The 144,179-nt window shown below is 33.3% G+C and overlaps 11 protein-coding genes and 1 pseudogene across 18 annotated transcripts; 11 read left to right on the forward strand and 1 right to left on the reverse strand.

Moving 5' to 3' along the window:
- Nucleotides 1–7,236: 7,236 nt before the first annotated feature.
- Nucleotides 7,237–9,324, reverse strand: LOC117914267 (1-aminocyclopropane-1-carboxylate oxidase homolog 1-like). Its single transcript, XM_034829520.1, has 3 exons — nt 8,560–9,324; nt 7,846–8,167; nt 7,237–7,662 (listed from the first exon to the last, which is right to left on the reverse strand). The coding sequence occupies exons 1-3, from the start codon at nt 9,075–9,077 to the stop codon at nt 7,411–7,413; spliced, it is 1,092 nt and encodes a 363-aa protein (XP_034685411.1). The 5' UTR covers nt 9,078–9,324; the 3' UTR covers nt 7,237–7,410.
- Nucleotides 9,325–16,199: 6,875 nt separating this feature from the next.
- LOC117914326 (1-aminocyclopropane-1-carboxylate oxidase homolog 1-like) lies at nt 16,200–27,247 on the forward strand. Of its 4 annotated transcripts, XM_034829622.1 has the most exons (5): nt 16,200–16,280; nt 23,323–23,471; nt 25,292–25,840; nt 25,930–26,251; nt 26,635–27,247. In XM_034829622.1, the coding sequence occupies exons 3-5, from the start codon at nt 25,308–25,310 to the stop codon at nt 26,884–26,886; spliced, it is 1,107 nt and encodes a 368-aa protein (XP_034685513.1). In that variant the 5' UTR covers nt 16,200–16,280; nt 23,323–23,471; nt 25,292–25,307; the 3' UTR covers nt 26,887–27,247. The 4 variants fall into 4 exon arrangements, with proteins under 4 accessions (XP_034685513.1, XP_034685514.1, XP_034685516.1 ...); XM_034829623.1 differs by lacking the exon at nt 16,200–16,280 and having other exon boundaries at nt 23,304–23,471; XM_034829625.1 differs by lacking the exons at nt 16,200–16,280; nt 23,323–23,471 and adding an exon at nt 24,310–24,729.
- Nucleotides 27,248–28,455: 1,208 nt separating this feature from the next.
- LOC117914515 (1-aminocyclopropane-1-carboxylate oxidase homolog) lies at nt 28,456–34,670 on the forward strand. Its single transcript, XM_034829867.1, has 5 exons — nt 28,456–28,659; nt 28,764–28,844; nt 28,917–28,994; nt 29,397–29,437; nt 34,541–34,670. The coding sequence occupies exons 1-5, from the start codon at nt 28,456–28,458 to the stop codon at nt 34,668–34,670; spliced, it is 534 nt and encodes a 177-aa protein (XP_034685758.1).
- On the forward strand, nt 34,390–49,230 carry LOC117914328 (1-aminocyclopropane-1-carboxylate oxidase homolog 1-like). The gene is made up of 8 exons (XM_034829626.1): nt 34,390–34,769; nt 35,344–35,894; nt 35,984–36,305; nt 36,690–36,940; nt 44,272–44,275; nt 47,492–47,838; nt 47,928–48,249; nt 48,634–49,230. The coding sequence occupies exons 2-8, from the start codon at nt 35,389–35,391 to the stop codon at nt 48,883–48,885; spliced, it is 2,004 nt and encodes a 667-aa protein (XP_034685517.1). The 5' UTR covers nt 34,390–34,769; nt 35,344–35,388; the 3' UTR covers nt 48,886–49,230.
- A 1,278-nt stretch (nt 49,231–50,508) lies between these two features.
- On the forward strand, nt 50,509–51,083 carry LOC117914516 (1-aminocyclopropane-1-carboxylate oxidase homolog). Its single transcript, XM_034829868.1, has 3 exons — nt 50,509–50,712; nt 50,817–50,897; nt 50,970–51,083. Exons 1-3 carry the CDS (start codon nt 50,509–50,511, stop codon nt 51,081–51,083), a joined length of 399 nt encoding a protein of 132 aa, XP_034685759.1.
- A 3,795-nt stretch (nt 51,084–54,878) lies between these two features.
- LOC117914325 (1-aminocyclopropane-1-carboxylate oxidase homolog 1-like) lies at nt 54,879–58,971 on the forward strand. 3 transcript variants are annotated; one of them, XM_034829621.1, is made up of 4 exons: nt 54,879–55,213; nt 57,010–57,559; nt 57,649–57,970; nt 58,354–58,971. In XM_034829621.1, exons 2-4 carry the CDS (start codon nt 57,027–57,029, stop codon nt 58,603–58,605), a joined length of 1,107 nt encoding a protein of 368 aa, XP_034685512.1. In that variant the 5' UTR covers nt 54,879–55,213; nt 57,010–57,026; the 3' UTR covers nt 58,606–58,971. The 3 variants fall into 3 exon arrangements, with proteins under 3 accessions (XP_034685512.1, XP_034685511.1, XP_034685510.1); XM_034829620.1 differs by lacking the exon at nt 54,879–55,213 and adding an exon at nt 56,003–56,449; XM_034829619.1 differs by lacking the exon at nt 54,879–55,213 and adding an exon at nt 56,003–56,435.
- A 9,985-nt stretch (nt 58,972–68,956) lies between these two features.
- LOC117914324 (1-aminocyclopropane-1-carboxylate oxidase homolog 1-like) lies at nt 68,957–72,808 on the forward strand. 3 transcript variants are annotated; one of them, XM_034829616.1, is made up of 4 exons: nt 68,957–69,040; nt 70,848–71,397; nt 71,487–71,808; nt 72,193–72,808. In XM_034829616.1, the coding sequence occupies exons 1-4, from the start codon at nt 68,974–68,976 to the stop codon at nt 72,442–72,444; spliced, it is 1,191 nt and encodes a 396-aa protein (XP_034685507.1). In that variant the 5' UTR covers nt 68,957–68,973; the 3' UTR covers nt 72,445–72,808. The 3 variants fall into 3 exon arrangements, with proteins under 3 accessions (XP_034685507.1, XP_034685509.1, XP_034685508.1); XM_034829618.1 differs by lacking the exon at nt 68,957–69,040 and adding an exon at nt 69,886–70,297; XM_034829617.1 differs by lacking the exon at nt 68,957–69,040 and adding an exon at nt 69,886–70,283.
- Nucleotides 72,809–74,284: 1,476 nt separating this feature from the next.
- On the forward strand, nt 74,285–76,611 carry LOC117914910 (1-aminocyclopropane-1-carboxylate oxidase homolog 1-like). Its single transcript, XM_034830429.1, has 3 exons — nt 74,285–74,980; nt 75,234–75,555; nt 75,946–76,611. Exons 1-3 carry the CDS (start codon nt 74,475–74,477, stop codon nt 76,201–76,203), a joined length of 1,086 nt encoding a protein of 361 aa, XP_034686320.1. The 5' UTR covers nt 74,285–74,474; the 3' UTR covers nt 76,204–76,611.
- A 2,450-nt stretch (nt 76,612–79,061) lies between these two features.
- LOC117914179 lies at nt 79,062–80,943 on the forward strand (annotated as a pseudogene).
- A 1,706-nt stretch (nt 80,944–82,649) lies between these two features.
- LOC117914824 (1-aminocyclopropane-1-carboxylate oxidase homolog 1-like) lies at nt 82,650–84,448 on the forward strand. Its single transcript, XM_034830310.1, has 3 exons — nt 82,650–83,253; nt 83,355–83,676; nt 83,934–84,448. The coding sequence occupies exons 1-3, from the start codon at nt 82,727–82,729 to the stop codon at nt 84,102–84,104; spliced, it is 1,020 nt and encodes a 339-aa protein (XP_034686201.1). The 5' UTR covers nt 82,650–82,726; the 3' UTR covers nt 84,105–84,448.
- Nucleotides 84,449–124,137: 39,689 nt separating this feature from the next.
- LOC117914823 (1-aminocyclopropane-1-carboxylate oxidase homolog 1-like) lies at nt 124,138–126,279 on the forward strand. Its single transcript, XM_034830309.1, has 3 exons — nt 124,138–124,756; nt 125,134–125,455; nt 125,827–126,279. Exons 1-3 carry the CDS (start codon nt 124,212–124,214, stop codon nt 126,079–126,081), a joined length of 1,122 nt encoding a protein of 373 aa, XP_034686200.1. The 5' UTR covers nt 124,138–124,211; the 3' UTR covers nt 126,082–126,279.
- Nucleotides 126,280–134,787: 8,508 nt separating this feature from the next.
- Nucleotides 134,788–136,949, forward strand: LOC117914821 (1-aminocyclopropane-1-carboxylate oxidase homolog 1-like). The gene is made up of 3 exons (XM_034830306.1): nt 134,788–135,426; nt 135,804–136,125; nt 136,497–136,949. The coding sequence occupies exons 1-3, from the start codon at nt 134,873–134,875 to the stop codon at nt 136,749–136,751; spliced, it is 1,131 nt and encodes a 376-aa protein (XP_034686197.1). The 5' UTR covers nt 134,788–134,872; the 3' UTR covers nt 136,752–136,949.
- The last annotated feature ends 7,230 nt before the right edge of the window (nt 136,950–144,179 follow it).

Below are 144,179 nucleotides of genomic sequence, written 5' to 3' on the forward strand. Positions count from 1 at the left end.
TTTACTATGGTTCTATGAGGTTTAAAGATGACATGTAATGTAGCCCTTGAAGAAAAAAAATAAATCATTACAAGGGGATGGGTCTAACTCAAGACTCTGTAGGTTTAGAGAGGAGCCAAATAAGAGAGGGGTTTGAAGCCTAGTGTCACGGACTTAGTCGTTTACTAAGCTCGTGCGGCACTTAGACAAGCCAAGACACTTGACCTTGCTAAGTCAGCCTTGCTCCCCAATGCTTAGCTTGCTAGGCTAAGACACTTGCGACTCGAAAGCTTAAGAAGCTTGTAGGCACTCCTTAAAGAATGGAAGCTCTTATTGACACAAGAAAGCCTTTACAAGTGTTTTGATGCTCACTTGCTTGGTTAGGAAGTGATTTGGGTGGTGCCTTGGCCAAATGAGGCCCTCACCTATTTATAGGCACCAAGGGAACTCTCTAGAACCTTGGAGGGTTCCTTACAAATCAAGAATATTCTAGAACTCCCTACACTAATCTATGTACATCCTTATGTACAAGAAATCTCTAGAATTCTCTAGAAAGCTCTGGACTTCTCTCATGCCTTCCACCATAGTGTAGAGATGTGTGGACATCTCTAGGCATTTCTAGAACCTTCCACACTCTTCCCACCAATGGCTTAGTGTAGATGGCTCCAAGAGTCTCCAGAAGCTTCCCTCCTCCTATATAAGCCCATGGGGAGGGTCATTTGAAGCATCCTGTGACACTCTCCCCCACCGATGCCGTCGACGTCCTCGTCGTTGCCTCGTTCTGAAACCTCTCGATGTGTTTCCAGAACTTTCTCAAGGCATCCGCATGTTCCCAGCTTACCTGCCTCTTGGGTAGTCCTTTCCATCGGACTAGATACTCTATCACAGGAGGGACCCCTTGTCTCCTGGTGACCCGTTCAGCCAGGATATTCTTCACCTCCTTCTCCCGTGAGGCTCCAGATGGATGCAGACCCGTGCACTTTCGATGCTTGGAGTGCTGCTTCCTCTTACCCATTGAGTTCACCTTTCCCTTGGTGACGTCTTCCATGTGTGTGCGGGCTACCTCAGCTCGCTCCCCTTTTTCCTCCTTTACTTGCACCCCTGCTAGTAAGGAGGTCTTAGGCGTACTAGGCTTCGGGTTGAATTGGAGGGCACCTAGTAGCTGCATTGAGCCCATATGTGCTTCGTCCTCCTGCTCCCTCTCCTCGATCATGGCACTAAGCGCCTTCCTCTTTGGACAATCCCGTGCCCAATGTGGTCCGTCACATAGGAAGCATTTGATTTTAGGCGTGAACTCCTTCCTTTCCGCCTTACCCCTTCCTTCTTGGACGTTAGGCGTCTTGCCTGATCCCTTTTTAGGAGCATTGTGGTCCCTTGGAACCTCGTCTCCCCCACCCATGGTGTGGCTACCCTCGAAAGGCTCATCCTTGGAGGAGTCTCCCCTTCTATAATCCACCAAGGACTCGGCTACTGCTATGGCCGTGGCTAGGTCTTGGACACCACGCCTCCTCAACTCTTGCTCGGCCCAGCTTTGCAGGTTGTCCATGAAGTTGAATAGCAATTCCTCCCCAGTTATGTTAGGAATCTCAAGCATGAGTGAAGAGAATTCCTTGACATAGTCACGTATTGAGCCTGTGTGCTTGAGACGCCTCATGTTTTTCCTAGCCAGGTAAGCCACGTCCTCGGGGTAGAACTGCCTCTTGATCTCCCTCTTGAAGTCCTCCCACGTCTCTATGGTGCAAATGCCTTTCTCCATATCGGCAAACCTTCGACGCCACCATAGAGTAGCTGTGTCAGTAAGGTAGAGGGTCGCAGTTCTCACCTTAGCCGCCTCATCCGTCAATGCGATAGCCTCGAAGTATCGCTCCATATGCCATAAGAAGTTGTCCAACTCCTTGGCATCCCTCTTGCCACTAAACCCATGTGGCTTCGGCACCTCCACCCTAGATGCCTCCTGTGTGGCCATGACCCGTGCCGACACAGCAGCCTTGTAGATGGCCAACTCCTGCCTAACTTCCTGGTCTCGGGACTCCATCCGAGTGGCCAAGGCCTCTATCCTTGACTCCATGCTAGCAAGCATGCTCAAGACCTTTCCTTGGAAGGACATGAACTCCTCGTGTGACACTGGCTGAACTTGTGAGACTTGCACCCCCTCACGAAGGTCTTGGATCTGCTCCCTTAGATCCTCTAAGCCCTTCTCCATGCCTTGCTCGATCAAGTCCAACCCCTCCCGAGTGTCCGCCATGGCTAGCTCCACCTTAGCTAACCTTGCCTCCATGTTGGCAACGGCATCACGAGATTTATCCTTCTTGCCCCTGCCCCGTGCAGTAGGCTCGGTCTCCCTCCCACGGGTTTGCTCGCTAGTCTCCTCCACGTTAGAGCCCGACATGCTTCCTTTGATATGCCCACCTCTTAACCGTGCTCTGATACCACTTGTCACGGACTTAGTCGTTCACTAAGCTCGTGCGGCACTTAGACAAGCCAAGACACTTGACCTTGCTAAGTCAGCCTTGCTCCCCAATGCTTAGCTTGCTAGGCTAAGACACTTGCGACTCGAAAGCTTAAGAAGCTTGTAGGCACTCCTTAAAGAATGGAAGCTCTTATTGACACAAGAAAGCCTTTACAAGTGTTTTGATGCTCACTTGCTTGGTTAGGAAGTGATTTGGGTGGTGCCTTGGCCAAATGAGGCCCTCACCTATTTATAGGCACCAAGGGAACTCTCTAGAACCTTGGAGGGTTCCTTACAAATCAAGAATATTCTAGAACTCCCTACACTAATCTATGTACATCCTTATGTACAAGAAATCTCTAGAATTCTCTAGAAAGCTCTGGACTTCTCTCATGCCTTCCACCATAGTGTAAAGATGTGTGGACATCTCTAGGCATTTCTAGAACCTTCCACACTCTTCCCACCAATGGCTTAGTGTAGATGGCTCCAGGAGTCTCCAGAAGCTTCCCTCCTCCTATATAAGCCCATGGGGAGGGTCATTTGAAGCATCCTGTGACACTAGGGTGGGCATACATAAAAATAAAATATTATTAAAGGTGCTCACTACTAAGTTAAAGTTTGAAACTTTATTAAAATTGAGCTTCTTGAAATAAATTTCTTATGTTTTTTTCTTTTTAGAAATAATTACAATTATAAGAAAAATAAGTTATAATCATAAACATTTAGTAGGGGTTACCAAAAATCCCTTACTAAAGAACACTATTGATGTATTAGATTTAGTTGACAATTTTGTTCCATTTCTCATTGATTAGAATGCAATATACTTCCTTGGATCTTATTGGTTAAAAGACGACTTCTGATCTCATCAAGTTTGATATCAAACCATTCTATAGTTGTCATTTTCAAGGTAAATGTGTATTTAAGTTTGGTAAAACTTATGAAATAACAAAAGAAAGAAAAAAGAAAAAAAATTAAGATAGAAATTAAGGAAAATACAAGATTTTTAGTGGTAGTGCTTGAATGCCCAATAAGGAGTGTTCAAACGTCTAGTAGGATCAAACATTGAGCCCAACGTTCAAATGCTCCTTACGGGGTGATTGAATGTTGGTTGATTTTTTCATGTAATTTCATTTCAACTTCATATTTTGGGGGGTAATTAGGTAAAAATGAATGTTTAATTGTTTTCCAAAACTAGCCCAAAGTTTTTTCAAGTATTAAAAGGATTGTTTTGTTGATTTTTTAAAACCTTAGAGAATATAGCCATTCATTAAGCTAGAGCCTCCATATCTCAAAGCTTCAAGAACCTTCTTAAGGGTATCTATTGACCATATCATAAGTATGAGACTTGCATCACTAAACTTTGTTAAGATAGAGCCCTTAAAAGCCTGACGTGATGTAACATATTTGGATTTATTATTTATTTAATAAGCTTCTTGTTTCCCATTCTGTTTATCGTATTCCATGCAATACACTTTGTAAGCATTTTGGCCTTGAATCTTCTACATTATACAAAACTTGAGTGTAGTAGGAGTTTTATGGAAGATTCAAATCATAGGTTCCATGCAAATAGACGGTTTTGTTCACAGTTGGTTCATGGATTTAGGCAATCCATTTAAGGTTGTAGCGCATTACTTCCTAATTGGAAAGATAATTGGTCTTGGTTATTAGGATGAGTTTCCATGGTGAGTGTACTTGTGTATAGTTACGCTTTGTGCAAGATATATGGTAAATCATGTTCTAAGACTATTGAGTAGTCATTACCTTACTAAGTTGCTATACTGTATGGTATCTCAATCTTGAGAAAATATTAAGTTTATGCCAAATTTTGTAGTGACTTTGACCTACGTGCTCAAAGATTATAAACGTAATTTTGAGAAGTTGATAATATTCACCTTATTAGATTACAAACACTAGTTTACAGGGAGCTTGCATATAGTGGATAGTAGGTCATGAACCCTAACTTTTGTCTCATTGTAATTACATAGGATGTTGGAGTGCGGTTAATCCTCTGCAATGGGATGTTGATTCAACTTCAAAATTTGATTTTGAGGGAGTTATTATTTGCCTATGGGTCCTAATGGTTCCCATTCGAGTTTATAGTCCTTAATGACACAATATATGAAGGTTGATTGAGTTCTTTATTTACTTGTGTGCATAGGGGTGTTTAATTGGTAATTGCATAATATTGCACAAAAGCTTGCGAATGGTCTCTCTGGATTGAACTAATTGATGAATTGAAGCATAGTAGGTTAATTAATGAATTAGGACCCATGTGGGCTAGTTTAAGTGGCCTGAGCCTAAGATAGGTTGTAGACCCTCCATTTTGTCCTAGTAGCACATGTTAATCTATGTGTTCTCCTTTACTTCTTGTTGCCCTATGACCATCTCATGACGGTCCATTGTTACTCATTTGGTACTATTTTTGAGCCACCTTTGGAGATTCTTTGTCGAAGGATTTTAATGGATCCCATATATGACCTTAGTTACACCTTACTTTAGTACATTTAGCTGCATTTATAGATTTAGTTCATGTAGATGCATTTCTTAGGTCTAGTTTACTTAGGTGCGCCTTAAATTCAACTCACTTAGTTACACTTTAACTCATGTTCAATTCACTTAATTGCACTTTAACTTAGTTCACTTAGTTGCATCTTAGTTTCAACTCACTAAGTTACACTTTCGCCCAGGCTCAACTCACTTAGTGGCACCTTAAGTCTAGTTCTCTTAGTGACACCGTAGGTTTAACTCACTTAGTTATATTTTAACTCAATTTCAACTCACTTAGTTGCATGCTTAGTATAACTCACTTAGTTCACTTAAATGCATTTAGGTTTAGCTCACTTAAATGTGCATTAGTTTAGCTCACTTAGATGCACTTTAGTTTAATCACTTAGATTCACTTTAGTTTAACTCACTTAGCTGCATTTTAGGTTTTGACAACTACATCAATGATGGAGGATGCCACCCATGGTATGCAATTTCTCAAGTTTGCTCTAGAATAGAATTTGGCAAATGCAATTGTTTGATTTTTCATATTTAGAAAATTAGGTTTTAGAGATTTTTTTTTGATTAATTTATTATATAACCTCCTCGTTTAGGAATGAAAGGGCTAAAAATTTTATTCTTGTCATATAAATAGAAGTATCTCCAAACCGCAACATCCACACAGCTTGAGGGAAAACCTAACACTTGACAAAATATGTAAACAAACTCATAAAGAGTTGATATAATCTCAAGAAAGAATAAAAAATTATATACCATAAAGTTGTTACTCTGCATCAAAGCCTACAAAAGAAAAAAAAAACAATTTCGTAAAAAATCCATGATCAAGAAGCTTATAAATATCTCCTTCCAATTGAAAGAAACCAAGATTTCCTCTTATATTAAGATCTCCCTTGTATTCCACTGTTGGAGTCTTCTCTTGTACCTTTCTCGGTATATCCATCAATAAGGAGGTTTATTAAAAAAATTATCCTTCTTCTCTTGTACTCATTCTGCCATTTCTAAATCACATGAAAAATCTATCATCTCCAAATAATACAATAAATTTTCTTGTAGATATACTCTAGATTTGGATTACATAATGCACTTAAGAGTAATTTTTGACAATTTTACCTACATTTGTTTAGATCTCATTCAATAACTATCATTTCTTTTTAGAAAATTTACCTCAAAGTTGCCACCAACACTATCCACAAGAATAGATTAACTCTAGAAAAAGTATAACTCTTTTCGTAAGGGAACTTGTAGAGGCAAATCATAACATTTGAAAACTGATTTTATTTATTTAGTTTTCAATTTTTGGGTTTTCTTGTCTTCTATGAATGATTAAAAACTAAAAAAACTAACATTCACTTTCATTTCTTATAATTAATAATTGTTGAATGTTTGATGAAATTTTTTTTATATTTATTTTTATATATATTTTGTAAACTCAATTAAAATAATTTATTGATATAAGGTTATGATCAAATTAATTTTATGCATTCTTCATATTTTGAGTTAGGAATTTCAAATATATTTTGAACTTCAAATCTAAATTAGATTTAATTTCTTTCAAAAATAAATTGGATTTAGACATAAATTAACTTATATCTAACTGATCATCTAAATTAAATCAAATACATTAAATAAGTTTGGCTTACCTCAAATTTTTCACTACTAGGAGATGGATTCGGTTTTGATTCAAATATTAACTGGGATCATATCGATTTGGTTATCTCAAAAAACTGGCAAAACCATGCCTTCTTCGAACTCTATTTCGGGCAACCACATAAAATTTATGTTGGCGGGAGTCGTACCATTGGGGCTGGGTGGAGATTTCTTGTCCTCTGACTGAAATTCTTAACCATCTATCACAGTAATATATCAACCGGCAAATAGGAATTGAAGTTTAAAAATTATCTTCACCACTTCAGTGATCTGGATTGATGAAAAAAGTTCCAATCCACTCAGCTTGATACTATTAGATACCTGCATAGCGCAGGCAATTGCAGTGGAAGAGGTGCATCATCAGGAGTGACGACATAAGGGGAGGTACAAATTGCAATTACTTTCATTGATGAATGTCAGTTGGATCTGTATCACCTCAGTATCTAGAGGAAATTTTTTTAATGCTACTCCTTCCTTTAGCTAGGAACACATCTGGAGTAGCAGAATTTTCCTCTGTTCTTTCATAATTGCATTTCTAGCCAATATTTTAGTACAAGTCTCAACAAACCTTAGTTTAACTATATGTAAGCTACCAATGCAGCAAATCTACTAGGATGTCGCATGACAATTTCTTAAATTGAATACGGTAATGGCTATTTTGTTTTAAATTGAAAAATTTCAAATATTTGATATGATCAGAGGTTTTAAGTTTCAATATGCCCACAAATATTATCCTCAACACCAAATTTCTACATATGTTACTAAGCAAGGATTCTATCCAGTAAGTGCTTGAGACAACAATCACAACACTCAGAAATATGGTAACCAATTTAGAGCTTGAACTGTGGTAGAGCAGAAGTCCCGTCAAGCCCTTTTGAGCGGAAATGGAGAACATAGTCTCTCACTGTGGTTTCCCTGTATTTTGGTGGATTATCTTTGGATAACAATTCCTTGATAGGTCCATATAATTTTGAGGATGGCAGATGAGATGTGCTAAAAAAGCATGCCACTGAGACTCTTGGACCTCGTTGGTTTGCCAGTACTCTGTGTTCTACACTCTTAAACCTGTCATTGGTGATAAGCTGGAGAGTACAGCAATAAACGAAGTCAATTTTAAACATCGACTTATAATGACATAATATGTGTCTAACTTTGGGTTGCACGAGTGTTACCCTTTTTGCAAATAACAGAAATGCAATGCAATAAATATGAAGAATGCAATATTTTCTTTCATTAAAACTCTCTCATAATACAGAAAAGTTTACCTGTAGAAGATCACCAACATTAATCACAAGGGCTCCAGGCTCGGGGTGAACATCGACCCACTGATCCTGATGAAGAACCTGGAGGCCTCCAATCTGGTCTTGTAGTAGTATAGTAAGGAAGTCATTGTCAGAATGCTTTGTGGTGCCCATGGTTAGCTCTGGCTGTGGACATGCTGGATAATAGTGACACAAAATGGCAAGCCCTTCCGCACAATCCATGTCTTTTAGGTGGTTTGGATTGAGCCCAATAGCCTCAGACATTAATTCCAACAGTTTAAGTCCTAATCTCATGACTTGCTCCTTGTACTCCATCAATATATCTCTACAAAATTACTTCAGTTCTTAACATATAACTTTAGTAATTAAATTATTTTGGCCAATCAAATCATTAGGACATGCCCACCAACTGAAATTCCTTATCTTTAGTAATAGCACCATATATTCCAGGAATAGTTTCATTAAATTGCAGCCGGAGTGTTCATGACTTTGCAAGACATTGCTAAAAATATTATTGAACATAATGGGAAGCAAAATTGTTTCTCTCCAAAAAGACTTCTACTTTGTATCCATGTTCCTTATTTTGCAAAATAGTGTGATAATAAAACACAACTCTATCTCACAGAAAGCAATTAATTGGCAGAACAAGATCCTTCTTCAATTCCATAATATGCATGACAAAAAATCTTGCAGGGATGAAGAATGATTATCACATACCTGCATGTCGCTGGCAACTCTTGTGGGTTAAGAGGATGGGGAGCCATAAGGCAATAAAAGGTGTCCCTCCAATTAGCTGCTTTTGATACGTAGAGATCAAAATTGCTATTATATATCACCTTTCTCGTCAGATCACGCGTGTAAAACTCCTTCTTCACTTCATTATCTTGTTCATAAAACCGGTGTACCCCATCCATCATCTCCTCCAACACACTAACAGGGATCCCATGGTTCACCACGGTGAATAAACCCCACGTCTCCGATGCTTCCCGGACCATCTCAACAATCTTCTTTCGCCGAATTGGATCGCTGTCCATGCCATGGAGGTCTATGACCGGAAATTTGAATTGGGTGTTACAGTCTCTCGAGTTATCTGGTGGTCGAATGAACATCCGGGGAACCTTAGAGACCCCAGCATCAACTAAACCTTTAACACCCTCTTTAGACTCATCGAAGGCCTTTAATTCACTTGCTCGATCGTAGTCCTCTGAAAATTTTGTGGTGCTGGTGCCTACCATTTTGTTCTATAATGTCACCAAATTGGTTTCCCCTAACTGAATCCACAGTACACTAGTTGCAGGCAACTCTAATTAGCAGTACTTAACCAGCCACCACTGACCATCACTCTAATCTTGTTATGACAAGCACAAATAAAAGATCATTGTACCGGCCATTGAGCAGTGAATAAAGCGCCGCCTTCAATAGGTGAGAACTCTGTAAGGGTTGAAGAAGATGGTCAATGGGAAAATGAACGGAGCCAAAAAATCATCGGTTGCATCCAACGGATGGTGAATTACCATTTTTTTTTATTTATTTTTAACATATGCAGGCGAGGTCCTTCCTCCGAAACGGGCCTCCACAATGCAATCCTTATCTTGTAAAACAATAAAATAAAAAATAAAAAAATAATTAAAATAGAGAAAAGAGAGAAAAATGGAGCACCTATTAGCAAGTTGTTGGTGGCGGCTGGGTTTGGGCCAGCAGTGGAACCCGCTTAACAGAAGCCCAATCCCCGACAATGTGAGACTTACTATATGGGAAGGAAATGGCAAAAAAAAAAAGAAAAAAAAGCAGGGTCATGCTTTGGTACCGAAACAAAAAAAAAAAAAAAATTGTTGAAGAAAAAAGAAACAAAAAAAACTTGCTATACAAGTTACAAACGGGTCAACTCCCACCCAAAGAAAAAAAAATCGAATGCAACACAAAAATTTTAACTCTTTACAATATCCAATTATATAATATGAGGTTTTATTTTATAAAAGTTGAAAAATATTGAATAATTTGTGAAAATATAAATTTTCTAAAAGAAAAGAAATTAGAATCTACTTTATTTTGTAATATAAAGTGATAAACCAAAGAGGTGAAGAAAAAAATTACATTTAAAATAAACAAAATATTGTAAAAGAAATAATTCGATGACATAATTTATAAATAGAGAATCAGTTAATTTATTTTATTTTAAATTCAAATTATTTATGGAAAAAAATGGATGAATATTGAAAATGCGAAAAACATTTATGAAGTAAAAAAACAAATTGAATAAATTGTAAGTATAATTCGAATTTTATAAAAAAAATAAAAAATGAAATAAATTTAAATAAGTATACATTGTTCAAACATTAAGATATTTATGTACTTGAAAATTGTATTAATAAAATAATTCTTATAATTTAAATTTAATTACATAAAATATTGATTGAAATATTGAAAATACAAAAAAAAAAAAAAAATAGTAACAATATGGAATTTCATAACTCTCACTGATTTTTTAGTCATTTTGATTTTTTTAAATTTTAAAAAGTTCAAAAATGTGCAGAATGGGAAAGATATGAGAAATGTGAGAATTCCCCACATTCTTTAGACCCTTGCTAATATTTTAGTATTTTTGGATTTTGATTTTTTTGAGCATCCATTAAATATCCCTTAAGTGTAATGAACCTATTTAAAGAATATCCAAACCATATGAAGTCTCAAAAAATTTTAAAAAGTTTGTGGAGAATGGGAAGGGTAAGAGGAATGTGAAGATTCTCCACATTCTTTATACCTTTGCTAATTTTTTTAGTATTTTTGAATTTTGATTTTTTTTTTCGGGCATCCATTGAACACCCCCTAAGTGTAATGATGAACATATCTAAAGAATATCCAAGTCATATGAAATTTAAAAAAAAATTAAAAAAATTAAAAAAAAAGTGGAGAATGAGGAGAGTACAAAGAAAGTAAGGAAGGGTACGAAGAATGTGAGAAATCTTCACTTTCTTCATACCTTGCCTCACATTCTTCATATTTTCGACAATTATTTAGTATTTTAATTTTTTTTTGAGTTTATTTTCCATCAATTCTAAGATTAATTAGTATGGATAACCAATATTATATCATTTTGAAGTGAAAAAAATTCTTAAAAAATGAAAAAACAAAAAAATTTCGAGGGCATGAAAAATGTTAGGAAGAGTACGAAGAATGTGAGGAATCCTCACTTTCTTCGTACCTTACCTCACATTCTTCATACTTTCGACAATTATTTAGTGTTTTCAAATTTTAAAAGTTTTCAGTTTATTTTCTATCAATTTTAAGTTTAATTAGTATGGATAATCAATATTATTGCAATTTGAAGTGAAAAAAAATTCTTAAAAATGAAAAAAAAAAAAAAACAAAAAAGTAAAATTTCGAGAGTATGAAGAATGTGAGGAATTCTCACTTTCTTCATACCTTACCTCAGATTCTTCATACACCCATAATTATTTAGTGCTTTCAATTTTTAAAATTTTTGAATTTATTTTCCATCAATTCTAAGCTTAATTAATATGGATAACCAATATTATTGCATTTTGAAGTGAAAAAAAAAAATTCTTAAAAATAAAAAAAGAGTAAAATTTCAAGGATACGAAGAATGGGAGGAATGGTACGAAGAATATGAGGAAATTTATGAAGAATGTGAGGAATCTTCACTTTCTTCGTACCCTACCTTACATTCTTTGTATTCTCGACAATTATTTAGTGTTTTCAATTTTTAAAATTTTTGAGTTTATTTTCTACCAAATTGAAGCTTAATCAATATGGATAACCAATATTATTGCATTTTGAAGTGAAAAAAAAATCTTATAAATGAAAAAAAAAAGGGTAAATTTCAAGGATATGTAGAATGGGAGGATTCCTCACATTCTTCATACCATTCCTTATGTTTTTTGTATCCCCAACAATTATTTAGTATTTTCAAATTTTAAATTTTTTGAGTTTATTTTTCATTAATTCTAAGCTTAATTAGTAAGGATAATCAATATTATTGAATTTTGGAGTGAAGAAAAAAATTCTTAAGAATGAAAAAAAAGAGTAAAATTTCAAGGTTATGAAGAATGTGAGGCAGAGTATGAAGAATGTAAGACAGAGTACGAAGAAAGTGGAGATTGATGATTCCTCACTTTTTTCATACTTTGCCTCACATTCTTTGTACTTCTAACAATTATTTAGTGTTTTAAATTTTTAATTTTTTTTAGTTTATTTTCCATCAATACTAAGCTTAATTAGTATAGATAACCAATATTATTGCATTTTGGAGTGGAAAAAAAATTATTAAAAATGAAAAAAAGTAAAATTTTGAGGGTATGAAGATTGTGAGGAAGGGTACAAAGAATGTGAGGAATCCTCACTTTCTTCGTACCCTCGACAATTATTTAGTGTTTTAAAATTTTAAATTTTTTGAGTTTATTTTCCACCAATTCCAAGTTTAATTGGTATGGATAACTAATATTATTGCATTTTAAAGTGAAAAAAAATTCTTAAAAATGAAAAAAAAGTAAAATTTTAAGGATATGAAGAATGTGAGGAAGGATACAAAAAATATGAGGACTTCTCACATTTTTCGTATCTTTCTTCACATTCTTCGTACCCCGACAATTATTTAGTGTTTTCAATTTTGAATTTTTTTGAGTTTAATTTTCATCAATTTTAAGCTTAATTAGTATGGACAACCAATTTTATAGCATTTTAAAGTGAAAAAAAATTTTAAAAATTTTAAAAAATGGTAAAATTTCAAGGGTAGGAAAAATGTGAGGAAATATATGAAGAATGTGAGGAAATATATGAAGAATGTGAGGAATCCTTACTTTCTTCATACCTTACCTCACATTCTTTGTACCCTTGACAATTATTTAGTATTTTAAAATTTTAAATTTTTTGTGTTTATTTTACAGTAATTTTAAGCTTAATTAGTATGGATAACCAATGTTATTGCATTTTGAAGTGAAAACAATTCTTAAAAATAAAAAAGGTAAAATTTCGAGGGTACGAAAAATGTGAGGAATGATACGGAGAATGTGAGGAATCCCCTGACAATTATTTAGTATTTTAAAATTTTAAATTTTTTGAGTTTATTTTACAGTAATTTTAAGCTTAATTAGTATGGATAACCAATGTTATTGCATTTTGAAGTGAAAACAATTCTTAAAAATAAAAAAAGTAAAATTTCGAGGGTACGAAAAATGTGAGGAATGATACGGAGAATGTGAGGAATCCCCTGACAATTATTTAGTATTTTCAAATTTTAATTTTTTGAGTTTATTTTCCATCAATTCTAAGCTTAATTAATATGGATAACTAATATTATTGCATTTTGAAGTGAAAAAAATTCTTAAAAATGAAAAAAAAAAAAGGGAGAATTGTGTTTTGGGCCCAGCTGGGCCCAAAAATTAACATTTGGTCCTCCAACCACCCGTATTTAAGCCCAAGACCCAAACAAAGTATGAAAATTAAGATGAAAGATATTGTCTTTCATTAATTCCTAAAATACCCTTATCCCTTATATGCCTACAAGTGAGTGTGAATTTTAATTTTTTTTTTGTGTTTTTTTTCCTTTTCTATTCCCTATTAAATATTACTCATTTCTAACTTTTTTTTCATTTTTATTCCAATATATATTTCTATTTTATGTCAAATAAAAAGCAATAATATTTTTTTATTTTTCATTTTTAAAGATATTGAATCTTTTTGCTCTTATTAAAAACAATGATAAAAATTTTGGGATTTTTCATTCAAATATTTTTTTATCTTTTTGTATTTTTCTTTTGGTTTAATTTTAATTTTTTTATTTTAAATTTATATTACCCTTTCATCTATATTTTTCTCTTATTTTTAATTATTTTTTATATTTTCTACATTAACCATATTTTAAAAAATTTTAAAATTAACTATCACTTCACTTTATTATATATATATATATATATATATATATATATAGCTTTTTAATTTTTAATGTTTTTATTTTAAAATTTTTAAAAAGATAAATTTGTTGAAAAAAATAACTAAGATATGAAGTTCTAATATTATATTAATAATTTTTCTTATCTAGATAGATTAATGTAAAGTATTTTGACTCACAACAAGAAAATTGTCAATACAAATTTTTAGTTAAACTTTAAAAATTAAGTTTCAAATAAAATATATTATATAAAATTTTATCTAAAAATTATTGAAAGCAGTATTTAATTTTTTTATTTATTGACTTTCAAACTTATCTAATTTTTTACTTGAAAGGTAATAGAACATGTTTACAAAAAAAAAAAAAAAAAAAAAATTAGTTTTTCATTTTTTAAATAAATGAGTATAAATATATTAAAAGAATTAAAGATAATCTAAGTAAAAATTTTGATAAATATGATTATAATTTTAAATATAGATTCATTTGGATAAAATTTCACAAAAAAAAAAAAAAAAGTGAAAAGAAAGAACATTGCTAAAACTACAAAAACAAAATATGCAATTACAAAATTTTGATGATAAAATTTAAAAATAAAATTCAAAACAATTCTTGAGTGATAGAATTTGAGTGGGGGAAAAATCTTTGAGTGGAAAAAAATAGGAAAGTTTTTCAAAATCACTTAAAATCCATAACAAAAAGTAATATTGTACATCCTTGTACAATTAATAAATTTGTCTTGTACAATTAGTGTAATACCCTTGTACAATAACTCAAATAACTCAAAATTTTATTTCTTATGTGTTAATTTTTGTAGGGAATGTCTTAATGAAATAGTTTGGTAAAAAAAAGAAAAAAAAAACTATTAATAATCGTCTTAATATCAAATTCAAGTTGTTTAAAAATCGTACAAAACCTATTAGGAGCCTTATACACCCTTGTACACTTAGCACATTTCCCTTGTACAATTAGTGTAATACCCTTGTAAATGACACAAATTTCATATTTGTCATAACTTAAACGTATTTTCAAAAAGAGACAATATAGAAAATAAAAATAAATAAAAATAAAAACTAGAAAAATATTTTAAAACCAAACTCAAATATAATCTATATAATTTTTAGTTATTTGTTTTCATCTAAAACAAATAAATATACCTTTCAACCCTTTTTATATAAAAATAAATAAATAAATCTCTACTATGTATTGATATAATCCACTTCTAAAATTAGGTCATATGAAAACATTTTAATTGAATACTTAAAATAAAAACTCTCCATCCATCATCATTTTAATCGAGTACTTAAAATAAAAACTCTCAATCCATCAACTTTCTTTATTTTAATAAATTTTCAATTAATTCAAATCATTAAAAAAAATCCTTAATAAACAAATTTGTAGCATTTCATATAACTTATTACTAAAAGTCATGTTAAAAAAGTTATTAAAATAAGGAAGGAAGAAGATTAAAAAAAAAAAAATTGAACTTTTTATTTTATAATAGTAAAAAAATTAAACTAGTGAATATATTTATTTTAAATGGTATTTTAATCATTAAATTATTTACTTCTAAAATGTAAACTATAAAAATAAATGTAAAAGATAATTTTTATTTATTTAAATTAATATTTTTTTAGAAAATATTTTCCAAAATAGTCTTTGAATCGTTAATATAATTTTTGTTTATTTATAATTTTAAAATAAAAAATAATGTAATTTTTCAATTATTTATAAAAGAGTTTTAAAAAAAATGAAAAATCCAAAAATGGTTAAATAAGAAAGAAGAGTGACAAGTAGTAGAATAAAGACAAAAATGAATCAAGTGAGTATTTTTGTCAATTACTATCTCATATCTTTGGGCTTAAATAGGGGTGGTTGGAGGACCAAATGTTAATTTTTGGGCCCAAAACACAATTCTAAAAAAAAAAAACCTTAGCTTTTAAGTAGGTCATGAATTTTTTTTGTTATTAAATATGTTTTAAAAATTTTATATCAATTTCATTTTTATTTTTATTCCATTCTATTTGTATTTCAATATTTATTTTATTTAAACCCAAATTATTGAGAATGGAGGAAGAAGAGGTAAAAGGAGAAAATAGTGGAATGTCATAACCGGTTCTTCCATTAACAGGTTAAGTGGATTTTTTTTTTCAAATTTAAAATGAATGACCAAGATGTAATCTTGGACATCCAATGGCTAAAAAAAATTTCGGTATGGTACCGACGGAGGTACCTTAGAATTTTCCAAAATGCAAAAGATGGTGTTGTCGAAATGGGTAACTGAATAAAAGGGACAACCATTAAGGGATATTTTTGTCTTAAATGGGTCATTTTCAAAGCTATTAAAAGTGGGAGGTTACTTTTATAATTTCAAGAAAATTTTGTCCCTCTTAATCAATTATCCTATATATTGGCGGGAGGAAGAAGACAACCCTTATCGTTATTTCCGGCAGTGCTCTAGCAAAGAAACGTTGCGCTACCATTACAACAATTAATCCACTTTGCCACCAGCTGTGGCAACCCAAATTTTCTGGTACTTTTTTTTTTCTTTTCTGGTGTGGCTAAATTTACTATGTATTTATGATCAAAATTGAATGGGTAAGGATGTACTTGGATATTGGAATTGATTTCCAGACTCGGTCCATATTTTTTAACCCTATGTTCTTCCACTGTGATCGAGTCCGGTCAGTTCTCCGTCAGATTCGTTATGTTTCCAATTGACTTGTTGTTGGTGTGGGAGTTGTTTTGGAGTTGACTTAGCTGACTCAGTAACCCAGTGAAAGGAAATTCACTTGACGTGTTTATACTGAGTCATCTGACTTAGTGATTAGAATTATTTGGTGCTGATTCATGCACTGGGTTAGTTAGGCTCGCTGGTTTGGGTTATTTTTTAACCCTATGTTCTTCCACTGTGATCGAGTCTGGTCAGTTCTCCGTCAGATTCGTTATGTTTCCAATTGACTTGTTGTTGGTGTGGGAGTTGTTTTGGAGCTGACTTAGTTGACTCAGTAACCCAGTGAAAGGAAATTCACTTGACGTGTTTATACTGAGTCATCTGACTTAGTGATTAGAATTATTTGGTGCTGATTCATGCACTGGGTTAGTTAGGCTCGCTGGTTTGGGTTATTTTTTAACCCTATGTTCTTCCACTGTGATCGAGTCTGGTCAGTTCTCCGTCAGATTCGTTATGTTTCCAATTGACTTGTTGTTGGTGTGGGAGTTGTTTTGGAGCTGACTTAGCTGACTCAGTAACCCAGTGAAAGGAAATTCACTTGACGTGTTTATACTGAGTCATCTGACTTAGTGATTAGAATTATTTGGTGCTGATTCATGCACTGGGTTAGTTAGGCTCGCTGGTTTGGGTGAAAAAGAAAACAGTTGATTTCAAACCCAGTCTTGTTTTGGATGCATCTTGCATTTCTTATCTTTTGTTTTTAAAAAAGGAAGTAATAATAATTTTCTTATATGTAGATACACAGAACCAAGCATATTTGTCTCTACAAAGTTAAGAAAATATTGGTAATTAAGTAATTGAATGATGAACAAATGCAATAAAATTATATTATTAAATTTGATTTTTTTTTTTTTTTTTTCTGAACATCACATGGCATAATGGATTTAAACTAATATCTCGTGTGATACAAATCAAATCATGTAACCCAACAACCTTAGGGTAATCGTAGTCAAATATTAAACATACTAAGATACCCAAACTAAAACAGACATCTACCTTTTGTAGCTAAGATCTTTGTACTTCTGCCATTTGTGCCTCTTTTTTCCTTTAGAAATGTACTTCTGTCTTGTTCTTGTTAAGAAAAAAAGTTGACACAGTATGTGTATTTTGAGGTACATTTCATTTTGCATCGACATTTTACTTCTTTTTAACTTTTTCTGCATGGAAAATGAAAATTGATTCCCCAGTGCAAGCAACTAGTAGTTTTGATCACAAATCTGTCAAGGTAAATCCTCTTCCCTTTAGCATTCTACCTCTAGGGACTATAGTTTAGAGTTATTGTTGATACTGACACCACCCTTCCATGTATTCATAAACTCGCTACACTCATAATGTGGTATTAATTGTGCAAGTTTTGGTCCCAACTAATGTTTTCTTAAACCAAGTACTATGCAAGATCCCTTTCTCCCTATCTTTCGTTAAGGTTTATTTAAAATACTAAATTTCACACTCATTTCCCATTGATTACCCTATAGAAAAAAAAGGTACAAAAAAGATGCTCACATGCAATACTCAAGAAGGAATGGACTTTGAATATGATCGGAAAAGTGAGTTAAAAGCTTTTGATGATTTAAAAACTGGCGTGAAGGGGCTTGTAGATGCTGGGATGGCAAAGATCCCACGTATGTTCATCCATCCACCACATAATCTCTATAAGAAGTCAGTTTCCACTAACGCCCAGCTTAGCATTCCAATCATAGACCTAGAAGGTGTCAACAGTGATGCAATTCTATGTGCTAAAATCGTTGACAAGGTTCGAAATGCTTGTGAGATTTGGGGCATTTTTTGGATAGTCAATCATGGAATTCTGAGATATGTTTTGGAGGAGGTGATCAAAGGAATATGTAGATTTAACTATCAAGCTACTGAAGTGAAGAAAGAGTTTTATACTCGTGATTTAACCAAAAAGGTGGCATTTGTATCCAATTTTGATCTATTTAAGACACTAGTAGCTACTTGGAAGGATTACTTTTCTTGAAAGGTGGCCTTTGTATGGAGGTTGTGAAGGGAAATTTATTTTATGAAGAGAAAAGAAGGAAGGCTTATGACAAAAAATGCACAGGCTCTCATCATAGAAAATAGATGAAGAATTAGGAATAGAGGACAAAAAGGTCATGAAAAGTTCGAGAGAATGTTCCAGTCTAAGGATAAAACCAAATGTTTTCATTGCGGAAAAGAGAGACATGAAAAGAAATTGTCCAATTTGGAAAAGGGAATATAATAGGCAGAATCAAGAAAAAGAAGATGACAATAATATCACAACCTTTATATCCAATAGTGATGAAGTTTTAATGCTCTCATATTTTGTATGTAGATGAACATGAAGTTGAGTGGATTGTAGACACTGCAACCTCCTACCATGCTACTCTTCACTTGGTGTTGTTTTCTTATTGTAGAGTTGGCAACTTTGACACAGTCAAGATGGGAAACTTTAGTCACTCTAAGATTGTAGGGATGGGTGATGTTTGCTTTGAAACCAATATGGGGTGTAGGTTGACATTGAAAGATGTAAGGCATGTTTCAAATTTACGCCTTAATTTGATATCAGGTTTGGCCTTGGACAAGCAAGGTTACGAAAGCCACTTTGGCAAAGGCAAATGGAAGCTCATTAAGGGCTCATTGGTTGTTGCAAAAGGAGAAGCGTGTTGCATTTTGTACAAGACCCAAGGGAAAGTTTGTAATGATGAGTTATATGCTTTAAAGGGTACTTTATTGGAGTTGTGGCATAAAAGGTTAGGGCATATGAAAGAGAAAGGATTACAAGTTTTGGCAAGGAAGTTCTTAATTCCCTTGGCAAAAAATGAATCTTTGTTTTCTTGTGATCATTGTTTGGTTGGAAAACAACATAGGGTTTCCTTTAATAATAGATCTAAGAAGAAGTTAGAGAAATTGGAGTTGGAATACTCCAATGTTTGTGGTCGTATGTTTATGGCAACTCTTAGAGGAAATAAAGACTTCGTTACCTTTATTAATGATGCTATCAAGAAGGTATTGATTTATTTGCTCAAATCAAAGGATTAAGTCTTTTAGTAATTTCTACAATTTCATGTCATGGTTGAGAAAGAGACTTAAAAGAAATTGAAGTGTCTCAAGTCTAATAATGGATATGAGTACACCTCAAGGGAGTTTGAAACTTACTGCACTAAGTATGGTATAAGGCATGAGAAAACAATCTCTGGTACTCCACAACATAATGGTGTGGCTAAAAGGATGAATCACACCATCATTGAGAGGGTTAGGTGTATGCTGAAGACTGTAAAGTTGTTTAAGTTGTTTTGGGGTGAAACTGCTCACACTGTCTACTATTTGATAAATAGATCTCCATCAGGTCCATTGAACTTTGAGGTTCCAAAGAAGGCATATACATGAAAAGATGTTTCCTATTTCCACTTAAGGGTCTTTGGGTGTAAAACTTTTGTGCATGTTCCCAAAGAAAAGAGATCCAAACTTGATGAATGGGTGGTTCCACATGTTCTTGTTGGCTATGGTGATGAAGAGTTTGGATTCAGATTATAGGATCCAACCAATAAGAAATCGATGAGAAGTAGAGATGTGGTCTTCCAAGAAGGTCAAACCTTGGGAGATTTGGCCAAAACTAATCAATGCAAAGGTACAAATGATGACTTCGTTGAGTTGGTACCTATTCCTCCATCATTAGAGCAACCCAGTTATGAAGAGGAGGAAATTGATGAACTACTAAAAGATGATAAAGCAAGTAACATACCTATAGGAGCCAGTTGAGCATGAGGAGTAGGAGGAGTACTCACTTCATAAGGAGGATTTGGTACACCAGGCTAGGAGGTCTACTAGAGAGCATGGTCCCTCTACTAGATATCCAACCTCTGGGTACATGTTAGTAATTGATATGTGGGAGCCATAGAATTTTTAGGAGTAGTCACTTAAGGGTCTTTGGGTGTAAAACTTTTGTGCATGTTGCTAAAGAATAGAGATCCAAACTTGATGAATAGGTGGTTCCACATGTTTTTGTTAGGTATGGTGATGAAGAGTTTGGATTCAGATTATGGGATCCAACCAATAAGAAATTGATGAGAAGTAGAGATGTGGTTTTCCAAGAAGATCAAACTTTAGGAGATTTGGCCAAAGCTAATCAATCCAAAGGTACAAATGATGACTTCATTGAGTTGGTACCTATTCCTCCATCATTAGAGCAATTCAATAATGAAGAGAAGGAAATTGGTCAGCTACCAAAAGATGATAATGCAAGTGACATACCTACATGAGCCAGTTAAGTATGAGGAGTAAGCGGAGTAGTCACTTCATTAGGACGATTTGGTACACCATGCTAGGAGGTTTACTAGAGAGCATGGTTCCTCTACTAGATATCCCTCCTTTGAGTACATGCTAATAATTGATGTGGGGGAGCCATAAATTTTTTAGGAAGTTGAGTCTCATGAGGATAGTAGCAATTGGTTGAGAGTTATGTAAGATGAGATGGATTCCTTGTAGAAAAATGAAACCTATGAGTTAGTACAACTTCCTAAAGGAAGAAAATCATTGAAAAAAAATGGGTATTCAAGTGGTTGAGGGATACAATTGAAGAAAATGCATCCAAGTTGAAGAAGATTCACACAAACAAAAATGCCTTAAACATATTGACAAAGGTGTTCCCAAGTAGAAGCTTCAATTGTGCATTAGCGTAGCAGGTTTGAACTCCATGTGATGGGGATATAGATTGGTAGTCCTCTCTCATGTGCTGGAGGGAGAGATTGTTGGGCCAAGTTTGTCCATCCCATGAGCCCATGTATTAGGCTATTTTATAGTTAGGTATTCTTTAAGCCCAAATATAAATAACATTAGGACTTTAGTATATTAGGGAAAAAAATTGATTGAAAAAAGGAAAGAAAATTGGGATTGTTTTGTGGGTACTATTTTAGGGCTCAAAAGGTGAAGTTACAAGTTCTTTCTATTAGGATTAAAACACCTTAATCATATTTTCTGAAAGCGATGATAAACCAATGCAAAAAATTAAAGTAAAAACACACACGAGATTTATAATGGTTCATTTTCAATGTGAGAGTTACGTCCACTTGTAGTCACTGTAGATTTTTACTATGATGAAAAGAGAATACAAGAGAATCCCAAAATGCCTTACCCTCTAAGTTTTTCTCTCTTTACATTTTTCTATTTCTCCCAATACCACAAAAAAAAAAAAAAAAAAAACCCTTTCTCAAAGTTGGCTACCCTAAATTTAATATAAATAGGATAACCCAATCACGTGTAAAATCCCCAAATGGCCCAACTTAAAATATTCTAACTATTTAGGATAATAATTAGGCTTCACACATCTTAACACTTTCATCAACTTTTCAAGGAAGTTCTTATAGTATGATTTCTTCTTGATCTCTTTCTGTTAATTGTTTTTTAGGGTGATGGATTTCCACCTCACATATTTATATTTTCGAGGTGAAGAAACTAATGAAAACTTGATTATTTGTATCTCCATTTTATTGAAGTAAAAGAAATTTTCTCTGTGATTTTTTATCTTTATTTGGAGGGTTTTTCCATGTTATATTTAGTGTCCCTTTTTTGCTTGAATATCTTTAGATTATTAATGTTTATTATTGCTAGGTTGTTATTATTATTGAGTGGTGGTTATTATTGTGGATGCATTTTTAACCTCGGTAGGTGAATACTCTAAATCTCCCCCTTTCACTTTCAAATAATGTCTTGCTTTTAGGAGTTTAATCCAAACATATATATGACACAATATTAATTAATGTGCAAGACTTTGCATGTATAAAATTCAAGCTATAATAACATAAATAATAGTAATTAAAAATGTGAATAATTAATAGTAACAACTATAATAGTAAAATGAAAAAGAAAAAAAAAATGTATTTAAAAGATGAAAAGAGCAACTTAGTAATACTTGAAGATGGGGAATTACATACCTTTTTAAGTTCTACATTATTTTTCCTCAAGATGGCCCTTTAAGAATTGTCACAATCTTTAGGAATTTTCCTTTTTTCTTAACATTAAAAGTGTTGGCCAAACTTTTACATTTCTTAAAGCAAGACTTCTTTAGGATGATGTTATTATTTTCCCCTTTTTATAATGCATATGAATGTTACCCATGCATATGGAAGCCACCTACATTATTTGAAGTTAACTTCATAAAAAAATTTTAATACTTAAAATAAAAATCAAGTAATAAATTTTAAGTCAATAATTTGATAATAATTTGACTTAAAGTTTACTTAAATTATTAAGTAATAGACATTGAGTTTTATTTGAAAAATTTTTTGTTTTGGAAAAGAATTATGTGTTTTTTTTTTTTAGAATAAAAATGGTTTCTGAAATTAGAAAATATATTTTATAAACTTATAATAAAAAGCAATTCTTTTTTCGGTATTTGTTTTTTTTAAATAATATTCTTAACAATAATTTTTTATATGAAGAATAATTTAAAGACTTTTATATTATATATAAGATAATACTAAAAAAAATTATTTTTCATATTTAAGTTTCCAAAATAATTATGCTTAAAATCTTTTTCATATTTAAGTTTAAAAAATAATTAACAACTATTTTCAATGACTATTCTCTAACCTGTTTTTGAAAATTGGCTTTGAACATTGCCAATGAGCTGAGCTTTGTTTTCTTCGTCCATTTTCCATTTTCTTTCTTCCACGTTGTCAACTTTTTATTTTTGCCGATCCTTCTAAATATTCGCAACAGCTTTCTTCGTCCATTTTCCCTTTTCTTTCTTCCACGTTGTCAACTTTTTATTTTTGGCGGATCCTTTAAGTATTCGCCATAGCTTTCTTCGTCCATTTTCCCTTTTCTTTCTTCCACGTTGTCAACTTTTTGTTTTTGACAGATCCTTTTAAATATTCGCCATAGCAAAGAAGACTACTTCTACCTTTATTTCCGGCGGCTCTTCATCTTCTGCGGCGATAGAAAAGAAGCGTTGCGCGAACATTACAACAGTGCCACTTCGCCACCAGCTGCAGCAACCCAAATTTTCTGGTATGACCTTCATTTCACTGCCCACATTTGAGTTCCTCTGAGGAATGCTTCGATTCTTTGTTTTTTTTTTTTTTTTGGGGGGGGGGGCGGGGGTGTGGCTAGACTCACTATGTATTCATGATCGAGATTGAATGGGTAAGGATGCTTGGATATTCGGAATTGATTTCCTGACTCGGTTCATATTTTTTTAACCATTTGTTTCTCCTCTGTGATTGAGTCTGCTCAGTTTTCCTTCAGATCCGTTCTGTTTCCAATTGACTCATTACTGATCTGGGAGTTGTTTTGGAACTGACTTAGCTGACTCAGTAATCCATTGAAGGGAAATCCACCTTCTATTTGTATGAACACTTAGTTATTTTGCGATTGAGCTGATAATGTAATTGATTATTGAAGGCAGCAATTTTAACATTGTGTTGGTTAGTTAATATGCTCTTGTTGATGTGAAAATGACTGGAAATATGAAATTTGAGTTTAGAAACAAATACCCATGTCAATCTTGACAAACCTACCCATACGGTTTAATCTGTACCATCGGTAGTGTGAACAAAGAAAAAGCTTGCTAACTCCTAGGAACAAGTCGATGTGGATACACAGTTAAAATATGTTAGATTCCCCTTCATACTTGGTTGGTATATTTGTTTGTACTAAGTTAAATTTTTTTTTGGTAATTAATTAATTGAATGATGAACAGGTACGACAAAATTATATTATTAAATTTGAATTTTTTTTCTGAACATCACATGGCATAGTGGATTTATACTATTACCGTGATGCAAATCAAATCATGTAACCCAACAACCTTAGGAAAATTGTAGTCAAATATTAAAGAGATCAAGATACCCAAACTAAAACAACATTCCTGCAGCCAAACAGCACCTAGTCCTGAACCTTAACCTCTACTCAATGTCTTACCCTGATATTGTTTGAGGAAGAGGACCATGTAGAATGAGAGCCAAGCTTCCTTTATATAGGTGGTGGTGCTACATATACATTTTGTAGCTGAGATCCTTGCAGTCAAGGCTGTGCAGAAGAGTCTTTAACAGTAAAGAAGGTCAGTGGCCTCAAGCGTGAAGACTCTGAAGGTTTCTTCCCGGAGAACCCTGGAGATCAAGAAGTCTTTAAGTTAAATGTGATGGTGGGGTAGGGTGGTTTCCAATTTGAGTTCTGTGGCCTGACAGTGAGAGTCTTCAGGACATTTCGCACAAGCGGAAGTACCCGATTTTACATACTGGAATAAGCTAGAGGTAAGCTTCATTAGGTCAGTGTTCTTCTGATCCACAGACTTCTCAAAGAATTGTAATAAACAAGAAGCAATCATTTAGATGCATTCACATATATACCCCAACTTCAATGCTGAGAAGTTTATGGTAACTTCCTCCTAGAGAAAACTCTGCTTTCTGCCATTTGAGCCCCTTTTCTCCTTTAGAAATGTACTTCTGTCTTGTCCTTGTCAAGAAAAAAAGTTTACACAGTACTTGCATTTTGCGTCTTTTTTACTTGTTCTGCATGGAAAACGAAAGTTGATTCCACAGAGCAAGTAACTGGCAGTTTTGATAACAAATCTGTCAAGTTAAAGCCTCTTCCCAAATGGCACTATACCTGTGGAGGCTATAGTTCAAAGTTATTGTTGATGCTGGCACCACCCTTCCATGCTGTCATAAACTCACTGCACTCATAATGTGGTACTAATTGTGGAAGTTTTGGTCCCAAACTAACCTTTTTTAGACCAAGTACTATGCAAGATTCCTTTCTCCCTACCTTTTCCTTCAGATTTGTTCAAAATACAGAATTTCACTCTTTTCCCATTGATTATCCTACAGAAAAAAACACAAAAATATGATCACATGCAATACTCGAGAAGGAATGGACTCTGAATATGACCAGAAAAGTGAGTTAATTGCTTTTGATGATTCAAAAGCTGGTGTGAAGGGGCTTGTAGATGCTGGGGTGGCAAAGATCCCACGTATGTTCATCCATCCACAACATAGTCTCCGTGAGAAGTCAGTTTCCACTAATGCCCAGCTTCGGATTCCAATCATAGACCTAGAAGGTGTCAACAGTGATGCAATTCTACGTGCTAAAATCATTGACAAAGTTCGAAATGCTTGTGAGATTTGGGGCATTTTTCAGATTGTCAATCATGGAATTCTGAAGAGTGTTTTGGAGGAGATGATCAAAGGAATACGTAGATTTAATGAGCAAGACACTGAAGTGAAGAAAGAGTTTTATACTCGTGATTCCTCCAAAAAGGTGAAATTTTTATCCAATTTTGATCTATTTCAGGCACCAGCAGCTACTTGGAAGGATTCCTTTTATTGTATTATTGCTCCTAATCCACCAGACCCAACAGATATGCCTGCGGTATGCAGGTATGTTGTCAGTCATATTAACATGTGCAACACTAAGTAACTAACCTACTTTCAAATGCTGCCATTACATGTGCTTGATCAACTTGCAGAGATATAATCATGGAATACTCGAAGCAAGTAAAGATGTTGGCTAATACTCTGTTTGAATTAGTTGCAGAGGCTCTTGGCCTCAATTCAAACCATTTGAAAGACATGGAATGTGCTGAGGGCCTTTTCCTTGTGGCTCATTACTACCCAGCTTGCCCAGAGCCAGAATTGACTATGGGCGCCAAAGCTCATACTGATCCAACATTCCTCACTGTACTTTTACAAGACCAAGTGGGTGGTCTCCAAGTTCTCCATGAGAAACAATGGGTCAATGTGAACCCGGTGCCTGGAGCACTAGTGATAAACACTGGAGATCTTCTGCAGGTAATTCTACATTATACTACTTCTGATCTACTTACTCTATTGGTCCACCTTCCCACTCCTACTGTTTGACTGAATAATTTTCAGGCCATGAATCCAATATTGGGTCCTTTGTGTATTGCTAATGTAGTAATAACTCTTTTCATAAGTTCATTGTTGGAGTATACCAGTGGTCATACTATGTTTCAGATTCTGTAAGTATCAAAATTGCCAATTTTGCGTGGTTAAGTGTTTTACCCTGCTGGTCATTTATTCACACCAAAATGAAATGCGCATTACAATATAACTAAAGAGACAGGCATTTGATCAACCAAATGGGGTACTGATGACATGATTTATCAACTATTAACACTTTCTCCAATGACGTTTTTTGTTTGATTTTTTAGCTTGTATCCAACGACATGTTTAGGGGTGCAAAACACAGGGTATTGGCAAATCATAAAGGCCCAAGAGTATCAGTGGCCAGCTTTTTTTCTCCATTTAGTCTGCCATCCTCAAAACTCTACGGGCCAATCAAGGAGTTGTTATCAGAAGATAATCCTCCAAAGTACAAGGAAACCACAGCAAGAGACTATGGTACCTGCCACAGGGCAGAAAGGCTTGATGGGACTTCTGCTCTCCAGCATTTCAAGCTTTAGTTTGGCAATGGAGATGATGAAGGGTTAGGAATAATTGAATCTCCAGGAAGTGGAAGGGTTTATCCTATTTGTGATTGAGTTGGCTATTGTCTCAACTTTTAATAGTAGTTTCCTTAGTAAGGTATGTATAAATTGGGAGTTGCTATCATATTTGTGGGCATACTGAAACTCGAAACATTGAACTGCTTATGTAATTGATTTGAATGTGAAGTAGAAGCCTTGTTATGGTCTATCCACATCAGGAAAGGTTATGAAAACAGGCATGTATTGAAATACCACATATGTGCAAGGCACATTTGAGCTTTCAAAACTTTATGATGCCATGTAATCTAAGTTTCTAGTGGGCTTTTCTTCTCTGTTTCTTCACCTCTCTTTTTATTTATTTATCAATTATTTATTTGGCTTCTTGTTTCTTGGGTCTAGAGGTTACATTGAACTCCCATGCTATCTCAACAAAAATATGCATGATTCTATAGATTTGATTAGGCTTTTAATTTTTATTTATTTATTTATTTATATTTTTCTCTGTCAGTAAGCTTGAACTCAAAATTGATGAATTGATGGTTGTTTACAAAGGAATGAACAGCGTGAGTTGTGAACTATTGTTTACATTTTCAAGTCATTGGAGAGAACTCCCACAAAGAAATTGAAACCAGAATTTCAGTAGTAATTGAATGAAACTACGAAACCATGCCCCAAAATTGATTGTACAATTAGGCTATGCAATTTAAGGATGAAATTTTATTCCATTTGTTTTGATTTATGGTTTTTTTAAATTGTGTCTTACTCTCCTTTGAATATAGTGATTAATAGAGATAACACATATAAACATAGAAAGGTTTAAGAAAAATAAATTAATGTCGGTTAAGGCATAATGTAGACTAAGGTTTTTAAAATTGAGTTAAAAATATTTTTAAAATGTTTTGAAAAACCTTCTCCAACACTCAAGCGCTAAGGAGAGCACTCAAGTGTTCATAACACAATTCTCCAAGAATTTTGGAGATTCATCTTTCTATTTTTAAAAGATTTTATGTTTAGGAATTCTTTAAATTTTATTTATTATAACGTTCCTAGATTTATAAATACCTTACTTAAAAATATTTGGGCCTGTCATTGCTTAAATGAGATATTTATTTTGATACTTTTTAAAATGGAATAAAATTTATTAAGTGACTTTTCAAATAATAATCCTATTTATTATTTTTCAAGTAAAAATCTTGTTTCACTTATGATTGATCAGTTGTGAATATTTTATACTCTCTAGGGATTATTTGAATTGAAAATTTCAACATTCATATTATATTTTTTTAAAATCACTTATTTATATTTAAGTAATAAAAAAATATTTATAATATAAGTAATTGTTAATTAAATTTTACTTAATATTAATACTTTAATATAAAATTCAACCTTTCTGTTTTTAGGGCACCCAACATATATTTTTTGAGGAAGCATTGTAGTTTAAATAATTGTGGTTAAAATATAAAAATTGGTCGATAGGATGAAGGAGAATTTAAAGGTTTTAGATTTAAATAATTACAAATGATGAAGAAAGAAAGGAATCTAAAAATGATGCTCACAAGCTCAACTAATTCTAAAGCAGGAATTCAATCTGAATATGATCGGGAAAGTGAATTAAAAGCTTTTGATGGTTCAAAAACTGGCGTCAAGGGGCTTGTAGATGCCGGGGTAACAAAGATCCCCCGCATATTCATCAACCAAAGTTTAATCTGCAAGCGGAATCTGGTTCAACCAACTCGTAGTCGTAGTTGGGTATTCCGTTGATAGACCTTGATGGGGTTGATAGCAAGGGAAGTCTACAGGTTCAAATCATAGACCAAGTTCGGGATGCATGTGAAACCTGGGGATTCTTTCAGGTGGTCAATCATGGAATTCCCACAAGTGTTTTGGAGGAGATGACAGATGGGATACGTGGATGTCATGAGCAAGACGCCGAAGTGAAATAGCAGTTCTACATAAGGGACTTCAAGAAGAAATTGTCATTTCTTTCCAATTTTGAATTATTTCAGGCACAGGCAGCTACTTGGGAGGGGAACTTGGCTTGTTCAATGGCTCCTAATCCTCCAGACCACGAAGAATTGCCTGCTGTATGCAGGAATGGTGCGAGCCTTATATTATTAACATGTGAAAGACTAAGGTATCATGTTACTTAAGAGTCCAATTGGCAGTGATTTTGATTACAATGCTTTAAGCTTGTATTCATGATACTTTTCAAAAGTGATTTTTGGAAAAATCACATACCAAATGGTTCTTCAAGTTTTTTGAAGCATCTTTCAAAAGTTTGTCAAACACCTCACTTTTGCAAGAAAGTACTTCCAAATATTAAGAAGCAGTTTCTAACTCTCTCAAAACCAATCCCAAATGATTTCTACAATCTCAAAACTCGCAGAAAAAAAAAGTTAAAAATTTCCCATAAACTCTACTTTCAACAAGCAATAGTCGAGCTGCTTTCAAGTATTTCTGTTAAACAGTGATTAATTCACTTGCAGAGGTATAGTGGTCCAATACTTGAAGGAAGTGAAGAGATTGGGTTATTTTTTGTCTGAGGTAAAGAAAAGTCAGCCAAGCCCTGCAAAAGATTAAGGGACAATTATGTTTTCAACCTATATAGACTTGATAATTAAGGAAGGTCCTCCAACCACCCATAATTGATTATAAGGATATAAGATAGAAATTGACAAAAATACTCACTTGACTCATTTTTGTCTTTATTTTACCACTCTTCACAAGCCACTATTCTTTTTTATTTAACAATTTTTGGATTTTTCATTATTTTTTAAAACTCTTTTATAAATAATTGAAAAATCAACATTATTTTTTTATTTTTAAATTATAAATAAAAAATTATATTAATGATTCAAAGACTATTTTGGAAAATACTTTCTAAAAAATATTAAATTAAATAAATAAAAATTATCTTTTACATTTATTTTTATCTTTTACATTTTAGAAGTAAATAATTTAATGATTAAAATACTGTTTAAAATAAATATATTCACTATTTTAATTTCTTTTATACTAAAAAGTATTTTAAAGTTTTTGTTTACTATTATAAAATAAAAAGTTTAATTTTTTTTAATCTTTTTCCTTCCTTATTTTAATAACTTTTTGAACATGATTTTTAGTAATAAGTTATATGAAATGTTATATATTTTTTTATTAAGGATTTTTTTTTAATGATTTTAATTAATTGAAAATTTATTAAAATAAGAAAAAGAAAAGGAAAGAAAGATGATAGATTGGGCGTTTTTATTTTAAGTACTCAATTAAAATGTCTTTATATGACTTAATTTTAGAAGTGAATTATATCAATACATAGTAGAGATTGAATTTTTCTTATATAAAAGGGTTGAAATGTAAATTTACTTATTTTAGATGAAAACAAGTAGTTAAAAATTATATAGATTATATTTGAATTTGGTTTTAAAATATTTTTCTAGTTTTTATTTTTTATTTTCTATATTGTCTCTTTTTGAAAATATGTTTAATTAAAAAATGAAAACTATTTTTAAAAATGAAAATTGAAAACCTTGTTTAGTACTATTTTTTTATATGAAAATAAAAAAATTATTTATTCATTTATTGTAACACTGTACAATTGTATTACACTAACTGTATATGGGAAATGTACTAAGTGTACAAAGGTAAACAAAGCTACCCTTTGTGAAAGATTATAATTGATTATGAGTCATTCCTTTATTTTACTTATCACTCATGAATTGTACATATATGTCATGCACTTTATTTAATTCTCACATGGAAATTCCAATAGTTTCCCCAATAATGATATTTGGGGAAATTTTTTTTTGACCTTAAGTCATCCACCATTTTTTCAACTAAACCATTGGAAATATGGTTAAACACTCCTACGTAGACACATAACTTAGGAGCGATATGAAATTTATGACATTATACAAGAGTATTACACTAACTATACAAGAGAAATGTATTAATTGTACAAATGTGTACAAAATTACCCTTTGTGAATGATTTCAATCTATAATCAATTATGAGTCATTTCTTTATTTTTCTTATCACTCATGAATTGTACATATATGTCATGCACTTTATTTAATTCCCACATAAAAATTCCAATATTTTCCCTAATAATGATATTTGGGGAATTTTTTTTTGACCTTAAGTCATCCACCATCTTTTCAATTAAACCATTGGAAATATAGTTAAACACTCCTACGTGGACACATAACTTAGGAGCGATATGAAATTTATAACATTATACAAGGGTATTACACTAACTATACAAGGGAAATGTACTAATTGTACAAATGTGTACAAGATTACCCTTTGTGAATGATTTCAATATATTCTAAACCACTTTTTTATTTTCCTTGTCACCCAAGGATTGTACACCTATGTCATGCACTTTATTTAACTCTCACATGAAAATTCCAATATTTTCCCCAATAATGATATTTGGGGAAAAAGAATGACCTTAAGTCATCCACAATTTTCTGAGCCAAACCATTGAAAATATGATTAATATACCTACATGGACATATAACTTATGAGAGATATGAAATTTGTGTCATTATACAAGCGTATTACACTAACTATACAAGGGAAATGTATTAAATGTACAAGAGTATACAAGACTCCTAATAGGTTTGTACGATTTTGAAACAACTTGAGTTTGACATTAAGAAGATTATTGATAGTTTTTTTTTTTCTTTTTTTACCAAACTATGTCATTAAGACATTCCCTACAAAAATTAACACATAGGAAATAAAATTAAAATCAATCATGTTTGAATTGTTCATTATAAGTAAACTAAATGAAATATATATTTTTACTATTTTGCCTTTATAAATATAATTTTATTGTTATCAATAGAGATTAAAAAAATTATATTTAAATGGAATTAAAAGTAAACAAAAATTATTTTTATAATATTTTTATTTTTTTAAATCATTAATTTAAAATTTGAAATTAGTTTTAAAATTAAAAATATTTGTTGTAATTATAGTTTTGAAGATTTCATGATTTTTATCTTATTACTTTGAAAAAAATGCTTTAATAAGAAAATATTTATTTTAATGGTTTTAAATATTTAAATATTTATTAAAAAATATTTAAGATTAGTGTGGAAAGAAATTAAGTAATTTTGGAATGGAGAAATTTTGAATATTTTGAAGACTTTAATTCGGCCAATTACCCTATTTACACTTTCAAAATTATTGGAATATATATATATATATATATATATATATATATATATATATATATATATATATATATATTATATATATATATATATATATATATGTATGTATGTATGTGAGTGTTTACATTATTTTTGAAATAATAAATATCATATGTTTAATTTGTAAGTTAGAAAAAAAAAATATTTTACGAGGTATTTAAAAAGTATTTATTATATGTTCTATAAAATTGAAAAAAAAAAAATTGATGATATTTAATTTATAAGTTAGAACAAACAAATAATACTAATATTTTATGAAGTGTTTCAAAATTATTTAATATATATGAGAAATAATATAAGTTTGAAATAAAGAATAATATTTATTATATATTAGGTAAGTTTTCAACATATTAAAAAAATATTTATTATACATTATGTAAATTTGAAAAAGAATAATATTTAATGAGGTATTTAAATTTATTCATTTCAAAAATGTATTTGGTAATAATAATTTTTAACCATCTTTCATATTCAATTTGATGAAAAAAAAAATTAAATTTAGTTTCACTATTAAATAGGTGAGAGAAAGGTAAAAGAGTGAAAAGAGAGAATGAGAAAGATGAGGTGATTTGTTAGTTTTTTCATTTAATAGTTAAGGGTATTTTAAGAATTTTTTAAAGACAATATATTTCATCTCAATTTCTATTCTTTTATTGGGTTTTAAATTTAATTATAAGTGATAGGAGGACCTTACCTCAATTACCCAACTTAGTTGGGTTGAAAACACAATTCTCCCAAAGATTAAGGCATGTCCCCTGCCTCTTCATCCTTTTCCTTCTCCCCAGACTTCCCCAGCTCAATCTGTACTCATGGATAAGGTCTGAGCCCCACCTGACTCAGTCTTCTTAGGCCTTTAGCACATGTAGTGAAAACGAAGTTTGGATTTTTTTTTCCAGCAAAGGTAGTTGACATTTATTTTTTTCAAGAAAAAAGAAGAAAGTTGGCCTATGTACTAAAATATTTACAACAAATGCACTTACAGAAAGGTAAAAGAAATCAGTAGAGTAAATAAAAGATTTTGCTTAGGAAGGTGAGCCTAAAGCTTTTGATGATTCAGAAGCCTTTAATGAATAAGCAGAGTGTTTCTCACTCCAAACACAGTTTTCATTTCACTAAGGAAAAATTAGTGAGAACCAAGTTGAGGCAGAAATCGAATCGCAAAATGACTGGAACAGTGAAATAAAAGCTTTTGATGATACCAAACTTTGTGTAAAGGGACTCGTAGATGGATGGGTGACAAAGATCCCTCGTATATTCATCCATCCACAACATAATCTCCAGGATAATTTACAACAAAGTCTAGCAGGTTGTGTCGCAAATGGAGTATTGGCACTAGTTCCGGAGGGCATGTTTGCCATTTTTTTAACTGCAACAGTGACACTTCGCCACCAGCTGCAGCAACCCAAATTTTCTGGTATGACCTTCATTTCACTGCCCACAATTGAGTTCCTCTGAGGAGTGCTTCGATTCTTTGTTTGTTTGTTTTTTTTTTTTTTTGGGTGTGGCTAGACTCACTATGTATTCATGATCGAGATTGAATGGGTAAGGATGCTTGGATATTCGGAATTGATTTCCTGACTCGGTTCATATTTTTTTAACCATTTGTTTCTCCTCTGTGATTGAGTCTGCTCAGTTTTCCTTCAGATCCGTTCTGTTTCCAATTGACTCATTACTGATCTGGGAGTTGTTTTGGAACTGACTTAGCTGACCCAGTAATCCATTGAAGGGAAATCCACCTTCTATTTGTATGTTATTTTGCGATTGAGCTGATAGTGTAATTGATTATTGAAGGCAGCAATTTTAACATTGTGTTGGTTAGTTAATATGCTCTTGTTGATGTGAAGATGACTGGAAATATGAAATTTGAGTTTAGAAACAAATACCCATGTCAATCTTGACAAACCTTCCCATACGGTTTAATCTGTACCATCGGTGGTGTGAACTAAGAAAAAGCTTGCAAACTCCTAGGAACAAGTCTATGTGGATACACAGTTAAAATATGCTAGATTCCCCTTCATACTTGGTTGGTATATTTGTCTCTACTAAGTTAAATTTTTTTTGATAATTAATTAATTGAATGATGAACAGGTACGACAAAATTATATTATTAAATTTGAATTTTTTTTCTGAACATCACATGGCATAGTGGATTTATACTATTACCGTGATGCAAATCAAATCATGTAACCCAACAACCTTAGGAAAATTGTAGTCAAATATTAAAGAGACCAAGATACCCAAACTAAACCAACATTCCTGCAGCCAAACAGCACCTAGTCCGGAACCTTAACCTCTACTCAATGTCTTACCCTGATATTGTTTGAGGAAGAGGACCATGTAGAATGAGAGCCAAGCTTCCTTTATATAGGTGGTGGTGCTACATATACATTTTGTAGCTGAGATCCTTGCAGTCAAGGCTGTGCAGAAGAGTCTTTAACAGTAAAGAAGGTCAGTGGCCTCAAGCGTGAAGACTCTGAAGGTTTCTTCCCGGAGAACCCTGGAGATCAGGAAGTCTTTAAGTTGAATGTGATGGTGGGGTAGGGTGGTTTCCAATTTGAGTTCTGTGGCCTGACAGTGAGAGTCTTCAGGACATTTCGCACAAGCGGAAGTACCCGATTTACATACTGGAATAAGCTAGAGGTAAGCTTCATTAGGTCAGTGTTCTTCTGATCCACAGACTTCTCAAAGAATTGTAATAAACAAGAAGCAATCATTTAGATGCATTCACATATATACCCCAACTTCAATGCTGAGAAGTTTATGGTAACTTCCTCCTAGAGAAAACTCTGCTTTCTGCCATTTGAGCCCCTTTTCTCCTTTAGAAATGTACTTCTGTCTTGTCCTTGTCAAGAAAAAAAGTTTACACAGTACTTGCATTTTGCGTCTTTTTTACTTGTTCTGCATGGAAAACGAAAATTGATTCCACAGAGCAAGTAACTGGCAGTTTTGATAACAAATCTGTCAAGTTAAAGCCTCTTCCCAAATGGCACTATACATGTGGAGGCTATAGTTCAAAGTTATTGTTGATGCTGCCACCACCCTTCCATGCTGTCATAAACTCACTGCACTCATAATGTGGTACTAATTGGAAGTTTTGGTCCCAAACTAACCTTTTTTAGACCAAGTACTATGCAAGATCCCTTTCTCCCTACCTTTTCCTTAAGATTTGTTCAAAATACAGAATTTCACTCTTTTCCCATTGATTATCCTACAGAAAAAAAACACAAAAAATAGGATCACATGCAATACTCAAGAAGGAATGGACTCTGAATATGACCGGAAAAGTGAGTTAATTGCTTTTGATGATTCAAAAGCTGGTGTGAAGGGGCTTGTAGATGCTGGGGTGGCAAAGATCCCACGTATGTTCATCCATCCACAACATAATCTCCGTGAGAAGTCAGTTTCCACTAATGCCCAGCTTCGGATTCCAATCATAGACCTAGAAGGTGTCAACAGTGATGCAATTCTACGTGCTAAAATCATTGACAAAGTTCGAAATGCTTGTGAGATTTGGGGCATTTTTCAGATTGTCAATCATGGAATTCTGAAAAGTGTTTTGGAGGAGATGATCAAAGGAATACGTAGATTTAATGAGCAAGACACTGAAGTGAAGAAAGAGTTTTATACTCGTGATTCCTCCAAAAAGGTGAAATTTGTATCCAATTTTGATCTATTTCAGGCACCAGCAGCTACTTGGAAGGATTCCTTTTCTTGTATTATTGCTCCTAATCCACCAGACCCAACAGATATGCCTGCGGTATGCAGGTATGTTGTCAGTCATATTAACATGTGCAACACTAAGTAACTAACCTACTTTCAAATGCTGCCATTACATGTGCTTGATCAACTTGCAGAGATATAATCATGGAATACTCGAAGCAAGTAAAGATGTTGGCTAATACTCTGTTTGAATTAGTTGCAGAGGCTCTTGGCCTCAATTCAAACCATTTGAAAGACATGGAATGTGCTGAGGGCCTTTTCCTTGTGGCTCATTACTACCCAGCTTGCCCAGAGCCAGAATTGACTATGGGCACCAAAACTCATACTGATCCAACATTCCTCACTGTACTTTTACAAGACCAAGTGGGTGGTCTCCAAGTTCTCCATGAGAAACAATGGGTCAATGTGAACCCGGTGCCTGGAGCACTAGTGATAAACACTGGAGATCTTCTGCAGGTAATTCTACATTATACTACTCCTGATCTACTTACTCTATTGGTCCACTTTCCCACTCCTACTGTTTGACTGAATAATTTTCAGGCCATGAATCCAATATTGGGTCCTTTGTGTATTGCTAATGTAGTAATAACTCTTTTCATAAGTTCATTGTTGGAGTATACCAGTGGACATACTATGTTTCAGTTTCTGTAAGTATCAAAATTGCCAATTTTGCGTGGTTAAGTGTTTTACCCTGCTGGTCATTTATTCAAACCAAAATGAAATGCGCATTACAATATAACTAAAAGAGACAGCCATTTGATCAACCAAATGGAGTACTGATGACATGATTTATCAACTATTAACACTTTCTCCAATGACGTTTTTTGTTTGATTTTTTAGCTTGTATCCAACGACATGTTTAGGAGTGCAAAACACAGGGTGTTGGCAAATCATAAAGGCCCAAGAGTATCAGTGGGCAGCTTTTTTTCTCCATTTAGTCTGCCACCCTCAAAACTCTACGGACCAATCAAGGAGTTGTTATCAGAAGAGAATCCTCCAAAGTACAAGGAAACCACAGCAAGAGACTATGGTACCTACCACAGAGCAGAAAGGCTTGATGGGACTTCTGCTCTCCAGCATTTCAAGCTTTAGTTTGGAAATGGAGATGATGAAGGGTTAGGAATAATTGAATCTCCAGGAAGTGGAAGGGTTTATCCTATTTGTGATTGAGTTGGCTATTGTTTCAACTTTTAATAGTCGTTTCCTTAGTAAGGTATGTATAAATTGGGAGTTGCTATCATATTTGTGGGCATACTGAAACTCGAAACATTGATCTGCTTATGTAATTGATTTGAATGTGAAGTAGAAGCCTTGTTATGGTCTATCCACATCAGGAAAGGTTATGCAAACAGGCATGTATTGAAATACCACATGTGCAAGGCACATTTGAGCTTTCAAAACTTTCTGATGCCATATAATCTAAGTTTCTAGTGGGCTTTTCTTCTCTGTTATTTCACCTCTCTTTTTATTTATATATCGATTATTTATTTGGCTTCTTGTTTCTTGGGTCTAGAGGTTACATTGGACTCCCATGCTATCTCAACAAAAATATGCATGATTTTGTACATTTGATTATTGTTTTAATTTTTATTTATTTATTTATTTATATTTTTCTCTTTCAGTAAGCTTGAACTCAAAAATTGATGAATTGATGGTTGTTTACCAAGGAATGAACAACGTGAGTTGTGAACAGTTGTTTACATTTTCAAGTCATTGGAGAGAACTCTCACGAAGAAAATGGAATCAGAATGTCGGGAGTAATTGAATGAAACTATGAATTTTCATGATCATAAAAATAAACCATGCCCCAAAACTGGTGGTACATTAGGCTGTGCAATTTAAGGATGAAATTTTATTCCATTTGTTTTGATTTATGGTTTTTTTAAATCGTGTCTTACTCTCCTTTGAATATAGTGATAAATAGAGATAACACATGTAAGTATAGAAAGGTTTAAGAAAAATAAATTAATGTTGGTGAAGGGATAATGTAGGCTAAGGTTTTTAAAATTGAGTTAAAAATATTTTAAAAATGTTTTTAAAAACCTTCTCCACCACTCAAGCACTAAGGAGAGCACTCGAGTGCTCATGACACAATTCTCCAAGAATTTTGGAGATTCATCTTTCTATTTTTAAAAGGTTTTATGTTTAGGAATGATTTAAATTTGATTTATTATAACGTTCCTAGATTTATAAATTCCTTACCTAAAAATATTTGGATCTGTCATTGCTTAAATAAGATGATAATGCAAGTGACATACCTACATGAGCCAGTTAAGTATGAGGAGTAGGAGGAGTAGTCACTTCATTAGGAGGATTTGGTACACCATGCTAGGAGGTTTACTAGAGAGCATCGTCCCTCTACTAGATATCCCTCCTTTGAGTACATGCTAATAATTGATGTGGGGGAGCCATAAATTTTTTAGGAAGCTGAGTCTCACGAGGATAGTAGCAATTGGTTGAGAGTTATGTAAGATGAGATGGATTCCTTGTAGAAAAATGAAACCTATGAGTCAGTACAACTTCCTAAAGGAAGAAAATCATTGAAAAAAAAAAGGGTATTCAAGTGGTTGAGGGATACAATTGAAGAAAATGCATCCAAGTTGAAGAAGATTCACACAAACAAGAATGCCTTAACATGTTGACAAAGGTGTTCCCAAGTAGAAGCTTCAGTTGTGCATCAGCGTAGCAGGTTTGAACTCCATGTGATGGGGATATAGATTGGCAGTCCTCTCTCATGTGCTGGGGGGAGAGATTGTTGGGCCAAGTTTGTCCATCCCATGAGCCCATGTATTAGGCTATTTTATAGTTAGGTATTCTTTAAGCCCAAATATAAATAACATTAGGACTTTAGTATATTAGGGAAAAAAATTCATTGAAAAAAGGAAAGAAAATTAGGATTGTTATGTGGGTACTATTTTAGGGCTCAAAAGGTGAAGTTACAAGTTCTTTCTATTAGGATTAAAACACCTTAATCATATTTTCTGAAAACGATGATAAACCAATGCAAAAAATTAAAGTAAAAAAACACACAAGATTTATAGTGGTTCATTTTCAATGTGAGAGTTACGTCCACTTGTAGTCACTGTAGATTTTTACTATGATAAAAAGAGAATACAAGAGAATCCCAAAATGCCTTACCCTCTAAGTTTTTATCTCTTTACATTTTTCTATTTCTCCCAATACCACCAAAAAAAAAAAACCTCTCTCAAAGTTGACTACCCTAAATTTAATATAAATAGGATAACCCAATCACGTGTAAAATCCCCAAATGCCCCAACTTAAAATATTCTAGCTATTTAGGATAATAATTAGGCTTCACACATCTTAACACTTTCATCAACTTTTCAGGGAAGTTCTTGTAGTATGATTTCTTCCTGATCTCTTTCTATCAATTGTTTTTTGGGGTGATGGATTTCCACCTCACATATTTATATAAGTTTTCGAAGCGAAGAAACTAATGAAAACTTGATTATTTGTATCTTCATTTTATAGAAGTAAAAGAAATTTTCTCTGTGATTTTTTATCTTTATTTGGAGGGTTTTTCCATGTTATATTTAGTGTCCCTTTTTTGCTTGAATATCTTTGGATTATTATTGTTTATTATTGCTAGGTTGTTATTATTATTGAGTGGTGGTTATTATTGTGGATGCATTTTTAACCTTGGCAGGTGAATACTCTAAATCTCCCCCTTTCACTTTCAAATAATGTCTTGCTTTTAGGAGTTTAATCCAAACATATATATGACACAATATTAATTAATGTGCAAGACTTTGCATGTATAAAATTCAAGCTATAATAACATAAATAATAGTAATTAAAAATGTGAATAATTAATAGTAACAACTATAATAGTAAAATGAAAAAGAAAAAAAAATGTATTTAAAAGATGAAAAGAGCAACTTGGTAATACTTGAAGATGGGGAATTACATACCTTTTTAAGTTCTACATTATTTTTCCTCAAGATGGCCCTTTAAGAATTGTCACAATCTTTAGGAATTTTCCTTTTTTCTTAACATTAAAAGTGTTGGCCAAACTTTTACATTTCTTAAACCAAGACTTCTTTAGGATGATGTTATTATTTTCCCCTTTTTATCATGCATATGAATGTTACCCATGCATATGGAAGCGACCTACATTATTTGAAGTTAACTTCATCAAAAAATTTTAATACTTAAAATAAAAATAAAGTAATAAATTTTAAGTTAATAACTTGATAATAATTTGACTTAAAGTTTACTTAAATTATTAAGTAATAGACATTGAGTTTTTTTGAAAGATTTTTTTGTTTTGGAAAAGAATTATGTGTTTTTTTTAGAATATAAGTGGTTTATGAAATTAGAAAATATATTTTATAAACTTAAAATAAAAATCAATTCTTTTTCGGTATTTGTTTTTTTTTTAAATAATGTTCTTAACCATAATTTTTTATATGAAGAATAATTAAAAGACTTTTATATTATTGTGGACCCGCATTTTTCACGTGCGCCCCCACTCAATCGACGAGACTCGGTTTTTATTTGTGAAAAAATAATTTTTGGAAAAGTCGGAGTCGCCACTTATTTTCTTTTTATTTTAAAGGGAAAATAAAACAAGAAAGAAAAACTCTAAAATGTGACTCCATAATTTTTGGAAAAAGCATGTCTTTTAAAAACCCGAGTCTAAGTTCGGGGATCAAGTTACTTATTGGGAAGGTACCTCTAGGAGGTAGCGCCCCTCTAAGCCCTAAAGAGGTCTTTATTGACTAAATTAGGGGTAATGTGGTAATTAATTGATTAATTGAAGATACCTAGATAGACTAAGGTGATTTCAAAAAATAACATGCCAAATACGATCAAATTACCATAAAGGAGGGTTAGGGTGTATACCTAGACGACTTCTCAAGCGCTATCATAAAATATGAAAGTTAGTATTGAGATACATCACACAACATACATTTTATCAAAAGATAATCAAACAATCATCAAATATATATCAAGGCAATCAAACAGGATAACAAGCATGGGCATAGTACGCAATGACAATCATATTCATAGGGTTTAGAAAGTGGGTATTAGGGAGCGTACCTGGATAGCATATATAACTCCTAATGCGCTTCCTCAGGACATGGGGGTTAGATAATAAATAATAAATAATAAATCCTAGCATGCTTATCTAATTAATTAGCAAAAATTATCAAAATACGGAATAATTAATTATCATACATATCTTGTATACAATTCCTAAAAAGAAAAATGTAAATATAATTACAATAAATAGTAGGGCGGTAGCAAAAATAAATTTTGAAAAGATTTTCTTATGTAGGGGTTTCGCCAATTCCCCAAATTAATATACACGAATTTAGCCTAAAATTATCCCATTTATTTGGGACCACAAGTTTTGATTCGCGTTTTGTTTAAAACCAAAATTTTTGTTGAAAATCGAGAAGGATGCGAACCGATTAAGATATGGTTGCATATTATTATTATTATTATTTTAAAAAAAAAGAGATTTTGATTCTAGAGGCTTTTAAAAAAAAAAATTAAAAAAAAAATTCTTAACAAGGGTTTTTTTTTTTTAGAAAAAGAGTTTTGTTTTAAAATAAAAGAAATTAATTTTTAAAATAACAAAAATAGAAAACAAAATATCAATCAAAACAAAAGGAAACAAAGATCACAAAATAAAGATTTTAGAAAATCATGTCAATTAAAGTGGTGAGAGTAAGGCCAACCTTCATAGGTTTCCAATGACCCTCAAAAAAAGATTTGACCAACAATCACTAAGGCAACAAATTTATGACTTCCTAATCAAACAAACTAACAAAATTATCATCCAATAAACTAACATTTAGATTTCAAGAAACACATGAATAACTAGAATTAAACTAATTGGAATTAAAAATATAAACTTTACCTCACAAGATCAATTAAACTAAAGAATTAAGATCGATAACACGTTCAAATTAAAAATAAACTAGAATTTAAACTAATCGGAATTAAAAATATAAACTTTACCTTACAAGACCAATTACACTAATAGATTTAAGATCAATAACTCATTCAAATTAAAAATAAACTAAAATTAAACTAATTGGAATTAAAAATATAAACTTTACCTCACAAGATCAATTAAACTAAAGAATTAAGATCGATAACATATTCAAATTAAAAATAAACTAGAATTTAAACTAATCGGAATTAAAAATATGAACTTTACCTCACAAGATCAATTAAACTAAAGAATTAAGATCAATAAGACATTCAAATTAAAAATAAACTAAAATTAAACTAATTGGAATTAAAAATATAAATTTTACTTCACAAGATCAATTAAAGTAAAGAATTAAGATCAATAACATATTCAAATTAAAAATAAACTAGAATTAAACTAATTGGAATTAAAAATATAAATTTTACCTCACAAGATCAATTAAACTAAAGAATTAAGATCAATAACATATTCAAATTAAAAATAAACTATAATTAAACTCATTGGAATTAAAAATATAAATTTTACCTCACAAGATCAATTAAACTAAAGAATTAAGATCAATAACACATTCAAATTAAAAATAAACTATAATTAAATTGATTCGGAATTAAAAAAAAAAAAGAAACTTTATCTCTCAAATTATTTAAACTAATAAATTAAGGTGGACAAATGCATTTAAACTAAAAACAAATTAAAATTGAATTAATTAGAATTAAAAAAACACAAACTTTATTTAAACTTTTATGTGAATTAAATAAACTAGCATAGAACTAATGAATTGCGATCATAAAAGAGGACATTTAATCTAATAAAAATAAAAGATTGTTCGAAATCGAGATTTAAAAGAATTTATCACAAACAATTAATTAAACCAATAAACTAAAACTCAAACTAAAAAAGAGAAATATTGTATCGAAAACCGAAAACTAACCTGTATTGTGTTAGAAAAATACTCTCTTGATGTGTCAAAATGGCAGCTCAATTAGTGTTTGAAGTCCTCTGCTGCTCCCCAAAAAGCTCTTGTGCGTGTCCTCTCTGAAAAAAATTCCTCTCTCTGCCAAAGAAATAAAATTCCTTGTGTGTTCTCTCTTACTTCTTCATCAATTTTCAGCCGTTGAAGACCCTCGTCAAATGCACATATATATTTAACAGAAAATTCAGTCACTCCACTAACAACATGGAGTCATAATTTCCTCCACTATTCTGCCATAATTTTCAGCTCACTTATCAATGGTCCTTCACCAAATTTCCAACACATTTCATTGTGAATTTTCAGCCATGAAAAAGCTTCCATTCACAGCCACAATTCTCGCGTGTCCACCACAAAATTCAGTTTTCAAGAATTCACCTTTTGCATGAAACTACCTTCAAAGGAATTCTCCATATGCAACCATATATTCCGTGATTCATCCATGGAAATTTATAAATTCAAGGCCATTATCTCCATTAAGCTATTTTAAAATTCATTTATAAATTCAAGGCCATTATCTCCATTAAGCCGTTATAAAAGTCATCCATGGAGATTTTATATGCAAGGCCATTGAAACCTGATTGGAATCAAGTAATTAATATTCACAAAGTGGCTGCCCATTCTCCATCATAATCAAAGTGTTAACACGGCTAAAAGTGAATGAAAGCCTTTCCATTTAACCAAGGCATCAACACGACTGAATGTGTATAGAATCTTCTTCATTAAATCAAGGCGTCAACACGCATAAAGGGGATGAAATTCCTACCCGCTTTGATGGAGATCTCCCCTCCTTCCCAGAATAGTGCAGCTGAGTTCCAACCCCCTACCTCAAAAATCTGATTCTAAATGTCTCCGACCTGTTGTGTGTGCAGCTCTCCCGATTTGACCTGTGCGCGTGTTCTTGGAAAATTAGAATTGTGCATGGACTCCTTCATGCGGCTGTGGAGATATTTATGAGCCTTTTGTAAGTGGACGGTACAGAGAACAGGAATGGAAGACTTCAATATTGGCTTCCCACAGGTTATGGGTCCCGTTTGCGCTGTCTTGATGACATAATCACAAGGCTTGTAAATCTGCTGTTTCGGATCGCACAGAATATGCAGATAATAGAACCTTGTTAGCGCCCTCGCCTAATCCTCCTTGAATGTCTGTATAATCAAAAGCCCCATTCTCTCTTCCCAAGACGTCAATTTCTTTTTGTATGGAAGTTTCCATATATTCTTCTATGGGCAGCAACTTCCTTCCCTTCCTTGTAGCCGTGTCTTCCTTATATGCATGGTGAAGGTAACTTTATAAAATAATGCAGATGTCACTTTCTTTTCTCCAAAATTTTGGTGATCTTCCTTCCAAATAGATGGCAGCTCGTTTTTTAGAAAAATAAAAAATCTTCTTTCCATCCTTCATTCAGCCGTGATCTGCTTTCCTTTCTTTAACACTATAAATCTCCTTTCCATGTTGCATAGAATATCCCCACATATATGCAGCCATGTACATTACATCGAGAATCTTCTCCAATGTGTGCATTCGAATCACATGTCAAAATAAAATAAGAATTAAAATTAGTAAAGGTCATGAAATTGAAAATTAAAACTAATTTAAAATTATGCAATTAAAAAACATTATGTCTATCATAGGTACACAAAAATAATTAAGACATCAATTTACACAATTAATCATCAATCTCATGCAATATTCTATCAAATAAATAAATAAAAACAAATAACTAACCAAATAATAATAAATAAACAAGTAAATAAATAAATAAAATAAAATAAAATAGATAAATAAATAAATAAGAAATCGAGTACATGCAAACATTAAAAGTGCAAATCATGCAAATTATGTAAGTCATGTAGGAATTACCGAAAATGTGACATAGGTGGGCCAAGATGCCTAAGTGGACCTAAAGTGAGTGCGTGTAGGCTAGAAGGTGCCTAGGTGGGTCTAAGCGGGTCAAGGTGAATCTAAGTGGGCCTAGGATGGTGCTTAATGGGCCAAGTGTATCTAAAAACTATCATAAAAATGAATGAAAAGTCTAATTCTAAATTAAGGTTGTCAAGGGTCACAATAAGGGGTCAGATAATCCCTCAACCAAAGTCTCCGAGGTGGCTCAAAAAAGGTAAGTAGTATGAGTAGCTATGGGCCACCAAAGAACTACTGTAAAGTATCAAATAAGTATCTAATAGGACATGTGCTAGAAGGACAAAATTGAGAGTCTACAATTATATATAAGATAATACTAAAAAAAATTATTTTTCATATTTAAGTTTCCAAAATAATTATGCTTAAAATCTTTTTCATATTTAAGTTTAAAAAATAATTAACTATTTTCAATGAGTATTCTCTAACCTGTTTTTGAAAATTGGCTTTGAACATTGCCAATGAGCTGAGGTTTGCTTTCTTCGTCCATTTTCCATTTTCTTTCTTCCACGTTGTCAACTTTTTATTTTTGGCCGATCCTTCTAAATATTCGCCATAGCTTTCTTCGTCCATTTTCCCTTTTCTTTCTTCCACGTTGTCAACTTTTTGTTTTTGGCAGATCCTTTTAAATATTCGCCATAGCAAAGAAGACAACTTCTACCTTTATTTCCGGCGGCTCTCCATCTTCTGCGGCGATAGCAAAGAAGCGTTGCGCGAACGTTACAACAGTGCCACTTCGCCACCAGCTGCAGCAACCCAAATTTTCTGGTATGACCTTCATTTCACTGCCCACATTTGAGTTCCTCTGAGGAATGCTTCGATTCTTTGTTTTTTTTTTTTTTTTTTTGGGGTGTGGCTAGACTCACCATGTATTCATGATCGAGGTTGAATGGGTAAGGATGCTTGGATATTCGGAATTGATTTCCTGACTCGGTTCATATTTTTTTAACCATTTGTTTCTCCTCTGTGATTGAGTCTGCTCAGTTTTCCTTCAGATCCGTTCTGTTTCCAATTGACTCATTACTGATCTGGGAGTTGTTTTGGAACTGACTTAGCTGACCCAGTAATCCATTGAAGGGAAATCCACCTTCTATTTGTATGAACACTTAGTTATTTTGCGATTGAGCTGATAATGTAATTGATTATTGAAGGCAGAAATTTTAACATTGTGTTGGTTAGTTAATATGCTCTTGTTGATGTGAAAATGACTGGAAATATGAAATTTGAGTTTAGAAACAAATACCCATGTCAATCTTGACAAACCTTCCCATACGGTTTAATCTGTACCATCGGTGGTGTAACTAAGAAAAAGCTTGCAAATCCTAGGAACAAGTCTATGTGGATACACAGTTAAAATATGTTAGATTCCGCTTCATACTTGGTTGGTATATTTGTACTAAGTTAAATTTTTTTTGATAATTAATTAATTGAATGATGAACAGGTACCACAAAGTTGTATTATTAAATTAGAATTTTTTTTCTGAACATCACATGGCATAGTGGATTTATACTATTACCGTGATGCAAATCAAATCATGTAACCCAACAACCTTAGGATAATTGTAGTCAAATATTAAAGAGACCAAGGTACCCAAACTAAAACAACATTCCTGCAGCCAAACAGCACCTAGTCCTGAACCTTAACCTCTACTCAATGTCTTACCCTGATATTGTTTGAGGAAGAGGACTATGTAGAATGAGAGCCAAGCTTCCTTTATATAGGTGGTGGTGCAGAAGAGATCCTTTATATACATTTTGTAGCTGAGATCCTTGCAGTCAAGGCTGTGCAGAAGAGTCTTTAACAGTAAAGAAGGTCAGTGGCCTCAAGCGTGAAGACTCTGAAGGTTTCTTCCCGGAGAACCCTGGAGATCAAGAAGTCTTTAAGTTAAATGTGATGGTGGGGTAGGGTGGTTTCCAATTTGAGTTCTGTGGCCTGACAGTGAAAGTCTTCAGGACATTTCGCACAAGCGGAAGTACCCGATTTTACATACTCCAATAAGCTAGAGGTAAACTTCATTAGGTCAGTGTTCTTCTGATCCACAGACTTCTCAAAGAATTGTAATAAACAAGAAGCAATCATTTAGATGCATTCACATATATACCCCAACTTCAATGCTGAGAAGTTTATGGTAACTTCCTCCTAGAGAAAACTCTGCTTTCTGCCATTTGAGCCCCTTTTTCTCCTTTAGAAATGTACTTCTGTCTTGTCCTTGTCAAGAAAAAAAGTTTACACAGTACTTGCATTTTGCGTCTTTTTTACTTGTTCTGCATGGAAAACGAAAATTGATTCCACAGAGCAAGTAACTGGCAGTTTTGATAACAAATCTGTCAAGTTAAAGCCTCTTCCCAAATGCCACTATACCTGTGGAGGCTATAGTTCAAAGTTATTGTTGATGCTGGCACCACCCTTCCATGCTGTCATAAACTCGCTGCACTCATAATGTGGTACTAATTGTGGAAGTTTTGGTCCCAAACTAACCTTTTTTAGACCAAGTACTATGCAAGATCCCTTTCTCCCTACCTTTTCCTTAAGATTTGTTCAAAATACAGAATTTCACTCTTTTCCCATTGATTATCCTACAGAAAAACACAAAAAATATGATCACATGCAACACTCGAGAAGGAATGGACTCTGAATATGACCGGAAAAGTGAGTTAATTGCTTTTGATGATTCAAAAGCTGGTGTGAAGGGGCTTGTAGATGCTGGGGTGGCAAAGATCCCACGTATGTTCATCCATCCACAACATAATCTCCGTGAGAAGTCAGTTTCCACTAATGCCCAGCTTCAAATTCCAATCATAGACCTAGAAGGTGTCAACAGTGATGCAATTCTACGTGCTAAAATCATTGACAAAGTTCGAAATGCTTGTGAGATTTGGGGCATTTTTCAGATTGTCAATCATGGAATTCTGAAAAGTGTTTTGGAGGAGATGATCAAAGGAATACGTAGATTTAATGAGCAAGACACTGAAGTGAAGAAAGAGTTTTATACTCGTGATTCCTCCAAAAAGGTGAAATTTGTATCCAATTCTGATCTATTTCAGGCACCAGCAGCTACTTGGAAGGATTCCTTTTCTTGTATTATTGCTCCTAATCCACCAGACCCAACAGATATGCCTGCGGTATGCAGGTATGTTGTCAGTCATATTAACATGTGCAACACTAAGTAACTAACCTACTTTCAAATGCTGCCATTACATGTGCTTGATCAACTTGCAGAGATATAATCATGGAATACTCGAAGCAAGTAAAGATGTTGGCTAATACTCTGTTTGAATTAGTTTCAGAGGCTCTTGGCCTCAATTCAAACCATTTGAAAGACATGGAATGTGCTGAGGGCCTTCTCCTTGTGGCTCATTACTACCCAGCTTGCCCAGAGCCAGAATTGACTATGGGCACCAAAACTCATACTGATCCAGCATTCCTCACTGTACTTTTACAAGACCAAGTGGGTGGTCTCCAAGTTCTCCATGAGAAACAATGGGTCAATGTGAACCCGGTGCCTGGAGCACTAGTGATAAACACTGGAGATCTTCTGCAGGTAATTCTAGATTCTACTATTCTTGATCTACTTACTCTATTGGTCCACTTTCCCACTCCTACTGTTTGACTGAATAATTTTCAGGCCATGAATCCAATATTGGGTCCTTTGTGTATTGCTAATGTAGTAATAACTCTTTTCATAAGTTCATTGTTGGAGTATACCAGTGGACATGCTATGTTTCAGTTTCTGTAAGTATCAAAATTGCCAATTTTGCGTGCTTAAGTGTTTTACCCTGCTGGTCATTTATTCAAACCAAAATGAAATGCGCATTACAATATAACTAAAAGAGACAGGCATTTGATCAACCAAATGGAGTACTGATGACATGATTTATCAACTATTAACACTTTCTCCAATGACGTTTTTTGTTTGATTTTTTAGCTTGTATCCAACGACATGTTTAGGAGTGCAAAACACAGGGTGTTGGCAAATCATAAAGGCCCAAGAGTATCAGTGGGCAGCTTTTTTTCTCCATTTAGTCTGCCACCCTCAAAACTCTACGGACCAATCAAGGAGTTGTTATCAGAAGAGAATCCTCCAAAGTACAAGGAAACCACAGCAAGAGACTATGGTACCTACCACAGAGCAGAAAGGCATGATGGGACTTCTGCTCTCCATCATTTCAAGCTTTAGTTTGGCAATGGAGATGATGAAGGGTTAGGAATAATTGAATCTCCAGGAAGTGGAAGGGTTTATCCTATTTGTGATTGAGTTGGCTATTGTTTCAACTTTTAATAGTAGTTTCCTTAGTAAGGTATGTATAAATTGGGAGTTGCTATCATATTTGTGGGCATACTGAAACTCGAAACATTGATCTGCTTATGTAATTGATTTGAATGTGACGTAGAAGCCTTGTTATGGTCTATCCACATCAGGAAAGCTTATGCAAACAGGCATGTATTGAAATACCACATATGTGCTATCTCAACAAACTTTCTGATGCCATGTAATCTAAGTTTCTAGTGGGCTTTTCTTCTCTGTTTCTTCACCTCTCTTTTTATTTATTTATCGATTATTTATTTGGCTTCTTGTTTCTTAGGTCTAGAGGTTACATTGAACTCCCATGCTATCTCAACAAAAATATGCATGATTTTGTACATTTGATTATTCTTTTAATTTTTAATTATTTATTTATTTATATTTTTCTTTGTCAGTAAGCTTGAACTCAAAACTAATGAATTGATGATTGTTTACCAAGGAATGAACAACTGAGTTGTGAACAATTATCTACATTTTCAAGTCATTGGAGAGAACTCCCACGAAGAAAATGAAATCAGAATTTCAATAGTAATTGAATGAAACTATGAATTTTCATGATCATAAAAATAAACCATGCCCCAAAACTGATGGCACATTAGGCTATGCAATTTAAGGATGAAATTTTATTCCATTTGTTTTGATTTATGGTTTTTTTTTAAATAGTGTCTTACTCTCCTTTGAATATTGTGATTAATAGAGATAACACATGTAAGTATAGAAAGGTTTAAGAAAAATAAATTAATATCTGTTAAGGGATAATGTAGACTACGATTTTTAAAATTGAGTTAAAAATATTTTTAAAATGTTTTTAAAAACCTTCACCACTCAAGCGCTAAGGAGAGCACTCAAGTGCTCATGACACAATTCTTCAAGAATTTTGGAGATTCATCTTTCTATTTTTAAAAGGTTTTATGTTTGGGAATTCTTTAAATTTTATTTATTATAACGTTCCTAGATTTATAAATACCTTACCTAAAATTATTTGGGCTCGTCATTGCTTAAATGAGATATTTATTTTGATACTTTTTTAAACGGAATAAAATATATTGAGTTTTCAAATAATAATATTCCTATTTATTATTTTCCAAGTAAAAATCATGTTTCACTTATGATTGATCAGTTGTGAATATTTTATACTCTCCAAGGATTATTTGAATTGAAATTTTCAATATTCATATTATATTTTTTAAAAATCACTTATTTACCCATCCCGAGCATTACTCTATTAGATCATTCGTTTTTCAAACATTTATATTTAAGTAATAAAAAAATATTTATAATATAAGTAATTGTTAATTAAATCTTACTTAATATTAATACTTCAATATAAAATTCAACCTTTCTGTTTTTAGGGCACCCAACATATATTTTTTGAGGAAGCATCGTAGTTTAAATAATTGTGGTTATAATATAAAAATTGGTCAATAGGATGAAGGAGAATTTAAAGCTTTTAGATTTAAATAATTACAAATGATGAAGAAAGAAAGGAATCTAAAAATGATGCTCACAAGCTCAACTAATTCCCAAGCAGGAATTCAATCTGAATATGATCGGGAAAGTGAATTAAAAGCTTTTGATGGTTCAAAAACTGGCGTCAAGGGGCTTGTAGATGCCGGGGTAACAAAGATCCCCCGCATATTCATCAACCAAAGTTTAATCTGCAAGCGGAATCAGGTTCAACCAACTCGTAGTCGTAGTTGGGTATTCCGTTGATAGACCTTGATGGGGTTGATAGCAAGGGAAGTCTACAGGCTCAAATCGTAGACCAAGTTCGGGATGCTTGTGAAACCTGGGGATTCTTTCAGGTGGTCAATCATGGAATTCCCACAAGTGTTTTGGAGGAGATGACAGATGGGATGCGTGGATGTCATGAGCAAGACGCCGAAGTGAAATAGCAGTTCTACATAAGGGACTTCAAGAAGAAATTGCCATTTCTTTCCAATTTTGAATTATTTCAGGCACCGGCAGCTACTTGGGAGGAGAACTTGGCTTGTTCAATGGCTCCTAATCCTCCAGACCACGAAGAATTGCCTGCTGTATGCGCAGGAATGGTGCGAGCCTTATATTATTAACATGTGAAAGACTAAGGTATCATGATACTTAAGAATCCAATTGGCAGTGATTTTGATTACAATGTTTTAAGTTTGTAATCATGATACTTTTCAAAAGTGATTTTTGGAAAAATCACATACCAAATGGTTCTTCAAGTTTTTAGAAGCGGCTCTCAAAAGTTTGTCAAACACCTCACTTTTGCAAGAAAGTACTTCCAAATATTAAGAAGCAGTTTCTAACTCTCTCAAAACCAATCCCAAATGATTTCTACAATCTCAAAACTTGCAGAAAAAAAAAAAGGTTAAAAATTTCCCATAAACTCTACTTTCAACAAGCAACAGTCGAGCTGCTTTCAAGTATTTATGTTAAACAATGATTAATTCACTTGATAGTGGTCCAATACTTGAAGGAAGTGAAGAGATTGGGTTATTTTTTGTTTGAAGTGAAGAAAAGTCAGCCAAGCCCTACCCCTAAAAGATTAAGGGACAATTATGTTTTCAACCCATATAGGCTTGATAATTAAGGAAAGGTCTTTCAACCACTCATAATTGATTATAAGGATATGAGATAGTAATTGACAAAAATACTTACTTGACTCATTTTTGTCTTTATTTTACCACTTTTCACAAGCCACTATTTTTTCTTATTTAACCATTTTTGGATTTTTCATTATTTTTTAAAACTCTTTTATAAATAATTGAAAAATCAACATTATTTTTTATTTTTAAATTATAAATAAAAAATTATATTAATGATTCAAAGACTATTTTGGAAAATACTTTCTAAAAAATATTAAATTAAATAAATAAAAATTATCTTTTACATTTATTTTTATCTTTTATATTTTAGAAGTAAATAATTTAATGATTAAAATACTGTTTAAAATAAATATATTCACTATTTTAATTTCTTTTATACTAAAAAGTATTTTAAAGTTTTTTTTTTACTATTAGAAAATAAAAAGTTTAATTTTTTCTAATCTTCTTCCTTCCTTATTTTAATAACTTTTTGAACATGATTTTTAGTAATAAGTTATATGAAATGTTACAAATTTTTTTATTAAGGATTTTTTTTTTAATGATTTTAATTAATTGAAAATTTATTAAAATAAGAAAAAGAAAAAAAAAAAGAAAGAGGATAGATTAAGAGTTTTTATTTTAAGTATTCAATTAAAATGTTTTCATATGACCTAATTTTATAAGTGGATTATATCAATACATAGTAGAGATTGAATTTTTCTTTTATAAAAGGGTTGAAATGTAAATTTACTTATTTTAGATGAAAATAAGTAGTTAAAAATTATATAGATTATATTTGAGTTTGGTTTTAAAATATTTTTCTAGTTTTTATTTTTTATTTTTTATTTTTTTATTTTTAAAAATAATTTTTATTTTCTATATTGTCTCTTTTTGAAAATATGTTTAATTAAAAAATGAAAACTATTTTTAAAAATGAAAATTGAAAACCTTGTTTAGTACTATTTTTTTTATATGAAAATTTAAAAAATTATTTATTCATTTGTTGTGCCACTGTACAATTGTATTACACTAACTGTATAAGATAAACATACTAAGTGTACAAATGTGTACAAGGTTACCCTTTGTGAAAGATTATAATCGATTATGAGTCATTCATTTATTTTTTTTATCACTCATGAATTGTACATATATGTCATACACTTTATTTAATTCCCATATGGAAATTCCAATGTTTTCCCCAATAATGATATTTGGGGAAATTTTTTTTGACCTTAAATCATCCACCATATTTTCAACTAAACCATTGAAAATATGGTTAAACACTCCTATGTGGACACATAACTTAGGAGCGATATAAAATTTATGACATTATACAATGGTATTATACTAACTGTACAAGGGAAATGTACTAATTGTACAAAGGTGTACAAGATTACCCTTTGTGAATGATTTCAATATATTCTAAACCACTTTTTTATTTTCCTTGTCACCCAAGGATTGTATACCTATGTCATGCACTTTATTTAACTCTCACATGAAAATTCCAATATTTTCCCCAATAATGATATTTGGGAAAAAAAAAATGACCTTAAATCACCCACCATTTTCTCAGCCAAATCATTGAAAATATGATTAATACACCTACATAGACATATAACTTATGAGAGATATGAAATTTGTGTCATTATACAAGCATATTACACTAACTGTACAAGGGAAATGTGTTAATGTACAAGGGTGTACAAGATTCTTAATATGTTTTGTACAATTTTTAAACAACTTGAGTTTGACATTAAGACGACTATTGATAGTTTTTTTTTTCTTCTTTTTTTACCAAACTATGTCATTAAGACATTCCCTACAAAAATTAACACATAGGAAATAAAATTAAAATCAATCATGTTTGAATTGTTCATTATAAGTAAACTAAATGAAATATATATTTTTACTATTTTGCTTTTATAAACATAATTTTATTGTTATCAATAGAGATTAAAAAAATCATATTTAAATGGAATTAAAAATAAACAAAAAATATTTTTAAAATATTTTTATTTTTTAAATCATTAATTTAAATTATGAAATTAGTTTTAAAATAAAAAATATTTGTTGTAATTATAGTTTTGAAGATTTTATGATTTTTATCTTATTACTTTGAAAAAATTGATTTAATAAGAAAGTATTTATTTTAATGGTTTTAAATATTTAAATATTTATTAAAAAATATATAGTATTAGTGTGGAGAGAAATTAGGTAATTTTGGAATGGAGAAATTTTGAATATTTTGAAAACTTTATATTGTCTTTTTTATTAATATTATATACATGCATGTGAGTGTTTACATTATTTTTGAAATAATAAACATCATGTGTCTAATTTGCAAGTTAGAAAAAATAATAATAATATTTTACGAGATATTTAAAAAGTATTTATTATATGTTCTATAAATTTGGAAAAAAAATTTGATGATATGTAATTTATAAGTTAGAACAAACAAATAATACTAATATTTTATGAAGTGTTTAAAAATTATTTAATATATATGAGAAATAACATAAGTTTGAAATAAAAAATAATATTTATTATATATTATGTAAGTTTTCAGCATATTTAAAAAATATTTATTGTATATTATGTAAATTTGAAAAAGAATAATATTTAATGATGTATTTAAAAGTTATTCACTTCAAAAATGTATTTGACAATAATAATTTTTAACCATCTTTCATATTCAATTTGATGAAAAAAAAAAAATTCAACTTAGTTCCACTATTAAATAGGTGAGAGAAGGGTAAAAGAGTCAAAGAGAGAATGAGAAAGGTGAAGTGATTAGTTAGTTTTTTCATTTAATAGTCAAGGGTATTTTAAGAATTTTTTAAAGACAATATTATTTCTCTCAATTTCTACTCTTTCGTTGGGTTTTGAATTTAATCATGAGTGATAGGAGGACATTACTTCAATTACCCATGAAAACACAATTCTCCCAAAGATTAAGGCATGTCCCCCTGCCTCTGCATCCTTTTCCTTCTCCCCACGTGTTCCCCAGACTTCCCCAGCTCAATCTGTACTCATGGATAAGGTCTGAGCCCACCTGACTCAGCCTTTTAGGCCTTTAGCACATGTAGTGGAAACGAAGTTTGGAATTTTTTTGCAGCAAAGGTAGTTGACATTTATTTTTTCAAGAAAAAAGAAGAAAGTTGGCCTATGTACTAAAATATTTACAACAAATGCACTTACAGAAAGGTAAAAGAAATCAATAGAGTAAATAAAAGATTTTGCTTAGGAAGGTGAGCCTATAGCTTTTGATGATTCAGAAGCCTTTAACGAATAAGCAGAGTGTTTCTCACTCCAAACACAGTTTTCATTTCACTAAGGAAAAATTAGTGAGAACCAAGTTGAGGCAGAAATCGAATCGCAAAATGACTGGAACAGTGAAATAAAAGCTTTTGATGATACCAAACTTTGTGTAAAGGGACTCGTAGATGGATGGGTGACAAAGATCCCTCGTATATTCATCCATCCACAACATAATCTCCAGGATAATTGACAACAAATTATAGCAGGTTGTGTCGCAAATGGAGTATTGGCACTAGTTCCGGAGGGCATGTTTGCCATTTTTTAAACTGCAACAGTGCCACTTCGCCACCAGCTGCAGCAACCCAAATTTTCTGGTATGACCTTCATTTCACTGCCCACAATTGAGTTCCTCTGAGGAGTGCTTCGATTCTTTGTTTGTTTGTTTTTTTTTTTTTTTGGGTGTGGCTAGACTCACTATGTATTCATGATCGAGATTGAATGGGTAAGGATGCTTGGATATTCGGAATTGATTTCCTGACTCGGTTCATATTTTTTTAACCATTTGTTTCTCCTCTGTGATTGAGTCTGCTCAGTTTTCCTTCAGATCCGTTCTGTTTCCAATTGACTCATTACTGATCTGGGAGTTGTTTTGGAACTGACTTAGCTGACCCAGTAATCCATTGAAGGGAAATCCACCTTCTATTTGTATGAACACTTAGTTATTTTGCGATTGAGCTGATAGTGTAATTGATTATTGAAGGCAGCAATTTTAACATCGTGTTGGTTAGTTAATATGCTCTTGTTGATGTGAAGATGACTGGAAATATGAAATTTGAGTTTAGAAACAAATACCCATGTCAATCTTGACAAACCTTCCCATACGGTTTAATCTGTACCATCGGTGGTGTGAACTAAGAAAAAGCTTGCAAACTCCTAGGAACAAGTCTATGTGGATACACAGTTAAAATATGTTAGATTCCCTTCGTCTCTACTAAGTTAATTTTTTTTTGATAACTAATTAATTGAATGATGAACATCACATGGCATAGTGGATTTATATTATTAAATTTGAATTTTTTTTCTGAACATCACATGGCATAGTGGATTTATACTATTACCGTGATGCAAATCAAATCATATAACCCAACAACCTTAGGAAAATTGTAGTCAAATATTAAAGAGACCAAGATACCCAAACTAAAACAACATTCCTGCAGCCAAACAGCACCTAGTCCTGAACCTTAACCTCTACTCAATGTCTTACCCTGATATTGTTTGAGGAAGAGGACTATGTAGAATGAGAGCCAAGCTTCCTTTGTATAGGTAGTGGTGCTACATATACATTTTGTAGCTGAGATCCTTGCAGTCAAGGCTGTGCAGAAGAGTCTTTAACAGTAAAGAAGGTCAGTGGCCTCAAGCGTGAAGACTCTGAAGGTTTCTTCCCGGAGAACCCTGGAGATCAAGAAGTCTTTAAGTTAAATGTGATGGTGGGGTAGTGTGGTTTCCAATTTGAGTTCTGTGGCCTGACAGTGAGAGTCTTCAGGACATTTCGCACAAGCGGAAGTACCCGATTTTACATACTGGAATAAGCTAGAGGTAAGCTTCATTAGGTCAGTGTTCTTCTGATCCACAGACTTCTCAAAGAATTGTAATAAACAAGAAGCAATCATTTAGATGCATTCACATATATACCCCAACTTCAATGCTGAGAAGTTTATGGTAACTTCCTCCTAGAGAAAACTCTGTTTTCTGCCATTTGAGCCCCTTTTCTCCTTTAGAAATGGACTTCTGTCTTGTCCTTGTCAAGAAAAAAAGTTTACACAGTACTTGCATTTTGCGTCTTTTTTACTTGTTCTGCATGGAAAACGAAAATTGATTCCACAGAGCAAGTAACTGGCAGTTTTGATAACAAATTTGTCAAGTTAAAGCCTCTTCCCAAATGCCACTATACATGTGGAGGCTATAGTTCAAAGTTATTGTTGATGCTGCCACCACCCTTCCATGCTGTCATAAACTCACTGCACTCATAATGTGGTACTAATTGGAAGTTTTGGTCCCAAACTAACCTTTTTTAGACCAAGTACTATGCAAGATCCCTTTCTCCCTACCTTTTCCTTAAGATTTGTTCAAAATACAGAATTTCACTCTTTTCCCATTGATTATCCTACAGAAAAAAACACAAAAAATATGATCACAGGCAACACTCGAGAAGGAATGGACTCTGAATATGACCGGAAAAGTGAGTTAATTGCTTTTGATGATTCAAAAGCTGGTGTGAAGGGGCTTGTAGATGCTGGGGTGGCAAAGATCCCACGTATGTTCATCCATCCACAACATAATCTCCGTGAGAAGTCAGTTTCCACTAATGCCCAGCTTCAAATTCCAATCATAGACCTAGAAGGTGTCAACAGTGATGCAATTCTACGTGCTAAAATCATTGACAAAGTTCGAAATGCTTGTGAGATTTGGGGCATTTTTCAGATTGTCAATCATGGAATTCTTGAAAATGTTTTGGAGGAGATGATCAAAGGAATGCGTAGATTTAATGAGCAAGACACTGAAGTGAAGAAAGAGTTTTATACTCGTGATTTCTCCAAAAAGGTGACATTTGTATCCAATTTTGATCTATTTCAGGCACCAGCAGCTACTTGGAAGGATTCCTTTTCTTGTATTATTGCTCCTAATCCACCAGACCCAACAGATATGCCTGCAGTATGCAGGTATGTTGTCAGTCATATTAACATGTGCAACACTAAGTAACTAACCTACTTTCAAATGCTGCCATTACATGTGCTTGATCAACTTGCAGAGATATAATCATGGAATACTCGAAGCAAGTAAAGATGTTGGCTAATACTCTGTTTGAATTAGTTGCAGAGGCTCTTGGCCTCAATTCAAACCATTTGAAAGACATGGAATGTGCTGAGGGCCTTTTCCTTGTGTCTCATTACTACCCAGCTTGCCCAGAACCAGAGTTGACTATGGGCACCATAACTCATACTGATCCAACATTCCTCACTGTACTTTTACAAGACCAAGTGGGTGGTCTCCAAGTTCTCCATGAGAAACAATGGGTCAATGTGAACCCGGTGCCTGGAGCACTAGTGATAAACACTGGAGATCTTCTGCAGGTAATTCTACATTATACTACTCCTGATCTACTTACTCTATTGGTCCACTTTCCCACTCCTACTGTTTGACTGAATAATTTTCAGGCCATGAATCCAATATTGGGTCCTTTGTGTATTGCTAATGTAGTAATAACTCTTTTCATAAGTTCATTGTTGGAGTATACCAGTGGACATACTATGTTTCAGTTTCTGTAAGTATCAAAATTGCCAATTTTGCGTGGTTAAGTGTTTTACCCTGCTGGTCATTTATTCAAACCAAAATGAAATGTGCATTACAATATAACTAAAGAGACAGCCATTTGATCAACCAAATGGAGTACTGATGACAAGATTTATCAACTATTAACACTTTCTCCAATGACGTTTTTTGTTTGAGTTTTTAGCTTGTATCCAACGACATGTTTAGGAGTGCAAAACACAGGGTGTTGGCAAATCATAAAGGCCCAAGAGTATCAGTGGGCAGCTTTTTTTCTCCATCTAGTCTGCCACCCTCAAAACTCTACGGACCAATCAAGGAGTTGTTATCAGAAGAGAATCCTCCAAAGTACAAGGAAACCACAGCAAGAGACTATGGTACCTACCACAGAGCAGAAAGGTTTGATGGGACTTCTGCTCTCCAGCATTTCAAGCTTTAGTTTGGCAATGGAGATGATGAAGGGTTAGGAATAATTGAATCTCCAGGAAGTGGAAGGGTTTATCCTATTTGTGATTGAGTTGGCTATTGTTTCAACTTTTAATAGTAGTTTCCTTAGTAAGGTATGTATAAATTGGGAGTTGCTATCATATTTGTGGGCATACTGAAACTCGAAACATTGAACTGCTTATGTAATTGATTTGAATGTGAAGTAGAAGCCTTCTTATGGTCTATCCACATCAGGAAAGGTTATGCAAACAGGCATGTATTGAAATACCACATATGTGCAAGGCACATTTGAGCTTTCAAAACTTTCTGATGCCATGTAATCTAAGTTTCTAGTGGGCTTTTCTTCTCTGTTTCTTCACCTCTCTTTTTATTTATTTATCGGTTATTTATTAGGCTTTTTGTTTCTTGGGTCTAGAGGTTACATTGAACTCCCATGCTATCTCAACAAAAATATGCATGATTCTGTACATTTGATTATTCTTTTAATTTTTATTTATTTATATTTTTCTCTGTCAGTAAGCTTGAACTCAAAACTGATGAATTGATGGTTCTTTACCAAGGAATGAACAACCTGAGTTGTGAATAGTTATCTACATTTTCAAGTCATTGGAAAGAACTCCCACAAAGAAAATGAAACCAGAATTTCAGTAGTAATTGAATGAAACTATGAATTTTCATGATCATAAAAATAAACCATGCCCCAAAACTTATGGTACATTAGGCTATGCAATTTAAGGATGAAATTTTATTCCATTTGTTTTGATTTATGGTTTTTTTAAAATCGTGTCTTACTCTCCTTTGAATATTGTGATTAATAGAGATAACACATGTAAGTATAGAAAGATTTATGAAAAATAAATTAATATTGGTTAAGGGATAATGTAGACTAAGATTTTTAAAATTTAGTTAAAAATATTTTAAAAATGTTTTTAAAAACCTTCACCACTCAAGCGCTAAGGAGAGCACTCAAGTGCTCAAGACATAATTCTTCAAGAATTTTGGAGATTCATCTTTCTATTTTTAAAAGGTTTTATGTTTGGGAATTCTTTAAATTTTATTTATTATAATGTTCCTAGATTTATAAATACCTTACCTAAAAATATTTGGGCTCGCCATTGCTTAAATGAGATATTTATTTTGATACTTTTTTAAACAGAATAAAATTTATTGAGTTTTCAAATAATAATCCTATTTATTATTTTCCAAGTAAAAATCTTGTTTCACTTATGATTGATCATTCCTAAACATTTTATACTCTCGAAGGATTATTTAAATTGAAATTTTCAACATTTATATTATATTTTTTTAAAATCACTTATTTACCCTATGCATTACTATATTGGATCATTGGTTTTTCAAACATTTATATTTAAGTAATAAATATAAAAAAATATTTATAATATAAGTAATTGTTAATTAAATCTTACTTAATATTAATCCTTCAATATAAAATTCAACCTTTCTGTTTTTAGGGCACCCAACATATATTTTTTGAGGAAGCATCGTAGTTTATATAATTGTGGTTATAATATAAAAATTGGTGGATAGGATGAAGGAGAATTTAAAGCTTTTAGATTTAAATAATTACAAATGATGAAGAAAGAAAGGAATCTAAAAATGATGCTCACAAGCTCAACTAATTCCCAAGCAGGAATTCAATCTGAATATGATCGGGAAAGTGAATTAAAAGCTTTTGATGGTTCAAAAACTGGCGTCAAGGGGCTTGTAGATGCTGGGGTAACAAAGATCCCCCGCATATTCATCAACCAAAGTTTAATCTGCAAGCGGAATCAGGTTCAACCAACTCGTAGTCGTAGTTGGGTATTCCGTTGATAGACCTTGATGGGGTTGATAGCAAGGGAAGTCTACAGGCTCAAATCATAGACCAAATTCGGGATGCTTGTGAAACCTGGGGATTCTTTCAGGTGGTCAATCATGGAATTCCCACAAGTGTTTTGGAGGAGATGAAAGATGGGATACGTGGATGTCATGAGCAAGACGCCGAAGTGAAATAGCAGTTCTACATAAGGGACTTCAAGAAGAAATTGCCATTTCTTTCCAATTTTGAATTATTTGAGGCACCGACAGCTACTTGGGAGGAGAACTTGGCTTGTTGAATGGCTCCTAATCCTCCAGACCACGAAGAATTGCCTGCTGTATGCAGGAATGGTGCGAGCCTCATATTATTAACATGTGAAAGACTAAGGTATCATGATACTTAAGAGTCCAATTGGCAGTGATTTTGATTACAATGCTTTAAGTTTGTAATCATGATACTTTTCAAAAGTGATTTGTAAACCCCTTAAAAGACCAATGGTTTCTTCCATTTGTCTGGGACCACCCGGGGAGGCTTTTTTTCATTCATTTTCGAGATGAGGGGACCCCTTTTCTGCATGAAACCAACAGGTGGACAAGGGCATGGCTGGCCATAAGGGTGGTTGAGAGGCCATGCTTGCTGATGGAGAAACAGGAGAGCGGGTGATAGGTGACAGGAGGGTTTGAGGTTGAGGGGTTTTGGGAGGTCACAGGGGGGAGGAGGCTATCAAGGGGGGAGACGTTTTTTTTTCCGGGGAGACTTTTGAGAGGAAAACCGGAGGTCAACTGGAGGGGGGGACACTCTTGAGTGGCAGGCGAGAGGAGAGGGAGCTTGACCACCTTCACCCAGAAAGCTCAGCCCCATGCATGACCACCCCCTGTAACTTCCACGTAAATACCCATCATCACCCATGCTCGCCCTTATCTCACCCACGTTCCTCTCCTTCTTCAATGGGCGGAAATCCACCCCGCACCCCCCGCGAGCTTCTCTGCCGCCGACACGCCAAGGACTGCATCTTCACCACGCCCGCCCCCCCCCCCCCCCCCCCCCCCCCCCCACCTCTCCTTGGACGACCCCCACAAGTTCGCCATCGTTCACAAGGTCTTCGGCGCCACCAACAGCTGCAGCACCACCACCGCCACCTCTCGGGAGGTTGGCGCATGTTAGAGGTAGAAGAGAAGAGGGTTTAAATGCCACTCAATGAATAGATAGAGAGAGGGAGAGATGGGTTAGAGGCTAGGCTGTGGAGTGAGTCACGAGCATGGCTTGTTCAAGGTGATTCAGGTTGGGACCTCAATCTCTTGCACCAGGCTGCCGCCCACGATCGCCACTTTGCCCATCAAACCGCCGCTGCCGGAGATGGAGCCCGCCAATCATCGTCGTCGTCGCCTTCCTCTTCATCAAGATCTTCGTCCAGCGGCAGAGACGGCGACGAGACCAGCGGCACCGGCAATGGCAGCGGCAGCGCAAGCGGCAGCCCCCACCTCCATTCCTTCATTTCATCTTAGCCGTCATCGACATGCAGACCCTATTCCTCACCGCCAGCCTGCTACCCGTTGGCCATTCCTTTGGTTTTTTTTTAAAATGAGGTGACACTTTGCTGGTGGCCTTTGTTGGTGGGCTCCCAAACCTTAAGTTGTGGGCTTAGATTAGTTCATGTGGGCCTTAAGTTCCATCCTCCAAGTTTGGGCCAAGTAGTTGGCCCTCCTAAGTCCTTTTTCTAATGATACAAATAATTTTTTTTATGAAGATTTTAAATTTGATTATACAAAATATCATTTTCGAAATAATTTTTTAAAATTTAATTTTAAATTCGGTTTACAAAACTTTGATTCTCGAAAATTCAATTTACATAAACTTTGTTCCTTTTTTAAAAATTCGATTTTCCAAAGTTTCCATTCATGGAATGATTTTCTAAGGTTCTAATTCTAGGTCTGGTTCTCCAAGGTCCAAATTTAATTTTCAATCTAAAAAAAAATATATACCACTATTCATTTTTATTCGTTTAAAAATTATGTTTGTTAATTAATATTATTATTTCATATTTATTTAAAAATTTCAATCATTAAAGTCCAATTCTTCAAAAATCCAACATCCAAATTTAATTTTCAATCTCAAAATTCCCACTATTCGCTTTCGTTCGCTTAAATATTATGTTCGTTAATTAGTATTATTATTCCCTATTTATTTAAAATTTTCAATCACTCAAGTTCAATTCTTCAAAATCTGACTTCCAAATTTAGTTTTCAACTCCAAAAATTCCACTATTCACTTTTATTTGTTTAAATATTATTTTCGTTAATTAGTATTATTATTCCATATTTATTTATTTCTTTTAAAAAAATTTCAATCATTAAATTCCCAATTCTTCAAAAATCCAACGTCCAAATTTAATTTTAAATTTCAAAATTCCAGTATTTACCTTTATTCGTTTAAATATTATTTTCGTTAATTAGTATTATTATTCCATATATATATATATATATATATATATATATGTATTTAAAAATTCCAATAATTAAAGTCCAATTCTTAAAAAATCCGACTTTCAAATTTAATTTTCAATCTAAAAAATCCCACTATTCACTTTCATATGTTCAAATATCATTTTTGATTAATTAGTAACATTATTCCATATTTATTTATTTAAAAATTTCAATCATTGAAGTCCAATTCTTCGAAAATCCGATGTCCAAATTTAACTTTTAATCTCAAAATTTCCACTATTCACTTTCATTCATTTAAATATTATGTTTGTTAATTATTATTATTATTATTTCATATTTATTTATTTAATCTCATTCATTAAAGTCCAATTCTTAAAAAATCCGACGTCCAAATTTAATTTTCTATCTAAAAAATTCCACAATTCACCTTTATTCATATAAATATTATTTTCGTTAACTAGTATTATTATTCCCTATATTTTTATTTATTTATTTAAAATTTTCAATCATTAAAGTTCAATTCTTCAAAATCTGACTTCCAAATTTAACTCTCAATCTCAAACATTCCACCATCCACTTTTATTCATTTAAATATCATTTTTGTTATTATTATTATTATTCCATATTTATTTATTTATTTATTTATTTTTAAAAAATTCCAATAATTAAAGTTTAATTATTCAAAATCTGACTTCCAAATTTAATTTCCAATATCAAAAACTCCACTATTCACATTCAGTTATTTAATGATTATTTTCGTTATTATTATTATCTCATCCGTTTATTTGTTCACTTATTCATATATTAAAAATATCATCTCTAAATGATTTCTCAAATTTTCAATCTCTAAATCCAAACCCCAATCTCTAAAATTTTATCTTTCGCAATTTTTTACCTAGTCTTTATTATTTCGTCTTTGCTATTATTCCATTCATTTTACTTATTCACTTATCCACTTATTTAAAATCCACTCTCTAAATAATTCTTCAAATTTCTAAATCTTTAACTTCAATTTCCAATTTCCAACATTCCCATCTTCGTAATCATTTATCCATACTTTCGCTATTCTGTTCATTTATTTATTCACCGGTTCATTTATTCAAAATTCCGCCCCTAAATAATTCTTTAAATTTTCGATTCCCAAATTTAGTTATCTGAAATTCCAGTTTTTCAATTCCCGAACTTAATTTTCAATTCCCAATATCCTAATTCTCGCATTTATTCCGTTACTTACTTATTATTATCATTTATTTTATTTATTCCTAAAAATTCTACCTCTGAATAATTTCCAAGATTTCCTTTTTTTATAATTTGATTTTCATGATTTCTACTTCTCAAATAATTTTCAATTCTGATTTCTTTCAAAATTTAATTCACAAGGTCCCAATTTTTGTAATTTAATTTTTTTTAAAAATCCTGAAGTCTCAAATAATTTTCAAAATTCCAATCTCTTTCAAATTTAATTTCTAAAATTCTCATTCTTACGTTTAATTTCTAAAAATCTGATTTTCAAATAATTCCTAAAAATTCGATTTTTAAATAATCTCTAAGACTCCAATTCTCAAACAAATTTCAATTTTCCTTCGAACAACTTAATTTTTGTTTAGTAATGCATGTGATATGTTTTGTGCTCTTTATTGTACGCCGACCCTATTTTTATAATAGCGCATTGCTCGTTTGTATTCCAGGTACGTATCCACTCCCATTCTGTTCATTCTCTATGCATGTTTTGATTCCCATGTGTGGATGATCGATTTGAGTATCCATTAATTTTCCTATTGATTGCCACGTCAGCTTCATCTTATTAGTAGAGACCCAACTTTAGGGACTTAGAGGGGTGTTACAGTCTTTACCATACCTTCCTGATAAGTAACCTGACCCCCAAACCCAATCCGGTTTTTCATAGACCACATTTTCCAAAATAAGGAGTCACACTCAGGGTTTTTCTTTCATATTTTGTTTACCCTTTAAAAATAAGACAAAAATAAGTGGCGACTCCAAGTCATTTTCTTAATAAATAAATAAAAAATTAATTTTTTCAAAATAAAAATCGAGCATACCATCGAGTGAAAGCGCATGAGCCGAAATGCGGGGTCCACAGATTTTTGGAAAAATCACATACCAAATGGTTCTTCAAGTTTTTAGAAACGACTCTCAAAAGTTTGTCAAACACCTCACTTTTGCAAGAAAGTACTTCCAAATATTAAGAAGCAGTTTCTAACTCTCTCAAAACCAATCCCAAATGATTTCTGCAATCTCAAAACTTGCAGAAAAAAAAAAGTTGAAAAATTCCCATAAACTCTACTTTCAACAAGCAATAGTCGAGCTGCTTTCAAGTATTTATGTTAAACGGTGATTAATTCACTTGCAGAGGTATAGTGGTCCAATACTTGAAGGAAGTGAAGAGATTGGGTTATTTTTTGTTTGAAGTGAAGAAAAGTCAATCAAGCCCTACTCCTAAAAGATTAAGGGACAATTATGTTTTCAACCCATATGTGCTTGATAATTAAGGGAAGGACCTCCAACCACCCATAATTGATTATAAGAATATGAGATAGTAATTGACAAAAATACCCACTTGACTCATTTTTATATTTATTCTACCATTCTTCACATGCCACTATTCTTTCTTATTTAACCATTTCTGGAATTTTCATTATTTTTTAAAACTCTTTTATAAATAATTGAAAAATCAACATTATTTTTTATTTTTAAATTATAAATAAAAAATTATATTAATGATTCAAAGACTATTTTGGAAAATACTTTCTAAAAAATATTAATTTAAATAAATAAAAATTATCTTTTACATTTATTTTTATCTTTTACATTTTAGAAGTAAATAATTTAATGATTAAAATATTGGTTAAAATAAATATATTCACTATTTTAATTTCTTTTATACTAAAAAGTATTTTAAAGTTTTTATTATTATTATAAAATAAAAAGTTTAATTTTTTTAATCTTTTTCCTTTCTTATTTTAATAATTTCTTGAACATGATTTTTAGTAATAAGTTATATGAAATGTTACAAATTTTTTTATTAAGGATTTTTTTAATGATTTTAATTAATTAAAATTTATTAAAATAAGAAAAAGAAAAAGAAAGAAAGAGGATAGATTAAGAGTTTTTATTTTAAGTACTCAATTAAAATACTTTCATATGACCTAATTTTAGAAGTGGATTATATCAATACATAGTAGATATTGAATTTTTCTTATATAAAAGGGTTGAAATGTAAATTTACTTATTTTAGAAGAAAACAAGTAGTTAAAAATTATATAGATTATATTTGAGTTTGGTTTTAAAATATTTTTCTAGTTTTTATTTTCTATTTTTTTATTTTTAAAAATAATTTTTATTTTCTATAGTGTCTCTTTTTGAAAATATGTTTAATTAAAAAATGAAAACTATTTTAAAAAATGAAAATTGAAAACCTTGCTTAGTACTATTTTTTTATATGAAAATAAAAAAAAATTATTTATTCATTTATTGTGTCATTGTATAATTGTATTACATTAACTGTATAAAGGAAATGTATTAAGTGTACAAAGGTGTACAAGACTACCATTTGTGAAAGATTATAATCGATTGTGAATCATTCCTTTATTTTTCTTATCACGCATGAATTGTACATATATGTCATGCACTTTATTTAATTCCCACATGAAAATTTCAATATTTTCCCCAATAATGATATTTGGGGAAAATTTTTTTGACCTTAAGTTATCCACCATCTTTTCAACTAAACCATTGGAAATATGGTTAAACACTCCTACGTGGACACATAACTTAGGAGCGATATGAAATTTATGACATTATACAAGGGTATTACATTAACTATATAAGAGAAATGTACTAATTGTACAAAAGTGTACAAGATTACCCTTTGTAAATGATTTCAATCTATTCTAAACCATTTTTTTATTTTCCTTGTCACCCAAGGATTGTACACCTATGTCATTTACTTTATTTAACTATCACATGAAAATTCCAATATTTTCCCCAATAATGATATTTGGGGAAAAAAATTGACCTTAAGTCATCCACCATTTTCTCAGTCAAACCATTGAAAATATGATTAATACACCTACATGGACATATAACTTATGAGAAATATGAAATTTGTGTCATTTATTACACTAACTGTACAAGAGAAATGTGTTAAATGTACACGGGTGTACAAGACTCCTAATAGGTTTTGTACGATTTTTAAACAACTTGAGTTTGACATTAAGACGATTATTGATAGTTTTTTTTTTTTTACCAAATTATGTCATTAAGACATTCCCTACAAAAATTAACACATAGGAAATAAAATTAAAATCAATCATGTTTGAATTGTTCATTATAAGTAAACTAAATGAAATATATATTTTTACTATTTTGCCTTTATAAATATAATTTTATTGTTATCAATAGAGATTAAAAAAATCATATTTAAACGGAATTAAAAATAAACAAAAATTATTTTTATAATATTTTATTTTTTTAAATCATTAATTTAAATTATAAAAATTAGTTTTAAAATTAAAAATATTTGTTGTAATTATAGTTTTGAAGATTTCATGATTTTTATCTTATTACTTTGAAAAAATTGCTTTAATAAGAAAGTATTTATTTTAATGGTTTTAAATATTTAAATATTTATTAAAAAATATTTAGGATTAGTGTGGAGAGCAATTTGGTAATTTTGGAATGGAGAAATTTTGAATATTTTGAAGACTTTAATTCTGTCAATTAGCCTATTTACACTTTCAAAATTATTGGAAGGTTGGTAAATTAGTCTTAGAAATATTGTCTTCTTGATTAATATTATATATATATATATATGAGTGTTTACATTATTTTCGAAATAATAAACACCATGTGTCTAATTTGCAAGTTAGAAAAAATAATAATAATATTTTACGAGGTATTTAAAAAGTATTTATTATATGTTCCATAAATTTGAAAAAAAAATATTTTATGATATCTAATTTATAAGTTAGAACAAACAAATAATACTGATATTTTATGAAGTGTTTAAAAATTATTTAATATATATGAGAAATAATATAAGTTTGAAATAAAGAATAATATTTATTATATATTATGTAAGTTTTCGACATATTTAAAGAATATTTATTATACATTATGTAAATTTGAAAAAGAATAATATTTAATGAGGTATTTAAAAGTTATTCACTTCAAAAATGTATTTGACAATAATAATTTTTAACCATCTTTCATATTCAATTTGATGAAAAAAAAAAATTCAACTTAGTTCTACTATTAAATTGGTGAGAGAAGGGTAAAAGAGTTAAAGAGAGAATGAGAAATGTGAGGTGATTGTTAGTTTTTTCATTTAATAGTTAAAAGTATTTTAAGAATTTTTTAAAGACAATATCCTTTTTATCCTTTCATTGGGTTTTGAATTTAATTATGAGTGATAGGAGGACCTTATCTCAATTATCCAACTTAATTGGGTTGAAAACACAATTCTGCATGTCCCCCTGCCCCTTCATCCTTTTCCTTGGCCCCCACGTGTTCCCCAGACTTCCCCAGCTCAATCTGTACTCATGGATAAGGTCTGAGCCCACCTGACTCAGCCTTCTTAGGCCTTTAGCACATGTAGTGAAAACGAAGTTTGGATTTTTTTTTCCAGCAAAGGTAGTTGACATTTATTTTTTCATGAAAAAAGAAGAAAGTTGGCCTATGTACTAAAATATTTACAACAAATGCTCTTACAGAAAGGTAAAAGAAATCAATAGAGTAAATAAAAGATTTTGCTTAGGAAGGTGAGCCTAAAGCTTTTGATGATTCAGAAGCCTTTAATGAATAAGCAGAGCGTTTCTCACTCCAAACACAGTTTTCATTTCACTAAGGAAAAATTAGTGAGAACCAAGTTGAGGCAGAAATCGAATCGCAAAATGACTGGAACAGTGAAATAAAAGCTTTTGATGATACCAAACTTTGTGTAAAGGGACTCGTAGATGGATGGGTGACAAAGATCCCTCGTATATTCATCCGTCCACAACATAATCTCCAGGATAATTTACAACAAAGTCTAGCAGGTTGTGTCGCAAATGGAATATTGGCACTAGTTCCGGAGGGCATGTTTGCCATTTTTTTAACTGCAACAGTGCCACTTCACCACCAGCTGCAGCAACCCAAATTTTCTGGTATGACCTTCATTGCACTGCCCACATTTGAGTTCCTCCGAGGAGTGCTTCGATTTTTTGTTTGTTTGTTTGTTTTTTTTTTTTTTTTGGGGTGTGGCTAGACTCACTATGTATTCATGATCGAGATTGAATGGGTAAGGATGCTTGGATATTCGGAATAGATTTCCTGACTCGGTTCATATTTTTTTAACCATTTGTTTCTCCTCTGTGATTGAGTCTGCTCAGTTTTCCTTCAGATCCGTTCTGTTTCCAATTGACTCATTACTGATCTGGGAGTTGTTTTGGAACTGACTTAGCTGACTCAGTAATCCATTGAAGGGAAATCCACCTTCTATTTGTATGAACACTTAGTTATTTTGCGATCGAGCTGATAATGTAATTGATTATTGAAGGCAGCAATTTTAACATTGTGTTGGTTAGTTAATATGCTCTTGTTGATGTGAAAATTAATGACTGGAGATATGAAATTGAGTTTAGAAACAAATACCCATGTCAATCTTGACAAACCTTCCCATACGGTTTAATCTGTACCATCGGTGGTGTGAACTAAGAAAAAGCTTGCTAACTCCTAGGAACAAGTCTATGTGGATACACAGTTAAAATATGTTAGATTCCCCTTCATACTTGGTTGGTATATTTGTCTCTACTAAGTTAAATTTTTTTTGATAATTAATTAATTGAATGATGAACAGGTACGACAAAATTATATTATTAAATTTGAATTTTTTTTTCTGAACATCACATGGCATAGTGGATTTATACTATTACCGTGATGCAAATCAAATCATGTAACCCAACTACCTTAGGAAAATTGTAGTCAAATATTAAAGAGACCAAGATACCCAAACTAAAACAACCTTCCTGCAGCCAAACAGCACCTAGTCCTGAACCTTAACCTCTACTCAATGTCTTACCCTGATATTGTTTGAGGAAGAGGACCATGTAGAATGAGAGCCAAGCTTCCTTTGTATAGGTAGTCGTGCATATACATTTTGTAGCTGAGATCCTTGCAGTCAAGGCTGTGCAGAAGAGTCTTTAACAGTAAAGAAGGTCAGTGGCCTCAAGCGTGAAGACTCTGAAGGTTTCTTCCCGGAGAACCCTGGAGATCAAGAAGTCTTTAAGTTAAATGTGATGGTGGGGTAGGGTGGTTTCCAATTTGAGTTCTGTGGCCTGACAGTGAGAGTCTTCAGGACATTTCGCACAAGCGGAAGTACCCGATTTTACATACTGGAATAAGCTAGAGGTAAGCTTCATTAGGTCAGTGTTCTTCTGATCCACAGACTTCTCAAAGAATTGTAATAAACAAGAAGCAGTCATTTAGATGCATTCACATATATACCCCAACTTCAATGCTGAGAAGTTTATGGTAACTTCCTCCTAGAGAAAACTCTGCTTTCTGCCATTTGAGCCCCTTTTCTCCTTTAGAAATGTACTTCTGTCTTGTCCTTGTCAAGAAAAAAAGTTTACACAGTAGAGAAATAGAACATAGCAAGAAGGAAAACGAAAATTGATTCCACAGAGCAAGTAACTGGCAGTTTTGATAACAAATCAGTCAAGTTAAAGCCTCTTCCTAAATGGCACTATACCTGTGGAGGCTATAGTTCAAAGTTATTGTTGATGCTGGCACCACCCTTCCATGCTGTCATAAACTCGCTGCACTCATAATGTGGTACTAATTGTGGAAGTTTTGGTCCCAAACTAACCTTTTTTAGACCAAGTACTATGCAAGATCCCTTTCTCCCTACCTTTTCCTTAAGATTTGTTCAAAATACAGAATTTCACTCTTTTCCCATTGATTATCCTACAGAAAAAAACACAAAAAATATGATCACATGCAATACTCGAGAAGGAATGGACTCTGAATATGACCGGAAAAGTGAGTTAATTGCTTTTGATGATTCAAAAGCTGGTGTGAAGGGGCTTGTAGATGCTGGGGTGGCAAAGATCCCACGTATGTTCATCCATCCACAACATAATCTCCGTGAGAAGTCAGTTTCCACTAATGCCCAGCTTCGGATTCCAATCATAGACCTAGAAGGTGTCAACAGTGATGCAATTCTACGTGCTAAAATCATTGACAAAGTTCGAAATGCTTGTGAGATTTGGGGCATTTTTCAGATTGTCAATCATGGAATTCTGAAAAGTGTTTTGGAGGAGATGATCAAAGGAATACGTAGATTTAATGAGCAAGACACTGAAGTGAAGAAAGAGTTTTATACTCGTGATTTCTCCAAAAAGGTGATATTTGTATCCAATTTTGATCTATTTCAGGCACCAGCAGCTACTTGGAAGGATTCCTTTTCTTGTATTATTGCTCCTAATCCACCAGACCCAACAGATATGCCTGCGGTATGCAGGTATGTTGTCAGTCATATTAACATGTGCAACACTAAGTAACTAACCTACTTTCAAATGCTGCCATTACATGTGCTTGATCAACTTGCAGAGATATAATCATGGAATACTCGAAGCAAGTAAAGATGTTGGCTAATACTCTGTTTGAATTAGTTGCAGAGGCTCTTGGCCTCAATTCAAACCATTTGAAAGACATGGAATGTGCTGAGGGCCTTTTCCTTGTGGCTCATTACTACCCAGCTTGCCCAGAGCCAGAATTGACTATGGGCACCAAAACTCATACTGATCCAACATTCCTCACTGTACTTTTACAAGACCAAGTGGGTGGTCTCCAAGTTCTCCATGAGAAACAATGGGTCAATGTGAACCCGGTGCCTGGAGCACTAGTGATAAACACTGGAGATCTTCTGCAGGTAATTCTACATTATAATACTCTTGATTTACTTACTCTATTGGTCCACTTTCCCACTCCTACTGTTTGACAGAATAATTTTCAGGCCATGAATCCAATATTGGGTCCTTTGTGTATTGCTAATGTAGTAATAACTCTTTTCATAAGTTCATTGTTGGAGTATACCAGTGGACATACTATGTTTCAGTTTCTGTAAGTATCAAAATTGCCAATTTTGCGTGCTTAAGTGTTTTACCCTGCTGGTCATTTATTCAAACCAAAATGAAATGCGCATTACAATATAACTAAAAGAGACAGCCATTTGATCAACCAAATGGAGTACTGATGACATGATTTATCAACTATTAACACTTTCTCCAATGACGTTTTTTGTTTGATTTTTTAGCTTGTATCCAACGACATGTTTAGGAGTGCAAAACACAGGGTGTTGGCAAATCATAAAGGCCCAAGAGTATCAGTGGGCAGCTTTTTTTCTCCATTTAGTCTGCCACCCTCAAAACTCTACGGACCAATCAAGGAGTTGTTATCAGAAGAGAATCCTCCAAAGTACAAGGAAACCACAGCAAGAGACTATGGTACCTACCACAGAGCAGAAAGGCTTGATGGGACTTCTGCTCTCCAGCATTTCAAGCTTTAGTTTGGAAATGGAGATGATGAAGGGTTAGGAATAATTGAATCTCCAGGAAGTGGAAGGGTTTATCCTATTTGTGATTGAGTTGGCTATTGTTTCAACTTTTAATAGTCGTTTCCTTAGTAAGGTATGTATAAATTGGGAGTTGCTATCATATTTGTGGGCATACTGAAACTCGAAACATTGATCTGCTTATGTAATTGATTTGAATGGGAAGTAGAAGCCTTATTATGGTCTATCCACATCAGGAAAGGTTATACAAACAGGCATGTATTGAAATACCACATGTGCTAGGCACATTTGAGCTTTCAAAACTTTCTGATGCCATGTAATCTAAGTTTCTAGTGGGCTTTTCTTCTCTGTTTCTTCACCTCTCTTTTTATTTATTTGGCTTCTTGTTTCTTGGGTCTAGAGGTTACATTGAACTCCCATGCTATCTCAACAAAAATATGCATGATTCTGTACATTTGATTATTCTTTTAATTTTTATTTATTTATTTATTTATATTTTTCTCTTTCAGTAAGCTTGAACTCAAAAATTGATGAATTGATGGTTGTTTACCAAGGAATGAACAACGTGAGTTGTGAACAGTTGTTTACATTTTCAAGTCATTGGAGAGAACTCACACGAAGAAAATGAAATCAGAATATCGGTAGTAATTGAATGAAACTATGAATTTTCATGATCATAAAAATAAACCATGCCCCAAAACTTATGGTACATTAGGCTGTGCAATTTAAGGATGAAATTTTATTCCATTTGTTTTGATTTATGGTTTTTTTAAATCGTGTCTTACTCTCCTTTGAATATAGTGATAAATAGAGATAACACATGTAAGTATAGAAAGGTTTAAGAAAAATAAATTAATGTTGGTTAAGGGATAATGTAGGCTAAGGTTTTTAAAATTGAGTTAAAAATATTTTAAAAATGTTTTTAAAAACCTTCTCCACCACTCAAGCACTAAGGAGAGCACTCAAGTGCTCATGACACAATTCTCCAAGAATTTTGGAGATTCATCTTTCTATTTTTAAAAGGTTTTATGTTTAGGAATTATTTAAATTTGATTTATTATAACGTTCCTAGATTTATAAATTCCTTACCTAAAAATAGTTGGATCTGTCATTGCTTAAATAAGATGATAATGCAAGTGACATACCTACATGAGCCAGTTAAGTATGAGGAGTAGGAGGAGTAGTCACTTCATTAGGAGGATTTGGTACACCATGCTAGGAGGTTTACTAGAGAGCATGGTCCCTCTACTAGATATCCCTCCTTTGAGTACATGCTAATAATTGATGTGGGGGAGCCATAAATTTTTTAGGAAGCTGAGTCTCACGAGGATAGTAGCAATTGGTTGAGAGTTATGTAAGATGAGATGGATTCCTTGTAGAAAAATGAAACCTATGAGTTAGTACAACTTCCTAAAGGAAGAAAATCATTGAAAAAAAAAGGGTATTCAAGTGGTTGAGGGATACAATTGAAGAAAATGCATCCAAGTTGAAGAAGATTCACACAAACAAGAATGCCTTAACATGTTGACAAAGGTGTTCCCAAGTAGAAGCTTCAGTTGTGCATTAGCGTAGCAGGTTTGAACTCCATGTGATGGGGATATAGATTGGCAGTCCTCTCTCTTGTGCTGGGGGGAGAGATTGTTGGGCCAAGTTTGTCCATCCCATGAGCCCATGTATTAGGCTATTTTATAGTTAGGTATTCTTTAAGCCCAAATATAAATAACATTAGAACTTTAGTATATTAGGGAAAAAAATTCATTGAAAAAAGGAAAGAAAATTAGGATTGTTATGTGGGTACTATTTTAGGGCTCAAAAGGTGAAGTTACAAGTTCTTTCTATTAGGATTAAAACACCTTAATCATATTTTTTGAAAACGATGATAAACCAATGCAAAAAATTAGGAAGGTGAGCCTAAAGCTTTTGATCATTCAGAAGCCTTTAACGAATAAGGAGAGTGTTTCTCACTCCAAACACAGTTTTCATTTCACTAAGCAAAAATTAGTGAGAACCAAGTTGAGGCAGAAATGGAATCGCAAAATGACTGGAACAGTGAAATAAAAGCTTTTGATGATACCAAACTTGGTGTAAAGGGACTCGTAGATGCCGGGGTGACAAAGATCCCTCGTATATTCATCCATCCACAGCATTATCTCCAGGATAAGTTAGTTTGTGAGGATTCCCAGTTTAGTATTCCAACCATAGATCTTCAGGGTGTCACTAGTGATGCAATTTTAAGGGCCAAAGCCATAGAGAAGATTCAAAATGCTTGTGAAAAATGGGGCTTCTTTCAGATAGTCAATCATGGAATTCCCAAGAGTGATTTGGAAGAGATGCTTGCTGGGGTACGGAGATTTCATGAGCAAGATGCGGAAGTGAAGAAGGAGTTCTACACACGCGATCTCAGAAAAAAGGTGTTATTCCTATCCAATTTTGACCTATTTCAAGCTCCGACAGCTACCTGGAGGGATAGCTTGGCTCTCGTTATGTATCCTATTCTACCAGAACCCGAATCATTGCCTACAGTATGCAGGTATGTACAGCTCAAATCCAAAGTATGTTATGTCTGCCTTTTTCAGTTTAGCTGGTTATTGTGGTTTAAGACTCAAGTGACTATGAGTTGTTTCTGGTCTGCCTTAAGTTGCCCACAGAAACTGCCATGCTGTAGTTTTGCTCCTTTTTTCTTCTTTTCATTCCTATAATTCCTCTCTTTAGGTTCTACATATATCCAATCTAGAACCATGTGCGCTAAATCGAGTCATTATATGTGCTTGATCAACTTGCAGAGACATAGCGCTGGCATACTCAAAGCAAGTACAGAGATTGGGGATTACTCTGTTCGAACTACTGTCAGTGGGTCTTGGACTCAATCCAAACCATCTGAAAGACATGGAGTGTGCTGAAAGGCTTTCCTTTCTGGGTCACTATTACCCAGCATGCCCTGAGCCTGAATTGACACTGGGCACCAGTATTCACTCCGATGCTGACTTCATGACCATACTTTTACAAGACCAACTGGGTGGCCTCCAAGTTTTTCATGAGAATCAGTGGGTCGACGTTCCCCCCATCCCTGGAGCACTAATAGTAAATGTTGGAGATTTTCTCCAGGCAAGTCCACATTTCACTAAGCTTGAGTTACATATTAATTATACTGCCTCACTATAAGTGACTTGAAATCCAATATCAGGTTTGAATGCTTCACTAATTGTCACATGGATATCCTATAGTGGGTGCGATTGGTATTTTAAGGATTGAGATCACTCTATTAACATGTTCTTGAAATAGGAACCACTGACTATTTTGTTTGGATACAAATTGTTCAATTGTTGCTCCTGGGAAGCAGTTAAAGATTTTTCTTCCAATGGATTGCACACATCTGAAATAGCTAGCTCAGATACACCAATTATGTGTAGAAATCATTTTAACCTTGAATAAATTTCAATTTTTTTTTTCCAGTAAATCACTGTTTCACCAGATTTCTTGTTTGTTTTTATGCAGCTTCTCACTAACGACAAGCTTAAAAGCGTCCATCACAGGGTAATTGCAAAACAAAAAGGCCCAAGAATTTCAGTGGCATGTTTCTTTAGAACAGAATTTTTTGAGCCAGGAGATAAATTAAGAAGGTATGGACCAAGCCAAGAGTTGTTATCAGAGGAAAATCCTCCAGTGTACAAGGAAACCACTGCCAATGACTATCTGAAGCACTACTACTCAAAAGGGTCTGGGACTTCTTCACTACTGCATTTGAAATTGTGAAGTTGGCCATGGAATTTACTTTGGTAGCCCAAAAACTGGCTGCTGCATGTCAAAAATATGGGTGTAGTGCCTCAACAAATTTCTAGCTCTTCCATGCTTATTAAATTTAAGCATTCTTTCCTGCTTACCTGGTTTTTATTTCAATATTAAATGCTCTCAGCGTTTAGAATTTATGGTTGGAACCTGTCTTTAATTTGTCAACCGAGTGATATGAGAGGAAAACCTGAAGTGAGGCCTAAACCCTGGGTTTTACAAAAGCTTTATCCAGAGCTTAATGTCGCCTGAAGCCCTAAGCCCACCGACTTAGCCTGTGCTTTCTTGCCATCATTTTTAGCTCAAATAGTTGTACGGTATTCTTACCATGAGCAAGAGCACTGATCAAAGAAAATTGGAAAGATCTATGGGCTAGATGTGTTTGCATCTTCAAAGAGTTTCTGAGGACTGCATTCCATTTTCTTGTTCATGATTGACCAAGTTGAATTTGGCTATAATATCCCAAATGTAGTTCCAATCCGTGGATGTGTGCTTATTGAAATCTCGTTAGATGTGTGCTTATATAGAAAGTTCAATACAAGGAGCCTGGTACTTCAGGCTTCTAAGCTCCAATATGAATATATGATAAGATCCATAATTCACCATTACTTCTTTCATATAATCTTTGCAAAGGATCCTTTGGAAATTGCATGTGACTCAACTAGGTCTTCTCTTGTGTTGTGGCATTAAATCTCTCGATCTCTTTTGCCTTTCAGTCCTTAGGCCATACCACAAAGACAGACTTCTCCTCCATATCATCTTCAATCCTCATCAAGGACAGATTTTTATCTTATTTGGTAGAAAATGTCAATCACTTGAGAACAAAATGTCCATCTCAATTTCTCATTTAAAAGGATCCGTATAACATCAGGCATGCATAATGACTGGTTTGGAATGTATCATTTCTCCATTTGTTTTTTTAATGTTGTATAGCTCATCTTTTTTATTTGACAATAACTTAAAAAATGTCGGTCAAATGCGTGCAAGTTTACTAATAATTTTAGTAGGCATCGGTATGCATGAACTAAAATACATTCAAATCTCTATTGAATTAAATTTTTAGGGCACCCAACCAATATTTTTTGAGGAAGCGTGCCACCTAGGCCATGTAGCTACGTCATAGTCTAAATAATTGTGGTTAGAATATAAAATTGGTCAATAGGAAAAATATTTTAATAATAACAGGAAAAAGATTTAAATAATAAAAAATGGATTTTTCCCTTTTTGGTTTTTTTTTTTTTTTTTCTGTTTTTTTAATTAATTTATTTATTTTTATTTTTATTTTTAGGATAGAGGAAAGGCACGAGCCTCACGCTCTCATGTGGCTCTTTATTTACTTATCTTAAAATGGATTTAGGCTGTGATGCTGGAAAAATGGAGACAGCTGCTGATTTTATTTTGAAATATGTTTTGATTGCAACCTTGAAATCTGTAAGCTTATGTTAAAAATTGAGGGAATATTTGCAAGAAATAAGATAAAAGGAAAAAAAATAAGGAAAACCAAAAAAAAAAAAAAAAAAAAAGGGAGAGAAATGGCACAGTAGCTCGATGTTCCCCCTATGCCTGGAGCACTGGTAATATACATTGGAGATCTTGTATAGGTAATTCTACATTCTTGTATTGGGAAGCCGCTAGCTCATTTCCCTACTGCATTTTAAGGCTGCGAAGGACCATCTCCAGAACTGGGATTGGTACATGTCCTGTAATTTTAAACTTGGCCATTACGTTCGCTTCAGTGGTTGATGGTTCTTCTTCATCTCAAAATTCTGGACTGCAGAATTTCCACCCAATGTTCATTCTCCTTAAAGGCATTTAGCATCTAGAATGGTATAGTTGGTAACCTGTTTCAAATGGGCCCAGAGCCCAACCTACCGTCCCAAATCCCTTCAGGCATGAATCCATGAGGAAAAGATGATTAAGGCTCTATTTGATAATTATTTTTCAAAGCAGTTCTAAAAAATAGTATTTAAGAACAGTGTTTTGAAATTGTTTTAAGATGTTTTGTATAACAAAAGTCTGTTTGAGAACTTAAATTGTTTTTAACCTATTTTTAATATTTTAAAAAATAATCTTTATATAGAGTGTTTTATTTTTAATCATTTTACATACTTGTATAATTATTTTTTAAAATAACTATAAAATATAAATGAAAATAATGAAAATATATTATTTAAAAACATTTTTTTTTTTCTTAAAAAATATAAAATATAAAACAAATTCTAATTGTCAACTCTGTTTTTTTATTTTTTTATTCTGAATAATAAAAAACTATCCTAAAAAATAATTTTTAAACATGCTCGACTTCCCCCACTCAATCCATACTCATGGATAAGGCCTGAGCCCATGTGACTCAGCTTGCTCTTAGGCATCTTAGAACATGGAGTGAAAAGGAAGTTTGCCTTCCATTTTATATTTTTTTTAAGGGCAATTTCACTTTTTTTTAAAAGAAGAAAGTTGGCATTTGTACTAAAATATTTACAACAAAAGCACTGACAGAAAAGGAAAAAGAAATCAATGGAGTAAATAAAATATTTTGAATAGGAAGGCGAGCCTAAAGCTTTTGATGATTCAGAAGCCTTTAATGAATAAGCAGAGGGTTTCTCACTCCAAACACAGTTTTAATTTCACTGAGGAAGAATTTATGATCACCAGCATGAACCAAGTTGAGGCAGAAATCGGATAGCGAAATGACTGGAACAGTGAAATAAAAGCTTTTGATGATACCAAACTTGGTGTAAAGGGACTCGTAGATGCAGGGGTGATGAAGATCCCTCGTATATTCATCCATCCACAGCATAATCCCCAGGATAAGTTAGCTTGTGAGGATTCCCAGTTTAGTATTCCAATCATAGATCTTCAGGGTGTCAATAGTGATGTAATTTTAAGGGCCAAAGCCATAGAGAAGATCCAAAATGCCTGTGAAAATGAGGCTTCTTTCAGGTGGTCAATCATGGAATTAACAAGAGTGATTTGGAAGAGATGCTTGGTGGGATACGTAGGTTTCACGAGCAAGATGCTGAAGTGAAGAAGGAGTTATACTCACGTGATCTAAAAAAAAGGTGGTATTTCTATCCAATTTTGACCTATTTCAAGCGCCGACGGGTACCTGGAGGGATACCTTGGGTCTTAATATGGATTCTATTCCACCAGAACCGGAAACATTGCCTGCAGTATGCAGGTATGTCAGGACTATATTGACATGTACAACACAAATCTTGCTCAGTTTAGTAGGTCTTAACTTCGACTAAAACCAAAGCTAATTATGTTTGCTTTTTTCAGTTTAACTAGTTATTGTGGTTTGATTTTAACTGGTTTTCCATTTGGTTGATTCAAGTAACTATGTGTTGCTGTCTGAATTAAGTTGGCCACAGAAACTGCCATGCTGTAGTCTTGCTCCTTTTGTCTTCTTTTCGTTCCTATAATTCCTCTCTTTAGGTTCCACATATATCCACTCTAGAACCATATGCTCTCAATGGTGTATATGTGCTTGATCAACTTGCAGAGAAATAGCCATGGGATACTCAAAGCAAGTATATAGATTGGGAATTACTCTGTTTGAACTACTGTCAGTGGGTCTTGGACTCGATCCAAACCATCTGAAAGACATGGAATGTGCTGAAAGGCTTTCTCTTCTGGGTCACTATTACCCACCATGCCCTGAACCTGAATTAACACTGGGCATCAGAAGTCACTCTGATGCTGACTTCATGACCATACTTTTACAAAACCAACTGGGTGACCTCGCAAGTTTATCATGAGAATCAGTGGGTCGATGGTCCCCCCATCCCTGGAGCACTAATAGTAAATGTTGGAGATTTTCTCCAGGCAAGTCTATATTTCACTAATCTTGAGTTACATATTAATTATACTGTCTTACTATAAGTGACATGAAATCCAACATCAGGAATGCTTCACTATTTGTCACATCAATATCCTATTTTGGGTGCCGCTGGTGTTTTAAGGATTGAGATCACTCTATTCAATGGTTCTTGGGATAGGAACCACTGACTATTTTGTTTGGATACTAATTGTTCAATTGTTGATCCTGGGAAGCAGTTAAAGATTTTTCTTCCAATGGATTGTACACATCTGAGATATCTAGCTCATATACACCAATTATATGTACAAACCTTCTTATTCTTGAATAATCTCAATTTTTTCCTGTAACATTAAATCACTGTTTTACTAGATTTCTTGTTTGTTTTCATGCAGCTTCTCACCAACGACAAGCTTAAAAGCATCAATCACAGGGTAATTGCAAAACAAGCCGGCCCAAGAATTTCAGTGGCATGTTTCTTTAGAACAAAACATGTTGACACAGGAAATAACTTCAGATGTTATGGACCAATTCAAGAGTTGTTATCAGAGGAAAATCCTCCAGTGTACAAGGAAACCACTGCCGAAGACTATCTGAAGCACTACTACTCAAAAGGGTCTGGGACTTCTTCACTATTGCATTTGAAATTGTGAATCAGTTGGCCATGGGGTTTGCTTTGGTAGCCCAAAAACTGGCTGCTGTATGTCAAAAATATGGGCGTAGTGCCTCAACAAATTTCTAGCTCTTCCATGCTTGTTAAATGTGAAAATTCCTTCTTGCTTACTTGGTTTTTATTTCAATATTAAATGCTCTTAGCATTTAGAGTTTATGGCTGGAACCTGTCTTTGATTTAGAAACCAAGTATAATGTAATTCTAATTTTCATGTGTACTTTTCTTTCTTCTCCTTTAATCTGTTAGATTTTGAGAGGTAGGCATCTGCAGAGACATTGAATCTAACTACAATTAAGTCATCCAGGGAGTGTAAAATGGGCGAAAGCCTGACCTCCCATTTTGGCATGTTCCAACTCACTTATGGGAGGAAAACGTGAAGTGAGGACTAAAACCTTGGTTTTACAAAAGATTTATCCAGAACTTAAACGTCGCCTGAAGGCCTAAGCCAGACCCCACCGACTTAGCCTGTGCTTCTTGCCATCATTTTTAGATAAAATAGTTGTTTGGCATTTTACCATGAACAAGTGCACTGATCAAAGAAAATTGCAAATATCTATGGACTAGATGTGTTTGCATCTTCAAAGAGTTTCTGTGGATTGCCTTCCATTTTCTTGTTTGTCATGATTGACCAAGTAGAAGTTTGCTATAATATCCCAATTTCAGTTCCATTTCACTGTTGTGTGCTCATTTGAAATCACTTAGGATGAGTGGTTATATGAAAAGTTTGATATAAGGAGCCTGGTACTTCAGGCTTCTAAGCTTGGAAAGGAATATATGATAAGATCCACAATTCACCTTCAACTAGATCTTCTCTTGTGTTGTGGCATTAAATCTCTCTCTTCTGCCATTTAGTCCTGAGGCCATACAACAAAGAAAGATAGGCTTCTCCTTTAAATATCATCTTCAATCCCCATCAAGGAAAGATTTTTATCATTTTTGGTAGAAAAATGTCAATCACTTGAGAACAAAATGTCCATCCCAATTTCTTATTTTAAAAAGGTCGTGTAACATCAAGCATGCATAATGACTAGTTTGGAACATATCATTTCTCCCTTTCTTTATGTTGTATAGCTGATCTCTATTATCAAACAATAAATTAAAAAATGTCCGTCACTCAAATATAAACCAAACATGTGCAGGCTTACTAATAACTTTAGGGTGCATTTGGTATTCATGAAGAGGACAATTCAACGCAGGGTAGGCCCCAAACTTCTACAAATCATTGAAAAGAGGTTGCTGCACACTACCACATTCAAAGTAGTGGATTTGGTAACTAGCAGAAATTCTGAGTAGCTTTGGTTGCTCCCCGAACATTTGGGTAAAGCCTCTTTGACCCTGTACTTTGAAGGGCTAGTTAAACTGATGTCTAAGTAGTAGACGAAGTCTTGTTTATTCATTTATGGATAGGAACATTGGAAAATAACATTGCATATTATTTAGAGCTGGTTGTAACATGGACTTGATCTGAAAATGGTTAGTGTTTATTTATTTGGAATTTGGAATCCAAAAGAGGAACTTCCATCCTTGGAACTGAAGCATTGAATCTAAAATACATCCAAATCTCTACACCAAAAGCCTGGTGGTAGTTTCCTTGCAGAAAAAATTCTTCTTTGTGACACCTTAGAAAATGAAATTGTACAGTGTTGTGTCACCAAAAGGAACGCTACAGTATGCTTATTGTGGGTTTCATTTTATTATACATGTAGATTGCATCTTGTTCTGCATTGGAAGAGACAATTGATTCAATTCTCTTCCAGATTGGTATGCATCCTGTGGAGGCTGCAGTTTGATGTTATTGTCAATGTAGGCCCCACCTTTACTATGTATTCATAAAAAGTCACCGCTTCATTACATGGCAGGGCCCCAACAAGTAGTTGAAGACATTTCAGTTCTGGCATATGTTTTGAGCGAATTAGTGTGTACTTAAGATTCCCTATGTCGCTACCTTTTCTTTAAGCCTTCTCCTCTTGACTCTCCAAGGAGTGATTGTGCTCACAAGCATGGCCGTTGTGCAAGAAGAAATTGAATCTAAATATGACCGAATTATTGAGTTGAAAGCTTTTGATGACTCGAAACTTGGTGTGAAGGGGCTTGTTGATGCTGGGCTGGCAAAGATCCCCCGGATGTTTATCCATCCACAACATAATCTCTATGAGAAATCAGGCCCCATTGACTCTCATTCTAATATTCCAATCATAGACCTTGAAGGTGTCAAGAATGATGTGACTCTCCATGCTAAAATCATCAACGAAGTTCAAAAAGCTTGTGAAAACTGGGGCATCTTTCAGATAGTCAATCATGGAATTTCAGAAGGGATTTTGGAGGAGATGATCGAAGGCACACGTAGATTTCATGAGCAAGATGCTGAAGTGAAGAAAGAGTATTATACTCGTGATTTTACAAAAAAGGTGATATTTTTGACAAATTTTGATCTATTTCAGGCATCATCAGCCTCCTGGAGGGATACCCTTTTGATTACCATCACTCCTAATCCCCCTGATCCCATACAACTGCCTTTAGTATGCAGGTACATCATAACACACAGCACCATTGGCAAAACTAAGTGAATGACCTATTTCCAAATGCTGCAATTGTATGTCTAATTATCTGTGCTTGATTGCCTTGCAGAGATATAGTGGTGGAATACTCGAAGCAAGTAAAGCATTTGGGGTATACTCTGTTAGAATTGCTATCTGAGGCTCTTGGACTTGAACCAAATCATTTTAAAAACATGGAATTTGCTAAGCAGGGTTTCTTCTTGGCTCAGTACTATCCTTCATGTCCTGAACCCGAATTGACGCTGGGCACCAAACGCCATACTGATTCTAACTTTCTTACTATTGTTTTACAAGACCAAGTAGGTGGTCTCCAAATTCTTCATGAGAATCACTGGATGGATGTTCCTCCCATACCTGGGGCCCTAGTAATAAACACCGGAGATGTTCTGCAGGTGAATCTAACCATTATATTACACTTGATTTACTTGTTCTATTAGTTCACTTCCTCCCTCATAAAAGACTGGGACCTTTCTTCTTTGACCGAATAATTGTGCAGGACAGCACGTATTCTCTTATAAGGGCATATTTCATATTGAAGAGTAGAGACAAATTCATTCATTTGTAATTAGTTGGAGTATCAGTGGACATGATATTTCAGATTATTAATCCATGATTAAAACCAACTTTGTTTTTTGTTGGACTTTTTCAGATTGTAACCAACGGCAGGTTTAAAAGTGTAGAACACAGAGTACTGGCACAGCATGAAGGTCCAAGAATATCAGTGGCGTCCTTCTTCAACTCATGTTTCCCATCATCCTCAAAAGTTTACACGCCGATTAAGGAGTTGTTGTCTGAAGAGAATCCTCCAAATGATAAGTAAATCACAATAGGAGAGAATGGTACCTAGTTCAGAGCAAAAGGAGCTTGATGAGAGTATGGCGGCCCTGGTACAATTCAAGCTCTTTGGCAATGGAGATGGAGAAGGGTCACCGTTATGGATGAGTAAGGTAGTGGATGCTTTATCGTATTTGTGAATGTTTGGTTGTCATCTTCATGGCAACATAGGTCGAAACTGGGTGTTTAATATCATTTATGCTGGCATATTCTGAAGCTTGAAACCTCTGCTGTTGTAGTTTTTATGGGTGGAAGCCCCCTTATTATTATTATAGCCTATTATGTCGACACTTGATTAGTTATATTGAAGGGTGATATTTTTTAGCTTGATGGAATGGGCTGGATGATCTGAATTATGATCAATTGCTTTAGTTTTTAGGTTATTGGATAGAACTTTGATCTAATAAATAAAATCCTAATTTCATAATTCTGCAATATTATTTGAATATCATAATAATGCAACTAGACCCACAAAGTAAGAACAAAATTATAGAACGATTGCATTTCGTTTGTTGTGATGCCACAATCAAAACCAATGATAGGGTGAATAAACAAAGAAAATGAAACCATGAAATACAAAACACACAATAATTTATGTTGTTTGATTCTAAGGGTACATAAAGACAACAAGGAAATATCACTATTGTGTAAGGAGATTACTATCAATCTCTCATATCCCAAAGGCCCATATATAAAAAAATCTTTTAGGCAAAAAATTTTCATAAATTTTCTTTATTATATAATTAAGAATGTATTATATAAGAAACAAATTGTGTAATTATAAAAGAAATTAATACTTCTTTGTAAGAATAGGAAATTTTCTTTCAATAATACATCATAATAGGAAAATATAAAAACTTATAAAAGGGAACTTGAAACACTTTTTCCCTTTTTAGAAACTACAATATATAACATTTAAATTGTTTTTTTTTTTTCTAGTTTTCAAGAATATTTGCATGTATCTAGTTAATATTCTTTAACTACAAGCTTTCTAAGTGCATCTTGAAATAGTAAGCCTCAAAATTGAAGGATCTATGAAAGATTTACTGTATAGAAGTATGTGCGTGGGAAAATCTCTTAACTTTCAATAGGGAGTAACACTAGAGTCCAACTAAGTTGGTTTGATCTATTGGCACACAAGCAATTTAATGCTTAGTAATGCCAATCTAGCACTATTTAAGGAGATAGTCATCACTCCCAATTTATGTTATTCCTCTAAGCAGACCAATATGGTATGCCTTGGAGAATGCTTACATATCTTTCTTTCTTGAGTGACTATGCAAGCATGTAAGGGCCTTCTCATGGATTAGGACTTTTTGTGTGCTTGGAAAATTTTAATCCACTATACCTACACTAAATAATATATTAAGTTTAAAACACATTTGGTATCTACTAAGGAAGTTGAGGTGACTTTGACAAGGTAGATTGCTAATCTACAATAGAATATGTGAACTTAATGAAAGGATTGCATGAATGAGACCTAAGATCCAACCATGGGATGGACCATTTGATTTTCCAAAGGATAGGATAGTCTCAAAATTTTGTTTAAGAATGGATAGTTGTAGCTCAAAATCAATGAAAAGCATGCAAGTGGCAAGAAGACGAAAAGTAGTGGAAATAGTTTAAATTGATATCATAAGCTATGATATCTAAATTTTGATGTCAAACAATGAGCAAATTGATACCAAGGCAAGTGATACAAGCAATGTTAGATTTGATATCAAATTTCCATGAAGCCAAAACTAATATCAAGTCCCATGACAAATTTGACAGGAGCATAGAAATTAGTTGATAACATTTTGATAATAGCCGAAAGGAAATTTCAACATTGGACCTAATATCAAATTCAATGTTGACATACAATTGATATCAAATTTGATATTAAATATGATTGCAGAAATGATTGTATCGAGATGCAAAGAGAAAACCAATATTGGTTTGATAGCTAAGGTTCAACAAGCGAAGAATTGATATAAGATCCTAATATCAATTTCGACATCTCTTTGGAAAATAGAAGTTTCATTTGATATCAAAACCAGTACCCAAATAAAAGAAATTTGCTATCAAAATTAAAATGAAATTTCATCTTCTTAACCTATTATCTTATACCAAACTGATATCGGACTTGTGACATTGGAATTTCTAATACCATATTTTAATATACCCATGCCATGTTTTCAACCATTGTCCTTATCTACTATAAAATGATGCAAATTTAAGGATGATTTGAAAAGAATGAAGGCCCCAAAACACAACAAGTTATAGTAATTGAGATTTGCAAGTAGTGGAAGTGTAAAACTCGAGCTAGCTTCTGAGCAATCCACGTTGTGATATGCTTCATCTTGTCTCTCTTGTGTTTCTTGCTCTATTTTTTTTTTTTTTTTTTGTTAGTTTTGTGACAAAAAGGGAGAAATATGTTGATATATATGATAGGCATGTTGATTTTCCTTATTTATCTTGACTTATATTATCATGATCTCTTGTGTTTGTTGTTATATTATTTTCCCCACACAATACTTTACTTGGTTATTTGTTTGGTTTGTGTGTGTAGATCACGTTTGTTCATTGAATGCATTATTGCCATTGCATATTCTTTTTAAGGATGTTTGGTTTAGATGAGTGTTACTAAGACATTTGTAACTCCATTTGAAAGTATTGAAGGGTTCATGTAATTTATATTTTGTCACAAAATTGAAAACGAGGATATTGTTGGTGCATTAGATTGCTTAATTTAAGTTAACATCTTGTTCTATTCATCATGACTTAGAACTTTTCTAATGAATTGTGTGTCACTTTCTATTAAAGATTCAAGATTGTTGGGTGATTAACTGAAATAACATATGTAAGTATAAAGAGATTCAATGAAGGCTAAGTTAATAAATTATGACATTAAGTGGTGTTTAGATTTTTTAGATTGAGCAAAAATATATATTGTTTGTAATATGTTTTAAAAAAATGCTAGAATTGTGTAGAATTTAAATTTAAATTTTTTTTCTTTTTTAAATCAAGTTTTTGTTTTTTCTTTAGAATTCTAAATACCATGCCATAAAGATTTTTTGGGTTGATGTGATAACTCTAGTAATTTAAACTATAGGTAAAAGATAAAACCTATAGAACCCTACACTCAAAGTAAATTAATTTATTGAATATATTATAATTATTTAAGAAACCGTTCATACCAATATGGAATAAAAAATAATGAGAATACTTATAATTACTAGCAAAGTTAAAAGTTAGAAGATTTAATCATAGAAATAGTGACAGAAAAAGAAACTGACATGTGATGTTAAAAAAGTAAATTAAATAATTAATTATGCATAAAAGAAAAGAACTTACCTTCATTGTGAGATTTGAACATATGCTTCTAAGTGAAAACAACTTTCTAATTACCACTAACATAGCACCATGCATAGAGAGTCAAGTCAAATTGTGCATGCCACAATAGAGAGAATTTAAAAAAAAATAAAAAACGATTCTAATTCTATTCATGCAACTCCCTAAACTACCTAGCATAGTATCAAATTAAGTCACAACGAATGTCTACTGAGGAGTAACCCCAGTTAGTAAAAACAAACATTCACATAACATATTATTTGAATTATAATTCGAATCACAAAAATTTATTAGCACCTTTCCTTTCTGACTTAATTTCAGAGTAATGGAGGTTCGCGATTCCTGTTTCATATAAGCTTCCCATACATGGCAAATAGTTAGATTTTTGTAATTTTTTTAGTTTAAAATATACGTAATACTTTGATTCCATAAAAAACAACAAAAGCTAGTGGGAAAAGCAGTGTACACCAAAAGAATTAATTCTACCATTGCAATTCTTCCACAACGATTGTATATCAAATTCTTTGTTAGTAAGGTAATTTTCAGTTTGCTAATAGGAAATTTGTGGGCTTTGTACACATTATTGTGAGTTCCTAGTCCAATCTGCATAATCAACAAGGTTTATGAAATAACAGAGAAAAATCAATAGAATTAACACCAAATCCTAGATTAAAGACATGAAATTTTCCTTTTGGATGCCAAGAACAATACTTGAAAATGTTAAACAAGTGTAGAAAGATATGAGTTTTCTTTCAATTATCATTTCTACAATGCCCATAATGAATGCATTCTATCATGGAAAATAAAAAGAGTAGCCAAAGATGCACCATCATGTATCAATCATAGAACAAAATAAGTGTGTAGTACTGATTTCTAAGAGTAATTACATGTAAATAAAAACTAACATCAAGAAAGGCATTTACTTCTTTTGATTGCTTTAAAACCTTAGAGGTTCCACTATAAGGAACCAAATTGCTTATGCTTCTAGAGTCTATACTGATAAACTCTGTATATAAAAAATGAAAGTTTTTAAACCACAACCATGTAAAACCATGATTATTATATATAGCTATTGTAAACCAATCAATAACCGCATCAACAAAGAGCTCCCTTAATACCTAATTTAAAGAAAAAGGAAATCAATTTTACTTTTTCACTCTATAACATCTAATAAGTAGGAGATATAATTTGTTCAAGAAAAACAACATAAATAAAAAATTAATTTGCTTCCTAAGCATTCAATCATTAGTAAAGTATACTTTTACAAACTCCAAAATAGACTTCTTTCATAGAAAATCAGCACATAGAAAATGGACCAGCTTGTTGGCCTTTCTCTTATTGAAATTGAAATATTTGTTACATCATAGTTTGCATCTATTGTATGTGTTATCGCATCATCTTCATTTGTTGTTGTTATTGTAATTGTCCCTATTGCTGTTGCAATTATCCTTGTTGTTGCAATTACTCTTGTTGATGTTAAATTCATTGTTGCATCTGATTTTCATGTTGTTTAAAATGAACTATTTCTTCTTGTGTTCCCTTAAGCTTTGATGCAAGGGTTGCATTTGTCTCTTTTTTTATTTGTCTCCAAATACTAATGTAGGAGTTGCACAAGACTTGAAACCACACAGACAACCATGTCTTTCCTAACCCATTACTTATGTGTAGATGTCATCCACTGATAATGGAGGGGATAATAAAGAGTCTCCCATTTGTGATTGTGTTTGAACTACTATAATCTCCTCAAACTAGGCCTACAAGGATGGTTAAGGCAAAATCACTCTAAGCATATCATTGTATTTCTCTAATAATTATTATGAAAAATATTAATTACTCACCATAATTTCACGGGATGCATTGTCAACTGAGGTTTCATCTTTTCGTGTGTATGTGTGAGCTTAAGCATCTCTACCCCATTTAGTCGTGTGCTATCCTCCTTTAATCATGCTTGTCATGTTGAAAAAAAAACTGATATTTAAATTATTATATTATAATAAACTCATCATAAATAACATATTGTTAAAAATGATGTACAAACTTGTTCATAATGGAGTTATGCAAAACTTTTAGATCCTGATGTGTGATTATCTTTTTGTCTAGCTCTATTTTCCTTGTTTCTTTTAGAGATGACTTGTATTTGATACAAATACAAATGTGAAGTGAATATAAGTAAATATATGGTTATTAAAAAAGTTACTTATTAGAATCTTACTTACGCCTCTTTTGAACTCCAAAACTGGACAAGTCATCTCAAATTAGCATAAAAACCCATTGATGCCTCATGTCTTAACATTTCCTCATCTATAGCCTAGGCGTTATGGTAGGCTACTTTCATTTTGTTTATGTAGTTTCTATATTTATTTGAGGCTAAGGATGATATATAATCTTTTTTATCCTCCTCAACATCAAACTTTTCCTGAATTGATTCAAACAATAGTCAAAAGGTAAGACAAGAATAATTTCATTTCATATTAATGTGAAAGAAAACATACCAAAACAAGGGTCCATTTCTTTTCTTTCTCATCAACTAAAACACATATCCAATCATTAACTTGAAGAGACATGTTGTGTTCATTACATACAAGGGTCCCTAAGTAGTTTTGTAAACGACATCTTTTATTTCATTTACCAATGATTTCAAAACTACACAACACTTTGAGCCATTGGAGTCTTATCAATTTTTTTTTTGTTAAAAAAACTACGAGCATGTTTAAAAGTTGTTTTTAAAAATAATTTTTTATTTCTAAAAATATAAACCTATTTGCACATATAGCTTACATTAAAGAGATAACTTCAAAGTGAATAAAACTCAATATTTTTTCAACTTTCTTTTAAAGATCTTTTTTAGAATTTACTATAAATGTTGAAATAATAATAATAATAATAATAAAAGAAACCCAATGAAAGTATTTCCTAGGTGATCTCATAATGCCTATGGGATAGAGATGATGGGGCCAATCCATGTATTTTCCTTTGATGAACAATACTCAATAGCTAGTTACTATTAAGGATGAAAATATCGGTAATCACGGATATATCAGTATTTTGATTTTACGGATATATCGGATATATCGGAGATATATCGACGAATATTTTGGAAAAAAATATCGATAAGCCTAAAATTGATCAAAATTTATAAAAATATAAGAAAAACTTCATAAAAATGTAATTAGAAGTATAATAATATTTTTAAATTGTTTTATTAAATAATTTGATATATGTATAATATGATTTATCATATTTGATAATAATATTATATGTGTTAATAAAAAAACTATAAATTTCATAAGTATATATTTATTATTAAATTATATCAAATATTATTCATAATAATATTTGTGATATTTGATTATAATATGTTTAATTTTAAAATATATTTAATATTAAAATTATAATTCATTTAATTTAATTGTATTAAATGATATAAAATAAATGATGATATATGTATAATTTTTAATACTTAATTAATATATTAATAATATTAAAAACACTATGAAGAAAATTATCACGATAATTTTTATATTTTTGGTATTCAAATAGATGAAAAAAATTTATTTAATTATAAAATAATTATAATTAATTTGTTCTTTAAAACAATTTTTTTAAATTATGTTTATATGATGAATTTGACTTTATATATATTTGGTGCACATTATATATCAAGGGGCAAACTTGCCCCAGCGTTGGCTCGTTGCCAACCAAACCTTTTGGCTGGGGTTCGAGCCCCCGCGATGGAAATCCTGAGACATTTTTAAAAGTTTGACCGCATTGATCCTCATTTGATCGCCCAAATTATGCGATATATTGAAGATAAAATGATAAAATGCCAATAAATCACGAGAAATAGGTGAAATTCACGATAAATTGATAAAATATCGTGGAACCGATATTTCTCTAACATATATCGTGTCGAGATGCTCCGATACTCGATATTTCGGCGATATATCACCGAAATATTGCGACATTTTCCTCCCTGGTTACTATAAGGGCTTGGTATTCTATGTTTTAGTTTCTCTTGAACAAAAGAGTTTATGATTTTTTTATGTTTTATTTTTAAGTTTACAAACATTAATGAATTCTTAGGAATCATAAAAAATCAAACAGTTCATAATTTATATATCTTAGATTTGATTGTGGACTTCAAATCCGACCTTAACTCAATTGGTAGAGCAAAGGACTGTAGTGGGGTTGACCCAATAGATATCCTTAGGTCGTTAGTTCCAATCCAACAGGTCTAAAATATTTCTTTCAAGTTAAAAGATTATAGTGTATGAACTTAATTTATTTGCATAATAAAAATATTAATCATTATAAACAACTAACACAAGAAGGGTTTTTGGGGGGCAGCTTGGTAAGCTCAACTTATAAAACCATTGTCAATATTCCAATTTTCACTACTAACTCAACATTGAATATTAAAATAGATGAATTACATACCTTTATATTTGTTTTACAAGCAGTGATTGAAGTTGGTGGGTGAAGTCAATTGTTCCTCTACTTAAGTCTCTTAAGCATGCATTCTCTCCAATTTGGATCATCTTCACCTTGACTTGAAATTAATAATATGCACACAAAAATGGTTTAAAGTTGAATAAGAAGATGATCAAATGAAAAAATATATGGTGGATAAGATTTCGAATATCCATATTAATTTTAAGCTAGTTTTGTTTCAAATATCATACTTCACATCTCCAACCTTAGCTTAGTTGGTAGAACGGAGGATTGTAGTGGGATTATCCTAATAGATATACTTAAGTTGTTGGTTTGAATCTAGTGGGTCATTTTTTTTTTTTTCTAATTTCTTTGAAAATTTAACTAATATGGTTAAACCATTATTCCATAAGCTACTTCCCATCAATATAATCTTATGAGTCAAAGCTAGACTAGATTCTAGCATCAATTAGTATATAAAAAAAAAAGGCAGGGGCTAATATGTGGGCATAGTATGCCATTGTAATGATGCAAATTTTATCAAAGGATTAATAGTAAGCATGCACACATTTTTCACCGATATTATCCTAAAGAGTAGACATGAAAATTTACTTTAGAAAAGTGTAGGGGCTAGGCTTTGGTCTTGTGGTTTTTTTTTCACCCCTTATGCCTCATATAGCTCCTTATTCATGTAAATAGTAGATTTCAAATCTAACATGCCTCACTTTGAAGACTTTGATTGGTAGGACTGGGAGGGGTTGCAACCACATCTTCCTTTATAGAAGAGAAGTTGAAAATTTTTTCCATCATTCCCATAAATGGCTTTGATGTTGTATTAGAAAAGAAAAAAAAACACATAAAAGAACCTAAAATGAACATTTCATACAATTGAAAGCACAAATTACAATCTTGCTTTAAATGGCTCCTTCATCAAAAACAAACTTTAATTAACTAATTTCAAAGCTAACCCTTGACATATACACTTGTGGTTATAGCTATGAAGCTAAACTAACTCTAACCTTAACTAAGTTGCCTTAATAGTAATTGATCAGTTCATTTAGCTAGAAATAGAAAACAGGTTAAAGGAGCAACAACGCCCTTTCTCTTTCTAAGTAATAGGCTTATACCTCTTAAGCAAACCCTAATATTTCTTACTTTAAGAGACTTCTATGCTTTTCAAAATTTGCATTATTTAGGTGCTTATTTTCTAGGTTAGTTAGACTAATGGAATCTAGAACCCAACCTTACCCTACCATACTCTCTTTAGCCCTAGTTGCTTTGTCATTTTTTCCTGCTTTGTAAAATCCATGCAGTAGAGTTCTACAAGTAGCAAGACTGAGCTTGTGACCTTGCTCTTCCATTTGATCAAGTAACCTTACTACCTCATAATTTTTTTTAACCCTTTTCTATAGTGCATCTATTAGCACAACATGCACAGTTCCATTCAACATCACATTCTTACCTAATTGCTTAAAAGTTTTCATGAAGTTTTCTTCTTTGCATTAATCTCAACCATTGTACTAAATGTTATTTTACTAATGCAATATGCCTACAACTATGAATAGGCATTTATCAGAATCCCATTACAGAATCTGAGAGAAAACAAATGTGTCTACTTTTATGCTTATTTCTTATCATTACTCATTAATCCCGTAGGCAAAAGTTGCAGAATCTGAAAATAATCTTCCAACCACTAAAAGTAGGTTTCTTTTTTGTTTCTACTTGTACCATTTTATTACAAGATGGAAAATTAAATCAGACTAGATGGAATATTTAAGAAAAATTATTTACAGAAATGCATAAATCCAAGGGAAAAAAACGTCTTTGCTTTATTTTTCATTTACATTTTTTACAAATTGTTTTACTCTAAGGTGGTGTTTGTTTTTTTACTTAACCCTAAATAGAACCTTAATGCTTAATAGTGTTAAATCTTAGGTTGTTTGTTTTTATAGTATTTTATTTCTATTAAGTATTCAAAAGTAAAGAAAAACCAATATGTTATTTTTTCTATTTAGAAAAAGCTACATATTTTGGCTTTTTCTATTTAGTAAAAAGTTTATAATAAACCATGAAAAAGTAGAAAAACAAACAACCTAAATTCTGAAAACAAATTGATTTAAGCAAAAAACCAAAAAACCAAACACCACCTAAGACTAAAACTTGTAAGAAAATCTCAAAAAAAAAAAAAAAAAAAAGATTTAAAAAAGAACTTATCCCATACAAGACCATAGAAACATTTCATTAATTATGTTTTTAATAATGAGCTATCCACCTAGACAACAAGGCACTTATCCCAACTTCTAGCTAATTAAGCAAACCCTAAGTGATGTAAGGCCACCTCTCTACCTTACAATGCTTGAATATTGTGAGCCTCAAACTCGGGACCTCTGGTTCATTGCCAAAGGTCACTCATACTAAACTACATCCCTAGGGCATCAAATTCGGACCTAAACCTCTATTTGGTTCCTGAGAAAGTAGAGTGAAATTATAATTTAGGCTTATTTAGCCCCTATTAGGATTAATGCTTCTAATTTCTGGATTCCTGACTTCAAGTCTCTTTCACTTTCACCATATTAAGTTAGATTCTTAGGAATGAAGGGCTTGATATGCCCATGCTTGTAGGGCACAACACCCTTGTAATTGAGGTGCTCTCATCCTTCAAGCTATGGTGTTTTTGAGCTTATCAATCATCAATTTTGGCTTTTCCTCAATTCATTTTTAAACTTTTTAGTTAGTGATCTTCTTCAATTGTGTTGCAACTAATCTACTACCCTCAAAATCATTATGGCTCATCCAGGGGCAACAGAGGAAGATGATGTTGTCTCAGTGGTCAGTGACACAAAATGGCCAAGGCTACGCAATGTGGTTGGATAAGAAGATATTCAAGAAGATTACTTGGGATGCATGGATACTAGGTTCCAAAGAAATAGAATATTTCATGGAACACACTTCATATTCAAGTTGCTCAAACGAGAATCTGTTTTTGCATACATCATACATGGTATAGCACATAAGAAGAAAAACTTGTAGAATATGCTAATATTTGGTCTCACCATTATGGGCATACCCATCCTCACAAGAGAATCCAACTTAATGTACTTCAAGGAGCAATGGCGAAGTGCCACCATCTTGAGACTCTCCCAGAGTAATAGGGGTCTTCCTCTTCAGGTGCCCATATAAAATTTAACAAATAAGAAAATACATTGTTTATTAAATATTAAAGAATAAATTAAATTAACTATAATTATATTCCTTATGATTAATTAAATTAATAAAAATAATTAATTTTTTTATTTAATATCTAAATTTTTTATTCAAAATATTAATATAAGAATATACACATAGACATATGATATTCCTCTTAATCAATCCTTATATATTTGAGTTCATTCTTGAATTTAATAATTAGAAAAAAAATAGGAGCAAATATATAAAATAAAAAATAAATTTATTAAATTATTATAAGAGTTAATTTTAATTTTGAACAATGTTAAATATTAATAAAAATATATATTTTAAAGTAATGAATAAAGTTTAATATTATCTACTTTCTAAAAAAATAAATATCATTTTATCTTTTAATATAATCATTTAATAAATATAAAATTTTAAAATAAAATAATGTTCAAACATAACCATAAAGTACATGGGAATTAATTTTTGGGAGAATTACCCAAAAGGGTGGGTTAGAAAAATTAATGACTATGAAGGCTTATTTTTTTAGAGGACAATTTTACCCTTTAATATGTTTTTTATATTATTTATAAATAAATTGAGATTGTCAATGATGTAGAGCCCATATATAATGATAAGTACAAGTTGATAAATGATGTGGGGTCCATACATGATGATAAGTACATGTTGATAGACAATCAATGGTACATTTTTCAACTTGAAAAAATTGTTATCACTTTTGAACAATTAACTATTTAAAAATTTGTTTTTTTTTTAAATTGAGATTTTTTAGAGAACCTTGTAAAAAAAAATAATTTTTAATATCTCATAAATAAAAATCATATCCTAAAGTTATTATATCGTTTTATATATAAAACATACAATTAAAAACTTTGTTATCATAATATAATAAATAATTATTTTTTTCGAGCACTCATTAATTGAATAATATATAAATATTCAATTGACTAACACACACCTATTAAATGGAATAACTCACAATTATTCATTGGGTAATATAGCAAGTGAAAAAATTAAATAAAAATAAATTAAATTATGTTATAATATATTGTAATGATAGTGTATTTATATTATAAGTATAATGCATTTATGTTGTACCTATATTTCATTATAAAAGTAATAATTTTAAAAATGTTTATTCATACCCTATTGGTATTAACACATCGTATTAATATATTAACAACATTTATTTAGTGTTTTAAAATTATTTAATAATTTTTGTATATATATATATAAACTACGTGAATTCAAATTAGTATTTCATTTTATTTCAGAAATTATTTATGATATAGGTATGTTGTGAAATATGGTATGATCATACAAAATTACCATTTTATAAAAAAATTCATAAATTTCTTAATTAGGTTTTATTGTAATGTATTGTACTGTAAGTGTATTTATATTGTAATTATAACATATTTTTGTTGTGCTTGTATTGTATAATAAAAGTAATAATCTTAAGGATCACCTTTTATACCTTATTAATATTCAACATATCAAATATATTAACATCATCCACTCGATGCATTGAGAAAAAAAATTTATATGAAAATTAAAAAAAAAAAAAAAACACTATGCAAAGGAAAAAAAATCATATAATTTTTTAAAAATTATTTTATTAGAAAAATAAAAAATGATTAAACATTTTCTATCATTTTCTTATTATTTTTAGAGAATCTGAATGAAAAATTAAAAATTTTATCTTCCTTAAATTTAATACAAAAACATAATTTATCAATTTAAAATTATAATATATATATATATATATATGAAAAAATCATCATTTTTATTATATAATTATAAAACTTATTTTTTTCTTCATAAAATTAAAAATTAGAATAAAAATAAAAAAGGTAAAAAAAACAATAAATGATATTTTGAAAATATTTTTTAAAAGTATTTTTGTTTTAAATAATAAATTTAAATAACAAATTATATATAATTGTAAGGGTTAAACCCAAAATTTTGATTTAAAATTTAAATATCAATAATTACAATAAATGTGGGACCCATGTACCATAAATGTATTGACAAATCAAGTGAAGTGCTTTAAATGCTTTGAATTTTAAAAGTTTTAGTTAAAGGGCAGTTTTGGTATATTAAGCTTACTAAAGTCCTCCCCAATAATTATTAAAAGATACCACCCTTTCCAGTAATTGTTTTGCCCAGCTTACCCTTTTGGGTAATTCTTCCTTAATTTTTTGAGAAAATCATGTAATCATACACCAATTACAAAAAATATGAGATTTTAGAACTTTACTTTTTCCCTTTTAATTTTAGTGTAAAATGGGGAAAAATATTGTATATTCATCCGTTCGAATAGTGCTTTTAAATTTGTTCTACAATTACCCTCAAAAGTAAAGGACAAAGTATACACCAATTTAATATCACATGTTAACAAGTACATGTGTCATTTATTTTGATTGTTTCTCTCACATCAATATATATCCCTTACCACTTGCCACGTTTCCACTTTTTTCTTTTTCTTTTTTTTCTTTTTTTCCTTTCCTGCCACCATAATCCATTGTCACATTTTATAGTTTTTATTATTATTTTTCTTTTTTTCCTTTATATTCTTTTTAATATGCTCATGCATTTTCTCATAAAACTTCTTTAATTTTAATATTGTTTACTCTTTAATTTCTCCATATTTATTGATTTTAATTATTTTTTCTGACATATTAAACTTAAAATGATAATATATAATAAATAGTTAATATAAAAAAATTAAATAAAAACAAAATATATAATGGACAAAAATGAAAATATTATCCCACAAATAATATATTCTATGATTTTAAATATTAATTATAAAAATACATTTTATAAATTAAGGTTTAAATTTAAAAATTCTACTTTATTATTTAGAAGTTTATGATATAAGATTTTTTATATTAATACTAAACAAAAGATTTATTTATTTTGTAAATTATATCACATGTAAAAGTAAAAATATCTTTGTAATACAATTTTATTATTTACATTATTTTCATTTTAAATTTATCATATCGAAATCACAATAAGGGATTGTGCTTTTATCATTTTTCTTATGATTTTAACTTGATTGTGGATCTTTTTTTTTTTTTTTTTTTTGGTTAAAATCTTTAATTTTTAATTAAAATAAAATATATAAGAAAATATATTTTTCATAGAAAAATGTATGTAACCTTTTATATTAATTTCATAAAAAATAGGTACATCCTTGAAAGAAATAGGTAAATTCATGCTTAGGGGAACTGAAAATACTATCATACTTATCATAGTGTATATGTTCCTTTAGGACACTCGATAAGAAATTAGAGGTCCTCGCCCACCCCAAAAGAAACTTTGGAACCCTAAGTATATCCATTCTTAGAGGAACCAAAACCCCTATCTCCATTATCATGGTTCATATATTCCTTTGGGGACCATCGAGAAGGAATTGGAGGTTGTTCCCAACCCTAGAATGGACATTGGAACCCAAGGTGCATCCTAAAGACAATTTGGTACATCCTTTACAAAATTTGGTATTTATTTCATAAAATTTGGCACATCCTTAAAACAAGTTGGTACATCCAATCCATGAGCTACCGGGACCTCTATATTACTACCCATGGTTTGTTTATTTCTTTAGGGATCTTTAGGAAGTAATTAGAAGTCGTTCCCCACTCCAAAACGAATTTTGGAACCATAGGTACATTCTTAAGGAAATTTGATACATTGTTAAGAAATTTTGGTACATCCAATTATCGGGTTATCGAAACCCCTATCTATCTTCTCATGGTTCATATTATTATTTGAGGACCCTCAAGTAATGATTGAAGGTCATTCTCCACCTCGAAATGAACTTTGGAACTCTTGGCATATCCTTTACAAAATTTGATACATCATTTACAAAATTTGATACATCATTTATAAAATTTGGTACATCATTCAACAAATTTGGTATATCCTTAAAAATATTTGGTACATACAATCCTTGAACTATCGAAACCTCTATCTTACGACCCATGGTCCATTTATTCCTTTAGGAATATTTGGGAAGTGATTGGAGATTGTTCCCTACTTTGAAATGGACTTTGGAACCCTACGTACATCATTGAGAAAATTTGATACATCCAATCATTGAGCTAACAAGACAATTATCTCCATTTCCATAGTCCATTTCTTCCTTTAGAGACCCTCGGGAAGTTAGTGAAGGTCATTCCCCACCTCATAATGGACTTTGGCAACATTGGTACATCCTTTACAAAATTTGGAACATTCTTCACAAAATTTGGTACATTATGAAGGATGTACCAAATTTTGTGAAGGATGTACCAAGGGTTCCAAAGTGCGTTCCGATGTGGGGATCGACCCCCAATCACTTCCTTATGGGTTCCAAAATGAAATCATGTACCATCCATATTCAAATGGGGGACCCGAAATAATATGATTGGATGTACCAAATTTAATTAAGGATGTACCAAATTTTGTGAAGGATGTACCAAGCGTTCCAAAGTACGTTTCGAGATGGGGATCGACCCCTAATCACTTCCTTATAGGTTCCAAAATGAAATCATGGACCATACATTTTCAGATGGGGGTCCCGAAAATAATAGGATAGAATGTACCAAATTTGATGAAGAATGTACCAAATTTTGTGAAGGATGTACCAAAGGTTCCAAATTGCGTTTCGAGGTGGGAATTGGCTCCCAATCACTTCCATATGGGTTCCAAAATGAAATCATGGACCATCCATGTTCAAATGGGGAACTCGAAAGCAATAGAATCAAATGTACCAAATTTAATGAAGGATGTACCAAATTTTGTGAAAGATGTACCAAGGTCTCCAAATTGCCTTCCGAGGTGGGGATCGGCCCCCAATCACATTCTTATGGGTTGCTAAAGGAAATCATGGACCATTCATGTTTAGATGGGGATCCCGGAAGCAATAAGGTCGGATATACCAAATTTTGTGAAGGGTGTACCAAGTGTTCTAAAGTGCGTTCCGAAGTAGGGATTGGTCCCCCCAATCACTTCCCTATGGGTTCCAAAATGAAATCATGGACCATCCATGTTTAGATGGGGGTCCCGAAAAGAATAGGATCGGATGTACCAAATTTAATGAAGGATGTACCAAATTTTGTGAAGGATGTACCAAGGGTTCCAAAGTGTGTTTCGAGGTAGGGATCGGCCCCCAATCACATCCTTATGGGTTCCAAAATGAAATCATAGACCATCCATGTTCAGATGGGGAACCTGGAAGCAATAGGATCGGATGTACCAAATTTTGTAAAAGATGTACCAAGGGTGCCAAAGTTTGTTTTGAGGTGGGAAATGACCTCCAATCGCTTATTTCATATGAATGTCAAGGGCCAACCTTTCAAGCTATCATCATGTCTCCATTTGCCTTACTAACCAACCCACACCTCAAATATAGTGATCCTAAAGGCATGCCTTTGATAGAGAGTCATGCCTATATTTTTCCTATTGCACATAACTTAACAAAAATAAGTTTTTCACCCACATTCATGCGTCTTTCATGAAGGTTGTGCTCTTAGGTTGACTAGTGCACATAGCCTACTAATATAATGGTTTTAGCAATGGCATGCCTCTAAAATCAAGGGTGTGCCCTTAGTTTGCATACTGCATATAGTATTTAAAAATAATGTTATCATACCCATGGGCATGCCTATGCAACGAAAGGTGCACCCTTACTTTTCTTTCTGTATATAGGATAGTAATATAATGTCATTCACATATAGGCATGCCTTTCAAATGGAAGGTGTGCCCCTAAATTGCCTTCTGCACATAACATACCAAATTAATATTATTGTATAAAAGAAATTCCATTGATTCTAAGGATACTGTGTAAATGTTCGAATGCTTTCCCATGGTGTTAATGGGTCAACCTTCCTTTTATTGACTCCTCACATAACACGAAGCCAATCCCCACCTCAAAATATTATACATCCTTCATAAATATTGTTACATCCTTCATTAAATTTGGTACATTCAATCCTATTGCTTCCGAATGTCCCATCTGAAAATGGAGGGTCCATGATTTCATTTTGGAACCCATAAGGAAGTGATTGGAGGCCAATCCCCACCTCGGAACGTAGTTTGGAACCCATGGTACATCCTTCACAAAATTTGGTACATCCTTCATTAAATTTGGTGCATCCGATCCTATTGCTTTTGGGTCCCCCATTTGAACATGGATGGTCCATGATTTCATTTTAGAACCCATAAGAAAGTGATTAGGGGCTAATCCCCACCTCAGAATGCACTTTGGAACGCTTGGTTCATCCTTCACAAAATTTGGTATTGATTCATGCCTAATTGGTGTCTCAGCTGATTCGTGTCCAGCTGGTGCTCCTTGATTGAGGGATTAATCAACAAAATTTATAACCTATTACACCATATACTAGGGTAGCAAAGACAAAGCTACTATAGCATAGTGGCTCTAGGATCGTTCACTGGGATGGGTTTTCACTTCACAAATGATATTAATTCAAAGCTGAATTGGTGCCTTTTCATTTCAAGGTTAGCTTTAAAAGAAAACATAAAGACGTTTGAATGAAAAAGGTTTGGTTTTAAGCTAACCAAAAGTAGTAACTGATTTTACTTACTAAGAAAAGTGTTTCTTGGAGTTTAGATCACTGGGCTCAGATTCCTCATACAAAAAGGGAATTCCGGTCACTTGTTTCTTTTCCTCGCATTAGAGAATTAACATATAGTTCCTTCTCCAACCGGTGTTATACAGATGCTTCCCATTAATGGGTTCAAGCACTAAATCTCTCTCACTGATGCAACTTGCAATGGCTCGTGCCTCTCACCTAGCACTTGTCATTCAAGGTGATCTTTAACCTTGGATTTCCCTTCACAAGCTCGCAAGAGATAACTAATGGATGTCTCCTTGGAGTCCAAAAGCTTACCAAGTGTTGGCAATTCTAGAAAATCCTACCTTCAACTCACCTCCCAGAGGCTCGCAAGGGGTAAACTAGTGAATCTCCATGGATGGAGATCACTTGCCTTACCAAGTGTTGGCCCAGGTGATTTAAAGGAGTTTTAAGTTAACTAAAAAGACAAACACCATTAACGGGTCACACTTTCTCTTCATTAAAAACTAAAACAACAAAACTTCCAATTTATGCATGTGGAAACTTACCCGGCTTTCCTCACTCCAAGAGACAAAGAGCCTAGCCTCTCATCCTCTGAGAAAACATCTCAGAGAATGTTTGGCTAGCAAGAAAATGAGAATGAAAGAGAAAACAAAAATATATATGAAAAGCAGAGCAAGTGCTCTGTAAAATATATTTCTTCCTCTTACATAAGGTTCAACACCCTAACACCCTCAGAACAGGCTCCTCGGGCTCCCTTTTAAACCAAAATTACAATGATAGCTATTACCTTGATATTTTTGCCAAATTCCTAACTTAAAAGCTAAGGAAATCTATCATTGGTGACTTACAAGGAGAATTTGGGCATTTAGGCAACAAAAATCTAATGAAAAATATCTCCAAGTGTCGGTTACAAATATCGGGAAGCACTCAGGACCACTTCGCAGGTGACAAGTGAGGTCTGCGAAATTTCGCATGTGCACAAGAGAAGCTGCGAAATTTCTTCATAGCAACCAGCTGATTCAACACCTTCATGAAGTTGACTTCCATCTTGTGGTGTTTGGCTTCCATCGCGGCGTGAAGCTTCAGGGGAATTCCATAGCACTGTGCAAAAGTGTTGCGAAATATCTCGAAACAAAAGGCTGATTCCGCAGCACTTTTCTGAATCCTTCCTTCAGCTTGGAGCAATTATCTTCCAAAGGCTGTAACTTCCTCATTTCAGCTCCAAATTGCACACGGTTTGAAGCATTGGATTGTTGACTTCCTAAGCTTTCAAATGAAATATTGTATGCATAAATTGGACATCAGGAAGTGCTCCAAAAGTGGCTGCAGTGACTGTCATCAAGAATGTTTCATGGCTGATTTCTCTTTGCTTTCCCTTTGCATTCCAGACTCGTTTATGGCAAAAGTGCTTCAAGGCTTTGATTCTTCATTCCTCTAAGCTTCCCATTGCTTGCCAAGGATTCCATAAAACTCTCCTCAATCTCGTATTGCTTTGGTGATCAAAAAGCTAACAAAAACACCAAAACTTACACAATTTGATTAGAATTGATTGCAAGGGGCCTTAACATGCTAATTGGGTTAAAAGGCACTAACTACTACTCAAAAGTGTTTAAAAGGATCAATTACAAGCTATCAAATAGCACTTTTTGAGTAGTAATCAGGTACATCCTTCAATAAATTTAGTACATCCGATCCTATTACTTCTGGGACCCCCATCTGAACATGGATGATCCATGATTTCCTTTAGCAACCCATAAAGAAGTGATTGGGGGCCGATTCCCACATCGGAATGCAGTTTGGAACCCTTGATACATCCTTCACATAATTTGGTACATTCTTCACAAAATTTGGTACATCCTTTATTAAATTTGGTACATCCGATACTATTGCTTCCAGGTCTCCCATCTGAACATGGATGGTCCATGATTTCATTTTGGAACCCATAAGAATGTGATTGGGGTTCGATCCACACCTCAAAACACACTTTGGAACCCTTGGTACATCCTTCACAAAATTTGGTACATCCTTCATTAAATTTGGTACATTTGAACCTATTGTTCCGCGACCCCCATTTGAACATGGATGGTCCATGATTTCATTTTGGAACCCATAGGGAAGTGATTGGGGACCAATCCCTGCTTCGGAACGCACTTTAGAATGCTTGGTACATCCTTCATAAAATTTGGTACATCCGACCCTATTGCTTCCAGGATCCCCATCTGAACATGAATAGTCCATGATTTCCTTTAGCAACCCATAAGGAAGTGATTGGGGGCCGATCCCCACCTCAGAATGCAGTTTGGAGACCTTGATACATCTTTCACAAAATTTGGTACATCCTTCACAAATTATGGTACATTGTTCATTAAATTTTGTACATCCAATCTTATTGCTTCCGGATCCCCTATCTGAACATGGATGGTCCGTGATTTCATTTTGGAACCCATAAGGAAGTGATTGGGGGCCAATCTCCACCTAGAAACGTAGTTTGAAACCCTTGGTACATCCTTCACAAAATTTGGTACATTCTTCATCAAATTTCGTACATTCGATCCTATTGTTTTCGGGACCCCCATCTGAACATGGATGGTCCATGATTTCATTTTGGAACCCATAAGAAAGTTATTTGGGACCGATCCCCACCTCGAAACGCACTTTGGAACGCTTGGTACATCCTTCACAAAATTTAGTACATCCTTCATTAAATTTGGTACATCCAATCCTATTGTTTCGGGTCCCCCGTCTGAACATGGATGGTACATGATTTCATTTTGGAACCCATAAGGAAGTGATTGGGGATCGATCCCCACCTCGGAACGCACTTTGGAACCCTTGGTACATCATTCACAAAATTTGGTACATCCTTCATAATGTACTAAATTTTGTGAAGGATGTTCCAAATTTTGTAAAGGATGTACCAACGTTGCCAAAGTCCATTATGAGGTGGGGAATGACCTTCAATAACTTCTCGATGGTCTCTAAATGAAGAAATGGACTATGGAAATGGAGATAATTGTCTCGTTAGCTCAAGGATTTGATGTATCAAATTTTCTCAATGATGTACCTAGGGTTCCAAAGTCCATTTCAGAGTAGGGAACGATCTCCAATCACTTCCCAAAGATCCCTAAAGGAATAAATGGACCATGGGTAATAAGATAGAGGTTTCGATAGTTCAAGAATTGTATGTACCAAATATTTTTAAGGATATACCAAATTTGTTGAACGATGTACCAAATTTTATGAATGATGTACCAAATTTTGTAAATGATGTATCAAATTTTGTAAAGGATATGCCAAGAGTGCCAAAGTTCATTTCGAGGTGGAGAATGACCTTCAATCACTACCTGAGGGTCCTAAAAGGATAATATGGACCATGAGAATATAGATAGGGGTCTCGATAACCCGAGGATTGGATGTACCAAAATTTCTTAACGATGTACCAAATTTCCTTAATGATGTACCTATGGTTCCAAAGTTCGTTTCAAAGTAGGGAACGACCTCTAATTACTTCCTAAAGATCCCTAAAGAAATAAACAAACCATGGGTAATAATATAGAGGTCCCGGTAGCTCATGGATTGGATGCACCAAATTGTTTTAAAGATGTGCCAAATTTTATGAACTAAATACCAAATTTTATAAACTAAATACCAAATTTTGTAAAGATGTACCAAATTGTCTTTAGGATGTGCCTTGGGTTTCAATGTACATTCTAGGGTGGGGAACAACCTCCAATTCCTTCTCAAGGGTCCCCAAAGGAATATATGAACCATGAGAATGGAGATAGGGGTTTTGGTTCCTTTAAGAATGGATATACTTAGGGTTCCAAAGTTCCTTTTGGGGTGGGCGAGGACCTCTAATTTCTTATCGAGTGTTCTAAAGGAATATATACACTATGATAAGTATGATAGTGTTTCTGATTCCCCTAAGCATGAATTTACCTATTTCTTTCAAGGATATACCTATTTTTTATGAAATTAATATAAAAGGTTACAAACATTTTTTTTATGAAAAATATATTTTCTTATATATTTTATTTTAATTAAAAATTAAAGATTTTAACCAAAAAAAAAAAGTTTGATCCACAATCAAGTTAAAATCATAAGAAAAATGATAAAAGCACCATCACTTATTGTGATTTTGATATGATAAATTTAAAATGAAAATTAAAAGAAAAATAAAGTAAATAATAAAATTGTATTACAAAAATATTTTTACTTTTACATGAGATATAATTTACAAAATAAACAAATCTTTTGTTTAGTATTAATATAAAAAATCTTCTATCATAAACTTCTAAATAATAAAATAGAATTTTTAAATTTAAACCTTAATTTATAAAATGTATTATTATAATTAATATTAAATCATAGAATATATTTGTAGACCCCCCGGAACGTTTTTATTTTATTTTATTTTTATTTTTTATTATTTTACGTTTACTCTTCTGAACACCCCGGAAATCAAGCTGGGGGTGGCGGCGAGATGGGACGCGAGACAGAGAGTAGGTGGTTGGCTGTCAAGAAAAGAGCAGGAAAGAAAATACCAGAGGGCAGGGGACCTTCTGCGAGGGAGAAAGGAGGAGAAAAGGAAGGAAGGCTGGCGGGTTCCAGAGGAGATTCAGACGAGAGAGAGGAAGGTGACACCGTGGAATATTCAGGTAAGGTTCTCTTTTAATTATTTTTGGTGACTTGCTGTGGGCATCCAAGACCCCAAAGGAAAAATGTTTGCTCTGTTTTTTTTCGCTTCTTGCAAACACCCATCTCCATGCCAATCCCACCCCTCACCACCTTCTTTTTCTCTATGCCCGCGTATCCACCATCACTCACACCTCCATGCGCGCAAGTCCTCTTCAGTGGCTGGGAGCGGACAGCAGCCAAGCAAGCCTTCCATTCCCCACAGACCTCGCAGGAGCCGCCTTAGGAGTTCGGTGCTGCTGCTTCGGTTCGGGACGTCTCTCTCTAGGACTGTCGACGGCGGCCTGCTCGCCGTCCTCTTCGACTGCTCCCGCGGCGTGGTCGACGGCGCCATCAGCGGAGACGTCCACCGGTTGGTGTCGTGGCTTCGAAAGCCACGCATCTCCACCATCACCGACACCTTGATTGAAGACATTGCCTAGGTGGAAAATTTGGTCTTGATGGGCTTGAAGATTTAGGTGGCATTGCTGATGGATGTTGGGCTTGAGATGAGCCCAAAGCCCTTTTAATGTTGGACTTAGACTTGGGCTTATGTTGGGCTTGGACTTGGCTAGGTTGCTAGGGTTATTATTATTATTATTATTATTATTATTATTATTATCCTTGTCATTATTATTATTAGTTCAATTTTCCAAATCCTACTATTATTATTATAATTATTATCTTTAATTCAACTTTCAAAATCTTATTATTATTATTATTATTATTATTATTAACGGATATTATTATTATTATTAGTGAATATTATTATTATTATTGTTAACGGATATCATCATTATTAATTATTATTATTACTATTATTATTATTATTTTTACTATTATTATTATTATTATTATTATTGTTAACTATTATCATTATAATTGTTATTACTATTATTATTATTATTATCATTGTTATTATTATTATTAGTTCAATTTTCCAAATCCTACTATTATTATTATAATTATTATCTTTAATTCAACTTTTAAAATATTATTATTATTATTATTATTATTATTATTATTATTATTATTATTATTATTAATCCAACTTTTTAAAATATCATTATCATTATTATTATTAATTCAAACTTTCAAAATCCTATTATTATTATTATTATTATTAATTCAAACTCTCAAAATCTTACTATTATTATTATTATTAATTCACACTTTCAAAATCTTATTATTACTATTATTAATTCAACCTTTCGAAATCTTATTATTATTATCATCATTATCATTAATTAGAACTCTCAAAATCTTATTAATATTATTATTATTATTATTATTATTAATTCAAACTCTCAAAATCTTATTATCATTACTATTATTAATTCAAACTTTCAAAACCTTATTATTATTATTGCTATTAATTCAAACTCTCGAAATCTTATTGTTATTATTATTATTATTACTATTATCATTAATTCAAACTTTCAAAATCTTATTATTATTATTATTACGAATTCAACTTTCAAAATCTATATCCCTGCAGTTTAATTCCTTAAAGTTCATTTCTCATTTTCTTTGGCAAATTTCATTTTAATTACCGAAGCTCTAATCTTTTAAATTTAATTCCCAAAATCTCCAATTTTCCAATAAACTCCAAGAATCCAGTTTTCACCGAATAGTTCTAATTCCATTTCATTTCCTAAATAATCTTCTGATCTTCTTGATTTTGCATAAGCAATAGTGAATTCTTCATAATTCTAAAACACGGAATTTGTGAGACTAGTTTGTGAATAATAAATTGGGCTTTGGTGGGGGGCCCTATGTTTGATCCCTATTGATTGTCAACTATTGCGCTTAATATATTTTGCTTGATCTTCGTTTTGCACTCCGATATACATGAGCTATAATTTGTATTTGTTAATTGTGTACTAATCTCATTTCTTGAAAGCGCATTGTGGCTCGTGGCCCAGGTACGCATACACTCTCATTCTGATACTTCACTATACACGTTCCGATTCTCATATGTGTATGATCATTCAGGATATTCATTGATTTCCTCATCAATTACCATGATTGCTTCATTTTATTAGTAGAGACCCGACTTTAGGGACTTAGAGGGGTGCTACGGTCTCTACCATACCTTCCCGATAAGTAACCTGACCCCCAAACCCGATCCGGTTTTTCACAGATCACCTTTTCCGAAACAAGGAGTCACACTTAGGGTTTTTTCTTTCTTATTTTGTTTGCCTTTTAAAAATAAAATAAAAATAAGTGGCGACTCCAAGTCATTTTTAATCAATAAAAATCATTTTTTTCAGATAAAAATCGAGCTTGCCATCGAGTGGGAAACGCATGAGCCGAAATGCAGGGTCCACAAAGTGGCGACTCCGAGTCATTTTTAATCAATAAAAATCATTTTTTTTTCAGATAAAAATCGAGCTCGCCATCGAGTGGGAAACGCATGAGCCGAAATGCGGGGTCCACAAAATGACGACTCCACTGGGGATCATTTAGAGGGTCAAGCTTGAACTTAAGATGAAGCAAACATGACATTTGATTGGTCGATCAATGGATGCCTATCTCTTGATTGCACATTGAGACTTCCCGAGTTTTCACTTGGGACATTGACATGTTGATCATGTTGGCTGATTATTTTGATTAGGGATTCTGATATAGCCAGTTTCTTCATACTTCATTGATATATTTGTTTGAGATATTTGACATTCTGATTATGATGATTGATTCTTCTTAATTGAGGATCCCGAGATAGCTATTTTCTCTGTGATTCATTACCATATTCGTTGGAGATATTGACATGTTGATTGTATTGATTGCCTATCTTATTTCGCTTAGCATAGTGATTATGATATCTGCCATGATTGTTTTGATCGCCTTGCACATATGGATTCATTGTTATACATCGTCTGATTTGACATGTCGATTCTCTGGATTATATATTCTCTTGATCATCTTTGAGCATGGTGTTCTTATCATTTTTTTCATCCTGATTGTCACGGCTTGTATGTATACATGAGTGATATATCCTATACTCTGCTTGACTGTATGTCGCATGACTGCCCTTTTTCTGCTTGATTGCATGTCGCTTGTCCATGTGGGCTGCACTTCTATCCCCTTACCTCCAAATCTCTTGGTCTCGGTCATTTCCTTCATTTTGGTTCTCACTTTTGCAAGTGTGAGACCTTCTGTGCGCTTGTTCTCTGACCGAGCCAGAGATTAGGAGTAGGGTCTAGCGACGGGCTATATCGATGTACGGGAGTGTTCTGGAGGAGACCGACATATCGATGCTGATTGGAGTCCGATCATTGAAGGTCTGTATAGCCCCGAGCTAGGTTTCATGGATAGTTGTGCGACCAGTGTGTTTCCTCTTCTGCTCTAGATTCATAGGGTTTTCGGATGCACCTACACCATCACTGTGCACTCTAGTTGGCCATTGAGCGTTGAGAGTTTGAGAGGTTTCACCATAGGAACCCCCCTAGGATGTCGAGGTAGTGCATGTGTGGATGTGATGACCACCTTGCATGGAAGTGCCCCGTATCTTTAGATGCGTGCAAAGGGTTGCGTACCGCCGGAGGGTATGATCGCTTCTGCTAGGAATCTTTAAAGTCCACCCATATCCGTTTAGAGCCACCTTGACTTTGTAGGTTGAGCCATAGATCCTCCGATTAGGACTCCCTCCCTACACGTGGGTGCATCTGAGAGCCTTCAGAGCCTCTTTAGTTGCAATTTGGATTTGGCGTTCCCTTTTTTTTAGTCTCCAGTTGAGAGTGCTCGGAGATCAGTATGAGTTTGAGTACGGTTGAATCACCTTTCGTCTTGTCGCCTTAGTTTGTGTTTTTCATTTGATGAGTTTAGCATGTTTTCTCCCTAGGGTTTTCGTTCTCATTTCTTGGCTCGACACACCTCTTCACTTTGTTGTCACTCACTCGATACTCTGGGATATGTTCATTGATCATCTTTTCACACTACACACCTATCACGGGCTCAGTACCTCATTCTTTGTTTGACCCTTGGTTTGATTTTGACTTGATGCTCATATTTTCATTACAGAAAGGTGAAAGGCACATTTTCATATTCACGCATTTTTCGAGAATTTCACCTTGATCACCTTATCTTTTTGTCTCTTATGGAGCTCGAGTTGGAGGTTGAATCAAGGACATTTTGGTCTAGATTGAGTATCGATCTCGTGATAGTGTTGTTCTTCACACCCCATTCATTTTCTTCACACCTCGATCATTTTCTGGATCATCGATAGAAATTCTTTAGTCATATTTGTAGTTGTCTCAGCTAGACACTCATGTGACTCTAGAGATTCTATCGTATATCCAAATTTTGATTGTCACCATATGCTTGTGTTTTGTGATATGATGTGTTGTTCTTTTTACTTGAGGCATCTCCTCACTTGCACATTGTGGTCCTGAGGCTTGACCTGTCATGGGGGATATTGAGCCTATTAGCCTAGGATTAGAGATTTGACCTAGAGAGTTCGAGACTGTGATGCATCTTCTTACGATCAGAGCAGTACCTTGCTCACTTCCCACACATTGCTTTTGTTTTTACCTACATCCATCCATTATGAGCTTTGCACAGCACCACCCTTCAGACCATTATATGACCTTTCCATCCTCGGTTTTTCTAGCTTTACACATCCATTCTCTGGTCCGACCAGGTAGAGAGCGAGATGTTTGAGCCCAGGGTTGATCTCACATGACGAGGATTAGCTTATGATCTTTGGGTGGTTTACGATATGAGGATTGGTCGATAGCTTGATGAGACTGTCACTTATTTTTCCGTGAGTACAGAGGTTGATATTGTATAATGAGAGTTGGCTTATGATGGGCAGTCGTGCCTGATGAGATCACCATTCACTTTGCTTTGAGATGATCATCTTTGAGATTATTATGGAGCATTCGGAGTACGGTTAATACATGATCCTAGAAGGAAGTTCGGACCCAGCTAGAGCGGACTTTATTTCATCAGGGAGTTGACCCCAGAGGACGCTGCATGGTTGATGGATCTAGATGGAAACCGATTCTCAGAGCCAACCAATGTGGATCAGCTAAAGAGGAACTATGTTTGAGACCATGGTCGCAGGATGGGTGGCCATCATTTCGGTTAGCCATATACCCTTTCACCCTTGTGATACATAGTCCGTTGCTAGCCCATTGAGCCTCACATGCGTATTATAGCCTTTCTTTCTTATCGCCTTGCTCACATTTTCACACCGGGACAAGGGCCCTTTAATGTATGCATGCATTTTTTAGGAGTTTCATGAGCCTTGGACCTAGGGGCATGTTTTTCTCATCATCTTTTCCTATCACTGCACCTCTGCATTTTCATCTCATCTTATTGGTTGTGTTATTCATCTCTTCTTCCTTATCCTATCTACTATTTGTTTGTCTCATATTCTCTCCACCCTGATTGGTGAGCCTCCTCAGTTCATCACATGGGGGATAGTCACATCATTTCCACCATCTATCTCGCGGACACTGGTTTAGAGATCCTTAGTTTGAGAAAGTCATCTTGTTAGAGAGAGTTTGTTTGTTACCTTAGCGCTTGGGAGTGTATCCATTTGTTATTGATATCATCTTTGGGGTTTATTTGTTCATGTTCAGGGTACGCGTGTTTGTATATATGTAAAAAAAAAAAAAAAAAAAAAAAAAAAAAAAAAAAAAAAAAAAAACGCAGGTGTGCATTATTTTTTATCATTGAGTATGTATATTGATGTTTGGGGGTCATTTTTATCGAGTATGTTCGTTATTGGGAGTTCATATGTGAGCTCTCTGAGATCCCATGTTATTTGTATTGCTTTGTCATATCTATTTGTGAGAGAGATGAGTGACCTTCTCCTAAGGACTCCGAGTCATTGTCCTTTCCATCATTACACTCATTATTGATGTGACTTCACTTCATGTTTGATCTAAGTTGATCACCATTTTTCTTCACACATTTATTGTTTCGCTGTCGCTTTTATCGTTGCTTGTGATTCATCTCATTCCCTTCACATCTTATTCTCTCCTTACGGCGACCCATCTCGGGTTCGATGCTCACTTCGTATCATCATTACACATATCACTATCAGTTCATTTTGCTTCATTTGTCTCCTTATCGATATCATATTCACGTTAGACATCCTCAGGTCCATGGCTCATGGGATTCACTATACACGTTGCATTTCATATATGAGGGCATGAGTTTTGATCATCGGGTATTTGAGCTTAGTTTTCTTTCGTTTCTATCACCCTATCACCTTGGCCTACGTTACGTCCCGTGTCTTAAGACCACCCTGAGGCCATGGGATCAGATGTCGTCTTCGGCAGCCTCTACTTGGACAGGTGATTGAGATCTGGTTGATATTTAGATGTTGTCATGCTTCTTCTTCTGGGAGTCGCCCTTTGATGTGTAGGACCGATTCAGTTGTGTTCGGATTACCGGGATCGTTGAGTTTGACGATGATTGACTTGGTGTCACCTGATTTTTTTTTTACCTATCGTACCTTTGGTGCCACACTACAGCATATCCCATTTCATTTGGAGGTTTATAGATCCCCACAGATTTGCACGATCATCATCACTTACTGGATACCCACTGAGACGTGGACATGGTCGTTACCTTATGGAGCCCCTGAGATCTATCCAGCTAGTTCCGCACTTCTCGACGCTTGGATGCCATCATGTCTCTCCATCTGGGAGGACATCTTGGACATATGTGCACGATTCAGTTATGGATTTGGATGACCAGTGTTACATGTGTGACGATAGATGATTTCATGACATTTGTCCTTCGGACCTGTCGCGCACTCGATGTCATACTGGGGCATATTTTCCGTTTCAGATGTGATTTATGGATCTTCACTTATGTCGCATGATCGATGATAGATGATTTCATGTCGCCCGGTTTCTGACCTGTCATACGTTCAATGCCCATACTGGGGCATATTTCTTTTTCGATTGAGATTTAAGGATCTTCATGCAGTTGCACGCTCATCCCCACTTACGAGATACACATTGACACGATGTTTCCTCTGTGGAGTCTCTCGGGAGTTACCCAGTTAGGCATGCACCTCGCGACGCTTCGATGTCATCATGCTTTCCTTCCGAGAGACACCCCTTCGATCTATAGGTCTGATTCAGTTATACATGTGGATGACTTGGATCGCGCATTCGATGACGGGTGATCTGAGCTCATCTGGTTCTTTTGACTCATCATGCATTGTGTTTGATAGCTCTTATGTGAGCGACATCTGGGATTGATTCGGGAGCATTCTGATTGTGATGGACCAGGAGTTATGGTATGGCCTTACACTAGGGCACACTATCTCAGAGAGTTTTATTATCGGATAACCATTATGTCGAGGCATGCTCTTCTCAGTCGATGAGTGATTTTTGAGCTATGTCCATTCCTCGGGGGATATCGGATGTCCTTTTTCACATTGGAGCATGAGACAGGATTGACACATTTCATCTGGTGTATTTTATACAGGGGCATACCCTTTTCGGTCGATGATGGTTTTTAGGCATAGCTGTTCCTTGGAGATGATTATCACACTGGAGTACGAGATATGACCGGATGTTTTCTTTGATGTGATCACGGGAGCGTAGCCTTCTTATCATTGTTGACAGATTTTCCAGATGATTGGATCAGGACACAGACACTTATGAGAGCATGTAGCGGAGTTTAGTCATTTCAGGGTTTGCCCTATACTGGGGCATAACCCTTTCATTGGCGGTTGATCTTAGAGATACCAGTTCACATTGAGACATGCTTTTTCTTTAGAGGAGGTTAGATACTCTCTTCACATTACCACGATGACTTTGAGGAGCGGAGATTCATTTCGGATCAGATGATGCATGATTGGTTATACTTTTCTCATGGATGTTTGATTTGGAGATGCTTACACTGGGGCATAGCCCTCTCATCGATGTCTGATTTGGGGATGCTTACACTGGGGCATGGCCCACTCATCGATGATGATTTTGTGAGATGACAGTTTATGCCGGACACTTACTTTACGGAGATCATTCTGCACTGAGAGTTTACCCATTCTGAGATGATGCATTCACACTGGGGCATGGCCACCTTGCTGATTTTGACATTGAGACTCCATTTACTGTTTATGATCGCTGCTCTCAACGGATTATAGAGTCATTGGCACCCTGGGTTCAATCTTCTTGACGTACTTGGTCCGACTTGGGTACCCATTTTCCTTTGTTACACACCTATACATCCTACATTGGACTCTGTTATACCTACACTCATCTTATCAGAGCCTTACATCTTTTGAGCCCACATATTTCACCATCTTACATGACCTTATCCTCTTATCTTGATAAGAGGAAGATATGGACTAGTCTTGAGTTTTCTAGCTGAGTTTTCACATGTCTCTGGACTTTAGGTTCAACATCTTCCATGATGGTAGGGCCTGTTAGATTGTTGATGTATTTGTGATGATGTTCTTGTATTGATAGTTGACACGTCGTGTTTTGGTTTGCTTACATTTCAGACCTAGAGTTTTGGTCAGCATTTGTTTGATCCATTATTTTAGTTTTGCTTTGTCAGCATAGTTTCAGTGATGTTTGGACTTGTATTAGCGTTTGTTCATTGAGGTTATGTATATCTTTTGCATTGCATCATCATTGAGCATATCCCAGAGTGTTTTGTTTGGTGACATTCTGTGTCTTATGTTGGTTACTATTTCACACTGGGGCATACCCCCATCCTTGAGTCCACCAGATCTTTTGCGGACTTTTTCACTGTTCGATCTATTTCTTGATCTTTGCGAGTCGTCACACTGGGGCATACCCCCTCTCTTTGGGTTTACCATGTCTCGTGTTGATTTCATGGTTGTCAGACCCCTTTGCCGATCTTTATGAGTTATCACCCAGGGCATCCCCCTACCATTAGCTTGTTTAGGGCATCCCCCTACTGTCAGTTTGCTTAGGGCGTCGCCCTATTGTCATTTTGTTTAGGGCGTTCCCCTACTGTCATTTTGTTTAGGGCATCCCCCTACTGTCGTTTCTTTTAGGGCATCCCCTTACTGTCATTTTGTTTAGGGCATCCCCCTATTGTCATTTCGTTTAGGGCATCCCCCTACCGTTAGTTTGTTTAGGGCATCCCCCTATTGTCATTCTTATTTAGGGCATCCCCCCTTCTTTCAGATTTCACCACCATAAATTTTTATCTGTGGGCCTTTGAGAGTTTCACCACCATAGATTGGCATCTATGGGCATTTTTATTGTATCGCCATCGTAGGTTTTCACTTAATGGGCCTTCTAGTTTAGCTTTTAGAGTTAGCTTTTTGGTTTGGTTTCTAGAACTATTATTTTCTAGTTTAGCTTTTGGAGTTAGCTTTTTGGTTTGGCTTCCAGAGCTGTTATTTTCTAGTTTAGCGTCTAGAGTTAGCTTTTTGGTTTGGCTTCCAGAGCTGTTATTTTTTAGTTTAGCTTTTAGAGTTAGCTCTTTGGTTTAGCTTCCAGAGCTATTATTTTCTAGTTTAGCTTTTAGAGTTAGCCTTTTGGTTTGGCTTCCAAAGCTATTATTTCCTAGTTCAGCGTTTAGAGTTACTTTTTTCGTTTGGCTTCCAGAGCTATTATTTTCTAGTTTAGCTTTTAGAGTTAGCTTTTTGGTTTGACTTCCAGAGCTATTACTTCCTCAGTTTAGCATTTAGAGTTAGCTTTTTGGGTTGGCTTTCAGAGCTATTATTTTCTTAATTTAGCATTTAGAGTTAACTTTTTGGTTTGGCTTCCAGAGCTGTTATTTTTTAGTTTAGCTTTTAGAGTTAGCTCTTTGGTTTGGCTTCCAGAGCTGTTATTTTCTAGTTTAGCTTTTAGAGTTAGCTTTCTGGTTTGGCTTCCAGAGCTATTATTTCCTAGTTCAACGTTTAGAGTTACTTTTTTTGTTTGGCTTCCAGAGCTGTTATTTTCTAGTTTAGCTTTTAGAGTTAGCTCTTTGGTTTGGCTTCCAGAGCTGTTATTTTCTAGTTTAGCTTTTAGAGTTAGCTTTTTGGGTTGGCTTTCAGAGCTATTATTTTCTTATTTTAGCATTTAGACTTAGCTTTTTGGTTTGGCTTCCGGAGCCATTATCCTTCTAGTTTAGTGTTTAGAGTTAGCTTTTTTGGTTTGGCTTCCAAAGCTATTATTTTCTTAGTTTAGCATTTAGAGTTAGTTTTTTGGTTTGGCTTCAGAGCCATTATTCTTCTAGTTTAGTGTTTGGAGTTAGCTTTTTTATTTGGCTTCCAGAGCTATTATTCTCTCAATATCGGTGTTCAGAGCCATTCTCGTCGTTTTTTCAGTTTCGGTGTTCAGAGCCATCACTTCTCAGTATCGGTGTTCAGAGCCCATACTGGGGCATATTTCCGTTTCAGATATGATTTTACAGATCCTCACGGGTTTGCATGCTTATCCCCATTCACGATATAGGTGTTGAGATGATGGCGTGGTCGCTATTTTATGACGATCCTTCAGTGGAGCCTCTTTGGGGCCATTCAGCCAGACCTACTATACACTTGATGCCATGCTGGGGCATATTTCCGTCTTGGACGAGATTTGCTGATCTTCACGGAGTTGCATGTTTATCCCCACTTGCGGGGTATGCGCTGAGGCGATGACGTTTTCACTATTTTATGATGATCCCTCAGTGGAGCCCCGGTGGAGCCACTCATCCAGGTCTGCATTTCTCGACATCGGGTTGTTTTCATACTTTTTTATTCTGAGAGATGTTCCCGGAATGTTTGGATTTGATTTGGATCACAGAGATCACATGTCCGGTGATAGATGACTCTGTATTACCGGATTTCTGACTTATCGTATATTTGGTGCCACACTGGGGCATATTTCCATTTTGGATGAGGTTTGGAGATCTCCAAAGAGTTACATGATCGTTCCCACTTATGGAGTACATGCCGAGACGATGATTTGTTCGCTATTGTTATGAGGATTCCTCAGTGGAGCCTCTCGAGAGTCATCCAGTTAGGCACGCACTTCTCGGCACTCAGATGCCATCATGCCCCTCTATCTGAGAAATGCATCTTAGCTTGATGAGCGTGATGCTGTTATGGATTCGGATGACCGAGATTACATATCCGTTGATGCATGATTTGCAGATTCTCGCTTTTGCGTGATCGCCCTCAGTTACGAGATGTGTCGGATTGATGATTCGATTTCATTGTGTCCTGACACTCTCTGGAGCCTCTCTGGAGCCTTTAAGCCAGATTCACGTTTTCTGATATAGTCGTGATTCCTGGACAGAGTTATCTCGGGCGCGTGGATTCCCTCGTCACCATTTTAGCGGGGTACATGTTAGATCCTTTGTGTGTCCCCATGGAGTTACTCTTGAGTTATCAGGACAGATCGGTATATACGATGCCATACTGGGGCATATTTCCTTCATTTAGCTAGGGAGGCGATCGTTCTCTCACAGATCCTTCATAGTTTCCATCCCTAAGTCGGGATATACTGTATTTGCCTTACTGATTGCTATTCCTGTGATTTTCGCCGAGATGAGCTTTTAGTGGAGCACGATGTTCGGGTTTGGATCGCCCCATTGGTTAGGACTATTCAGTAGATGGTTATGTCGAGATCATGGTGTGTCTCTTACTAGACTACTCCCTGAGACTATCGGATTATCCGTTCGAGACGACGATGGGTCCTTCAAGCAGAGCATTATGAGTCAGAGGAGTTCGGCTCATTACGACACTCTAGCAGACCTTGTAATTTCTTGGGGCAGGTCCTGAGACTGTGTTCACCGTCGACCTGATCATTCTGACTAGCTAGCAGAGCGTCTTTTAGGGCTCATAGAGTCTCTTTCAGACCCTTCCAGCGGATTGAGATTTGCAGTGGCATGCCACACTGGGGCATATTTCTCTCTCATCATTTCCTTGTAGTTCGGCATTCAGAGCCATCCTCACTTTTTAGTTTTGTCGTTCAGAGCCATCATCATCACCACATTCCCAGATTGGCGTTCAGAGTCATCATCGCATCTTAGTTGGTGTTCAGAGCCATCAATTCTTTGTAGTTCGGCGTTCAGAGCCACCATCACTTTTTTTGGCGTTCGAAGCCGTCGTTATCACTCCTCAGTTTGACGTTCAGAGTCACATTCCCAGATTGGCGTTCAGAGCCATCATCACATCTTAGTTGGTGTTCCGAGCCATCACTTCTTTGTAGTTCGACGTTCAGAGCCACCATCACTTTTTTTGGCGTTCAGAGCCATCATCGCTTTTCAGTTTGGCGTTCGGAGCCATCATCACTCCTCTGTTTTGGCATTCAGAGCCTTTATCGCTTTTCTCAGTTTTGGCGTTCAGAGCCATCACTATTTTCAGTTTGGCATTCAGAGCCTTCATTGCTTTTCAGTTTGGCGTTCAAAGCCATCATCGCTTTTCAGTTTTGGCATTCAGAGCCATTATCACTATTTTCAGTTTGGCGTTCGGAGCCTTCATCGATTTTCAAATCGACATTCAGAGCCATCATCACTATTTTCAGTTTGGCGTTCAGAGCCTTTATCGATTTTCAGATCGACATTCAGAGCCTTCATCACTATTTTCCATTCGGCGCTCAGAGCCATCATCACTATTTTCAATTTGGTGTTCAGAGCCTTCATCGCTTTTCAGTTTGGCGTTCGGAGCCATCATCACTCCTCTGTTTTGGCGTTCAGAGCCTTTATCGCTTTTCTCAGTTTTGGCGTTCAGAGCCATCACTATTTTCAGTTTGGCGTTCAGAGCCTTCATCGCTTTTCAGTTTGGCGTTCAAAGCCATCATCGCTTTTCAGTTTTGGCATTTAGAGCCATTATCGTTTTTCTCAATTTTGGCGTTCAGAGCCTTCATCGATTTTCAGATCGACATTCAGAGCCATCATCACTATTTTCAATTTGGCGTTCAGAGCCTTCATCGATTTTCAGATCGACATTCAAAGCCTTCATCACTATTTTCCATTCGGCGTTCAGAGTCATCATCACTATTTTCAGTTTGGCGTTCAGAGCCTTCATCGCTTTTCAGTTTGGCGTTCGGAGCCATCATCACTCCTCTGTTTTGGCGTTCAGAGCCTTTATCGCTTTTCTCAGTTTTGGCGTTCAGAGCCATCACTATTTTCAGTTTGGCGTTCAGAGCCTTCATCGCTTTTCAGTTTGGCGTTCGAAGCCATCATCGCTTTTCAGTTTTGGCATTCAGAGCCATTATCGCTTTTCTCAGTTTTAGCGTTCAGAGCCATCACTATTTTCAGTTTGGCGTTCAGAGCCTTCAGCACTCCTCTATTTCGGCGTTCAGAGCCATCATCACTATTTTCAGTTTGGCGTTCAGAGCCTTTATCGATTTTCAGATCGACATTCAGAGCCTTCATCACTTTTCAGTTTGGCGTTCAGAGCCGTCATCACTTCTCAGTCAGCGTTCAGAGCCATCGATATCTCCAGTCTTGGCATTCGGAGCCATCATCACTCCTCTGTTTCGACGTTCAGAGCTATTGTCGCTTTTCTCAGTTTTGGCGTTCATAGCCATCACTTAGTTTTGGCATTTAGAACCGCTTTTCGTACCCATTCATGCATTTTGATCCACTATCTTTAGCTTTTGGCGTTCAGAGCCATTCTTCGTACTCATTCATGCATTTTGATTCACTATCTTTCGTAGTTTGGCGTTCAAAGCCATTCTTCATGCTCATTCATGCGTTTTAGAGTCACTTTCTCTCTTAGTTTTGGCGTTCAGAGCCATTTTTCATACTCATTCAGGCATTCGATGCCACCATCTTTCTTTAGTTTGGCGTCCAAAGCCATTGTACATATCCCTTCATGCACCTTGAGTCATCACCTTTTCGTGTTTTGACGTTCAGAGTCACTTCTCCTCAGCTGTATCATTCAAAGTCATGGTCTCCGACATTCATATTCACTGGCATCGCGCGTCTTACCTTCATGGGTTTGCATTTATCCTCGTTTTCCTCACTTTTTGCCCAGTGCTTACCACCTATTCGTCATCGTTCTTCTAGATTTCCCTCTTCACTGCTCATGACGATGTCCTTTGAGTTCACGATACGTATTTCTGTCATGTTATTGAGCACCCTGCACCTGTTGTTTTCTTGTGGTTTACGCGGGACAGTCTCTTTTCGGGCACTTTATTTCTTGTACTCTAGAGTGGTTTGACCGTTACTCATCTTTGTCATGGTCTCTCAAGTCACTTTTAGAGACGTTTTAAAGGGAGCCTAGGTTAGTGTGGCTTTAGAGACATTTTGAGACTTCATTTCCTTTTAGGATTAGAGCCTCGTTGTTCGTTCGCGTCTCATTGGCGTCCTTATGGGGTCTCCTTGATTCTTCGGTAGAGCTCACTTCATTACACTCACTATTCACACTTGCTTTTCACTTCAGTGTTCATATCCTTTACACTCGTGAACTCTACCGAAGAGGGGCATATTTGTAGACCCCCCGGAACGTTTTTTTTTTATTTTATTTTTATTTTTTATTATTTTACGTTTACTCTTTTGAACACCCCGGAAATCAAGCTGGGGGTGGCGGCGAGATGGGACGCGAGACAGAGAGTAGGTGGTTGGCTGTCAAGAAAAGAGCGGGAAAGAAAATACCAGAGGGCAGGGGACCTTCTGCGAGAGAGAAAGAAGGAGAAAATGAAGGAAGGCTGGCAGGTTCCAGAGGAGATTCAGACGAGAGAGAGGAAGGTGACACCGTGGAATATTCAGGTAAGGTTCTCTTTTAATTATTTTTGGTGACTTGCTGTGGGCATCCAAGACCCCAAAGGAAAAATGCTTGCTCTGTTTTTTTTCGCTTCTTGCAAACACCCATCTCCATGCCAATCCCACCCCTCACCACCTTCTTTTTCTCTATGCCCGCGTATCCACCATCACTCACACCTCCATGCGCGCAAGTCCTCTTCAGTGGCTGGGAGCGGACAGCAGCCAAGCAAGCCTTCCATTCCCCACAGACCTCGCCGGAGCCGCCTTAGGAGTTCGGTGCTGCTGCTTCGGTTTGGGACGTCTCTCTCTAGGACTGTCGACGGCGGCCTGCTCGCCGTCCTCTTCGACTGCTCCCGCGGCGTGGTCGACGGCGCCATCAGCGGAGACGTCCACCGGTTGGTGTCGTGGCTTCGAAAGCCACGCATCTCCACCATCACCGACACCTTGATTGAAGACATTGCCCAGGTGGAAAATTTGGTCTTGATGCGCTTGAAGATTTAGGTGGCATTGCTGATGGATGTTGGGCTTGAGATGAGCCCAAAGCCCTTTTAATGTTGGACTTAGACTTGGGCTTATGTTGGGCTTGGACTTGGCTAGGTTGCTAGGGTTATTATTATTATTATTATTATTATTATTATTATTATTATTATTATCATTATAATTGTTATTACTATTATTATTATTATTATCCTTGTCATTATTATTATTAGTTCAATTTTCCAAATCCTTCTATTATTATTATAATTATTATCTTTAATTCAACTTTCAAAATCTTATTATTGTTATTATTATTATTAACGGATATTATTATTATTATTAGTGAATATTATTATTATTATTATTGTTAACGGATATCATCATTATTAATTATTATTATTACTATTAACATTATTAATTATTACTATTATTATTATTATTATTATTATTACTATTATTATTATTATTATTATTATTATTATTATCATTATAATTGTTATTACTATTATTATTATTATTATCATTGTTATTATTATTATTAGTTCAATTTTCCAAATCCTACTATTATTATTATAATTATTATCTTTAATTCAACTTTCAAAATCTTATTATTATTATTATTATTATTATTATTATTATTATTATTGTTAACTATTATCATTATAATTGTTATTACTATTATTATTATTATTATCATTGTTATTATTATTATTATTTCAATTTTCCAAATCCTACTATTATTATTATAATTATTATCTTTAATTCAACTTTTAAAATATTATTATTATTATTATTATTATTATTAATCCAACTTTTTAAAATATCATTATCATTATTATTATTAATTCAAACTTTCAAAATCCTATTATTATTATTATTATTATTATTAATTCAAACTCTCAAAATCTTACTATTATTATTATTAATTCACACTTTCAAAATCTTATTGTTACTATTATTAATTCAACCTTTCGAAATCTTATTATTATTATCATCATTATCATTAATTAGAACTCTCGAAATCTTATTAATATTAATATTATTATTATTATTAATTCAAACTCTCCAAATCTTATTATCATTACTATTATTAATTCAAACTTTCAAAACCTTATTATTATTATTGCTATTAATTCAAACTCTCGAAATCTTATTGTTATTATTATTATTATTACTATTATCATTAATTCAAACTTTCAAAATCTTATTATTATTATTATTACGAATTCAACTTTCAAAATCTATATCCCTGCAGTTTAATTCCCTAAAGTTCATTTCTCATTTTCTTTGGCAAATTTCATTTTAATTACCAAAGCTCTAATCTTTTAAATTTAATTCCCAAAATCTCCAATTTTCCAATAAACTCCAAGAATCCAGTTTTCACCGAATAGTTCTAATTCCATTTCATTTCCTAAATAATCTTCTGATCTTCTTGATTTTGCATAAGCAATAGTGAATTCTTCATAATTCTAAAACACGGAATTTGTGAGACTAGTTTGTGAATAATAGATTGGGCTTTGGTGGGGGGCCCTATGTTTGATCCCTATTGATTGTCAACTGTTGCGCTTAATATATTTTGCTTGATCTTCGTTTTGCACTCCGATATACATGAGCTATAATTTGTATTTGTTAATTGTGTACTAATCTCATTTCTTGAAAGCGCATTGTGGCTCGTGGCCCAGGTACGCATACACTCTCATTCTGATACTTCACTATACACGTTCCGATTCTCATATGTGTATGATCATTCAGGATATTCATTGATTTCCTCATCAATTACCATGATTGCTTCATTTTATTAGTAGAGACCCGACTTTAGGGACTTAGAGGGGTGCTACGGTCTCTACCATACCTTCCCGATAAGTAACCTGACCCCCGAACCCGATCCGGTTTTTCACAGACCACCTTTTCCGAAACAAGGAGTCACACTTAGGGTTTTTTCTTTCTTATTTTGTTTGCCCTTTTAAAAATAAAACAAAAATAAGTGGCGACTCCAAGTCATTTTTAATCAATAAAAATCATTTTTTTCAGATAAAAATCGAGCTCGCCATCGAGTGGGAAACGCATGAGCCGAAATGCGGGGTCCACAAAGTGGCGACTCCGAGTCATTTTTAATCAATAAAAATCATTTTTTTTCAGATAAAAATCGAGCTCGCCATCGAGTGGGAAACGCATGAGCCGAAATGCGGGGTCCACAATATTATTTGTGGGATAATATTTTCATTTTTGTCCATTATATATTTTGTTTTTATTTAATTTTTTATATTAACTATTTATTATATATTATCATTTTAAGTTTAATATGTCAAAAAAATAATTAAAATCAATAAATATGGAGAAATTAGAGATTAAAAAAATTAAAATTAAAGAAGTTTTATGAGAAAATGTATGAGCATATTAAAAAGAATATAAAGAAAAAAAATAATATTAATAAAAACTAGAATAGGTAACAATGGATTATGGTGATAGAAAAGGAAAAAAAAAAAAAGTGAAAACGTGACCAATGGAAAGGAAGATACATTAATATGAGAGAAATAATGAAAATAAATGAGACAATTTATTTCACATTTGTACACTATGTCCAGTGGGCCAGTAGGTAGTGGAAAAGCCAAAAAAAAAAAAAATTGAAAAAAATGAGTGGGCTACATATTTTTTCCGCCATGGAAAAAGAGGCTGTGGTTGTTTCTCCACGCCCCTTTTCATCTCTTCTCATCCGTTGTTGAATAAATAGACGTGCGGTTGCCATTTCAGTAAGGGGGAAAATGGTGAGCAGCAGCAGTGACGAAATTCAGGCAGGAAAAGTGTCCGATTATGATCGAAAAAGTGAATTAAAATCCTTTGATGACTCGAAACTTGGTGTAAAGGGACTACTGGATGCTGGGCTCACTCAGATCCCACGGATGTTCATCAATGAACAACATAAGACTGACATGACTTGGGGTTCCAGGGAGTCCTCCCCAGAAAGCGTTCCAATCATAGACTTCAAAGGCATGGATAAAGATGCAGCTCTACGCACTCAGATCATCAAGAAAGTGGGAGAGGCTTGCGAGAAGTGGGGTTTCTTCCAGGTTGTCAACCATGGGATTCCGGAGAGTGTTTTGAATGATATGATTGATGGAATCCGGAGATTTCATGAGCAAGATGCTGAGACCAAAAAGGAGTGTTATTCCCGTGATTCCCAAAAAAAAGTTAGATTTAATAGCAATTTTGATCTTTATCAAGCACGCATGGCTAATTGGAGGGATTCCTTGTCTTGTGTGATGGCTCCTAATCCTCCTCTCCCTGAGCAACTGCCGGCGGTATGCAGGTATGTGAACACCTGCTTCTATGGATTCCAAACTTTTGATGTTATTAGGCCAGTAAACTGAAGTCATGAAACTAATCATAAGGCTCAAAGAACTACCATAAAAATAAAACTTAGGGTTCAGGGGAAATATGTCTGAGGTCGAATGTGGTTTTAAACGTCAATCTGATTTCTGTGGTAAATGATTTCTTTCCTTTTCTTTTCTTATCAAAAGTTATACCCCATTTTTTTATTTTATGGTTCTGCTATACCATACTGGGGATCCTTTTGTTTTGATTGCTATTTGGTATAATGGTTGCCCAAGGCATAAAATTGCTCTCAAGGCAGCAACCTGTCCAATCCTAGCTTTCTGTCATTATATGTGGCTGATCAACTTGCAGAGATATAGTGATGGAATATTCGGAACAAGTAATGAAATTGGGGCTTACTCTCTTTGAATTATTATCCGAAGCTCTTGGACTTAATCCAAACCATTTGAAAGACATGGAATGTGCTGAGGGCCTTTTCCTTTTGGGGCATTACTACCCAGCATGTCCCGAACCAGAACTGACCCTGGGAACTAGCAGCCATACTGATTCTGACTTCTTCACCATACTCTTACAAGACCAAATGGGTGGTCTCCAAGTTCTTCATGAAGATCAATGGGTTGATGTTCCCCCCATACCTGGAGCTCTGGTAATAAACATGGGAGATCTTCTACAGGCAAGTCTATACCAAATTAAGCATAATTTCTATACTTTTATCATTCCAAAACATTTTTCATCAAAACCAAATTGACACAAGAACCTCAAGATTCTTGTTTTGAGTGACTTGTCAGTATTTTTATTTTTGTTTTTTTCAAAATTATGAGTTATAATTTAGTTGCAAGAGATTGTTTTGCAAGTCTTCATGTCTTTCTTTAGTGTGGCTCATCTGTAATGATAAATTTAAAACCCTCAACAACAGAGTGCTAGCAAAAAATACAGGTCCAAACATGTATTCATGTCTTCATTGAAAGGCCCATTAACAATTGTGAATTGAAGTTTAGACGTAGGAGATTGCTTCTGTTGTGTTCATGTTTGTCTTTTGTGCAGTTGGTCTCCAATGATAGGTTTAAAAGCATCTTCCACAGAGTCCTAGCCAAAAATGTAGGCCCCAGAATTTCAGTGGCAAGTTTTTTCAGAAAATCTCATGCAGAGAATAACTCGAGACTCTACGGACCCATTAAGGAGTTGCTTTCAGAAGAAAACCCCCCAATCTACAGGGAAACAACCGTAGACGAGTTTCTCACATACTACTTCTCAAAAGGACTGGATGGGAACTCTTCACTTCCACGTTTTAAGCTGTGAAGGTTGCCATGGTGACTCGATGCTACCTGAATGAGAGAGGATTATGGTGTCAGATGTGTTAGCAATTTCTAGTATTTCTTGGGATGTGGATAATCTGGAACTGAGTTTGTGTCTCAGATGTTTTCTTACTTTCAAAGCATGACAATTATGTTCTCATACAGAGTTTATTGTATGGATTCTGGTACTTCAGTCTTTTAAGCTTTGGGGGAAAATAAAACATATAAAGTAATTAAAATTAAGTGATTTTGATATAAAAAAAAAAAAAACAGAAATAATAATAATAATATAATTATCAATAAAAATATTATTTTTATTATTAGTTTCAGAAATAAAATTTCAAAATTGGAATTAAAATTAAAAATCATATGTATATATTTTTATTGTGTTTTTGGGTCACATTTACTCGTGTTACAGCCAAATAAAAATGAAAGCCAAAAATAAAAATCAATAATTAAACTAAAACATAAAATAAAATTAAGATAAACATAATTATGGGAACATTGGGACAACACTAACACCATGGCCAAATAAATATTGGACATTGGGTGAAAGTGGACCCACATCATACTAATTGGAGAAAAATAGGGGTAGCAATTTCAATTTTTGTACAACATAAATTAAAAATTTAGCCTTAGGGGTTTATGTAAATTGAAACCAAAGCAGATAGATGGTAAAAATATTCCTCATCAAATCTAAGGTATGGAGAGATGAGTAGATGCATAAGGATGTATCAATTATGTTATAAAGGGCAAAATTAGAGGTTGTCAATTATATGGATGGATAATTTATAGTAAGCCTCTCACAGTATAGTGCATGTCTATCCTATGGAGCCTTTACAACTTTCTTGGTTATTTATTTCTCTTGAAAGCTGGCTGATGCTTTATTGGGTGACTAAAAATTGTGGGTTTAAGTGTCTTTAGAAATTTCCATCTCTTTTATGTCTTCTAATGATTTTATGTGGATGTTGAAGTGTTAAAAAATATAAATAGAAATATAAGTTATATTTTAAATTTATGACTATTTATTTACATGATATTGATAATTATTATATTATTATAATGATAATAACTAATTGCATATCTATTGCAACAGGTCTTTTGAACCTTGCTTATTCTCTTAAGGTAGATTCCATGAATATATTGAAGCGTTAAAAAAATAAAATAAAATCTAAGTTCTATTTTAAATTTTTTAAAATATTTATTTAAATTTATGGATATTAAGGCTTTCAATTTCCTATTCAAAGGCTCAAGAGATTTAGGAAATGAGAAATTAAAATAAATGAAAAAAATTTCAATCTCTTTTTAACGTGGGATTGATATCAAATTTCCATCAAACCAAAACTAATATAAAGTCCCATGACAAATTTGACATGAGCATAGAAATTAGTTGATAACATTTTGGTAATAGCCTAATGGAAATTCCAACATTGGACCTAATATCAAATTCAATGTTGACATACAATTAATTGATATCAAATTTGATATTAAATATGATTGCAGAAATGATAATGTACCAAGAAGCAAAGAGAAAACCAATATTGGTTTGATAGCTAAGGTTCAACAAGTGAAGAACTGATATAAAATTCTAATATCAATTTTGACATCTCTTTGGAAAATAAACGTTCCATTTGATATCAAAACCAGTACCCAAATAAAAGAAATTTGCTATCAAAATTAAAATGAAATTTCATCTTCTTAACCTATTATTTAATACCAAACTCATACTAAACTTGTGACATTGGAATTTCTAATACCACAGTTTAATGTACCCATGCCATGTTTTCAACCATTGTCCTTATCTACTATCAACTGATGCAATTTAAGGATGATTTGAAAAGGATGAAGACCCCAAAACACAACAAGTTGTAGTAATTGAGATTTGCAAGTAGTGGAGGTGTAGAACTCAAGCTAGCCTGTGAGCAATCCACGCTGTGATATGCTTTATCTTGTCTCTCTTGTGTTTCTTGCTCTATTTTATTTTATTCTTTTGTAGTTTTGTGACAAAAAAGGAGAGATATGTTGATATATATGATAGGCATGTTAATTTTCCTTATTTATCTTGATTTATATTATCATGATCTTTTGTGTTTGTTGTTATATTATTTTCCCCACTCACTACTTTACTTGGTTATTTGTTTGGTTTGTGTGTGTAGATCATGTTTGTTCATTGAATGCATTATTGTCATTGCATACTCTTTTAAGTAAGTTTGCTTTAGATGAGTGTTACTAAGATATTTGTAACTCCATTTGAAAGTATTGAAGGGTTTATGTAATCTATGTTTTTTCACAAAATTGCAAACGAGGATACTGTTGGTGTATTAGATTGCTTAATTTAAGTTAACATCTTGTTCTATTCATCATGACTTAGAACTTTTCTAATGAATTATCTATCACTTTCTATTAAAGATTCAAGATTGTTGGGTGATTAACTGAAATAACATATGTAAGTATAAAGAGATTCAATGAAAGCTAAGTTGATAAATTATGACATTAAGTGGTGTTTAGATTTTTTAGATTGAGCAAAAATATATATTTTTTGTAATATGTTTTAAAAAAAATGCTAGAATGGTGTAGAATTTAAATTTAAATTTTTTCTTTTTTAAATCAAGTTTTTGTTTTTTCTTTAGAATTCTAAATACCATGCCATAACGATTTTTTGGATTGATGTGATAACTCTAGTAATTTAAACTATAGGTAAAAGATAAAACCTATAGAACCCTACAATCAAAGTAAATTAATTTATTGAATCAATTATAATTATTTAAGAAACCGTTCATACCAATATGGAATAAAAAATAATGAGAATACTTCTAATTACTAGCAAAGTTAAAAGTTAGAAGATTTAATCATAGAAATAGTGACAGAAAAAGAAACTGACATGTGATGTTAAAAAAGTAAATTAAATAATTAATTATGCATAAAAGAAAAGAACTTACCTTCATTGTGAGATTTGAACATATGCTTCTAAGTGAAAACAACTTTCCAATTACTATGAAGAGAGTCAAGTCAAATTGTGCATGCCACAATAGAGAAAATTTAAAAAATAAGAATAAAAAAGGATTCTAATTCTATTCACGCAACTCCATAAACTACCTAGCATAGTAGCAAATTAAGCCACAAGGAATGTCTGTTGAGGAGTAACCCCAGTTAGTAAAAACAAACATTCACATAACATATTATTTGAATTCTAATTCGAATCACAAAAATTTATTAGCACCTTTCATTTTTTACTTAATTTTAGAGCAATGGAGGTTCACGATTCCTGTTTCATATAAGCTTCCTATACATGGCAAACAATTAGAATTTTGAAATTTTTTTAGTTAAAAATATATGTAATACTTTGATTCCATAAAACAATAGAAGCTAACGTGAAAAGTAGTGTACACCAAAAGAATTCATTCTACCATTGCAATTCTTCCACAACGATTGTATATCAAATACTTTGTTAGCACGATAATATTTAGTTTACTAATAGGAAATTTGTGGGCTTTGTACACATTGTTGTAAGTTCCTAGTCCAATCTGCATAATCAACAAGGTTTATGAAATAACAGAGAAAAATCAATAGAATTAACACCAAATCCTAGATTAAAGATATGCAATTTTCCTTTTGGATACCAAGAACAATACTTGAAAATGTTAAACAAGTGTAGAAAGACATGGGTTTTCTTTCAATTATCATTTTGACAATGCCCACAATGAGTGCATTCTATCTTGGAAAATAAAAAGAGTAGCCAAAGATGCACCATCATGTATCAATCATAGAACATAATAAGTGTGTAGAAATGCATCAAGAAAGGCATTTACTTCTTTTGATTGCTTAAAAATCTTAGAGGTTCCACTATAAGGAACCAAATTGTTTGTGCTTCTAGAGTCTATACTAATAAACTCTGCATATAAAAAATGAAAGTTTTTAAACCACAACCATGTAAAACCATGATTATTATATATAGCTATTGTAAACCAATCAGTAATCGCATCAACAGAGAGCTACCTCAATACCTAATTTAAAGAAAAAGGAAATCAATTTTACATTTTCACTCTATAACATCTAATAAGTAGGAGATATAATTTGTTCAAGAAAAACAACATAAATAAAAAATTCATTTACTTCCTAAGCATTCAATCATCAATAAAGTATACTTTTACAAACTCCAAAATAAACTTCTTTTCTATAACATCAGCACATAGAAAATGGACCTTGTTGGCCTTTTTCTTATTGAGGCTCGCAATATTGAAGAATTGTAAGGTAGAGGGGTGACCTTACATCACTTAGGGTTTGCTTAGCTAGAAGTTAGGATAAGTGCCTCATTGTCCATGTGGATAGCTCATTATTAAAAAGGACTTTTTAAACTTTTTATTTAGTGATCTTCTTCAACTATGTTGCAACTAATCTACGACCCTCAGAATCATTTATGGCTTATCTAGGGGCAATAAAGAAAGATGAAGATGTTGTCTCAATGGTCAGTGACACAAAATGGCCAAGGCTACGCAATGTGGCTGGATGGGAGGATATTCAAGAAGATTACTTGGGATGCATGGATACTAGGTTCCAAAGAAATAGAATGTTTCATGGAATACAATTCATATTCAAGTTGCTCAAACGAGAATTTGTTTTTGCATACATGTATAGCACATAAAAAGAAAAACCTGTAGAATATGCTAATATTTTGTTTCACCATTGTGGGAATACCCATTCGCATAAGAGAATCCAACTTAATGTACTTCAAGGACTGATGGCGAAGTGTCACCATCTCGAGACCCTCCTAGGGTAATAGGGGTCTTCCTCTTCAAGTGCCCGTATAAAATTTAACAAATAAGAAAATACATTGTTTATTAAATATTAAAGAATAAACTAAATGAAGTATAATTATATTTCTTATGATTAATTAAATTAATAAAAATAATTAATTTTTTTATTTAATATCTAAATTTTTTATTCAAAATATTAATATTAGAATACATACAAAGACATGTCATATTCCTTTAATTTAAAATTTTTTAATTAATCATTATATATTTGAGTTCATACTTAAATTTAATAATAGAACAAAAATCAATAGGAGCAAATATATAAAATAAATAATAAATTTATTAAATTATTATAAGACTTAATTTTAATTTTGAACAACATTAAATATTAATAAAAATAAATATTTTAAAGTAATGAATAAAGTTTAATATTATCTACTTTCTTAAAAAGAATGATTTTACCTTTTTAATATAATCATTTAATAAATATAAAATTTTAAAATAAAATAATATTCAAACATAGCCATAAAATTAAGGGTCTTCAAAAAGCCCGCGGTCCGGCCCAGTGGGCTAAAGCCCAGCCCGAGCCCATTTCTGGATGGGTCGGGCCATGGGCTCCAATTTAGGCCCAGCCCGGCTCGGCGGGCTAGCCCTCCCGTAGGCCCATAGGCCCGCCCGTAGGCCCGCCACTTAAAAAAAAAAATATATATATATATATAATATTCAAGAAATAGAAAATGCTACATTAATAAAAATATTCATTGCTAACTATTTTATTCATTGAATGTATACGTTACATTTGAAAATGTGGGAAAAGTTTACATCACTACAAAATAAATACATCCCAACTAGGTTGGCACCTACTTATTTGTCAATCATTTGTACTTTTCAACCACAAAAATAAAAATAAAAATATGACATACATTTAGTAAAATATTTTAATCATTATCTCTTGGCGGTGATGGCGAACTATCGTAAATCCATGAAGATCTTGATGATTTTAGTTTTTCCATATCGACAAGCATATTTTCTTCTTGAATAGAATCAAATATCCTTTTATCTACTATTGCCCAATCTTTCACACATATATTTGTTTCAATAGAATCCGGCGCTAAGCTGCATCGTTTATCACTAACTACTCTTCCACCTGCACTAAAAGCAGCTTCTGATGCAACTGTACTCACAGGAATTGTTAGTACATCACGAGCAATGATAGAAAGCACAAGATATTTGTGTTGTTGTGATTTCCACCATATTAAAATATCAAAATCTTCATCATCTTCAAATAAAATTAAATCAATATTAAGATATCTATCTAAATCAGTTGTGTTGTTTGGAGAACTATTTGTTGTCTTCTTTCGACTTTTTAACATTTCTAGAGCTCCTTTATAAAAAGATGAAGAACTTGTAGATGTAGGTGGTAATTTAATAGAACTAATATCATCACCATATTTTTCTTTATAATAGTTATATAAATTATATAATAATGAATTTATTTCATTTTTAATTTCTTCAATTTTTATTTGGTCATTAAAATAAATAATTGTTAACCATTCATCCAAAGCTTCAAATTTCAATCTAGGGTCCACAATTAAATCAAGATAAAAAATTAAAGGTATTTCTTCCCAATATTTTCTAAATTTTTCTATCATTGCAAATATTGCATCATTAAATATATCCAAATTTAAATATTTTTGAAGTACAATAAAAATATTAGTTATTTGCATGACAACTCGGTTTGAAGATGGATAATATACACCACAAAATTTTTTTTGTTGAAGTATCAAATACTTCAAAAAGATCTCTTAAAAGATCTATAATATGTCAATCATAATCATTTAACACATCAATATCTGCTTCACAATCATTGTTAATTAATTGTATTTCATATAATTCTACTACTTTTCTATATTTTGTAATAGTTTGTAAAATTTTATAAGTGGAATTTCATCTAGTGGGCATATCCAAATTTATATTTCTTTTTTTCATATTTAACATTTTGCAACAATAAAAAAATAATTCATATTTTGCTTGAGAACTATTAAGACCCGCAGCAATGCCTCTAATTTTTTATAATGTATCATCAACGTGTTTTAATCCATCTTTTACAATTAAATTTAAAATATGTGCACAACAACACACATGAAATATTTTACATTGATCTTCTTTTATTTGCCAATATCGTTTTAATCTAGACACTGCTGCATCATTATTAGAAGCATTATCTAATGTTATTGTAAATATTTTATCACGAATACCAAAATCTATAATTTCATCATTTATTAAAGATGCTATATTTTTACCATTATGTGGAGCATTTATTATTTTAAATGAAATAATTCTTTTATTTAATTTCCATTCATTATTAATATAATGAGCAGTTATACATAAAAAACCACTATGAGTTAAAAATGTCCAAATATCAGATGTTAAACAAATTCTTCCTTCAAAATTTGCAAAACAAAATTTTAAATTTTCTTTTTGTGTTTCAAAATTTTTTATAAGAATTCTTTTAACTGTATTTTCAAAGCAACCTTGAAACTGAGGATTAACAGCTCGTTGCATTGTTCCCGTAAAATCATGAGTTTCCATGAAATTAAAAGGTTGTTCTGCTCTTATTATATAACCAATCATTTCTTCACGACAATAAGATTCATCATAAGAAAATGTTTTTAAATTTCCACTTTCATCTTTACCTAATTGCATATAATTTCTAATATCTACATTATATTTAGTTTTACAATTTTCATGATACCTTTTTAAATGACTTGTACCTGCATTTGAGCCACCACTAAGAAGTTTGTTACAAATTTTACATTTTGCTTTTATTTATTTTTTATTATTTTATAAATTTATTTCTATTCTATAAAAAAAATTCCATATATTTGAAGTAAATTTTTTGCTATCACATGCATTAGATGTAGAACAAGAACCACTTGCCATAATTATAATTATTGATAAAATATTATGTTAAAAATAATAAATGTAAAATTAAAATGTAACAAATAAATAAAAGTAAAGGTGAAGTATGTTACTAAATTGGAGAATTGAAGCAGAAATTCCTTCAAATTTGAACTCTTTGAACCACCAATGCTTGTTTTTCACCATCAATAATATTGAATAATTTGAGACAAAATGCAATAATTGGAAATATTGTGGAATGGGAGAGAGCTTAAGAATTGAGAGAATAGAAAAAAATTGAGGGTATTTAATATTTATAGGGATTTAAATATTAGGATTTAATTTTTTTTTTTTTTTAAATCAAGACCGTTCAACGGTCAAAATATTGAATTAAGTGGCAGGCATGTTCAACAGTCATGTGACCGTTGAACAGCCAGCTCACTTTTTTTTTTTTTCAAAAATCATACAACATTTCTAATATATATATATAACTAATGCAAAATAGTTACACAAAAGAGGGCTAGCTCAGTTAGTGGTTAGCTCCCTTATGGATCCATAAGGGAAAGGGTTCCTTTCAAAACTGAAACTATTTTAATTTTTACTCAAGCCCGCCCGAGCAACCTGCCCATCCGGCCCGCCCAGCTTGAGGGCCCACAGGCTGGGGCCACGGGCCTTAGAGATACCAAGAGCCCGGCCCGGGTCGGCCCGTTGACCAGTCAACAGGCTCAGTGGCCCGCCCCGAGCTGGGCCATGAGCCTTACTCCTCCGGGCCCGCGGCCGTTGGAGATCCTTACATAAAATACATGAGAGATAATTTTTAAATTTTTTTTTGTTAAATAATTAATATTAAATTTAAATAGATATATATAAAAAGACGTTATTATCTAGAAACCGTGTCTTCCACGTAAACCAAGCCTAGTAGTCAGAAAAAAACGGCTCATAATTTTAAGATGAGACAATTTATTTGACATTTGAACACTTTGTCGAGTGGACTGTCGGTAGGAAAAGCCAAAAAAAAAAAAAATGAAGAGGCTATAGATTTTTTCCGCCAAGGAAAAAGAGGCTGCGGTTGTTTCTCCACGCCCCTTTTCATTTCTTCTCATTCATTGTTGAATATATAGACGTCCGGTTGCCATTTCAATGAGGGGAAAAATGGTGAGCGGCAGCAGTGACGAAATTCTGGCAGGAAAGGTATCCGATTATGATCGAAAAAGTGAATTAAAATCCTTTGATGACTCGAAACTTGGTGTAAAGGGACTACTGGATGCTGGGCTCACTAAGATCCCACGGATGTTCATCAATGAGCAACATAAGACTGACATGACTTGGGGTTCCAGGGAGTCCCCAGAAAGCGTTCCAATCATAGACTTCAAAGGCATGGATAAGGATGCAGCTCTACGCACTCAGATCATCAAGAAAGTGGGAGAGGCTTGCGAGAAGTGGGGTTTCTTCCAGGTTGTCAACCATGGGATTCCAGAGAGTGTTTTGAATGATATGATTGATGGAATCCGGAGATTTCATGAGCAAGATGCTGAGACCAAAAAGGAGTATTATTCCCGTGATTCCCAAAAAAAAGTTAGATTTATTAGCAATTTTGATCTTTATCAAGCACGCATGGCTAATTGGAGGGATTCCTTGTCTTGTGTGATGGCTCCTAATCCTCCTCTCCCTGAGCAACTGCCGGCTGTATGCAGGTATGTGAACACCTGCTTCTATGGATTCCAAACTTTTGATGTTATTAGGCCAGTAAACTGAAGTCATGAAACTAATCATAAGGCTCAAAGAACTACCATAAAAAGAAAACTTAGGGTTCAGGGGAAATATGTCTGAGGTCGAATGTGGTTTTAAACGTCAATCTGATTTCTGTGGTAAATGATTTCTTTCCTTTTCTTTTCTTATCAAAAGTTATGCCCCATTTTTTTATTTTATGGTTCTGCTATACCATATTGGGGATCCTTTTGTTGTGATTGCCTTTCGGTATATGGTCGCCCAAGGGCATAAAATTGCTCTCAAGGTAACAACCTGCCCAATCGTAGCTTTCTGTCGTTATTTGTGGCTGATCAACTTGCAGAGATATAGTGATGGAATATTCGGGGCAAGTAATGAAATTGGGGCTTACTCTCTTTGAATTATTATCCGAAGCTCTTGGACTTAATCCAAACCATTTGAAAGACATGGAATGTGCTGAGGGCCTTTTCCTTTCGGGGCATTACTACCCAGCATGTCCTGAACCAGAACTGACCCTGGGCACTAGCAGCCATTCTGATCCTGACTTCTTCACCATACTCTTACAAGACCAAATGGGTGGCCTCCAAGTTCTTCATGAAGATCAATGGGTTGATGTTCCCCCCATACCTGGAGCTCTGGTAATAAACATGGGAGATCTTCTACAGGCAAGTCTATACCAAATTAAGCATAATTTCTATACTTTTATCATTCCAAAACATTTTTCATCAAAACCAAATTGACACAAGAACCTCAAGACTCTTGTTTTGAGTGACTTGTCAGTATTTTTATTTTTGTTTTTTCAAAATTATGAGTTATAATTTAGTTGCAAGAGATTGTTTTGCAAGTCTTCATGTCTTTCTTTAGTGTGGCTCATCTGTAATGATAAACTTAAAAGCCTCAACAACAGAGTGCTAGCAAAAAATACAGGTCCAGACATGTATTCATGTCTTTATTGAAAGGCCCATTAGCAATTGTGAATTGAAGTTTAGACATAGGAGATTGTTTCTTTTGTGTTCATGTTTTGTCTTTTGTGCAGCTGGTCTCCAATGATAGGTTTAAAAGCATCTTCCACAGGGTCCTAGCCAAAAATGTAGGCCCCAGAATTTCAGTGGCAAGTTTTTTCAGTACATCTGATCCAGAGAATAACTCGAGACTCTACGGACCCATTAAGGAGTTGCTTTCAGAAGAAAACCCCCCAATCTACAGGGAAACAACCGTAGCCGAGTTTCTCGCATACTACTTCTCAAAAGGACTGGATGGGAACTCTTCACTTCCACATTTTAAGCTGTGAAGGTTGCCATGGAGACTCGATGCTACCTGAATGAGAGAGGATTATGGTGCCAGATGTGTTAGCAATTTCTAGTATTTCTTGGCATGTGGATAATCTGGAACTGAGTTTGTGTCTCAGATGTTTTCTTACTTTCAAAGCATGACAATTATGTTCTCATACAGAGTTTATTGTATGGATTCTGGTACTTCAGTCTTTTAAGCTTTGGGGGAAAATAAAACATATAAAGTAATTAAAATTAAGTGATTTTGATATAAAAAAAAAAAACAGAAATAATAATAATAATATAATTATCAATGAAAATATTATTTTTATTATTAGTTTCAGAAATAAAATTTCAAATTGGAATTAAAATTAAAAATCATATGTATATATTTTTACTGTGTTTTTGGGTCGCATTTACTCGTGTTATGGCCAAATAAAAATGAAAGCCAAAAATAAAAATCAATAATTAAACTAAAACATAAAGTAAAATTAAGATAAACATAATTATGGGAACATTGGGACAACACTAACACCATGGCCAAATAAATATTGGACATTGGGTGAAAGTGGACCCACATCATACTAATTGGAGAAAAATAGGGGTAGCAATTTCAATTTTTGTACAACATAAATTAAAAATTTAGCCTTAGGGGTTTATGTAAATTGAAACCAAAGCAGAAAGACAGTAAAAATATTCCTCATCAAATCTAAGGTATGGAGATATGAGTAGATGCATGAGGATGTATCAATTATGTTATTAAGTACAAAATTAGAGGTTGTCAATTATATGGATGGATAATTTATAGTAAGCCTCCCACAGTATAGTGCATGTCTATCCTATGGAGCTTTTACAACTTTCTGTGGTTATTTAATTCTCTTGAAAGCTGACTGATGCTTTATTGGGTGACTAAAAATTGTGGGTTTAAGTGTCTTTTAGAATTTTCCATCTCTTTTATGTCTTCTAATGATTTTATGTGGATGTTGAAGTGTTAAAAAATATAAAAATATAAGTTATATTTAAAATTTATGACTATTTATTTACATGATATTGATAATTATTATATTATTATATTGATAATAACTAATTGCATATCCATTGCAATAGGTCTTTCAAACCTTGCTTATTCCCTTAAGGTAAGTTAAAAAAAAATCTAAGTTCTATTTTAAATTTTTTTACTCTATTTATTTAAATTTATGGATATTAAGGCTTTCAATTCCCTATTCAGAAGCTCAAGAGATTGAGGAAATAAGAAATTATAATAAATGAAAAAGATTTCAATCTCTTTTCAATGTGGAATTGATATCAAATTTCCATCGAACCAAAACTAATATAAAGTCCCATGACAAATTTGACATGAGCATAGAAATTCGTTGATAACATTTTGATAATAGCCTAATGGAAATTCCAACATTGGACCTAATATCAAATTCAATGTTGACATACAATTGATATCAAATTTGATATTAAATATGATTGCAGAAATGATAATGTACCCGGAAGCCAATAGAAAACTAATATTGGTTTGATAGCTAAGGTTCAACAAGTGAAAAATTGATATGAGATTCTAATATCAAATTTGACATCTCTTTGAAAAATAGACGTTTCATTTGATATCAAAACTAGTACCCAAAGAAAAGAAATTTGCTATCAAAATTAAAATGTAATTTTATCTTCTTAACCTATTATCTAATACCAAACTGATACCGGATTTATGACATTGGAATTTCTAATACCGTAGTTTAATGTACCCATGCCATGTTTTCAACCATTGTCCTTATCTACTATCAAATTATGCAAATTTAAGGATGATTTGAAAAGAATGAAGACCCCAAAACACAACAAATTGTAGTAATTGAGATTTGCAAGTAGTGGAGGTGTAGAACTCGAGCTAGCCTATGAGCAATCCACGCTATGATATGCTTTATCCAGTCTCTCTTGTGTTTCTTGCTGTATTTTATTTTATTCTTTTTTAGTTTTGTGACAAAAAGGGAGAGATATGTTGATATATATGATAGGCATGTTGATTTTCTTGATTTATCATGATTTATATTATCATGATCTCTTGTGTTTGTTATTATATTATTTTCCCCACACACTACTTTACTTGGTTATTTGTATGGTTTGTGTGTGTAGATCATGTTTGTTCATTGAATGCATTATTGTTATTGCATACTCTTTTAAGTATGTTTGCTTTAGATGAGTGTTACTAAGATATTTGTAACTCCATTTGAAAGTATTGAAGGGTTTATGTAATCTATATTTTTTAACAAAATTACAAAATTGCAAATGAGGATATTGTTGGTGTATTAGATTGCTTAATTTAAGTTAACATCTTGTTTTATTCATCATGACTCATAACTTTTCTAATGAATTGTGTGTCACTTTCTATTAAAGATTCAAGATTGTTGGGTGATTAACTGAAATAACATATGTAAGTATAAAGAGATTCAATGAAGGCTAAGTTGATCAATTATGACATGAAGTGGTGTTTAGATTTTTTAGATTGAGCAAAAATATATATTTTTTGTAATATGTTTTAAAAAAATGCTAGAATTGTGTAGAATTTAAATTTAAATTTTTTCTTTTTTAAATCAAGTTTTTGTTTTTTCTTTAGAATTCTAAATACCATGCCATAAAGATTTTTTGGGTTGATGTGATAACTCTAGTAATTTAAACTATAGGTAAAAGATAAAACTTATAGAACCCTACACTCAAAGTAAATTAATTTACTGAATCAATTATAATTATTTAAGAAACCTTTCATACCAATATGGAATAAAAAATAATGAGAATACTTCTAATTACTAGCAAAGTTAAAAGTTAGAAGATTTAATCATAGAAATAGTGACAGAAAAAGAAACTGACATGTGATGTTAAAAAAGTAAATTAAATAATTAATTATGCATAAAAGAAAAGAACTTACCTTCATTGTGAGATTTGAACATATGCTTCTAAGTGAAAACAACTTTCTAATTGCCACAAACATAGCACCATGCATAGAGATCGAGTCAAGTAAAATTGTGCATGCCACAATAGAGAAAATTTAAAAAAATAAAATAAAAAGGATTCTAATTCTATTCACACAACTCCATAAATTACCTAGCACAGTAGCAAATTAAGTCACAAGGAATGTCTGTTAAGGAGTAACCCCAGTTAGTAAAAACAAACATTCACATAACATATTATTTGAATTGTAATTCGAATCACAAAAATTTATTAGCACCTTTCTTTTTTGACTTAATTTCAGAGCAATGGAGGCTCATGATTCATGTTTCATATAAGCTTCCCATACATGGCAAATAGTTAGATTTTTGTAATTTTTTTAGTTTGAAATATACGTAATACTTTGATTCCATAAAAAACAACAAAAGCTAGTGGGAAAACCAGTGTACACCAAAAGAATTAATTCTACCATTGCAATTCTTCCACAATGATTGTATATCAAATACTTTGTTAGTAAGGTAATTTTCAGTTTGCTAATAGGAAATTTGTGGGCTTTGTACACATTGTTTTGAGTTCCTAGTCCAATCTGCATAATCAACAAGGTTTATGAAATAATAGAGAAAAATCAATAGAATTAACACCAAATCCTAGATTAAAGACATGCAATTTTCCTTTTGGATACTGATTCATGCCTAATTGGTGTCTCAGCTGATTCGTGTCCAGCTGGTGCTCCTTGATTGAGGGATTAATCAACAAAATTTATAACCTATTACACCATATACTAGGGTAGCAAAGACAAAGCTACTATAGCATAGTGGCTCTAGGATCGTTCACTGGGATGGGTTTTCACTTCACAAATGATATTAATTCAAAGCTGAATTGGTGCATTTTCATTTCAAGGTTAGCTTTAAAGGAAAACATAAAGATGCTTGAATGAAAAAGGAAAGGTTTTAAGCTAACCAAAAATAGTAACTGATTTTACTTATAAAGAAAGGTGTTTCTTGGAGTTTAGATCACTGGGCTCAGATTCCTCATACAAAAAGGGAGTTCCGGTCACTTGTTTCTTTTCCTCGCATTAGAGAATTAACATATAGTTCCTTCTCCAACCGGTGTTGTACAGATGCTTCCCATTAATGGGTTCAAACACTAAATTCCTCTCACTGATGCAACTTGCAATGGCTCATACCTCTCACCTAGCACTTGCCATTCAAGATGATCTTTAACCTTGGATTACCCGTCAAAAGCTCGCAAGAGATAACTAATGGATGTCTCCTAAGAGTCCAAAAGCTTACCAAGTGTTGGCTATTCTAGAAAATCCTACCTTTAAGTCACCTACCAGAGGCTCGCAAGGGGTAAACTAGTGAATCTCCATGGATGGAGATCACTTGCCTTACCAAGTGTTGGCCCAGGTGATTAAAAGGAGTTTTAAGTTAACTAAAAAGATAAAAACCATTCACGGGACACACTTTCTCTTCATTCAAAACTAAAACAACAAAACTTCCAATTTATGCATGTGGAAACTTACCCGGTTACCTTAGCTCCAAGAGACGAAGAGCCTAGCCTCTCATCCTCTGAGGAAAAATCCTCAGAGTTTGGTTGGCTAGAAAGAAAACTAAAGAGAAAACAAGAATATAAAGAAGAAACAGAGCAAGTGCTCTGTATTTTTCTTCCTTCCCAAAAACTGTACAAAGGATCTCCTGGAACCAAAACTCTAACACTCCCAGAACAGGCTCCTCGGCTCCCTTTTAAAACCAAAATTACAATGACAGCTATTCCATGATATTTTGCCAAATTCCTAACTTAAAAGCTAAGGAAATCTATCATTGGTGGTTTACAAGGAGAATTTGGGCATTTAGCCAACAAAAATCTAATCAAAAATATCTCCAAGTGTCGGTTACAAATATCGGGGAGCACTCAGGATCACTTCGCAGGTGACAAGTGAGGTCAGCGAAATTTCGCAGGTGAACAAGAAGAGCTGCGAAATTTCTTCATAGCAACCAGCTGATTCAACACCTTTGCAAAGTGGACTTCCATCATGTGGTATTTGGCTTCCATCGCGGCGTGAAGCTTCAGGGGAAATCCATAGCACTGTGCAAAAAGGCTGCGAAACCATTCCGCAACAAAAGTGCTGATTCCGCAGCACTTTTCTGAATCCTTCTCAGCTTGGAGCAGTCACCTTCCAAAGGCTGTAACTTTCTCATTTCAGCTCCAAATTGCACACGGTTTGAAGCATTGGATTGTTGACTTCCTAATCTTTCAAATGAAATATTGTATGCATAATTTGGACATCAGGAAGTGCTCCAAAAGTGGCTGCAGTGACTGTCATCAAGAATGCTCCATGGTTGATTTCTCTTTGCTTTCCCTTTGCATTCCAGACTCGTTTATGGCAAAAGTGCTTCAAGGCTTTGATTCTTCATTCCTCTAAGCTTCCCATTCTTTTCCAAGGATTCCATAAAAATCTCCTCAATCTCATAATGCTTTGGTGATCAAAATACTAACAAAAACACCAAAACCTACACAATTTGATTAGAATTGATTGAAAGGAGCCTTAACATGCTAATTGGGTTAAAAGGCACTAACTACTACTCAAAAGTGTTTAAAGGATTAATTAGAAGCTATGAAATAGCACTTTTTGAGTAGTAATCAGATACCGAGAACAATACTTGAAAATGTTAAACAAGTGTAAAAAGATATGAGTTTTTTTTTCAATTATCATTTCTACAATGCCCACAATGAGTGCATTCTATCTTGGAAAATAAAAAGAGTAGCCAAAGATGCACCATCATGTATCAATCAAAGAACATAATAAGTGTGTAGAAATGCATCAAGACAGGCATTTACTTCTTTTGATTGCTTAAAAATCTTAGAGGTTCCACTATAAGGAACCAAATTGTTTGTGCTTCTAGAGTCTATACTGATAAACTCTGCCTATAAAAAATGAAAGTTTTTAAACCACAACCATGTAAAACCATGATTATTATATATAGCTACTGTAAACCAATCATAATCACATCAACAGAGAGCTCCCTTAATACCTAATTTAAAGAAAAAGGAAATCAATTTTACATTTTCACTCTATAACATCTAATAAGTAGGAGATATAATTTGTTCAAGAAAAACAACATAAATAAACTTCAAAATAAACTTCTTTTCAATAAAATCAGCGCATAGAAAATGGAACTTGTTGGCCTTTTTCTTATTGAGGCTCGCAATATTAAAGAATTGTAAGGTAGAGGGATGGCCTTACATCACTTAGGGTTTGCTTAGCTAGAAGTTAGGATAAGTGCCTCATTGTCCATGTGGATAGCTCATTATTAAAAAGGCCTTTTTAAACTTTTTAGTTAGTGATGTTCTTCAACTGTGTTGCAACTAATCTACTACCCTCGGAATCATTTATGGCTCATGTAGGGGCAATAAAGAAAGATGAAGATGTTGTCTCAATGGTCAGTGACACAAAATGGCCAAGGCTACACAATGTGGCTGGATGGGAGGATATTCAAGAAGATTGCTTGGGATGCATGGATACTAGGTTCCAAAGAAATAGAATGTTTCATGGAATACAATTCATATTCAAGTTGCTCAAACGAGAATATGTTTTTTTGCATACATGTATAGCACATAAGAAGAAAAACTTGTAGAATATGCTAATATTTTGTTTCACCATTGTGGGAATACCCATTCTCATAAGAGAATCCAACTTAATGTACTTCAAGGACCAATGGCGAAGTGCCACCATCTTGAAACCCTCCTAGGGTAATAGGGTCTTCCCCTTCAGGTGCCCATACAAAATTTAACAAATAAGAAAATACATTGTTTATTAAATATTAAAGAATAAACTAAATTAAGTATAATTATATTCCTTATGATTAATTAAATTAATAAAAATAATTAATTATTTTTATTTAATACCTAAATTTTTTATTCAAAATATTAATATTAAGATACATACAAAGACATGTCATATTCCTTTTAATTTTAAAATTATTAATTTATCATTATATATTTGAGTTCATACTTAAATTGAAAATAGAACATAAATTAATAGGAGCAAATATATAAAAATAAATAATAAATTTATTAAATTATTATAAGACTTAATTATAATTTTGAACAATATTAAATATTAATAAAAATAAATATTTTAAAGTAATGAATAAAGTTTAATATTATCTACTTCCTTTTAAAAAAATGATTTTACCTTTTAATATAATCATTTAATAAATATAAAATTTTAAAATAAAATAATATTTAAACATAACCATAAAATACATTAGAATTAATTTTTAAAATTTTTTATTAAATAATTAATATTAAATTTAAATATGGGAAAATTATGTTTTGGGCCCAACTGGGCCCAAAAATTTAAGCTATGATCTATATATATTCCATATTTAAGTCCAACACTCAATGAAAGAGAAGAAATTGAGAGTAAGGATATTGTCTTTAAAAAATCCCTAAAATACCCTTAACCATTAAATGAAAAAACTAACAAATCACCTCAC

Source organism: Vitis riparia, chromosome 5 (assembly GCF_004353265.1).
Source record: "Vitis riparia cultivar Riparia Gloire de Montpellier isolate 1030 chromosome 5, EGFV_Vit.rip_1.0, whole genome shotgun sequence".
Classification (NCBI taxonomy): Eukaryota; Viridiplantae; Streptophyta; class Magnoliopsida; order Vitales; family Vitaceae; genus Vitis; species Vitis riparia.

Excerpts from the sequence above, each read along its gene's own strand:
- LOC117914823 (XM_034830309.1), top strand. The coding sequence starts at position 124,212 with ATGGTGAGCAGCAGCAGTGACGAAATTCAGGCAGGAAAAGTGTCCGAT. Across the intron at positions 124,757-125,133 it reads CAACTGCCGGCGGTATGCAG|AGATATAGTGATGGAATATT; the intron begins GTATGTGAACAC and ends ATCAACTTGCAG. Across the intron at positions 125,456-125,826 it reads ACATGGGAGATCTTCTACAG|TTGGTCTCCAATGATAGGTT; the intron begins GCAAGTCTATAC and ends TCTTTTGTGCAG.
- LOC117914516 (XM_034829868.1), top strand. The coding sequence starts at position 50,509 with ATGATGCTCACAAGCTCAACTAATTCCCAAGCAGGAATTCAATCTGAA. Across the intron at positions 50,713-50,816 it reads CAACTCGTAGTCGTAGTTGG|GTGGTCAATCATGGAATTCC; the intron begins GTATTCCGTTGA and ends GGATTCTTTCAG. Across the intron at positions 50,898-50,969 it reads GTCATGAGCAAGACGCCGAA|GCACCGGCAGCTACTTGGGA; the intron begins GTGAAATAGCAG and ends GAATTATTTCAG.
- LOC117914910 (XM_034830429.1), top strand. The coding sequence starts at position 74,475 with ATGGAATCGCAAAATGACTGGAACAGTGAAATAAAAGCTTTTGATGAT. Across the intron at positions 74,981-75,233 it reads TCATTGCCTACAGTATGCAG|AGACATAGCGCTGGCATACT; the intron begins GTATGTACAGCT and ends ATCAACTTGCAG. Across the intron at positions 75,556-75,945 it reads ATGTTGGAGATTTTCTCCAG|CTTCTCACTAACGACAAGCT; the intron begins GCAAGTCCACAT and ends GTTTTTATGCAG.
- LOC117914821 (XM_034830306.1), top strand. The coding sequence starts at position 134,873 with ATGAGGGGAAAAATGGTGAGCGGCAGCAGTGACGAAATTCTGGCAGGA. Across the intron at positions 135,427-135,803 it reads CAACTGCCGGCTGTATGCAG|AGATATAGTGATGGAATATT; the intron begins GTATGTGAACAC and ends ATCAACTTGCAG. Across the intron at positions 136,126-136,496 it reads ACATGGGAGATCTTCTACAG|CTGGTCTCCAATGATAGGTT; the intron begins GCAAGTCTATAC and ends TCTTTTGTGCAG.
- LOC117914515 (XM_034829867.1), top strand. The coding sequence starts at position 28,456 with ATGATGCTCACAAGCTCAACTAATTCTAAAGCAGGAATTCAATCTGAA. Across the intron at positions 28,845-28,916 it reads GTCATGAGCAAGACGCCGAA|GCACAGGCAGCTACTTGGGA; the intron begins GTGAAATAGCAG and ends GAATTATTTCAG. Across the intron at positions 28,995-29,396 it reads ACCACGAAGAATTGCCTGCT|AGGTATAGTGGTCCAATACT; the intron begins GTATGCAGGAAT and ends ATTCACTTGCAG.
- LOC117914328 (XM_034829626.1), top strand. The coding sequence starts at position 35,389 with ATGGACTCTGAATATGACCGGAAAAGTGAGTTAATTGCTTTTGATGAT. Across the intron at positions 47,839-47,927 it reads GATATGCCTGCGGTATGCAG|AGATATAATCATGGAATACT; the intron begins GTATGTTGTCAG and ends ATCAACTTGCAG. Across the intron at positions 48,250-48,633 it reads ACACTGGAGATCTTCTGCAG|CTTGTATCCAACGACATGTT; the intron begins GTAATTCTAGAT and ends TTGATTTTTTAG.
- LOC117914824 (XM_034830310.1), top strand. The coding sequence starts at position 82,727 with ATGGCCGTTGTGCAAGAAGAAATTGAATCTAAATATGACCGAATTATT. Across the intron at positions 83,254-83,354 it reads CAACTGCCTTTAGTATGCAG|AGATATAGTGGTGGAATACT; the intron begins GTACATCATAAC and ends ATTGCCTTGCAG. Across the intron at positions 83,677-83,933 it reads ACACCGGAGATGTTCTGCAG|ATTGTAACCAACGGCAGGTT; the intron begins GTGAATCTAACC and ends GGACTTTTTCAG.
- LOC117914325 (XM_034829621.1), top strand. The coding sequence starts at position 57,027 with ATGATCACAGGCAACACTCGAGAAGGAATGGACTCTGAATATGACCGG. Across the intron at positions 57,560-57,648 it reads GATATGCCTGCAGTATGCAG|AGATATAATCATGGAATACT; the intron begins GTATGTTGTCAG and ends ATCAACTTGCAG. Across the intron at positions 57,971-58,353 it reads ACACTGGAGATCTTCTGCAG|CTTGTATCCAACGACATGTT; the intron begins GTAATTCTACAT and ends TTGAGTTTTTAG.
- LOC117914324 (XM_034829616.1), top strand. The coding sequence starts at position 68,974 with ATGTTTGCCATTTTTTTAACTGCAACAGTGCCACTTCACCACCAGCTG. Across the intron at positions 71,398-71,486 it reads GATATGCCTGCGGTATGCAG|AGATATAATCATGGAATACT; the intron begins GTATGTTGTCAG and ends ATCAACTTGCAG. Across the intron at positions 71,809-72,192 it reads ACACTGGAGATCTTCTGCAG|CTTGTATCCAACGACATGTT; the intron begins GTAATTCTACAT and ends TTGATTTTTTAG.
- LOC117914267 (XM_034829520.1), bottom strand. The coding sequence starts at position 9,077 with ATGGTAGGCACCAGCACCACAAAATTTTCAGAGGACTACGATCGAGCA. Across the intron at positions 8,168-8,559 it reads GAGTTGCCAGCGACATGCAG|AGATATATTGATGGAGTACA; the intron begins GTATGTGATAAT and ends GTAATTTTGTAG. Across the intron at positions 7,663-7,845 it reads ATGTTGGTGATCTTCTACAG|CTTATCACCAATGACAGGTT; the intron begins GTAAACTTTTCT and ends TGTACTCTCCAG.
- LOC117914326 (XM_034829622.1), top strand. The coding sequence starts at position 25,308 with ATGATCACATGCAATACTCGAGAAGGAATGGACTCTGAATATGACCAG. Across the intron at positions 25,841-25,929 it reads GATATGCCTGCGGTATGCAG|AGATATAATCATGGAATACT; the intron begins GTATGTTGTCAG and ends ATCAACTTGCAG. Across the intron at positions 26,252-26,634 it reads ACACTGGAGATCTTCTGCAG|CTTGTATCCAACGACATGTT; the intron begins GTAATTCTACAT and ends TTGATTTTTTAG.